At 40.0% G+C, this 121896-nt stretch overlaps 6 protein-coding genes and 1 long non-coding RNA gene across 14 annotated transcripts in view; 4 read left to right on the forward strand and 3 right to left on the reverse strand.

The window, feature by feature from the left end:
• Positions 1–10517, forward strand: part of SMU1 (SMU1 DNA replication regulator and spliceosomal factor) — a 15256-nt gene extending 4739 nt beyond the window's left edge. The window contains exons 4-12 of the mRNA XM_007427881.4: positions 474–584; positions 773–901; positions 3020–3139; positions 3568–3684; positions 4961–5088; positions 5168–5294; positions 5862–6029; positions 6960–7112; positions 8880–10517. Of these exons, the coding sequence (XP_007427943.1) occupies positions 474–584; positions 773–901; positions 3020–3139; positions 3568–3684; positions 4961–5088; positions 5168–5294; positions 5862–6029; positions 6960–7112; positions 8880–8978 (1152 nt within the window). The 3' untranslated portion in view covers positions 8979–10517. The remainder of the gene's footprint in view (positions 1–473; positions 585–772; positions 902–3019; positions 3140–3567; positions 3685–4960; positions 5089–5167; positions 5295–5861; positions 6030–6959; positions 7113–8879) is intronic.
• A 2021-nt stretch (positions 10518–12538) lies between these two features.
• LOC103065965 (dnaJ homolog subfamily A member 1) lies at positions 12539–21928 on the reverse strand. The gene is made up of 9 exons (XM_007427882.3): positions 21771–21928; positions 20835–20980; positions 19589–19766; positions 18218–18322; positions 17875–18102; positions 16883–16997; positions 15176–15291; positions 14362–14462; positions 12539–14138 (listed from the first exon to the last, which is right to left on the reverse strand). Exons 2-9 carry the CDS (start codon positions 20964–20966, stop codon positions 13920–13922), a joined length of 1194 nt encoding a protein of 397 aa, XP_007427944.1. The 5' UTR covers positions 20967–20980; positions 21771–21928; the 3' UTR covers positions 12539–13919.
• Positions 21929–26383: 4455 nt separating this feature from the next.
• Positions 26384–27448, reverse strand: LOC148214838 (uncharacterized). Its single transcript, XR_015797356.1, has 2 exons — positions 27175–27448; positions 26384–26606 (listed from the first exon to the last, which is right to left on the reverse strand). It is a non-coding gene; the product is annotated as an uncharacterized LOC148214838 (long non-coding RNA).
• Positions 27372–37722, forward strand: APTX (aprataxin). Of its 4 annotated transcripts, none has more exons than XM_025166452.2 (8): positions 27372–27421; positions 29259–29392; positions 31572–31618; positions 33807–34133; positions 35534–35593; positions 35689–35915; positions 36081–36184; positions 36873–37722. In XM_025166452.2, the coding sequence occupies exons 1-8, from the start codon at positions 27408–27410 to the stop codon at positions 37025–37027; spliced, it is 1068 nt and encodes a 355-aa protein (XP_025022220.1). In that variant the 5' UTR covers positions 27372–27407; the 3' UTR covers positions 37028–37722. The 4 variants fall into 4 exon arrangements, with proteins under 4 accessions (XP_025022220.1, XP_007427945.1, XP_015743500.1 ...); XM_007427883.3 differs by having other exon boundaries at positions 27410–27476; XM_015888014.3 differs by lacking the exon at positions 27372–27421 and adding an exon at positions 27483–28704.
• Positions 37723–37859: 137 nt separating this feature from the next.
• ACTL7A (actin like 7A) lies at positions 37860–40968 on the forward strand. Its single transcript, XM_007427886.4, has one exon. The coding sequence runs from the start codon at positions 39583–39585 to the stop codon at positions 40804–40806; it is 1224 nt and encodes a 407-aa protein (XP_007427948.1). The 5' UTR covers positions 37860–39582; the 3' UTR covers positions 40807–40968.
• A 755-nt stretch (positions 40969–41723) lies between these two features.
• On the reverse strand, positions 41724–87057 carry ELP1 (elongator acetyltransferase complex subunit 1). 2 transcript variants are annotated; one of them, XM_007427889.3, is made up of 37 exons: positions 86912–87057; positions 85680–85849; positions 84039–84191; positions 82225–82306; positions 81207–81287; positions 79498–79583; positions 77562–77661; positions 77162–77252; positions 76592–76715; positions 76255–76348; positions 75330–75563; positions 74343–74510; positions 72914–73007; positions 71825–71995; positions 70274–70380; positions 68501–68604; positions 63867–63920; positions 63667–63772; positions 62139–62254; positions 61215–61288; positions 61017–61095; positions 60423–60502; positions 59997–60134; positions 58644–58729; positions 56806–56954; positions 56138–56261; positions 54071–54168; positions 53174–53375; positions 51424–51485; positions 49518–49580; positions 49369–49429; positions 49003–49116; positions 48006–48117; positions 46880–47007; positions 45599–45753; positions 43701–43779; positions 41724–42719 (listed from the first exon to the last, which is right to left on the reverse strand). In XM_007427889.3, exons 2-37 carry the CDS (start codon positions 85827–85829, stop codon positions 42652–42654), a joined length of 3987 nt encoding a protein of 1328 aa, XP_007427951.1. In that variant the 5' UTR covers positions 85830–85849; positions 86912–87057; the 3' UTR covers positions 41724–42651. The 2 variants fall into 2 exon arrangements, with proteins under 2 accessions (XP_007427951.1, XP_007427950.1); XM_007427888.3 differs by having other exon boundaries at positions 56806–56957.
• A 1945-nt stretch (positions 87058–89002) lies between these two features.
• On the forward strand, positions 89003–115552 carry TBC1D2 (TBC1 domain family member 2). Of its 4 annotated transcripts, none has more exons than XM_007427891.4 (14): positions 89004–89803; positions 91497–91933; positions 93664–93802; positions 95592–95733; positions 98009–98139; positions 98581–98753; positions 105012–105398; positions 107817–107927; positions 109664–109848; positions 110540–111013; positions 111204–111324; positions 111699–111884; positions 112100–112221; positions 113107–115552. In XM_007427891.4, the coding sequence occupies exons 2-14, from the start codon at positions 91526–91528 to the stop codon at positions 113306–113308; spliced, it is 2781 nt and encodes a 926-aa protein (XP_007427953.3). In that variant the 5' UTR covers positions 89004–89803; positions 91497–91525; the 3' UTR covers positions 113309–115552. The 4 variants fall into 4 exon arrangements, with proteins under 4 accessions (XP_088003606.1, XP_007427953.3, XP_025022221.2 ...); XM_025166453.2 differs by having other exon boundaries at positions 89004–89412; XM_025166455.2 differs by having other exon boundaries at positions 113093–113244.
• Positions 115553–121896: the final 6344 nt, after the last annotated feature.

Below are 121896 nucleotides of genomic sequence, written 5' to 3' on the forward strand. Positions count from 1 at the left end.
TGGGTTTTATAGTGTGTTGGTGATTAGCTGCTTCCTTGACAAAGAAAATTGCTATTTTGAGGGTAGGTAACTTTTGAACTGTGAAGACTTTATTTTCCTTTCTTTGCTGGGAGATATCTTGATATGTCCTCCACTTTCTCTGGCTGAAGCTATCAGGAAGCAGAAGCAGTCCAAATGTACATTTTAGCAATAAATAGAAGGTTGGATTAAAGTTTTCTTGTGATAGGGTTCATACTGAATAGGGTTGGGCTTTTCCAGTACAGTTATTTCCACCAAATTTATCCCAACGCTCAAAACTATGGTTGTGGATTCAGAATTGCATATTGTTAATAAAACATCCAGTTGACAATCCAGACAAGTTGTGGGCTTTTAAGTGGCAGAATTCTCCAAAGGAAGTTACTGACCTGTGTTTCTGTGGACCTGAACGAATTTGGCAGCATACAAATCCAATAATAACCGGTGTTGCCTTCCAGGCATACCCAGACGGAAGCAGCAAAGAGAAGCGGAGAGCTGCCATTGCCCAGGCTTTGGCTGGTGAAGTTAGTGTGGTGCCTCCATCTCGTCTTATGGCCTTATTGGGACAGGTATTTTTTTTCCTTAAACTTAATTGATGAGATTGAAATATGAAATGGAAGACTGATCGCTCATTAAAGCCTAAGATCGTGAACCTTTAATTTGGTACTTAGACATTTTTTTAAATGTTTGAGCATCCTTTTGCGTTCAGTTTCAAACGTGTTACAATCTGTGTCTGTAATCCTCTCTGATATCTTAGGCCTTGAAATGGCAGCAGCATCAGGGGCTGCTTCCCCCTGGTATGACTATTGATTTATTCAGAGGAAAAGCAGCTGTCAAAGATGTTGAAGAGGAAAAATTCCCCACACAACTGAGTAGACATATTAAGGTGGGTTCCATGTCCTTCACCATGATTTCTGCAACAAGTCTCGATCCTTCTGAGATTAGGAATTTTAATTGGATCAAATGAGGGATATGCTTAAGGCTTAGTATATCGCACTGGCTGGGCTCAGTATTGTACTAAACTATCATATGGCTTATTTGATTTAGCTTGTTGTGAGAACCGAACTGTGATTCATTGACTAAACTGATGTATTTTAAATGACTTGAAAAATTCTGATTTTAAAATAGTGCGTGTACATGTCATTTTTGTTCTTGAACTTTTAAAAATAGAAACAAATTTGATTTTAGTAAGGAACTGGGTAAGAGCCAGTTTGGTGTAGCGGTTAAGACATCAGGCTAGAAACTGGGTAAGTTCTAGTCCCACCTTAGACATGAAGCCAGATGGGTGACCTTGGGCCAGTTCCTCTCTCTCAGCCCTAGGAAGAAGGTACAGATAGTCCTTGGTTAACAATGGTAATTGGGACTGGAATTTCTGTCGCTAAGCAATGCGGTTGTAAAGCGCAATGTCACATGACCGCATCGCTTAACAGCAGCAATCCCATTGTTATGTTAAGTGCAGTTCACAGGTCATTAAGTGAGGACCTCCTTGACAGCTTCCAACAACTAAAGTTAGTGTGGAAGCTGGAAGGAAGTTGCAAGTCCCAGGCAGCTTGCAAGCAGACTGGCAAGCAGGTAAGTGGCTGTTGCGGGCAGGGGAGGGTGGGCAGGTGGCTGGGACAGTGTGAGCACAGTAAGGTTTGGAGTGGCTACTGCCGGGTGCAGGAGACTTACCAGAGCGACTTGTGACCTTCCCTGCCAGCTTCCCCATTGACTTTGCTTGTGGGAAGTCTACAGGGAAGGTTACAAATGGTGATTGTGTGACCATGGGACACTGCAATTGTTGTAAGTGCAAGCCAGTTGCCAAACGCTCAGATCACGATCACATGACCATGGGGGTGCTGGGATGGCCACAACTTCGAGGACTGGTCATAAGTACCACTCATTCAGCGCCATTGTAACTTCAAACAGTTGCTGAATGAATGACTGTTAATGAGAACTACCTACAATTGCAAAGCGCTTCCAAAAAACTTTGTCAAGAAAACTTCAGGAGGGGACATGCCCAGGCAGACACCAGGAGTTAACACTGACTCAAAGGTGCACATGTGCACACCCACACACAAGGAACTGGGTAGAATGCTATTTGTATTGTTTTTATTTATGGCTAAGAATAAATTGTCTAAAACACCCAGTGAACATTCAAGGAAAAAAAGTGGTATATTCTTAAAAGAGAAGGTCCTTGAATCACATTTCTTCTCCTGTGTACTGAATATTTTTTAGTGCGTTGAATGTGAATTGTATATAAAAGTTGCCATTTTCAAGGGAATGATAACTTGTTTTTTTACTGTTAAATGAATCTTGGCTAATTCCTCTTAATAATGTTGCTTTTGAATAGTTTGTTCGTGCTAGGTTTTCTGAAAAGCTATCTAGCTTAGATGCAGGTAGATTTATTTACATGAATATTTATAAACTACCCTTCATAAAAACATTAGAATTCCATACTATGTGTTGTGTATATATTATGAAATATAAATAAAATAAAATGATAAAAGAGTAAAAATACATCCAAATAATCTAAGTAAATCTGTCAGATGAGAAAATATTCCTTTAGCTGGCTTTTGAATTGTAAAGAAGACTTACTTTGAATGTCTTTTCAATATGCATAATTGTCTTATTCCAAAAGAGAGCCACATTTTTCAACATTCATCTAGTTTGAGCAACTCATGTGAAAAGAGCTATAAGATGAAATTATAGCTAGTTAGTTTAGATTTTGGCTGCAAGTAGCAGATGCTGCAGGTGGCAGCGTCAGGCCAATATTGTTTCCAGGAGTAAAATAAGGTCAAGATCCAACTAGTACTTGGGTGAGGGAACACCAGGAACTAATTTCCAGGGATGTAGAGAAGAAAGGCAGTGGCAAACTACTTCTGTACAGTTGCCAAGAGAACTGCATCAGTGTATCCATGTAGTCAGTGAGAACTGAGTTTAATCTGAGGACGTCTTTATCTTTCTAGTCTACATTAGTATCATTACTGTTTGTTAAATACTGTTTTTTATTCCCTTAAAACAGTTTGGTCAAAAGTCTCATGTGGAATGTGCTCGGTTTTCTCCGGATGGACAGTATCTGGTCACTGGCTCTGTTGATGGATTTATTGAAGTCTGGAACTTTACTACTGGGAAAATCAGGAAGGTAATCTATGACTCTTCTCGACTGCCAGGTGAATTACTCAAAACCATGAATGGTCTTCATCAGTTCTTTGGCCACAATAAATGAAGATGAGTAATATGAGCTGTTCTGGGTTTCCAGGTGAAATTGGAATGGAATTTTAAATTAGGATATACAGTGCCAAACCAAATGCTCCTTTTGCATTTTTTTTGACAAACAAAGCAGTTGGCACTTATTACAATCCTGCAATCCTTACAATTCTGTTACAAAGAGTCTCATGTGGCATAGATCAAAAATTGCCCTCTGAACTGGAGAGCCACTACCAGTCTGGATTTTAGCAATGTGATTTAGGATAGTGTGGCTCCTGAAATGAATGTTGTTTACCTTGGTTCCTCCTGGTGTTTATTCTCATCTCAGTTTTGTTAATCTGGTTTGTTCGCTGCTTTGCTTAGGACTTGAAATACCAGGCACAGGATAACTTCATGATGATGGATGATGCAGTGCTGTGTATGTGTTTCAGCAGAGACACTGAAATGTTAGCGACTGGAGCACAAGACGGAAAAATCAAGGTATGCTGCTAAGGAGAGCTAGAGGCCAAAAACGGCACACAGGGACTCCCTTATAAGTCACATTTCCTGAACTTCTGAGACATGAGACACACACAACACTGGGAGTTTGCCAGGGTTAGAAAAATTAACCATCCTCTGAGAATTTGTTCTTGGTTCTTTCTCCATGAGTTTCTGCACTGCTTTTTAAGCATTGACTCATGGAGAGAGGTAGGAAATACTTCCCTGAAGGAAAGTAATTCTACTCTTTCTTTGCGTCGGGAACAGTTTGCATAATCCTCAATCACACTGGATGAAGAAACAGAGACAAATGAACTGTTCCTCCCTACCTCCGAGATTGAGTAGAAGGAAGCAAGTTTATGAGTGAATCATGCAGAAATACGGGCAGGAAAGGGCAGTTTTCTCTGGGTGCATATTTGGGGTTCAGATTGTTCTGGTGTTTCTTCATGTTTTTCTTGTAGGACACAGCATGGCCTGTGCAGTTTAATGCTCTTCGGTAATCTCAGATGTTCAGTTATTAAAGGGGGCCAGCTTGAGTATAAGAATATCCAGTCTAAGATTCTGGTCCAACGATGGCCAATCAGCTGCCATGGAGAAGCCTCTTTGGCCTTAATTTCATCCAGCAGAACAAGCAGTATACAGTGGTACCTCGGTTCATGAACTTAATTCATTCCACGACTCTGGTCGCGAACTGAATTGGTCATGAACCGAATCAAATTTTCCCATAAGGTTCAATGTAAATACGGTTAATCCGTTCTGACCCCTCCGAATTTGGTCGCGACCCGATTTTTGATCGCGTCCCGAATCAAATTTCCCCATACGGTTCAATGTAATTACGGTTAATCTGTTCTGAATCATATGTTGTTGTTTTTTTAAAACCACAAAAATATGACACAAAATACAGCACGAAGAGAGAGAACGCTAACCTTGCTCGACGCGACTTCTGGCGTGGAGGACAGGAAGGCGGGTGGGGAGGCGGTTACTGCTTGGAGGGAGAGTCCCCCTCCCTACAGGAAGCCGCAACCACGTGTCACGGGAGGGAAAATGGCCACGGATCCTGTTCGTCACCCGATGTGGAATTTGTGAACGGAGGCAAAATTTTGCAACCGGAGCTGTTCGTGAACCGAATTGTTCGTGAACAGAACCGTTCGTGAACTGAGGTACCACTGTATATGTTGAATTGCCTGCCTGAGTGATTGAGACAATTTGACAATAATCCTGTATCAGGACATTTTATTGGCATGTGACGGTAACCATCAGTTTTTTGGTTTTTCTCAAGGTGTGGAAGATTCAGAGCGGGCAGTGTCTGAGGCGATTTGAAAGAGCCCATAGCAAAGGTGTCACCTGCTTGAGTTTCTCAAAGGACAGCAGTCAGATTCTGAGTGCCTCCTTTGACCAGACAATCAGGTATGCCTCACTTTGCAATATTTTGCTGTTCAGTCTGACTTGGAGATATAACACTGATGTAGCTTTTATGTTGTAACAGGATTCATGGCCTGAAATCGGGGAAGACTCTCAAAGAATTTCGCGGTCATTCCTCATTTGTTAATGAAGCTACATTTACACAGGATGGACATTATATTATTAGTGCATCCTCTGATGGCACTGTGAAGGTACGCTCCAGGGTCCTGATCACTAGGAGCTATGTCATTTGCATGATTAGTTAAAATCCTTGCTCACTGATCTTTTGTAAATACATTCTTAGCACTGAATACAGAAATATTTACAAATGCTGTGCAGTGGCTCATCCAGGTAGAATTAAACTAAATGCAATTTCACTTTCTGTCTCACAAATCATTTCTGCTAGTTGCAGCTCTTTCAGAGAGTGTCAGTTTTCTTAGTCTTTGGACACACCCATAGTTTGAGTTAAACTAGCTTCTGAATGCACTGTACAGATCAGTCTTTTAAGTGACTGCTTAGCAGATTTTTTTCTTTGTTTTTAATATTGGTACTGAAGGAGTTGACTTTTTAATTGCACTGGACTCACTTTGAATGAAAGTTTTGTGTTGGTGCCCATCATAACAGGCAGTGTACACAGATGGAGGAAGAGTCTATATATTGTGGGAAACAATGCTGTGGATGGGGCCATTATATACCCTGCGTGAAGACACACAGGGGATAGCTTGGGTTCCATGCTAATACGGAATTTGCGTATTTTCCTTTCCTGTTTTATTTGCTAGGTTTGGAATATGAAGACTACAGAATGCTGTAACACCTTCAAATCCCTCGGTAGCACAGCTGGGACAGACATCACTGTGAACAGTGTGATTCTGCTGCCTAAAAATCCAGAGCACTTTGTTGTTTGTAACAGATCAAATACAGTTGTCATCATGAACATGCAGGGGCAAGTACGTGATTGGATTTTTTTTAAATGTCTGTGAGAACACAATTGGTGTTCCTTTTGGACTCAGTAGCTAGAGGTGACGATGGGAAGTTGGTGTTCCCACTTTTTTTTTATTTGTGAGACTTCTTGTAAATCGTGATTAAATGTTGCACTGGTTGGTTGAGGATGCTGAATTAATATTTAGGAATTCAAAGTAATGCAAAAGACCCTGTTTTAGCTTATATTTTTAGCAGTTTGGTTAAAGCCTATATTTTCCAAGCTGTCAGTTGGTTTGGAAGATTCTTAGCTTTTGCTTCAGTGGATTTAGTCAGTTAACAAATTGTCTAGTAATACAAAAACAGATCTCAGAAACTTGTATAAAGGTTTCTCTTTTTTTCATATATTAGCCCATACTATTGATACTACTTTTTTTTACCCAGGTTAAATGTCTCTAGTAACATTGGTTTGTTACATAGTGCATCTCAGGTTTTTAAAGTGCTTTAGGTACATTATGTCTAAATCCTTCCTGCACTGTAAGGTTAGCTGATATTCCCTGTTATGTATTTGACATACAGTACTTTCAAAGACAAAAGAAGAGGAGCTAGAATGAGGTTTGAAATGTGCACATCATAATCCTCATAGTATGTTGTATTGTATCAAAAGGACAGTGAAGATTTAGTATGCACATTCCATCTTACCCATCCACCCCCTTCTCCAGCTGGAGCGACAGAACTCCTTCTTAGTCTTTGGCCTGTTTGACCATCAGCATCCTTTAACCTCTGAAGATCTGCTTGCCACTTGTGCTGTTGCTAGTGCCCTGCATTAGAGATTGCAGTTCCCTCACTTTTTACTCTCTGTCCTTTGGAAGGGCATTATCACGAGAAATGTATACTGCATCTTGAACTATACTGTGTCTGCTGATTTCTTTTTTCTTTTTAATATTTCAACTTGGTAGATTGTGAGAAGTTTCAGCTCTGGTAAGAGAGAAGGTGGTGACTTTGTCTGCTGCGCCCTTTCTCCTCGAGGCGAGTGGATCTACTGTGTGGGTGAAGACTTTGTGCTGTACTGTTTCAGCACAGTGACTGGCAAGCTGGAGAGAACACTGACGGTGGGTAGCAGAGGATGCCTCGGCGGTAACTTAGCAGCAATTCTGTATGCGATAGAGGCCAGATTTGGTTCCCTGGCCCTATGGACTTTTCCACCAAATCTAACATTCCTCCTGGCTTATACCCACAGGATTCTTGGCAGAGCAGATTTCCTCCTTATAGGATCACTAGTGAAGATCACAAAACTTTGTTCCCTGTTTCCAGGCTTCTACACCACTTTTTCCCAACCCAGATATCCACCAGATGTGTAGACTTCAATTTCCAGAATCCCTTGGCCAGCTAACATTGCTGACACTTTGGGGAGTTGAAGTCCTCAAATTTGGGGAATGTCTGGAAGCCTGCTTTGTGCTCTCTTCCCAGGACTCTGGCGTATATTGTTGTGGTGGAAAATCACCTGAATGCAAACAGCTCTTTTCCCCACAATCTCCTGATCCTAACAAAATTCATCTTATTTCCTCTCCCTTTCTGCTTCTTTTCTTTGTGGTCTGCAGATCTGCCTCTCATGGCTTATTTCTCATTTTCTCATATTGTTTGGCCCCTTTTGTTTAATTTTCTCGCAGTACTCTTGGCTATTGCAATTTCACTGAGCTCTGTTCCTGCCCTCCTCTCCTTGAACCATGTGAGGATGTTATGTTAGAATACGCCCTCAGCATCAGTAGAGCCAAAGTCGGATGAGGGCATGATATGTTGCTTACAAGGCAAATGAAAGGAGAAAAGCAGCACAAATAGAAGGGGCATGTGCTAAGGAACTATAGTTTTCCAGCATGTATCTGTGTGAAGGTCTTCACATTTAAATGCTTATTCCTGGATAATACTGGTGGAGCTTTTTATGCAAAACACAAACATCACTCATTCCCAGACCATTTGCAGATTGAATTTGGATTATTTACAATTTTTAATTTTTTTCCCCTAAAAAGCAAATTAATGGTTGAGAGAGGGGTATATTAATAAGGAAACAGGCTAAGTTAAAAACTAATACAAGTGAAAAATTATTGTCTTTACACTTCAGTCTTTTATGTTGTTTAACATGAAAGAAAGGGAAGAAGTTGTGAAAGCAATGGAAAGTTGGATTGAACTCAATGAAGAAGGATAAAAAAAATAAATCTATTGCTTTTTTTTTTATAAGAAAAGCACAGCCACGTGCAGAACCGTTCAAAAACGGAGTGACAGTAACAGCAAATAATACCTCCTTATCTCAAACTGGACCTCACCTTTACAGTCCCAGCACACATCCAAAAGACTTATGGTTGCAATGACTAATTGCAAGAGTCACTCTCATTGGAAGACAAATCTGTTGAACTCAGAATCCAATTTTTTTTTTTCATCTATCTCCTACTAAGTATATATAAGCAAATACTGTTATAAGCAAATACCAAAATGAATTTAAGAATGACTCTTTTCTGCAGAGTTTCATAGAGGATTTGATTTGGTGGTAGGATGAATTAGAGGTGGCTGCCATACTTTGACTTAAAAACTATTTTGAATTGTCCCAGTATGAGCTTTGTACTGAATCAGAGCAGTCCTGATTTCTGTCCAGCCTCCTACAAGTTCCAAGGTTATAATTTACAAGCCTGTTTTACAAGAATATTATCACACGTCTGAATATGATGTGCAGATTATATGGGAATAAAAGAAAACACTTATTTTTCTTGATCATTTTCTAAAAGGCTTTTTCTTTTTTGTTTGGGGAAAGGTGTGTATAGAAAATATCTCATTTGATTATATATTCTGGGAGATAATCTTGTTTCTTTTTCCTTTCTGATGTTAAGGTTCATGAAAAAGATGTCATTGGTATTGCTCACCATCCCCACCAGAACTTGATTGCTACCTATAGTGAAGATGGATTGTTGAAGCTGTGGAAACCATAGAACTGCATAAATTTGTGTCAGTATGTGGCTTTTCAATTCCTGGGAAGTGTGTACCATGTGCAGAGTGCTTATGTTTCCTAAAAGATAAAAAAGGGTTGTTTTAACTTATACTGAATTTCATATTCAGCTGTCCCAAGAGGAACCTTTTCAGATATATGTAATACTAGTTGTGTGTCCAAATTGCAAAGTCAGTTCAATTTCTAAGAAAGTAACTGTTCTTTTAATATGTTTCATTTCTGTTTCTTACGTGAATGACATTACTTCTATGTATTTTGGTTTTTTTTTTTAATAAAATGATGAATTCTTTTGGTTAAGGCAAAAATGAAGGAGGACTAATATGTGCAGTTTTACCATTTGGAAATTACATGTTAAAATTCTAGCAGTGTTCATGGAAATGTGAAACACATCTTTAAGCATTGCCCATTGAAAGTTATGATCTTGCAGATTATGTAACTTGCTTGAGTGACACCTCTTGTTTTAAGGTAAATGCGCTACCTAGTGGGTATATGTACAGAACTCTCCACATTGAATTTGTAGCCACACTTTGGGGCAGGTGGGAGATGGTTCTTGCTCTGGTAAAATGTTAATTTCATTCTCCTATTTAGAATATATAGGTTATCTTGAATAGTATAGAAATTATGTTGTCATTGTTTTATAGACTTTTTGATGTCCTAAAATATACTGAGTTAATGTTACAAGCTTCGTCTTATTTTCAGAAAATAAGAAATAAAATAGATTTTTTTTCTTGAAGAATGATTAATCTTGCTGTTCAAAATGGACATTTCGTGGTTTCTAAACTTGTGCAGATTTTTTTTTGTAGCTCTTTTTTTTTTAAATGTCTGCCTATTCTACAATAAAATACCATTTCTTATAGAGACATTTGGCTTAGAACCTGTCTAACTCCCCTTTTAGAATAAACAAGACAAAACTTGAAATTCAGCATGTTAACTTGTTTATGAAGAAAGAATACTACTTTCTGGATTGGTGAAGAAACAATCACTTACTGAGTTGCTTCTGTAAATTAGTACTAATAAATGTATACCCTACCTTTCTTATAGATATTCTTAGTGGCATCCAGAGGGAATTTCACCTTTTTTAATGTTCTGGGGTAGGCTGGGATGAGAGATTGACCCTGACTTCTAATTCTTTAACCATTACACTAAATAATTCTCTTTGCAAGTTACTATAGTTCCTCAAGTCAGTAGCAATGACTCTGATGTTTTGGAAATTTGATTAGATACATTAATGTAGACATTATACACTACAGTATGTCTATGGTGCTAAGGAATTAATTACAGTATGTGTTACGTCCAATGTTGTGTAAGCAAACATCTAATTTTGTAATAGGAACCTCTCTCCTCCCTGTCCCCTGCACATCTCCAACTTTTCCAGCCATGTGGAACACATTTAAGAAGGGGGCAATCTGTGTGTTTCAATGCTGGAGGGGTACCGTTGGATCCTGTGTTTGTTACTGTCACTGTGTAACAATCTTCTAAGTGTACTTGACTATCATAGTATGTGCTCTTCTTCCAGTAGTAGTGATGAGATATTAAACCACGATATGGTTGGTTAAAACCGACTGGCTTAGCATGATGTGTGAACCAAGCTGTAGTGAATTCTACATGGTCATCCTAGGTCCTCTTGTTAAGGAAATGCAGTTGACTGTGTCAGAATGTCTAAACAGGTTAACATAAAACAAAAACATCACAATAGTAGTTTTTTTATAGCTCTGGAAAGAACTATATGAGTAAATTTGTGGTGGTAAGAGAAAGTGAAGTTAGAAAGATGGCTAGATACTGTTGTAGGTAAAGTAATAGTTTCTTATGTTTGCTGTTTAGTTTTGGGATTGTTTTGGTGGTTCTGTGCATTCAGCTCTGTTCCCCCATGAACTAGTTTACTGTATTTTGGCCGCATTTGCATTTGCACTGTTTTGCAAATGTGTGCCATTTGCAAAGTGTACCATTCAGATCAAACCACTTTTTACCCATGATTATTTCTAAATTTACTCACGGCAACCTGACAGCTGTCTTTTGTCCAGATCTTGAGACTAATCCTCCTTTCTGGCCTCTAGACACAGAGCCAAGAGACTAGTACAGAGTCACATGGCACTATGGTTGCAGGCAAGGAACTTGGAGGAAAGCAAATGGGAACATAAAGAGGGTTGAAGTCTCCCTTGCTGTGATGGTTCTGAACCTGATTGAATCTCACTGGTTTTTATTGCTTTACTTTGCCAAAAGAGGGAGAGGGAAATGGGCAAATTGAGGATTTCTTTTAAAAAAAAAAAGTCCAGGCTTGGCATTTGTTTGAGAGTGTGTTCATTAGGGGTTATGTCTTGTCCACCATCTAGGAAATGCAAGACTCAGGCAGCATGGCAGGATGTATTCCATCAGGTCTAAATTTGCTGATTGTGCTAAGCCAGGAGTAACCAAGCCATGCATCTATGTAATGGCTCCCACCCCAGTGCCCCAAGGTTATGCCACTCAAAATTGGCAGCATGATCTTGGACAGCTTTTCAGGTTGCTGGGAGGTTTAAGGAATGGAAAACCCAGACTCTCCTTTGGGAACCCTAATTTCTACCCTTTTACAAAAGGTCAATGTGGGGTTGTATTTCTGAGTTTTGGGAGGATTAATTATAGGAATGATAAAGGTTTGCTCCTTGGACCACCTGTTCCCATTTCCAGTCTCCTCAAACACTGATCGTCTCTCTTAATTGGAAAGACTTCTATGACCCTCGCCACCTAAGAAATTGCTCACCACCTGCCCAAGATTTAACCATGGCTATCAAACCACAGCTGGTTGAGCTGATGCATGCTATTCTGTAACTGCAGCATTGTGCCCAAATATGCAAGAACCCTGCATAACCACCTCATGAGCAGGACACTCTCCCTGGTGGTTGTACAGTAGCAAATGGTTCACTGCGGTAAAGATGATACCACACCTTTTACTGAGTGCTGGCAATTTTTCCTTTTAATATAGTGGAATAGAGATCAGATTTCTTTAAAAACATACTGCTGTATTCAGTGGAAACTCTCTTAGTGAAACTGAGTCACAAATATACTGAAGTTATCTAACATTTCTAAGAACATTTCTAAGATTACTTTTTTCATCTGAAATAGTTTGGCATATTCAATGAGCTCAGTGTTCATTGGCATTAAACAGCAATTTAGCTTTTCAAACAAGTCTTTGGCTCATATATTCTTTTCCTCATGCAACTCAGGGAATCAGATGTGCTTTTCTGCTTTTAAGTAGTTTATAACTAGACATAACTAAACATTGAGTAGCCTTAATTATAATTTTTTGTAACTGGCTTCAAATGGCAGTTTATTCTAGCTATGGCAATAAGCTACAGTTCATTGAAAGTTATGCAAAAGCTTCTGATTTCATAGTTGAGCTACAGTGGGATAAAGGAAGGTGCAAAAGCGTATGAGCCTCAGGATCATCCCAAATTAGGCTTTAGCAACATGCCAAACTAGACCAAGGATTTTTTAGGACATTTTCTTAAACATAGTATATTGGGAATTGATGATTTATATAGGCCAAAAAGGAAGAAGAGATGAAGCTGTTAGAAGGATAGTTTTATTTCCCCCCTATGGGTACAAACTCAGTGTAAAGTACAATAATCAAGCATTTTAAAGACATATACTCAATTCCACTGTAACTCATCCTTATCACAAGGACTAAAATAATTTGCTGTACAACTTAAATCCCTTCCAAGGATTCAAGCGACTAGTCAGAAAATTTGCCCATTTAAGATTCAAATGGTGAAGGACTTGTTTTGAAATTACATGAGGAACTGAAATGCCATTTTCTGTTACCCTACTTGCCCATATACATATATATATATATACACACACACACACACACACACATAGCAGATACTTAAGTTTTGGGCTTGTCTATTATAAATGACAATGTTAGCAACTCAGTTTTTAGAAATAGCACAATCTTAGGTTTATTTAAAAGAGGTACTTGAATCTTTGCTAACCCTTCCCCCAGTTATGATCCAATGCCTAATTATTAGTTTGGATGAGTCTATACTAGGTTACCTATGTTATATTGACATTTTGAAATAGTAAAAGGTAGCCATTTTCAGAAACTACATACAAAAACCCTATCATGGATTGTGATTAAGGACTCATTTAGCATTAATGTTTTTTGCTAGTACTCATGCAGTGTGGAACTTGAATATTAATGACACATGAAACTCAATGATCAAGGATGTAGAGTTTTGTACAATTATTCTTAGGCAGGTTAATTTTCAGTTGCATGATTTTTATAAAAAATTATGTATTTGCTATTCAGAATCCTTTTAAGATTTCAGCTTTTGTCCCATTTGCACTTAAAGAAGTTAATTGAATTTTTTACTCCTACCCATGAACCATGTTAGGATCCTGTCTAACATCAATAAAAGAATTTTATACAGTGTTCTAACTAAAGCTCAGTATAGAATGAGGGGGTGTTCAACATTCCAGAGTAGAAAATAAGTACAGTTCCATACAGGTGCTGTGCAAAGTCTCAACCAGCCATAGTACATCCAAAACACATCAATGTATCTAGCTGAATACAAAACTTTAATTTCACATCTTTAACATGAATCATAAATACAGATGCATACGTAAGAGGGAATATAATTTATAATACTAAACAGAAATCACTGAATACTAAGCCAGTGCATTTGCACACAATACACTTATGATGCACAAAATAAAATAAGCCAGAGTAAATTGGCTTCAGGTTTCCTTAAGAGGCCGTATAGAAATATGAACATTCCAACTTGATCCAAGTAGAGTTTTACTGATTTCAATTTGTTAACTTGATTTAAAAACAACTAAGTTTAAATATTACAGAGACAATAGCAATTCTGAATATAGCAACTTTAGTCCTTCACTCATCCACAACTGACATACAGGACAAGCAGCACAAGTGTAATGTGAGACCACTTTAGGAAGTCTGGCATTGAACACCACCTCTGGGATGGTGTTCATCATCTTCATAAGCTTCTCCATTGTAATGATGTCTTCTTTCCTGAGATGGGTCAAAGTCCACCAACTCTACTTGATCCATGTCTTCAGTTTCTTCCACTTCCTGCCTAGGCGGTAGCAGCTTTTCCAACAGACATAGCTTATCTGAACAAAGGAAACCAGTTTCTGGAAATATCACCTGAAAGTCAGAAAAAATGATGAATGCCTTCTCATACATGTACTTTCTTTAAATGTAAGTATGATTGCCTGAATTTTGATGTCAAAGATACATTTGCTTAATTTGCATAGCACTAATTCATTGATTTTTTTTAAAAAAGCATTATGAGGCAGCATTACCTAAAACATATCAAAGAAACTTTCTATGAGATATTTAATTAGTAACCCAATCAACTGCATCTTACCTTAAATTCAATTATAAGACGACCCTTTTCATATGGCCTACGATAGATTGGCATTCCTTCATTTAGCACACACTTAATATCACCATGTTTGACAATCTGACCTAGAAATGAAAAAGATATAGCTTGTGTTTAATAAACCTCATATAAAATTAAAGATATAGTTATCTAATTATTCAAGCAGAAACTCACATAGACAAGTAAACTAAGGACATGTGTATGAACAAGGCATCCACACAGGGTAGTCACCTGATCCTGGGAAAAGATCCAACTGCTGGAAATGTTTTATAATTGAATGCAAACATGACATATTCCTAAAGTGCAGAATCATGTTTTAAAAAAAAAAAAAACTTTCCAAGACATGTTTAGAAGATTTATTTCTAATTCATCAGTTACAAATGCTTGTGCTATTCTTATCAATCCAAGGCAACAGGAGTTTGATAAATGCAATGCTAAATTCTATGGAGATATTTAACTACAGTACTAATTTAAGAAAGTTATAGCTGCTTAAGGTATTTATATCATTTCACTTTGATTCTCCAATACAGTAACTTTTATTTTATGGCAGATTACAGTTAATGGTTGACTCCAATATTAATTACAAAACTTTAATTTAACAGACTAATAGTAGGAGGCAGGTCAGTTAAAGCAGAATGTTCATTAAATTCAAATTACATTTTACATGTGCATAAAAAAGATAAATAAGACATTATGCAGACAAAGTAATAGATTGATATCCAAAATCTGTTGAACCATAGTCCTTTAAATTCAGACTTTATTGTATCCAAATTGTTTTTTCAGAGCAATACAGACTTACCAGGATGAGAAGTAATTATTATAGTTCGATTATCCAACATTGCAATTGGTTTCTGAAAGCCACAGAGTGCCTCCACTAATTGTATATCCATAGACATGACCAGGTCTTCACCTCGCCTGCAGAGAAAATATTATTTGCCTTATAATTGCAGGGCTATAACTATATTGTACAGGATAGCAATTCCAAAAAGGCAGGAAAAAATCAAACTGCTTAAAATAGTAAAATATACTATTAAATAAATGTAGGGGAAGGAGAGCTATAGAGATCTGTATTCCTGCAGGACTAAAAGGATTCTTTGGTGAAATAACATACTATTTATTCTGACACCAGAACTTTCCTTTATCTGACACAAAGAAGATAAAGTGTTTTTTGCATGCCCCCCAAAAAACAAGCAGTGGAGTAACTATTAAAACCTTGTCATGATTATATTAGGTATCTATGTTAATATCTGATTATCTTTAAATACTAGGATATGAAATCTCCCCAGCATGCCACCAAAGGGTGCCAAAAAGCACACAAGTATCTAGTGTGGTGGTTCCTCACTAATTCTTTTACATGTTTCTTAAAAATTTAAAAGTGAAGCTGGCATGCTGCAATGCAAAGTGATATCTTCCAGCATTAACTTTATTTCCAATAATGCACCTGAATCCTAAATGGACTCCATAAGGTTTACTGAAAAATAAATGATTAGGCTATAGACAAATACTTTCGGGGGGGGGGGATTCCCTCTTGTCCAGAAAAACCAAAGGTAAGCATGGTAACAGGCAGCATCCTGCAGGAAGAGTTTAAACAACACAGCAGGTGGCATTAGCTCTATGTAACTTCCCCATGGCAGCCATTTTGTGAATAGGCAAGTTTCCCCATCTAGCAGCCAAAGAGCTCCTATCATGTTTTCAAAATTGCAAATGTATTCATCTGCTCAAAAAGGATGAAGACCCCCATAATAAATCAAGGAATATCTTGAACCTCAGTGACATTCCATGTTTAATTTTCTAAGTTAAAAAAAAAAAAAGCCATGATCTCATGAAAAAAACTGATTTTCCCTGCTACAGTAATCAGTTACATACCAGTTACACAAGAAATTGTTTCAGAGGTTGAACTGGAGAAAAGATGCCTTTCAAATCAATATAATCTTTTATTTAACACCTGACGTTTCTTAACTTCCAGAGAAGGAAAACTAGTTTACTGACTTGGAAACATTACCAGTATGAACAAATTTTTTAAAACTTATATTGATTATACATTTCCCTAAACAAAGAACCAAGAATTGATCATTAAAAAGTGCTGCTATGCCAAGTTTCAAACCAATTGAATAATTGATGGAGGGCCACAGTGACTACAGAACTATGACAGAATCAGCCACTGCAATCTGTACTGTTCCATATTAGTATGCTTTTATGAAGTAGATTTCCGTAGATTAGTTACAGTGTAGTGATCTACATTCAGTTTTAATAGATTAGAACAGACTGGAAGAGAGAATGAGGTATTTGCAGATATTATTAAACCAACTTTGTAGAGGGAAAGTTAAGAAGTCAAGGAAACTCTACAATTGTCTCCCACCATCCTGTTCTGACTGCAAAATTTAAAACTTTCTGCTCCAATCAGTGTGTTCCAAACCTAAACCCTAATGTCTGACAACATATGTTCCCAAGAAAGTGTCACTGCACATTACCCGTATAGGGTTTCCACAGTATTATTAAAACTTACCTTGTAAACACAGAATGATCTTTTTGATCCAGGACTATGATAATGTCTCCTGGCTCCAACCCTGGTTCTTGATCACCTTCACCATGAAAAGTTATCTTCTGACCATCTTTCATTCCTATTTCAAAAGGAACATAATTAGAAATTAAAACTTGCACAATATATTTTAAATTATAATACTAACAGATTTAGCATTCTTCGGGCTGGAAATAATTTGGTGAAGCCTAAGTAGAAGCATGAAAGCAGAAAGCACTTTCCATAGCAGCTGCTAAAAGCCAACTAGGTATTCTCATTAAACTACTCCTTCATGACTGATTTTCTTTTGCCAAAATCCCCAGTTCTGCATTATGGAATGTACCAGTGGCCTGTTTGTTTGTAGTTTTTAATGTTATTCTGAAGTTTCACTGTTGATGTAGACTAGTGCAATAATTTAATTTAAATCAGAAAGGTGAACATATTTTTCCTTTTGTATTGTTTACTTCTTTGCAATTTCAGCCTCTATTCAAAATTATTTTTTCCAGAGCCACCTGGTGTCAAGTGCTCAAGCAGTCATTATGTCAGCCATACAGCGCCCCTCGATCCTTATTGGTAGCCATTAAATACCCACACTTAATACAAAAATTATGGAAGTTGTATTTTCTATCTTATGAAAGCACCACCTCTTGACAGAAGTACCTGAGGTTTAATGCTCAGCAAGCAGAAAGCCAAAATCAAATGTAAATAAATGTAATATGGGTGGGGAAGAACCATATTCTTTGTCATATGGGACAATTTTGAGTTAGGAAAATTAGTGAAAGAGACACAACTCATGGCACAGACCAACCAAATGTATTTAATCTACCATCCCTGGATATTTTAAGCTCTTGTCCTTTCACATTTGCAAGTACAGGGGATGCAGTTAGCACTGGAATAAACATTTCCCTTTCTAAATTAATACGTAAATCTTCCCTAGGATTTATGGCATCCCACAAGTCTTTATCTCTCCTCTAGTATACCTTTATCAATGTGGACTTCCAGAATTTTTTTCTCTCTAACAATTTTCCTTCCATTGCAGCTTTTACACCTGTCCTTGGGACTGATGCGCTCCCCATGGCCTTGACATTCCATGCACACAGACTGGATTTGCTGAACCATTCCAGGTCCTATCTGATGAATTCTTATTTGCATGCCTGTTCCTCTGCAATTAAGGCAGCATTCTACTGCACCTTTTTTGCCCCCTCGGCCTAGAAAACATAAAAATAATTAATTTTAGGTAGAGTCCATCTTTTCACACTGCACTTTTTCCTGAAGTGCATGCCTTTTAATCTCTATAAAGACTAAACAAATGCTTTAGCACACCTTCACATTTGTCACAAATCACATTTTTCTGTAGAGCCAGTTTCCGTGTTGCTCCATTGTACAAGTCTTCTAGAGTCACTGATAGCTGATGAACAACGTTTTTACCTGAAAGGAAAGGCATGTTATTATGGATTAATACAACTCACTGCTAAGCACTCTTTGAAAAATCAAATTTATTACAATGGAAATTAAATATGGTTGAATCCAATGGGGCATTTCTAAGACAGTTAAGAAGCCCATTTCATGTGCAATTTAAACTACAAGTAGTCCTCGACTTATGACTGGTTGTTTAACGGCTGTTCAAAGTTGTGACAGCCTCGGAAAAGGTGCTTTACAGCCTGTAAAGCACTTCCATCTGTCATAAAATGTCACACTGCCCGCCCCCCCATGGTCATGGGACCGCACTTTGGGCACCTGGCAACTGGCTCGCATTTATGACCAGTTGCCAAGTGTCCCACAATCCTGTGATCACCATTTCCAATCATTTCTGCTGGCTTCCCCAGAAAGTCAATGGGGAAGCTGGCAGGGAAGGTTGCAAGCAGAGGGAATGGAGGGGAGCTGAAATCCTTCTGCAGGCTGCAGGAACGGAGCTTAAATCTTCAGGATTTGAATTCTGTTCCTGCAGCCTGTGAGGGGAGGAGAAACCCCTCGGCAGGCTGCAAGAACAGAGCTCAAATCCTGAAAATTTCAGCTCTGTTTCTACAGCCCCATGAAGGATTTCCCCTCCGTCCAAAGAGGGAGGGGAAACCCTTTGGTGGGCTACAGGAACACAGGAACGTTTGAGAGCAAAAGGGCTGCCTGCTGGGAGGATTTCAGCTCCATGCAGAGCTTTTGCTCTTAAAGAGCTGCCTGCTGGGAGGAATTCACACAGAGCTGAAAGGCAGCCCTTTTGCTCTGTCAGCTTAACGACTGTAACTGGGAGTGCCCAGATTGCGGTCGTTGAGTGAAGCAGTCACGTGGGCATCTCACTTAACTGTTTTGCTCAACGGTTGAGATTCCAGTCCCAATTGTGGTCATTAAGCAAGGACTACCTGTATGTTTAAAACATTTGGCCTAACTGTATAACTTGTACAAGTAATACTTTATACAATTAATAATAGCAAATAAAGGTTGAGGCACTGTGCAAATAATGCTGATAGATGCTTTAGTGGAAATTAATACATTATATGACTGGGCTCTTTCAAACAGCCCCCAGAGCAACCATTACATCAAAAAAAAATTGAAAGACTTTACATTAAATAAACAAAAACTCTGAAATTGAAACAGGCATCTTCACCTTTATAATGTTTGCGGGGAACCATGCTTTTCTTTTTAACTAATAAAATGTCAACCACTACAATTTCCATTAGATCAAAGAAAGGTGTACATTACCTCTCCTCTCTCTTTGCATTCTTCCGCCTCCTCCAAAGAACATATCAAATATATCCATGGGCGATCCAAAACTGCTTCCACTACCACCTTCTTTTATTGCTTGTTCACCACCTTTATCGTACAACTCTCTTTTCTTGGAGTCAGACAGGACTTCATAGGCTTGGGAAATCTGTTTGAACTAGAACATTTAAAAAATCAAAAGGCTTAGTCTATTTATGTAATTGTCACCAGACAAATCATTTATTATTTATACCATTATCATCTGTACTACTAGATCATTTATGTAATATTATTAGTAACATACATTACTGATGAATGGTCTACTTTAGGGACTGTATTTTCTCACTTTATTTAAGAGTAAGGACAAGTTTTTTGAAATAATGTTTTATTTCAGCATAAGAATTCAAATCTAAAATTTTAACCTTCCTGATTGTAAATCTTTAAGGTCCTGGTACACGGATATGTTTAAGTTGGTTTCTTGAACAGCTATAAATAAGTGATTTGCTGCTGTTTTTCTGAGTATTTTTCTTCTATATCCAAGTTTAGTTTACATGTTCAGCTGTGCTTTAGCTTTTTCAAGAAGTAACAATGTTTAGGTGCTACCACATGAGCTGGGTTGCAAACTTTCAGAAGTGCAGTAATTGCAGGTCAAACTGGGAAATCAAAAAACATCCTGAACTATGTGGATATGTTCACATAAGTCACCAGGAGTCAAGCTCATCATGAAGGAATCTTTTTAATCACAGTCACACTTTGAAATGACAATGGAGAGAAATTTTTGTATAGGTTTTTCAAACCTTCTCAAGAACCAAGAGAAGACACTTTACTGTAAACCAGTGTTTCTCAACCTTGGCAACTTTAAGATGTGTGGACTTCAACTCCCAGGATCCCCTCCCCAGCATGGCTGGCTGGGGAATCCTGGGAGTTGAAGTCCACACATCTTAAAGTTGCCAAGGTTGAAAAACACTGCTGTAGACCAAACTGCATTTTCAATAGGGGGCACTCTGCAGGACAAGAGAGAAGAACGTTCAAAGGCAAGGCAGTAGCCAAGTAAAACAGACCATGGAAACACTGAAGATCTTAAGTGTATCATGTTCTGACGGTAAGTATGTGTGTGGGTTGAACAACCAGAATCCAACTCATTCACAGCCAAGAGGTAAAATGAAAATGGAATGGATACATAATACCTTCCACATATCTAATTAGCAGAAAGTTGGGGGGAGAAAGATAAAAACTTGTAACTTACCTTTTCGCCTTCATTAGGATTCTTATCTGGGTGATACTTCAATGCTAGCTTCCTATAAGCCTTTTTCAGCTCCTCCTGGGAGGCATTAGGTTTCACCCCAAGCACATCGTAGTACGTGGTCTCCTTCACCATGATGCAAACTGTACCTTCAGGGGAAAGTGGTGGGGAAGAGAACAGTGGTAAGGAAGACACCAGTTAAACAAAGCAAGTAAAACAGCTGTCAGAGTCTCCCATACTTTTCTATTTCCCTTTCCTGCTTACATTATCTCCTACAGAGCTACCCGGTACCTCCTTTACCTTAAACAGAAACAATCCTCCCCTATCTTTCAGCCATAATCCCGCACCAGCCGCCCACCACCTAATGGCTATGCAAACAGGTACCAAATCTGCCATTAAGCCACCTTTTCTTCCTCCTCCTCCTCCTCCTCCTCCTCCTCCCGCTTGACCCGGCAACCTCCGCTTAAACTGCTTGAGTAAGGCTCCGCTCCTTCAGTCGCACCTGCCAGTTTCCGAGCAGATTAAGAAGGTCCCTCACCTGAAAAAGGACTTACTCCCCCCCCCCCCCGCTCCCAGCACCCCCCCCGGGCACCAGAAAGGACGCTTCTTCATGGTCACCCTTCTCGTTTCACGGACAATGGGCACCCGCTGCTCCTTCCCCGTTTCCCCTGCTTCTACAGGGCTCCTTCTCACAGACTTCTCTCCACCTTCCCCGCCCGACCCCCCTTCCACCATCGTGCCCCCTCCCCCCCGCATCGGCTGCCCCCCAAGCGCACCACTTCGGCTCGCCCCCCCCCCCCCGCCGCGCGCGCCTCGCGTTCCCCGGCGCGCAGACGAAGCTGCCCGGGCGGCCGTTCCCCGCAGAACGAGGAGGGGAGAAGGGGGGGTTGGGGGAGAGAGGAAGGCGCGGCCAGCAGCTTCCCTTTGTCTTCCACCCACCTTGCGCTTTCGGCCGAAAAAGAGGCTGGCTGGCTCCCCCGTAAGTCTACCCGCTCCTGCTGTCGAGTCGCACCTTCGCCTGCCTCTTTCTCTCCCACAGACAAAACGACCGCGACTTTTCTGGAAAGTTCCGAGCCGGTCTCAGGCTAGGCAGCATCCGGGGAGTTTTCTTTTTCAAGGAAGCTCCGCCCATTCCCGGAAACACCGCCTTCTGTGCTGGTACCTTCGATCGCTGGCATTCGCCGGCTTTCCAGAAGCAATGACGCAAAACAAGCCGCGTTCCAATCGCCTGTCGAGGGATTAGGTTACCACCAGGAACTACAAGTCCCATCATGCCAGGTAGGCAACGTGCTCGGCCCGCGCGCCATTCCTCGGCGCGGCTGAACAAGGGCAAACTACAAGGACCAGAATGCAAATGGGTGAGGGTGGGAGCATTCGACCTTTCGAAGTCCTGCATGACTGAGCGATGCCGCTCTTCGTTGATCGGGAGCGGTTCTCTGCAGCGACGGGATCTCGAGTCCAGGTTTAAAACAACCCAAATCCGCAAGGGCGAGAAATGCGTTAAGCAAACGAAAATATAGAATCTCAGTCTTTCACACCGCGTCGCGCCTGAAAATGGTTTGAAAAGTCTGTGTGATGTCATGAAAACCTTAAAGGGGAGAGGGCAATCGCAGGGGCTCGTTTCTCCTCGGTAATCGAGATTTTTTGCGGCATGCTATCTTGAGAAAGGAGTCACCGTTTGCAAAGAGTTGAGTTGGTATCAAGCCAGTTTCATAAGATGCTTATGAAAACTGGATTGAGTTCACTGGTTCTAACGTAGGAGTGTAATTCTTTGTACGTGGCCTAGTTAAAAAAGGCTGGAGAGAAAAATCTTATTAGCAGATTACAGCAAAAACTCTGCTTTTCTGGCTTATTAAAAGGCAAATCTAGATGGGTGTTACATCTTGACTCCTGGCACAGTTTCCCTCAAATCTGATTTTTCCCTCCACGGTGCTTTTATAATAGTTCTTTTAAGCAATAACGGCTTCCATTTGCTGTCTAGTGCGGTCCACTTTGAAACTGACTTTACTGATTTTACTTGTAGTATTGCCAGGAAGGAGGCACAGGCTACTTACAAAAGCAGCTGGGGAATTTCCTGTCTAGTCAGCTGTGAAACTAATTAAACAGGATTAAGATCATAACCTTTAAGGGTCATTAGTAAACAAAAGATGGCATTATTTTTCATGAAAATAAAAATTGTTTCATCACATGCATGAAGTGTTACTATTTTACCTCTGGGGGACTGGGTTGTGAACAGTGAGATCAGGGGGAAATGAAATGGACAACACCTACAGTGATGATTACCTTATGAAGCTCTTGATAAATTAAAACCAGCTGACATGTTAAACTCCATATTTACATTTCTTTGTTCAAAAACAATCTCCTTAAGGGCAATATTTGGTATTCTGGAAGCTGAAAAATGCAGTGATTTTTGTATATGCCTTTTCTGATCATCTTGTATAGATGGTTGTTTGTTCTGCTTGCAAACAATGGCATGCATCAGACAAGTGTTTTTCATCACTACTATGGATGGCATTATTGGGGCCTCTCTGAGTGTTGCTGGAACAACTGGGAGGATTGACTTACAAGGTGTTTCTGCTTGAAATTAGTTTCTATTTTATATCTCTGTTTCCTGGTCTGTTAAGTACCTGTTCAAGTGTTTAATGCCATTAGAGTTTCTATACACCTAAGTATGCAAAGGATAGTAATGTATGTTGCACCTCACCAAGTATAACTGAGGCTATAATTCTAAATTCATATACTGTATGACAGTGTTGTCCAAACTTGGCCACTTTAAGATGAGTGGACTTCAACTCCCAGAATTCCCCAGAGAGCATGAGTGGCTGGGGAATTCCCGGAGTTGAAGTCCACTCATCTTAAAGTGGCCAAGTTTGGACAACACTGCTGTATGAGGATATAAGTGGGGTGGTAGCTTTTTGGCCTTGAGGGACACATTTGTTTTGAGTTAGCAAACACACAGGCATGCATATACATGCCAACACACAGTCACTCACAGAACTGCTGGCGGAGAGTGAGCCTTAGTCTTTCTCACTTAACGATTCTGCTCAAAATCACTGCATCTCCATTGACAATGGCAGTGGAGAAGCAGTGGCTGGGAACAACATTACTGGAGAAATGTTATTTATTTATTTATTAAACCAATTTATATAGCCGCCCATCTCACCGCAGGTGACTCTGGGCAGTGTTATCCTCTTTGCTCCCATGATGATTCCATTCCAGATCACTGTTTCTCTGTTACTTCACTAGAAGGAAAAGCAGAAATAAATTCTGGGGTCCAAAGATTCCCAACCAATAGTGTAAACCATATGGGGACGCGGTGGTGCGGTGGCTTAATGACGCTGAAAGTTGCCGGCCAGAAATGGTCGACACTTCAGCAGTTTGAGCCCAGCTCCATGCGGCAGAGTGAGCTCCTGTCTCATCCCCAGCTTCTGCCAACCCAGCAGCTTGAAAGCATCTGCGAGTAGATAAATGGGTACTCTCACCCTGGTGGGAGGAAAAATGCTGGCGGCACCTTGCATGGGAGACGGGACCAGTTGCCGGTAACACGGAAGCCACGAACGCCCGAAAAAGGCACGAAGCAACAGAAACCCTGCCTCCTGCGCTCACCAGCTGGGCTCTGCTCTAGGAAGGAGGCAATGGCAAACCACTTCCGAAACACCTTGCCATGAAAACTGCAGGTACTCTTCCAGGCAGTCGCCGCAGAATCGGCCACGATTGAGTGCAGATAAAAAAAAAAGTGTAAACCTCACTGAGATTCCTGATTCCTATTATATAGGTAGGTGCAGTTAAGCTCACTTAAATCAATTAAATTTAATTACATTTGTTTAAGTGTTCCTAATCCTCAGAGGATTAGCTCAAGGCTTTCTACCCGAGATGGGAGAATATTTCACTGATCCGCTGTCTTCCCTCTAGCAGTCAATGACTGCTTCTGAACTGTGGCCAGTTGGCTACTCCATATATACATCACTCTGAACAGGTCTTTGGAACAATGGACAGAGTTGTGAGCCACAGACACCAGGATGTGGCTTCTCCAGGTAACAGGTCAGTGGGTGTGGGATTGCCTCTATTTTGCTGCCTCTTCTGATTTATTGCTTCATTTTACCTAATGATAGGATTGGCCCTGTACAAGCTCATGTTATACAGGTAGTCCTCAACTTACAACCACAATTGGGACCGGAACTTCTGTTGCTAAGCAATGTGTTGTTAAGTGAGTTGTGCCTGATTTTATGACCTTTGTTGCCATGGTTGTTAAGTGAATCACTGCAGTCATTAAGTGAATCCAGCTTCCCCCATTGACTTTGCACGTTGGAAGTCCCCTGGAAAGTTCACAAATGGTGATCACATGACCCCGGGAAGCTGCAACCATCGTAAATACATGCTGGTTGCCAAGCGCCCAAATTTTGATCACGTGACCACACGGACACTATGATGGTCATAATTGCGAGGACAGGTTGTAAGTCACTTTTTTCAATGCTGTTGTAACTTTGAACAATCATTAAATGAGTGGTTGGAAGTTAAGGACTATCTGTATGAAATTTTGGACTAAAATTGCACATATCCAGATTCAAGTCCACCCAAAGCTCATTGGATGACTTTGGACCTGTTATTACCTCTCAGCCTATCCTGCCTCATAGGATCATTGTAGTGGAAGAAAATCAGAGGAATCAGTACTCCACTTCAGGCTCCTGGAGAAAAGGCAGCATATAATTCCAACAATACAGTTAACATCCTGATACTAAAATTGGTAAGAGACTTATTTTATGTAAGCTTAATAAAAATCTATTCATTTCACAATTTTTAAATTGCTTTAATATACAGAAAAAGAACAAGGAGCAAAAGGAAAAAAAGCCCTCCCCCCAAAATTCTAATATATATGGAAAGCAGTTCAGTTTTCAAACACATGATTAAAAGTTGACCACATAGAATAATATTGAACTCCCTCTCCATAATACCAGTGAAAAGCCAGTTCGTAAGCAGAATGTGAACACATACTGTAACATTAATCAAATAAAACCAGGATAGCACTATTGTTCCATTGTAAAAGAATAACCTTTTTTTGCTACATCACATGCTTCATAAATCTAATTTTTCATATAATAATTAAAGTCCACATTTCTGGTTTATGCTTCACAACTGCATTATCTTTAAATATTACTCTTCCCCAAATGTATTAAAAATTTGTGGATACTAAACTGAAATAGGGCAATATCACACGAAGCCCATAAGATATGGGTAAGTATTCCCTTCAATATTTTACATTTCCAGGATACTGAGGCAGAAAACCAAATATTTTCAAGCATTCTTTGGTTGAAACAAATAAAGATGAAAGATCTTTTGTTGGATCATTCTTGTTTTAAATCCTTAGATTTAAGTTCTTATTTTTTAATATAATATGTAATAATGTAATATTCCTTTTTTTACAAAGTTTATCTTTCCTCATAAGCTCATTGGGATTTTAAAAACATATTAATACCAATTTTAATCTTAAGATTTTACTGTTTGGGATATTTATACCTACACATTTCCTTTTAAATATTTAAAAGAATCCAATATATATAAAGCACCATTTTATTGTATTGCCCTCAAAAGATTATAGGAAATTAATGTCATATTATGTAAAACAATCCTGATGGTTTGGGGCGGGACATTTAAATTTGTTCCAGAGTTGCACAAATATGTAACAGCGTTTTTTTCATCAACTTCTCTAAAAATGGGTTACTGGAGTTAATTCCTCCCAAATCTTCAACTGTGGAATTTCAGAAGCAGCAGTGGCATCTAGACAAAAGGACAACAAAAGCTGCTTAGAATCAAACTCTTAAGAGGTGCTCAGAAAAATTGAAATCCTACACCTACCTACCATAGGCCTGCAGAAATCCACAAGACTACTAAGTGGAGGCAAAGCGATTCAGAAAACTCTTAATGTTGTGACTTCTGCATCCAGATTTTGGAAGCCCTAATTCTCCTGAAAGTAGTTCCATAAGATTTTGAATTCTGGTATATTCAGCATAGCAATTGTTTAAAAATACACATTAGCTGCATGTCATTTTTATGTCACTTAAGTAGTATCCTCATGGGAGCCTCAAAGCAGCAGCTTCTCCCATCTCTGCTTTAATTAACATCCGGCCTGCTAAAACGTTTTAGAGAATTCAAGAGCTCGCTAAATATTTGGTGAGATTTTGATTGGCCTTAATAGCAATATTAGTTGGCAATGATTTGGGGTTTTTTAAATGGATCAGCATAGCCTTTTTTATTTGATTTAGCTACATACTGATAGTACAATAGTTCTTTAAAATAACCCCAACGTCCATCCGTCCATCCCATATTTTTAAAGCTTTTACTGTACATTTAAAACATAAAGAGAAAGTCCAACGAAGAATCTTTGTACATCTGCAACTCACACGCGACCAAACACTTTTTTTCTAGTCTCCATCCGCGGGAAAGAAAGGCCGAGAAGCTCGCTGGTATTTACTTCCTTCCTCCTAGGGGGTGGGAATAAGGAATCAGGAACTGATTTGATTGGTCTCGAAGCAGTACAGAGGGACGCTATTGGCTAGGGAAATGTAGACGTGTGCAGAGATGGCAACGTGGAGGTGAGCAGAAACGCAAGGGAGTGTGAGTTGGAGGAAGGAAGAGAAAAAGCTTCTGGTATTTATTGGGAGGGAGAAATAATCCACCGAAAATATATGGGAGGGACGAAATCGGATGGCGTAATGGTCTGTAAAAAAGTCAAGCACAAAATTGCATTGGGGGATGGCGCAAGGCGTGTGCTTTTTGTCTGGAAGAATGTTCCTGTTATAACACCTTCCTAGGAAGAACTCGTATATCCAAACAGTCAGTGACTCTAAACTGCGAGGAGCCAGACTCCAGCTCCTCCAGTGCTTCATTGATAGTGCCGGGTTTCCGTGTTACTCCGGCCGCAGTCCTTTGCAGGCTGAACTTAGTAAAATGGACTTCTTAGTAAACATGCATTAAATCTGGGTGTCGGTGATGTGGCTCATAGCCTGGGTAGAATACAATGTAGAGCCAAACTTTGGATCCGTGTATCCGTGAGCAGCTGCTTCTTATAAGTCGTTGCAGTTGTCCACTTCAAAATCCCGTGTGTGTGTGTGTCGAACGTAGTCCTGATCGGTCATATTTGCAATATCACGATGAAAAAAAAGGAAGCTAACCAGTTCCGTTTCTCCTGCAAAGTAGTTTCTGGATTCTGAAAGGGCTGAACCCTGCTGCTGCCTGATACGGAATCCCGTTGAGTTCAAAAAAAGCACCTTCTGAAGTGATTACGAAACTGAGAATTACAAAGAAAAAAAAAAATAACTAACTGCACTTTTTGCTTGGTTCCTCTGTTGCAGTAGTTATGTAGTAAAAAAAAAAAAAAAGGCAGTTAATGTTTTTATTTATCATTGTTCAAAAGCTAAGGTTTTGCAGACTTTCCCCAAACGAATTTAAAATTCTTTTCTGAATTTCTCATGAAACAAAATACAGTTAACTCTGTATTTCAGTTTAGAAACTAAATAAGCTACCTATTGGAGTATTCTGGGCGTGCTAAAAATAGGAGAGCAAACATTCAGCTTAAATATGATTATGTCCCTTGTTTTTATCTGCAAAAATAATTAGGTTGCTTGGACTCTACTGTAGGCACACTCAGAAACAGCTCCAATTATAGAAAACCTTCATTTTATAGGCACAGTGCTTTCAGCTAATTCACCCATCATTACATAATTTTGCCCTTTGGCCAATAGTAAAATGCTTAGCGCTGCACTTCATCAGCTGAAAAAGGCAAGGTGCTGGTGGACTCATTCCAAATAAGTAGATTCTCTGTCTTTTCTCCTGAAGATGAGGAAACAGCTTTGCCTAGCATGAAGCAGTGGTTTTGGTCTGTATTAATGTATAAATTGCTACTTAAAAACTACTGGCAGACTTCAAAAATCGTGCTTTACAAATATGCTGAAAATCATTAGAGTGCATGAAATTATTCTGTGGCTTATACAAAAGTATAGTTTTTAAAAAATGGACATAGACTCCATATGAGTTACAGAACAATTTCTTTAATTGGAATGCTTTATAATTTAATTATTAAGTTTCTAGTAGAATTATAAATATATGTTATGCATAAACAATATAATTGAAAATGTAGCATAATGTAAACTATGTTTAATCAGTTTTATTTTCTCAATTTTATCTGTAAGAATTTTACATTTATAAAATAGATGAAAATAGTTTGTATCTCAACATTTTGGACCATAAGGTATTTGAAGTCTTGTATATTTCTGTGTTCTTCCGTTTGTAGATGGAGAGAGTAAATTTTATTGAATACCTCTAGTGGGTATTCTGGAATAAAATACTTCTATAGAACCGTAGATCATTCTCCCTAGCTGAATCTTAGTAAAACTGAGTATTTCTTTTCTTTTCTTTTCTCTCCTCCCTGAGCACAATGCGTGTGTGCTGGCTAGTGAGCAAAGATAGAAGCTGTCACCGAATTAAACTACCGCACTTAGAAATGGTGGTGATAGGGCGTGGGCCTGAAACAGAGATAACAGACAAGAAATGTTCACGAAGACAAGGTAAATTGGAGGTTAAGGTAGCAGTCCTAAGCATGCTAGGGAGTAAATCTTAGTAAATTCAATAGCTTTTACTTTGGATTGCTCTGTAAGTTGATTTTCCTTTTCCTTTTCCTTTTCCTTTTCCTTTTCCTTTCAATGGCATAAGTACTTCAGTGCCAAATAAAGGGTCAGAATAGGTGGTGTGGTGAGTAATAATTAAGTAGCTAAGAGATTGAGCTATGGATTAGGAAAACTGTGGTTTGAATCTAATTTCTGCTCAACTCTCAAGGATGGCTGCTTTCAGTTTCCCAGGTTACTTTTATTAATTAGATTTATTAATTGGCCATCTATTCCTAAAGACTCTGAAAGATGTACTACAGAGGAAAGTAATAAAAATAGGTGTCTGGATTACAAGATTATATATGTGACATATTTTCATTGATTTAACATTTTATAGCAACTAAGTAATATTTTGTTGTACAGGTAGTCCTCATTTAGCGACCACAATTGTGACTGGCAACTCAGTTGTTAAACGAAGTGGTTGCTAAGTGAAACCACAGCTGTGCTTATGATCTTACTTCAGCTTTCCTTTGCTTTACAGATCTGCTAAATGTAAGGACTGGTTGCAAAGTTACTTTTTCATCACCATTGTAACTGCAAACAGTTGCTAAACAAGTCAGTTGCTAAATGAGGACTACCTGTACTTCCCAACATTTTATAGATGAAAGGAAGGCCATACTTTTATATTTGCAATTTGCCTGTTGGTGGGTAGAAATAGCTGCAGCTAGTCCTCAGCTTACGACCACAATTGGGACAAGAATTTCCATCATTAAGCAATGCGATCATAAAGTGAGATGTCACATGACTGCATCGCTTAGCAACAGCAACTCCCATTGCCATCATTAAGTGAATTTCACCAGTTGTTAGCCAAGGACCCACCCCAATCCAAGCCATTCTGGGCTCAGTCCCTCCCAGCCCCAAGCCTCAGTAAGGTAAGGGACTGCCTCCACCTCCCCGCCTATTTCCCCCCCTCTGCCCTTTTGGCTACCCTGCACCCTGCTTTGCAGGGCGGCAAGCAGTCCCAGGACCACACGGCTCTGGGGCTGCTTGCCACATCCTGGGAAGCCACCCCAGTCCGGTCCCAGATGCAGTCGCCCTCACCACGCTGCACTCTGAGACCCCTGCCACCCTGGGCTCTGCTGCCCCAGCTGACCTTTGCTGTCTTGCTCCCACTGCTGATGAGGTGTGCCTGGCTGGGCTGCTGGGCCGGGTTCGGGCTTGCCATTTGTGCTGCAAAAAAACAAGGCCACAGCAAGCCACAGCACCTGGGAAGCCTCAGCAAGTGCCAGCAAGCATTCTTTCACCCAGCTGCCTTCTCTCCCAGTTCCCTGCAGGGGAGTTGAAGCGCCTCTGTAGTTGTAGGTGTGGGCGGGCTACGAAGTACCCAAATTTTGATCATATGATCATGGGGGGATTGCAATGGCTATAACTTTGGGGACCAGTTGTAAGTTCATTTTTCCAGCACTGTCGTAACTTTGAACAGTCGCTGAACAAATGGTCATAAGTAGAGGACTACCTGTACAGTAGCTGAAGTATTATAAGAAAGTTTAATAGAGAGCTTTAATCCTGTGTGGAATCTGCCCTTGTCAGAGGATAACAGTGACTCCAGCACACACTCAGCCACATATACTGCTTAGATAGTCCTGGAATGCACTGAATGAGGAGTTTCTTAACATTTTCTGTCCATGTATAGGACATTCATGTACAGTCTGGGGTGCAGGCATGTGAAGAACCCTAGTGCAGATGTGCACACAAACTTAGTCTGAAAAAGAAAAAAATATATAGCTTTTTTCTCCTTGAGGACAGGTACTAAAACCCAGGGACTGCCCTGCTAATCAGGAGTAGGGAGACAGTATGAGATTGAAATAAAGTATTAATCCATGATAGCATCTAATTTTAGCAATAACTTTAATCCATGTGACCATGGCTCTTCATCATTTTCTGGCTGTATTTACTTCCAAACTGACAAAAGAAATGTTTGAGAATAAATTGGTTGTCTGCTAGCACCTATTTTTTTAATTTAAACTGTATCATTGTCAAAGTGTTTGCTTTTCTGAATTGACCCATTTTTCTCTCCCTTCTCCCTCATGTCCATAAAATTCACAACCTAATATCATTCTCTGTCACCTTTTTTTTTCAGTACAGTTAAAAGCAGATTACAACAAAGGGTATGTCAAGGTTAAACAGGTACGCCCTTTCCCTCCATACAGCATTACTGAATCGTTTCTTTGCACTTGCTAAAGCTGAAACAGAAGAACAAAATCCTTCAGTCTTATAAGAACTAATCTTTGCTGTGCTATTGAGCTGGTTCACACCTTGTGCTAAGCCATGGTTTAAAAAAGGTTTATTGAATCAGTACAGTTCACTGAGTTTACAAAACATGTTTAGCTATAAAATGTGTTTTACAAACCATTGGTGGTTGAGTTTACACGCTGAGGCCAAGGAATTGAAATGATTGGGTGTTTTATAAATGTAGTAAATAAATGCTTTTAAAAATAGACCACAATTTGCAAACCACAGTGACTGGGTTTACAAACCATGCTAAGCCCAAACAGAGCAACCCTCAATTTGTCTTACCGCAAGCCAAGTCTATTGAGAAGAGGATTGTACGTATTCTATATTTCTTAAGAATTTACTTGCTTTGGACTTCAGTGTCACATCAGTTTCAAAAGCAGCTTTGAAATCTTTCAAATCGTTAAAAAACAGAGTGGGAGGGGTAAGTGACTGTGTGTGCTAAGGTTTAAGGAAACTTCACTTTTCACATTTAAGCCAGTTCCTAATGAGTGTAACTGTCACAGTTCTTGATCAGGTGACTCTGGGTGGCTTGATAGCTTGTAACAAAAGTGCTCAGGAAATGCTTTATAAAACTACAGTTTCCAGAATTTTCCAAGGGGAAACCAGGAGAGTATTTAGGCTGGTTTGAACCTATATTATAACTGAATCCGCAGACACAAAGGAATGGAAGTGTGTTTTTTTTTTCTTTTTTGTCTTTAGAAAAAGAGGAACTCTCTAGCACGATTTCCCTTTTACTCAGTTTGCTTCCACAGAGATCAATAAAGCAAGAGACTCAGCTGCCTTCTCTAACCAAGGTTTGATTTCACTGAGGAGGCTTTTGCTTGGAGTAGGTGGATTAACTATTGAATAAGACCATGCATCAGGAGAAACTTCTTTATATTTTATTTTATACTTATATTTTATTAACTTTGAACTTTATTATTAACTTCATTCTTTTGCTCCACCTGTTAAGATCCATGCCACTTGGTGGAAAACTACTACATTCCTCAGTCTTCTTTTAATATATAACAGACTTCATCCAGAAGTGTTTGCTTCAATCCAGAAAGTAAAGCTGAATTTCTTTGATTTCCTTGTTCCTTATAGGAGGACTAGAATGCTGTCCTATATATGTCTTCACAGCAGTAAGCCCCACTGGTTCTGTGGGACTTACTCCCAGATTAGTTGGTATGGGATAGCAATCAGTCTGAACTAGGAGCAGGTGGAAAATAGACTGGGTAGTTTCTGTGCATTTGCAATGGATTGGGAAATATTTCTAATTCTTGATATTTTTAGAATCATGGAGTTTAAGAGGCCTTTGAGACCCTCCCCTCAGTGCATAAATTCAGATTAAAGGAACCTTAACCTAGAGCTATGTAGCCTGTTTTGCATAGGAACATAAAATTTTGCAGAAGCAAAAGTACAGTCCGTGCTATGGCAGACCTTCTGCTCTTCCCTTGTGTCTCCTTAGTCCTCCTCACCTGCAAACTATTAAATATTAAAATATAAATAATTATAGAAATCAGCATTTTTTTCAGGCCCTGGTTGACAGTCCTCAGGGCACTCTCCCATCACAAGATTTTCACTATTTGATTTTGTGTGTGTGTATAATTAATTTGTGGAAACTGAGGAGAGCATTTTAGGGGATGGTGAATACCTTAGAGACATAAGAAGCCACTGTCACTCCTATTTTAATACATCCTAGCTTTTGTTGCACTATTTAGCCAATTAAAATTCATGTTAGAATTGTATAAAATTCAGAGGAAGCTATTGTTCTATGTAAACTATAGATTATGGCTCAACATTGTATGTAAACCCAGCCCCTGACACACATAGTCCCTTGGGGTTTTGGTCAAGGTCTTATCTGGATCCAAACTAATATTCCTCTTCGAAGCATCATGCTGGGGCAAAAACGTACTGATCTCTTCTTGAAAGGTAAACCTATAAAGCTCAATCCATTTTTGTTATGATGTTGCTAAAATGAGATGGTCAGTTATTGTTTGATAAGGTAGGAAATATCACAATATATTTCAGGGATGCTGGCTTTCAGGGAATTCAGGTATTAGTATGATGAATAATATTGGCTTTTTCTTTTGCTATCAAGATAGGAGTCAATCCAACCAGTATTGATCTAGTGGATGTTGGCAAAGATCAAGAAACTAAACTGAAGCCAGGACAGGTTCTCCATATTGTCAATAAATTGTATCCATATACTGTACAATTCTTGGAGGAAATGGGCACGTGTGCTAGTCGGGAAACCAAGAAACTCCAAAGTGAAAAAAGGCCACACAGTGAACCTGAGAACAGTGTGGAAAGTGTATCAGGAAAACAAATAAAAACAGACCACGTGGAACCACAAAACTACGATTCATGTAGTGAGGTGACGGATGGCAGTTCTGTTTCTTCATTTGAAAGCTCTTCTAGCAAAATGGTGAGCCAAGAAATATGAGTTACAACTGGTATTATTACAGAACTGAATGCAGGAAGGTAGGGATGGGGAATCTTCAGTCTATGGAGCCTCAAACCAAGGCCTCTCCTTTCCCAAAATCTCAGCCTTCCTTTTTCCTGCCCTGAGTTGTGTTTGAGCAATCATCTGGGTGTTTGCTTTTCTCTCATCAAAGAGAAAATAGTTGTAAGAACTTCTACAAGCTGTGGGGCTTCCTGAGAAACTCTAAAGACCTGCCTCCCAATTTTGCTTGACTCACTTAGGATATATGGATGATGGAAGAGAAGGTGGGGGATTGAACCTGAGGTTTTAATTTTGAGGATCAGTTTAATGGAAACTAATTTAATGGCTGATCCCTGCTTTAAAGAGTAGATGAGATAACAGGAGTTTATCTGTAACAGCTTTCAGATGATTTGGCAAGTCTTCCACTTTCTGTGAGGAGGTGTCAGACCTTCAAGGTAGACCAGACTAGGAAACCAAAGTAATGCACGCTAATACTACTTAGTTATTTAGTTTATAATAACAGAATCTTTCAAGTCTGAATGTGCTTCACCCCTCCCTCCCTTCTTTGGAGAACTAGGGAGGGTCTTGTCTGAGACACTTTCTCAGGTTACAGTTCTGGTCTGGACTCAGATTTCTTTTATCAGACCATTGTCTTGGTTACAGCTCTTCCTCCTGTTCTTCAAGGTTATTCTTTCTGCCCATTACATGAGGACTGGGAATTCCCTGCACCCCTGCTAACAATTCCCAGAATTTTTTTGAGGGGAGCCATAATATTTGAGTGAGAACAGACTGAAATAGCCTCGCTTTGGCCCACATGGAATTCCTGAAACCGCCCCTCCCCAATTTATTCTAGGATCCTTCAGATGTTCAGAAGAAATTATGAGAGCATACTAGGGCTGCAGGAAGAGGGAAACCTCTCCTTCCCTTCCTGTTTTGCTGATAAAAGCCATTCCATCATTGAGAGAGGTTAATTCAAGACTTATAATTATTTAGGGAGCAGGGAAAAAGTACCGAGAATGCTTTCGTTGCTCAGAGTTTGTGAGTGGCTGGCATTTTGAACTAGGTTGCCATCTGGGGGCAGGCACTGTCTGAATTGGTCTTAGTCTTGAGTAAGGTACTTTCTGCCTTTTGAGTTATATTTCTGTTTCTCCTAGGAGCAGTGTCAAAGTGATAAGTGTTTTAGCATTACATATACTCTGAAAAGTATATAAGTGTCTCCTAAAATTTTTGTAGTTATTGAGATAGCACAATTAAATTGATCTTAGATTGCAATCTTAAGCTTGCTTACTTAAGTAGCAGGAAGTGTGTCCTACTGGACTCTTTGGGATACAATTTAAAAATTATATATCCATAATATTTATGTTCTTCCATTTGTCCTTTAGGAATGTGTGCCATACTGGGCTCAAGGTCTGAAGCTTTCCATGCAAAACCCAGACATGCAGGTAAGGGTTTCATGTTGCTTTTGCTTAAAGACTGATATGCATGAGAGTATTAACATCATTGTAAACTCTGATGCATTTCCTTCCCTATTTGCTAGGTCTTCAAGGATGAACAAGTTGTAGTTATAAAGGATAAATATCCAAAAGCTCGCTATCACTGGTTAGTGTTGCCCTGGAAGTCTATTTCCACTTTATTTGCAGTGACTCACGAGCACCTTCAACTGTTGAAGCACATGCACATGGTTGGAGAAATGATAATCCAGCAGTGCCCAGAGAAAGACAACTTGTGCTTCAGACTAGGCTACCATGCCATTCCCAGCATGAGGTAAGGCAGAACTAGGGTGCACTAACCCTCTATCAAACATGCATTAGAAGGAATGCTGCCTTCTGACCCATATCTTTTGTTAGTAAAAAAGACTGTTTTAATATTGTTTTTCTTTTTGTTGTAGCCACACCAAACCTAGTTATCGTTTTTGCTTCATTTTCTTAGCCAGCTACATCTTCATGTCATTAGCCAAGACTTTGATTCTAAGTGGTTTAAAACCAAGAAGCACTGGAATTCTTTCACAACCAATTACTTCTTAGACTCCACAGGTAATAACATAGGTTATCTCTTTTAATGTCTACGTCCATTCAGACTTGGGTTTTTTTCCCTATAACTTAAGATCAAACTAGTTTAAAAGCCACAGCTATGTTGGTTTAATAAAGTTCCTGTGCCCGTCCCATAGAAAGCAAGTGGGTAGGTAAGTGCATCTACTTTAACACCAAAGGAATTGAGGCAAGGAAGGTGTTCTCCTGCAGAATGTTCTCCCAGTATGAGAGAAAAGGACCGTGGAAAGTGAAAATGTGGGAGGGCTCAGCTTCTTAAAAGGGCAAATCTCTTTCCTGTATATATTTGAAAAGCCCAGACACAGTTAAACAAATGTGGCTGCTACCTTCTTTGATTGGATTATAAGATTCTTCCAGAGCAAATTTTCTGCCAACCCATTCATACCAAACATTTTTGGATGTCTGCTATTGTGGGGATGGCTCCAGAAATGCAGCCATCTTACAGATGCTAATTTTGGGGTTTATAGAAAGAATCCTGGGACTTTGAGCTTGCTGATGTTGCTGAAAATTATGTGAAATGTCAAGGAATCCTCTCCTCCCAGCTTCTAGGGTTTTCTCAAAGTGAGAAAAGTATTGGTAGCTAAAGCCATTAATGTGAGTTTTGTAATGGGATGGATATGGCCAGACCTATAATCCTTGATATGTTATGTCTCTCCCCACCTTCCCTCTTCAGATGTGATAGCAATAGTAAAGAAGAAAGGAAAAGTAACTGTAGATAAGAATGCTCTCCAACTTCTGAAATTGCCTCTGAAGTGTCACATGTGCAAACAGCAACTACCGACTATCCCTCAGTTAAAAGAACACCTTAAAGAACACTGGCCAAAATGACTTGAGGACTCTGGCTTTATTCATGCACTACAGTTTACTGAGTATTGGGTAAATTCAGTTCCAGTGTTCATATGCAAATATTGATGCTATTGCCTTATGAAGTGTACCAAAGCATTATCTAGCTTAATGTGACCAATGGTATGGAAGGCGGGTGGCTGTTATGGATAGGAGGGATGTGGTAGTGTAGGAGGTTTGTACAACGTTGTTGTACTTGTGCTTTTGCAGTGGAACCCTCACCCATGACATCTCTATGCCCTCTGTGCTAAAGAATTCATTATAACTAATTGGCCAGCTAAAGTGAGCCCTGCTGCTGAATGAATCTTTTTGCTTGCTATGTAGTAACTGTGTTTTAGCTCTGACATGATGGAAGGAAACTTAGTGCCCATATTCAGGGTACTATTCTACATTTCAAAACTGGCATGGGTAAGAGATGAAAACCCCAAAAGGTACTGTAGTGAGATTTGTCTTGCAGCCTGAGGTATAATGTTTCTTGCTATGTTGGAGGCATTCATCTGCTTTCCCAGTTTGAATTTCACTTTACCACTGTACTGTTTCTAAGTGGATTGCTGTGGCATTACAATGTGAAATCTGAGATCTTATTTAAAAAAGGAATATTACTTGGAATCCTGTGTTTATTTCAATATGTGTATATGTTGATGTGCAAAGCAATACCTATTAAATTGTACTCCTGTCTACATCCTGCATTTCTTCAAATGATCTCAAGGTAGTGGAGATACTATTTCTCTTTTACACCCACACACACATACACACCATTATAGCTTCACAGTGCTGTAAGTAGTTCAGGCTGAAAGGAGCTAAGAGACTTCACTTCATCCAGCTAAATAAGAGTTGTTAATTTTTTTAAAAAGCTCAGTGTTTATCTTAATTATCTCTGTTGGTTGCAATTCTATGTAATCTGGCAGTCTCACTGAACTCAATGAGCTTATTTCTGAGCAGGCACAAATGAAATTGTACATTTAGGTATAATCCGGTAATTCATGCTTCTAACTTCAGGGGTACCAGTCCAAATAAATGTTTGTATTCATGGGGTTAAAAAAAAGAACCCTACTGAGACGTTTCCATGGGGCAAGCAAAACAAATTTAAATAGCAATAGAAATAAACAGATAGAACATTGAAATGGATCCAACAATTCATCCTTTGAACAGCATCAACCAATTAGCTAGAATAGTCCTTAAAATTGATCTCCAAGCAATTCCACAACCTCGTTGCTATTGTAGAAGTCTTTGGAAACCCAGCTGAAGGTAAATCAAAAGACAAAATATGTAAGGCTGGGTGTCAGCCTTTGACGTGGGGCTCCATAGGCAGGTGAGCTAGGGTGAAGAGAGGTTATAAAACCCTCCCCTTGCCATTTTTTTTGTGCCTCAACTCTTCCAAATGGCCGAGACAGCTCTTCCAAATTCTCTGGGGTGCCTTGTTTCACCAATTCATCTCTTAGCTTGTCAGCAAGTCCTCAAAATTGGTTAATCAGAGCCAAAACATTCTATCCCACATCTCTGGTAAATAATTGAAAATTTGATGTGTATGCAGAAATTATGTTGGCCATTGCTTTCAATAATGGGCACAGCCCATTTGGCTGTCTCTTCTTTCACCAAACCTAGAACAAATATCATCTTGATGAGATCTGTAGGAAGTTCTGTCATCCAACCTGCCATAAACCATCTCAGTGTGGAGTTGTGAAAGTTGGAATTGATCCTGAGCTTTTCCAAACTGTTCTGGCAAACTCCCACGCAAGTGCAGAAGTATTGGTTGGGCTGCCAGCTGCTGTGCCATTGTTGGTTGAGGCGAGCCTTGTCCCAAATGCTGTGCTAGTTGCACCACAGCATTTTCATGTTTGCACTTGTGGGTGTTGCAATAATGCTGCAGCAAGATGTTTAGCAGACGGGTGCCCTGAGGATCAGATGCTATATCTTCGATCAAAGGCAAGATTCTCTGCCTCTCCTAATAAAAGGAGTTTTCAAGATTGGTGTCAGCCCTTCAAGATAGGCCAAGGCAGGAAACAGACTCCACAAGATATACTGGATCTTTAATTTAGGCTATAGTAACAATCTTGAAAGCCTTTTCCCTTCCTCGTGCTGAAGAGAGCCAGTTTAAATTTCTTTCTAGAGTTGTCTTCTTTCCTCTGTTTAAATCATGTTTGGCTAACTGCTGCATTCCTTCTCCAAGGTCATATCTGTGGTTCTTTAAGCTGGACTTGTATGATTGCTGGACCACAAACTTGCAAGCCATGTTTTAGCCTAAAATGTGTGAACTTAATTTGTATGGTTCAGTATACTGTACAAACATAACCTAAAAAGCCTTCTTTTCTGGATCTTAAGTGTAGGTAAAATTGAATTTAGGCAGCTTACCCTTTTAGGACAGTCATCTCCAAATTGATGCTCCCAGCTGTGTTGGAAGTACTGCTCTAAGAATTCCCATTATGATGTCACAATGCTTACTGTTGGTGTCATCAGGACTCTAAATCATGTCCATTCCTGCCATTTGAAATGGTGGTCAGTACATGGAGAGTAGGCATATATGAGCATCAGGAAATAAAATGTCAAGCAGAGGAAGTGCAAGTTCTGGCTCTCTGCCATCAAAGAAAGGACCAATAGTTAAGCATAGCACCAAATTTAGAGAAGAGGGAGAGTCAACTCCAAGGAGGATAGTAAAGGAGACAAGAGCTGTTGTCATAGATATTGGTACCGGCTCCTGCAAATGTGGATTTGCTGGAGAACAAAAGCCAACGCATGTGATTTCATCTACTGTGGGCAAGCATATCCAGGAGACAGCAAAAACTGGAGATAACAGGAAGGAAACTTTTGTTGGAAGAGAACTTCAGGATGCAACAATACCCTTAAAGCTTGTCAATCCTTTAAGACATGGAATAATAGTGGACTGGGATTCTGTTCAAGATATCTGGGAATATATTTTCCTTAGGGAGATGAGGATTCGACCTGAAGAACATGCTGTCTTAGTATCAGACCCTCCTCTAAGCCCTACTACCAACAGAGAAAAATATGCAGAAATGCTCTTTGAAACATTTTGCACCCCTGCCATGCATATTGCTTACCAGTCAAGATTGTCAATGTATTCTTATGGAAAGACCTCAGGTCTTGTTGTAGAGAGTGGTCATGGTGTCTCCTATGTAGTTCCCATTTACGAAGGATATACCATGCCAAGCATTACTGAAAGAGTGGACTATGCTGGATCGGATGTCACTCAATACCTAATGAAGTTATTAAATGAGAGTGTGAAATTATTCACAGAGAAAGACTGGAATATCTTAGAAGATATCAAAGAGAACTATTGTTTCACTTCACTGGATTATCAACATGATGCAGCTGCACCTCCCAGGAAGTATGAGATTGAATATGAGCTTCCTGATGGGCAAACTATCATTATTGGCAAAGAGAGATTCTTGTGTTCTGAAATGCTCTTTAAGCCATCCTTGATAAACTCACAGCAGTTGGGACTTCCTCTCCTGACCATGACTTCCCTCAACAAGTGTGATGTCACCCTAAAAAAGAACCTGATGGGCAACATCTTGTTATGTGGGGGCTGCACCACGCTCAAAGGCTTTGCTGACCGCTTCCAGAGAGAGCTGATTAGAATGTGCCCAAATGATAATCCCATTTCATCAGCTTCTCCGGAAAGGAAAACATCTGTCTGGACTGGAGGCTCCATCCTGGCATCTCTCAAGGCTTTCCAGCAGCTTTGGGTTCATAGGAGAGAATATGAAGAACGTGGTCCTTTTTACATCTACCGGAAATGTTTCTAAATCCCCAGCATGAATCCCTTCACCTAGAGCCTGTTCAACTGGATGCAGTTTGGTTGAAGGAAAGGACACACTTTCCCTGCCACCCCAGTAATACCAACCTGAATGTTACATGGTCTGGATTACATTCTGTTCTCTGTGTATTAAAAGCTCATTGTTGTAACAGCAAAAGAGGGTGTTCCTTTTTTTTTTTTTTTTTTGATGCAAGTAACAAACAAAAAGCAGAGAAGATTAGCGCATCAAGGAAATCTTCCAACTAAATGATCTTTGCTAAGGGCCAGCAACTGCACTTATATTCATACACCCCAAAGTAAGCGTCACTGAACTGAGTGGGACTTTCTTTTGAGTAAATTATACAGGATTGTACAATTACTGTAAGTATCCCTGAGGATTCGTGTCTATCTTACCAAAGGGGAAAAAAAAGAGTAGAATAGGCAATCTGAACTATAATTTCCAGAGAGATTGTGCTAAGTAGTCTGTTGCATCAAAAAATAATGGAATCTTGTAGCACCTTAAAAGACCAACTTATCTTATCAATTCCAGTTGTGTTGTTTTTGCAGAATTCTTAAGCCTCACCTGTGCTATCCTTGCACCAGCCACATGCTTTCAACTATATCCTGGCAACTGTAGCAGCTCTGAGAATTCTTTAGAAAGAAAAGTCAGATTCTCAGAGGCAAACTTACACAAGCTGGCCATGCATAAATCTTCTTTAGAGGTTGCACACATGAAATTTGCAACCCACAGTACTCATAATACGCACCCATCATTAAGGATCTAAAGAGGCATTGATCAACATTCATACATGAACATATCTGATTGTCCGTATATCTGATTCAATCACTGGAAACTATTTCCAGAATACAGAAGGACTGTGTGCTCAGCGTTCCAGTATTTTATGACAGTCTCATTATGAAGAAAATCAAAGGTGAGAGATTCCAAGAAAAAGGTTACTGTACAACAAAACTTTATTAACCCTTCCTCCTCCTTCCTGTCAGAAAAAGAACATTCCATCAATACTCATTTTGTCAAAGCAGCGTATATTAAATTCAGTGTAAATCTTGCTCAGTTGTACTGAGTTGTGTATCTTTAAAGCAAAAAGTCTAGAAAATTAAAGTACCACTAATACCCCTGTTTTAAAATCTCCAAAGATCACTTTAGCTATCAAACTGCAAAATAGAGTCTGGAGAGTTCAAAGCAACATATTAAAAATAATTTACAATAGCAGAAGCCGAGTGGTTGCTATCTGGTTATTCAGGCTATGCTGGGGGGGGAAGTGGAAGGAAGCCCATGATCAGACAGGTATAGGGCAAAGTAGATTTACACTGCTTTGTGAGCCAGTTCATCCTTCTTCATTTCAGGATACGTGATGAGAAAAGTACTTAAATACAGGTAGCCCTCGCTCAATGTCCCCTTGTTCAGTGACCATTCAAAGTTAAAACAGCGCTGAACAAGAGGGACTAACGACAAGTCCTCGGGTTATGGCCATGGCAGCATTCCCGCGGTCACATGATCACGATTCAGGCACTTGGCAACAGGCTTGCAATTATAATGTCACAGCATCCCATGGTCAAGTGATTGCCATTTGTGATCTTCACTGCCAGCTTCCAACAAGTCAACGTGGAAGCCAGCAGGAGGTCACAAATGGCAATCACATGACCACGGGACATGACTGTGCAGGATTTGCCTAATGATGGCAACTGGGATTGCTGGAACTGCTGTTGTGCGATCACATGACATCATGCCTTACAAGTGTATCGCTTAGCAATGGAGTTCCTGGTCCCAATTTCTGTTGGTAAGCAAGGACTACCTGTATAGATCTTTATCCCATCAGTAGCTGTGGAACTGAGATTACTGGAGAAGATTCAACTTCCACTGAGTGTTTTTGTTGAGTTTGGGAGCAATAAAGATCTCCGGATCTGGGAAGAAGAAAAAGCAAGAGATAATTCTTCAAATAAGAGCAAGCAAGCAAACAAGCAAAAGTAACAGACATTATAGTACACTTTATGTAAACATTCTGAAACAGAAAAAAAACTAACAAAATCTCACAAATGAGATAGAAAGAAATGTACCACTGTGAAGATAGTCCTATGCTTTGTCTGCTACTTGAAATCAATGAAGAATAAACTAAAACTTTATTTTTCATTCCTTTTCGGCCTAATACGGCAAGGTTAGATTTCTGAGCTTTCCTAAATGGTAAGCTTCATGGTAACCGCATCAAATACAATCAGAAAAGCTTCTAGGGATTGGTTTCAAAACTTGAATGCTAGGGCCTAGTCCAGGAGCATACGTAAGAAAGGGTTTTGCTCAACATACAGTCTCCCTCCATACTGCATAAAGTAACCTTTCTTGCAACTGGGGGTCAAGCTTTATTTTTTTGGCAGCTCAGAATTACAGGAGGCCAGAATTATCAGCCCACAGGTGAGCAGTGTTTGAAGAGCTGATGATAATAGTGCATTTGTATGCTGCCCAGAGTCACTGTTGTGAGATAGGCAGCTCAATAAATCACTGAAATAAACAAATTTGGTTTGCTAACAAACCTATTTGTTTCATTTTACGTTGTAAGTGGGCAAAATCAAACCTTTTTTTTCACACTATAATTTTGTCACTACTGGGACTGCAACAGGTCCCGTGCAGCCTACAAGTTGCTCACAAATGGATTAGAGGGATGGGTTTCAAGACAAGCTTAAGTTCCAGCATCCCCAAATTTTTAAATTTTTTATGCATACACACACATTCAAATCGTATTTAATTTGTACACTACTTAAAAATATATAAAATTTTATATTTTATATTTCATATTTTGTATTTTTATCTCTTGTGTTTTTATTCTACTGAATTGCGATGTGAATGTGCCATACGATAAATAAATAATGTATGCTACATAGTACATGTCTTACCTTGTACTGTGGGAGCCATCACTTTCTGTTGAGTGTAGGCAGCAGTTATGCTATTAGCAGTTGAATTGGGACCCAGGATCTAAAATTGCAAGGGATTGGCAAAAGGAGATGTTCATTTACGTAGAATAATGACATTATAGCAGTTCAGCAGAAATAAAAATAAAAATCTGGGCCAGACTTTTTCGTAACAGCTTTAATAGAAAACCATTATTTTCCCTATGCAATGAACAGAAGAGATATAACAGAAGAGATTTTGTTTCTCAACTCACCTCTTGCACCTGCTTTGAGCTTACATGTAGGGCTTGACTTACAATGGCAATTGGGACCAGAATTTCTGTGGCTAAGTGATGCAGTCGTAAAGTGCAACTGCATCACTTAGTGACAGCAATCCCTGCAGTCCTAGTTGCCATCGTTAACCGAATCCCATGGTTGTTAGGCGAGGCAACTTCCTGCCAGCTTCTTACAGCTAAAGTCAGTGGGGAAGCCGGCAGGAAGCTGCAAGTCCCAGGCTGGCAGGCAGATAAGTGGTTGCTACCGGGTGTGGGAGGGAGCAAGGGGGTGCATGGGGGTGTGGGGGAGAGTCAGGGAGGGTGTGGCATGGGTCAGGGAAGGTGTGCAAGGGTGTGAGGGTCCAAGGGAGGGTCGGGGGGTACGTGAGGGTGCAGCACGGGTCGGGGAGAGTGCACAGGAGCGCGAGGGAGGTGTGGTAAAGGTTGGGAAGGGTGCATGGGAGTGCATGAGTGGCCAGCATGCCGCAAGTGCAGAGGGGCTGGGGGAGGGTGCACAGGTGGGGAAGACTTGCCCCCATGATGTATGACCTTCCCTGCCAGCTTCCCCACTGACTTTCTGGGGAAGCCAGTAGGGAAGGTTGCGAATGGTGATGATGTGATTGTGGGGCGCTGTGGCCAATCATAAATGCGAATTGGTTGTCAAGTACCCAGATTGTGATCACATCACTGCGGGAGTGCTGGGATGGCCGGAACTCTGAGTTTTGGTCGTAACCACCTTTCTTTCGGTGCCGTCATAACTTTGGTCACTGAATAAATGACGAGGACTACCTGTACTCATTTATACATCATCTTCCTGGAAGCAACAGATTTCTTGACACAAACCAGTGAAATGGCATTCTCTTTAAAGAAATCAGGTAAATAAAATTGCTATGCACTAGGCTATATAGTATGGTACTGATAGGAGCATCTTATCTTCAATAAATTAACTCCCACACTGATACCCATTATCGGGTACAGCTGTGATTTTAAAAAAAAATAAAGTGCAGTAAAAATAACCCAAATTGGTACCATATCTAGCCTCTTCTCCAGACCAAAGTACACCTTTGTCTGTACAAAATCATTCTGATTTTTGAAAAAGCATTTTTTGAACATGTGAACACTTCAGTTTAAAAACTCATGCGGCCTCAATCCAGAACCCAATTCAGAATAGGGTTCTCTGGCAGTTTCCTACTGATAATCCCCATCCAGCTATTGTTTTCCCCAAACTAATGGGCAGAATTTTCAGCAGAAGAGTGATATGGGGTTCTAATCTGGAGCTAGCACATTCTGGATTGGAGTCCCACAACTCAGCAATGTCTGCAGGATCCAGCCCTTTTGTCAAAATGATGAAAGCAGTGTCATGCAGTTGCCCCATAAGCTCTTCCTATTTCGTACATGCATGCAACATCACGGTGCACATAAAGAGTAAAAGAGACAGTTTGATGTTGCTTTTGTCATTTGCCTCCCCCCCCCACCCAATGGATAGACCGTCTTGTGGATTCCTCTGTTGCAACTGATTTTTCTTCAAATAAAGTTACTTCATTAAGAATGCTTTTTCAAAATCAAACAGTGTAACACAGTATGCCAGTAAGAGTGCCAAGGGGGCACAGGCTGGAATTAATGTCTTACCGGGCTGGCTGGGATGTGCCGCAGGTCTGGGCTCCAGATTTCAAGCAGGGAGCTCTCCATCAAGTGAAGCATATCCTCGAAAGCTTGTTGCAACTCCTGGGCTTGTCCATCATAGCTAAACAGGACTAGGTAATTTAAAAGGCTGTGCAACTCACCTTGGGGAAAAAAGATCCCACCCCAATAAGTTTAAAATGCATTTTTTAAAAAACAAGGTAGGCATATAAGATAAACCTGTTCTTTGCTTGCCCTCTGATCCTAGCCTGAAAATAATGAGATCCTCCCCTCTGGGGATACAGGCATAAGCTGTATCTAGCATGGCATAATCACTGGTTTCAGAACAACAGCCCTGGAGGACACCGCAGGGCTTGGTTTCCCCAGGGACAGTCTAAAAAGGCATTCAGAAATGTCCTATATCCTAAAAATAACAATCTTGGCTGAGTGGGCTTGTAAGTTAGAAAGTTCCAGCATTCTATCCAATGGTTCCAGGGTTCTAGAGATCCATGGAAAGCGAATTATATTTAGTATCTTTTTTAAAAAGTTGCTTATAATTAGTTGCTATTATTTTACAGTATCAATTCCAAAATCTTGCCAAGAGAAACTGCAGGGACTTGTTCAGGCAGTCGTCAGGAGTCAACATTGACTCAAAGGCACACAAACGCACACACAGCTTACTCTTATGCTATTCCACCATCAAAATAGTGACTACAGCAGGGTTTCTCAACCTTGGCAACTTTAAGATGTGTGGACTTCAACTCCCAGAATTCCCCAGCCAGCAATTGAAGTCCATACATCTTAAAGTTGCCAAGGTTGAGAAACGCTGGACTACAGGCTTGATTGTGTTTAGGAACAAAGACAAAGTAAAAGAAAACGAAAGGGGGTAAAAGACAAGAGAGTGAGAATTATCATTACATTTTATCTCCTCAGCACTGTTTTCCTAAAACAGCTCATTGGCATCCAGTTTTTAAGATTAATCTGATTTCTTAAGAGTACTTTCAAATCAAAAGACTAATAGGGAACAGAAAATTAGCATTAGCATTGCCCACCTACACACTTGGTTTTGGGTATGTGGATTTGGCAGTTAGGCCCATCTAGTAAGGAAGGCAGCCTTTCGTGCAACTCCATGCTAACCGAAGACCACTGAACATCAGCATTCGGAATCTCTCTAGACATGGTCATTAGGCCCTGCTTCTGGACATCTCCATCAGGTCTCTTCATGATCACCTTTGGGGCTCCTCCTTTGAGCCACGTCCAAAATTTGGAGAACCAACTTTTGGAACTAACCTTTCAAGTTGTCAGTACTTCGAACTATTTCCCCTAAAACCTCCAGAAGAGCGACATCTTCTAAGGGATTTCCTTCCTTCAGGCTGTGTTTCTTGCGTTCTGCTTTGCGACGATTCTTTGAGGAACGTCTACAATAGATCAAAGAGCAGCTGCAAAATGAGCTGCCCAGGTGGTGGTGGAGAAGTGGGAAGAGGGAGACTGGGGGAGGACAGCTTATAAACACTTGGTCTTATAAGTACTTTTGCACTTGCACAAGTGTTGAGTTGGATGATGGTAAGCCTGGTTTGGACTGTATTATTTCAGACTACAGATGGAATTTATAGCACAGGACGACCCCTCTGCTTCCCCCAAACCCAATCCCCTTCCTTTCCTGAAAATGGAAAACTTGCACATCAGAAGAAAGCTAAACATTTTCTCCTACCGTGCTTGTTTTCTATGTGCAGCAAGTTTTGATTCTGGAATTTTTATGGAGGGGAAACAAAGGAGATTCAATTCAACATGTGAATCCACAGATTTACAGTGTGCAGATAAACAGAAGCAGCATTTGAAGTGGATGCATGATACATGCAGAAAATATAGCTGCTTTAATGATTTGAAGAACTGCTTGTTCATTCTCACACATTATGAACCACCTCATTCAAATGCCCCTGTTTACAATGTCAGGGACAACTCCGAGTCTAAACTTCGCACTGCTATTCACCTATTTTCCTTCTTGTTTCACTATTGCCTGTGATTACTACCAGAGACTGAAGCCTTTTTATGTCCTTCTCTTTTTGGGAAATTTAATCTCCAATGAATGGCAACAGCATCAACAAAGAAACTATTTTTATCTCTATCTCTTCTATATCTCTCTGTACACCCATGTTCTGGAAGCTGGAAGCGTGTTACTTAGCCAAACACTCCAACCGTCTTCATATATGACCAGGCTTTATAATAGACTCAATATGACATGGCAAAAAAGGCTTATCAATCTCCCAGTGGAATTCAGGAAGAAAGGGAGATCTTGAAAGAGAGAGCTAGACCCAGCCTTTGTATCTGGAGTCCAATGGAATTCCAAAACTTCCCACTTGGGACAGGAATTGCAATCAAACTACACCAAAGCTAAGATAAAGGCAAAATAACATACGCGGATATTCTTGAGTTACTGTGAGTATATTTGGAACTTGTGTCACTGGCTGTCACCAAGCTGCTGGTATCAGAAAAGAGATCCGATTCAGGACAATTTGGTGCTTCATGATCTGCAAAAGCCAATTATCTTATCAGTAAAAGGGGAAAACGGTAAAAGGGGAAAATCATTCACCTCTTTTCTCCTAAACAAATTCCCCCCGTGCTACTTCATTTCAATAGCACTTTTTGTTTGTTTTAGAAACATTCTGCAGTGCTTATTTTTTTCTTTCAGGTCCATCCAGGGAAGGTGAAACCAAGGAAAAAAGTTACTTCTAAAGTTCTTAAGCAAATGATCCCTGATGTGAAATGTTTCAGAATTGCAATCTGAACTTTGATCTCTTAGTTCATAATTTGAATGGCTGAATCAGATCAATCTAGTCCAGCATCTTATTCTCTTGGAAGTCTGCCAGATATTCCTGGAAACATCAACTCAAATACTTCTTTTGTTTGTTTCCAGTATCTGGCACACAGAAAGGCACTGCCTATGAATATGGAGGTGGCATGATGTCAAACAAGATCAAGAAAGTAAGAACCACACAGATTGCAATAATTTTAATGCTAGTCTGATGTAAATACAGACTCTTGGAAAGTGTAAGGGGAATTTCCCACCCTCATTTGCAGTGAGTTAATTAAGACAGAGTCTCTTTGAATAAGTTGAAATGCTTCTTCCCTGATTTCTCTCCATCTAGGCTAAACTGCCATTTATGAGATCAGCTGCCAACTGATTCACCTGCTACCTCCTGATTGTTTACAACAGTTGTCTTACCATTTCTTTCCCAGCCTCCCTACAATCTCACTTGCGTAGCTCTTTATAACTAGCAGAAACTGAAAACATTAAATTCTATTATTTTGTGGTAGTAGTAAGTGAGATTCCCACTCCTGTCTTAAGGCACCACACTAATTAGGAACTCTCTTTGAAATAGTGACGCAAAACATAATTCAATTCAAGTCATTACCTAGAAGCTCATTTTGGGCTTGCTGCTTAAGCTCTCGAACTACAGACAGGCGCTTACGATGGCGAGAAAATTCTGCTTTCTGTGTCTCCAAGAACACCAAATGATTTTTTTGGGCTAGAGAGGTGATCACAGTTTAAAAAACATTATACAGTTGAAGCAGACACATTAAAAGTTTTGATTCGGCAATGAACAATTTTAAAAACATCAAGATCGCATGTTCTTTCTGCACAGAGACAAAAATTTGCAATATCCCTTTATATGTCCTTATCTCAGACCAACATCCTTTTCCCCTTCATCTAACTTGAACCTCATTAAGCTCATACTTCCAAGAGCATATCAGCTCCTAACAAGTAAGGACAGCCTTACCTTCCAACAAAGATGGCCTGAAGTTGGTCTCTAGAATGTCAGTCCTATTATATTTGTAAATCTGGAATGGAAAACAATAAACTTCTGTGACAAAACAAAACACTTTCCAACAGATAATGGAAAGAATTTAATGGTTTCAGGAATCTTACTATTCTCAAGGCTTCATCCCAGGCAGTTCCTTCTAAAAGAAGCAGGATGGCCTCTTCATAATCCTGGAAGAGGGTAGATCAAACATTCATTGTCATTTGGCTAACTAATCAAATAGCTCCCTTCCCTGAGGCCCTTTAGCAGAAAAGAGACATTTGGGATGGAATCCCAAATCCTGTAGTATTCCTAGTATGCAATGAGAATTCTGCTTGATCTCCTTATAGTGTTTATGAATACAAGTTTAAGAGTAGGTTCATACACATGGATCAACATTTATGAAATGGTGGCATCACATGTTCAAGGTAAGTGCACAGGAACTGGAGGACTTCATGTGAACCATGTGAACTGTGTGGCCATGTGTTGGGGTCAATGTTAATGAAGTGCACTTGAAACACTGAGCTTTGCACATTTGAGTATCTGTAGGGAAGTGGTTCCCGCATTCTGTCATGCAAAGAGCTGGTTTTGCTGCTCTCTTAAAGAAACAGTGGTTTGTTGTTATTTTAACTAATGGAAAAGTGGTCTGGAACCACCTGAAAGGTATAGATTAAAAAAATACGATGACAATAAAAATAAGATTGATCTGCACAGCAATCCATCACCCCAGATGAACATTATATTAATATTATTATGAATAATAACAATAACTTAGATGCAATCCCAAAACATCTGGAGCCCCACTTGAAGACCATCAGCATTAACAAAATCACCATCAGTCAGTTGCTTTACTTGGAACAGTTTATATCCTACAACGATACCTTTAACACCATCAAACAACAACATCTGCCTATCCCAGGTCCTTGGGAAGGACTCGATAGGTGGATAAAAATGCCAAATTCAGTCTAAACATCTGGCTGACTGGAACCAACCATAATAATAATATCCTTATCACTGTATTGCAGGTAATATTCTACATCAGTGAACAATTAGAACAGATATAATCTCATGATCCTATCAAATGCTTCTATCTTTCCAGGTCAACTCAGCCACAGTGCTATTCAAGAGCATAAGAAGATGAATGCCTCTAATTAAGAGCTATTTCTAGCCATACACATCTAAACCAGCTCTTTTGTTTTTTCCTCATCCGGCATCCTTCCCAGGACTTTGAGATATTAAGCTAATTTTATTAGGCAGGTTAAATCTTTAGGACAGCAACTAGCAGTACTTATATTGTAGGTCATTCTACTTGTGGGGGAGTGAATGAAAGGCTGATAGCTTTGCCACATAAACATTTATTATGGTTTTCATAATAAATTTGGTGCCATCAAGCAACAGGGACTTCACCACTACAAACTGTATACATTTGGATGTAGTTGGAACATGGCATACAAAATCCAAATGAGGCAATGTATCCAAGGGGACTTAACAGATGAACTGCTCTCAGCTCTACCATAAAAATAGTTATACAATCTTTCCTCTCTTATCAACTTTCCTGGGATATGAAAGCAGACAAAACAGCAACATGGAAAAAAACATGAGGGTTATAAATGGAAGATGATGATGCAGGGGTCCTACACAATAGGAAACTTGTCCAGAAACATGGTGGACAACACATCATGGTGCTACAAACAGAAGACAGAGCTGCAGGAACTTCCGTTTACATCTAATTGTCTGGGGGAGGAAGCAACTCACTTTCTGCTTTCAAATCCAGGCTAAAAACACAAGGAAACAGGGGACTCTGAAAATAATGACACAAGTGTGATCAGATCATCATGCAAATGCTGATTTATACATTTGTGTCAGATGTTGGGACACAAGTACAGAATGGTAGCACTTGTGGGATGATGTCATCATTTTGGCATTATCGTGATTTGCTGTGGATGGTGTTGCGAAGAGAGATGCATGGAAGGAAAACCCCAGCTGAAAAGTGGATCAGAAACAGGACCAGTGGGAGTAAAATAGGAACTATACCTTGGCATATTGTTCCAGGAGAATTGCTGCATCGACATACTTTCTTTTTTCAGCAAGTCTTCCTAAAAGAAGGAAAGTGTTCAGGAGAGAGAGATTTTTAAATGGCTATTTTCTCCTCTCCTAAAATAGAAGCAGAGACGTGGTGCTTCTATCTGAGGTCTACAAAAGTTTTACAAGTCTCCAAACCAAATATAGCCCCACAATTACTCATCCCTACTCTTAAATCTTGGTAACAGTTACATAAAAGGAAAGGGTACCACTCTATCCCTGATGTACAGTCCCAGGCAGAGAACAGTCCAAAGAGCTGCTAAGGCTTAAAAGTGGTGGCTTATACTACCTCTTCAGATGAACATTATATTAATATTATTAATGAATAATAATAATATCCTTATCACTGCATTGCAGGTAATATTCTACATCAGTGAACAACTAGAACAGATATCGCCTCATGACCCAAATGCTTCTATCTCCCTGAACACCTGAGCCCCATATCATATTTGGCTGGTGCTAAAAAAAAAAATGTTCAGGGGTATGGCAAGGTTGCTGTTTGAGAAGGACCAAGTAGAAGTAGTCTTTTGCTCATGGAATTCATTTACAAGCTTTCACTCACAGGTGGGGATTACCGAGCCCCTGTGGACGCATCAGGAGGCCCTGCTCGTGGTCACTCATACCCTAGTCATCTCTAGATTGGACTACCGCCACGTGCTCTACATGAGGCTGCCCTTGAAGAGCATTCAGAAGCTTCAGCAGGTGCAGAATACAGTGGTGTGGACAGTTAGTGGTGCCTATATTTCAGCACATGTAACACCACTGATCTGTGAGCTGCATGGCTACTGGTGCAATTCAAGGTGCTGGTAGTCACATTTAAAGCCCTTCATGGCTTGAGACCAGGTTACTTATGGGATCATCTTTCCCTAGCTGTTTCTACCCATCCTATCTGGCCAGGCAGGAGGGGGCATGCTCCGAGTCCCATCTTCCAAGGAATGTCAGTCAGTGGGCCAGGAGGAGACTTTTTTCTGTCATGGCACCCACCCTCTGGAATATCATCTCTCTGGCGATCAGACTGGCCCCATCCCTGTAGACCTTTCACAAGGCCTTGAAGGCTTGGCTCTGTGCTTAAGCCTGGGGCCCCAAGTGTGTAATGAAGCCTGTCTCCTGGTTATTTTGACTGCTGAGGTTGTTTGCTCCACTGCTATGGGTTTTATGTTTTTGTATATGCTTTTATCATTTTTTATACTATTAGCTGCCCAGAATCATATATTTGAGATGGGTAGCCATATACATCTAGTAAGTAAGTAAGAAAGACATGACAGGCAAGCTGCCTTTGGCTATGTCAGTGTTTGAATGAGTTTCTATGTGTTGATCAATATACAAGCAAAATTAACTTCATGGAACTCATTGCAAGCTTAACAGTGGGTTCATCTACTTGCAGGTATTCATTTTTTGCTTTCCATGCCTCCCCAATTCCCCTCTTTGTCTACCTCTCAGCTGAAATTTAGACTGCACGTTCCTCAGAGCACATCCCTGTCTTTTCTTGCTCTGGTTCTTAAATGATTCTGCCAAGAGCCATGTATGTCAATATGCATGTCAATAGTACTATCTATTAAGAATTAAGAACAGCATTTTTAAACGCCACATTTACCTCTTTTGGGAGGGAAAAGAATTTGTAAAAAGATAATGAAAATAAAAACACGGGGGTGTCAAATCTGGAGAGAAACTACAAGAGCTTTGGTGTAACATGGATACTCACTAGCCATGTTCCTCGCCAGGCTGGCCAGCTTGTCTTCAGTGTAACAAAGTTCAGTGGCTGCACACAGAGCCTGCTGCCAGTTGCCACTGATCAGAAAGGCATCCAGAGCTTTCTCAAAGGCACCGCATCGGAAAAAGATCAACCCAGCTTGTCCAGCAAGATGCTTCTGGATCAAATATTCTCCGTAGGCATAGCTGACAGTCTGCAAGACATAGTTGCACAGAAATGGACCCAGGGCTTCTCTCACATCAAAGAGTCGATTGTTTTTGGTTGTTTCTGCAGACAACTGGCAGATGCTTAAGTGAAATTGTAAAGTGAGTATTCCTTCACCCAAAGGAACACAGGCGATTTGCCCTATGCGTAGGCGAGTTTGGGAAGTATCTGAAGGTGTACCTTTAGTTCATGCAGCCAACTAGCCAGGGCTACATTTTTGCTTTCTATTACTAGTTGGTGCAGCCAACATGTTCCTGCCATTGCATGTTCACGGGGAGACTGATACCATGGATGTGAAAACTATCATTCAGGGAATTCGCTTTGCTTTGTTAAACTTTCGACTGAGGAATCTCTGACAGATTTCTAAGGGATCCAGGTTCCACGAATGGAGCACTGGTTGAAACCACATCCTTAAGGCGGACAATTGCAGATCAGATTTATTCTCTAATTAGAAGGACAATAGATCACATTTAAAAGCTTACATGAACCAGAAGCCACAAACCTATGCAAGAGGAACTTCTAACAAAAGTACTCTAGGTTTGGTAAATGAAGGAAGTGTTCAAAGAAAGATATCTGCCAGTGTCTAGCAAAGCCTGTAGCATGTATTTTATCACTGTAGTACAGCTGCCCCTTCTCTCAAGTAAAGTATTGCAAATATGGATGGATAGAAAACTCTTCATGTACCTTGTATTCCTGTGTGCCTGGCAGACAGAGCTTCAGGGCTTCGTTATATAAATTCTGATCTACCACCAAATTCAGGAACTCTGGAAAATGTTCTGACCCTGAGAAAAACAGACATTTTCTTCTGACAGTGAAAAGGCAAGGCTCTGCACAGGCTTGTGTGAGCCAATTTGGATTAATTAGGATGACATTTGATTCTACTGCAACATGTAAGATGCCCAAGAATGAGCATCTAAATTTTAGTACACAGATATGGAACTGTAAGCAATAGTTTCAGGTATTCCAAACAAAAACTTTAAATATAATTATTCATGACTCCCAAAACAATCCTGTTAGACCCAGACCAGACAGGAAAAAAATGAAATATCTAACAAAGTATGGTTTGGACGAATCATAGTTAAGAACCCACACCATGGCTTGAGCCTTTGTTTTTCTTCTGTTCAGAGTTTGGCTTTCTAAATTTATTCCTACATTGTTGGTACAACAGCCTCTGAAGCACAGCAATGACCCTAAAACTGTTATGTCTGTGGTTTTGTTTGCTTTTTCAGACACAACAACAAATAACAGTTAACACAAACTGTAGTATGCAAACCAGCTTTAGATCATGCTTTGATAGCCTATTTTGGCAGCAGTTTGTAAGCTGACATAGGATCAAATATTGCATAGCACCAAACCTCAGCATGGTGCTATCCAGAGTTGGACAAGAACTCACATAAACCTTAACCATTACAACAGCTAGTGATGGCAGAGGATATTGGGAGTTGTAGTCTGACATATCTGGAAGGCACCAATTTGCGGAAGCCTGATTTAATCTTATGTCTGAATATGAATTTGGCCATGCTTAATTCACTCTTCTGAAGTAAAAGCTTTGGCTCGATTACATCCAATCTTTAACTGTTGTTATTTTAATTAGATTTGGGGATTTTCTTGATTCTAACATCCAACCTAAAAAATTCTTTGTTCCCTTAATAACACAGCAAGTGGAAACATTTTATTCACTCACAGTTCTGCCAATTCTGCTGAAAGTTGATTTCAAGCTGCATTTTAGCTGTACTTTTATTATAACTGTTGGTTAAATTATAGTCTTAGAAAAATTGTATAATCTAACCTTGATCACCAAGTAACTAGAAGGGAGTTGTGTTTTTATAAATTTCAAAGATTTGGTTTTATGAATATATTACCAATACAGATGATGGATACTATACAAAAAAAATACTATACAAAAGAAAATGGAAATAGTCTTTAAATTAATGAAAAAATAAAGATATCTAAAAGGTTGATTTTATTTATTGAAAATATTAAGACCTACTAAGACAGAAATACTAGAAATCTATAGGAATGTGCAGCAATCTAGATTTAAGAGGAAAAGATGATTCAGGGCATGTGAGATACTTGTTCAGCACTAGTTGGATATCAGTAGATCAGCCCAAACCCAGGAAATAGTTTCAACAGTTTGCACTCCAAATCACTCATACTTCAAATCCTTTTTTCTTTTTCAAATCTGGATGACTGCATAACCTTAAAAAGGGCACTGTCATACCACAAGGATACCAGACCTGTGGCTTTGGAGGCCCAATATATTTGCTAGCATCTCCCTTGGCAGCCACCTGGCTGTCTCCTTTACCTATTTTTTTTTTTAAAAAACAGATCTTTTAAACAAATAAAGAAGAAGCTAGAAGCAACGGGGGGGGGGAGCTTATCTTCTGATTCGTGGGGTTTTATGTTCTATATCTCCATGGCAACTATTTTTTAATGCACAAGTCCCCCACAGGGATCCATCCTCAACGTTCCAAATATGCCGACTGGCCTGAAAAGATCTCCTCCCTCTTTCCTACTTCCCTCCTCACAGTTTCCACCAAGCTGATAAAAAAACTGCCCTAAAGCATGATGGGCTGCATACATGCTCTTCTGTGTGGTTCAGGGGTTCCCCTCAGTGGCTTCCTCATCAAGCTTACAAGAAAGGCTGACCAGCAGCATTTTCAGTCATTTTTAGGCAGTATGACGATGCTTTAAAAAATGGTTGCTTATTCATAACTTTCTGACCAGAGGTCACATTCCCAGTGTACCTACCACATTTACTAAGATGGTAGAGAGCCTTTGGATATCTTCTCAAATATTTGTCTATCGAATATCGCTGATAATTGATTTCCATTTTCTTAAGTTTGTTTAAAAATGGGAGATATTCCTTAGGATCCTGCAAAAAAAACAACAACTTGTATTGGGCCTGAATTGCTACAGTAATTAAAAACATTGTAATAGCCTGCTTATCTCTACATGAAGTAGGGCCACCAAGTTAACATCTGATACTTGTTACAAACACATTTTGTTTTCTGCACCATTTCTCTTGTTCTTCATTCTGCTCATGGGCATTTTATTTTATTGGCTATGAAATCAAACATGAGTTTGTGGATGACACCACATTGTTACTTCTGACATTATGGAAACCATAAATGCTTTCTCTCTTATGCACGCACAGCCGGAAGAATGAGTCACTGTTGACAATCTGATTAAATGGCCAAATGGCCAATGAAATGGAATAATGTGGCTGAGCAACAGAGCAATCAGCACTGAGAAACAGATGATGTTTAAGACTTACATTAAATGTACAATTTATTGTATTTTACAAATGCCGAAGAGCTTGGGTGGTGGTGATGGCAGTTCTTGAATGCATTTCATAATTCTCCTCATAACTTAGCTAGACCAAGAGCTATAGAATCAGAATATGATCAAAATCCTACCTTCTGAGACTTCTCAGCAACCATGATGACTAAATTAAAGTCATATGTCCCCAGCGAATAATCATACAATTCACTGACATCCACCAGATACAGCAGGTATTTCAACGCTTCTTCTACACTGACAGATTCAACCGTTGCTGAAGTCTGTCCTGCTAAGATGAATTTTAATTAAAAGCCAGACATTGTTTCCATGCACTCTTGTGGATTCAATCTTCAAGAATTAAATGCTGAAAAAGCAAAAACTTCCCCAGAAACACAGGTAATAATGTAATAAGCAAGCCTTGGGCAAGAGAGTGTTATTTTTGCTAACAGGCAATGCAGAGGTACTTCTCTGATAAATGTATCATGGTGCTTTCTCCTTTTATAGTGATTAAATCTTTGGGTCGGAATTTGCAGCTACCAATTTCTGCTGTTTTGTCCTATCCTCCATACAGGGTTTGTAGGGAATGCTTTTCACCTGACAGGTATCAGGTGGGGAAGGAAGTGAAAGTCAAGTTTTAATTTCCACTCAGGCAAGCACCCCTATAGCAAAAACAGCACCCTATCGGATACTTTGGACCTCATCAGTACCTTGCTTTGAGTGACTGGGCATTGAATGAATGAATCAAAGAAAAATAAGGTCATTTCTTCTTTGGCATCTTCTAGAGTTACTGAACCCCTGTTGTGCCAAAGTCTCAGTAAAGACAAGAGGTTTTACATCACTTCAGTGATGGCTTGGTGAGGCTATGAAGGCATTCTAAGTCACTAGTGGGGACCTGGCCTAAGCTCCATTGCTTTTTCTTGATGATGTTGCCTGGTGTCAAAAATCTGAATGGCCACACAGGACTTTGGAATGATGTTCACGTTTCTCAGTGATCAGATCTAAAGCAGCAGTCTTTGTAAGGAGGTGCATAAGAAAGCTCCTTACTTGGCTGACAGGCAATCTTATCTCTTGATCAGAGTTATGGAGAGTCAATGATATCATCACTTGGAGAACACCAACCCCTGAGCAGCAGAGCCATGAAGAAATCTTCTCCCACTCTACTCCCACACCACCATACCTCACCCTTGCCAGTCAATCTGGAGCACTGACTACTGGCAACACTTTAGATATACAGTAAATATGAAGATGTATATTATCTATCCCTCTACTTTTTGGCAGATTTTTTAAAATAATTATATATCTTTATTCTCTGTGTATCATGGATTTATGTCACTCAGTAACCTGATAACATTTGTTAACCACTGTTCAAAAAATAAATCAAACAAAGCCATAAAAGCTGCATACTGTATATTTATACAGTATATAAATATAAAACAGGGTACAAAAATAAGAACCTAAATCCATTAAATCTAGTAATCACTATAATAGAGAATCTGTTTGGAAAAAAGGTCATAATCGGTAGCTTTTAAAATCATGAACTCTGGTTTAATAAATTCAAATATGAAGGATGACCAGGCCATGCGTTTGGCTTGTTTTCTCCATCTTTACCCTTTCTTTTGTAAACCAAGAAAGGAACAGCTTCACATGGTGTACAAGTTTGATTAACAAATAAATAAACAAACATGATGTGTGAATCTAGGATCGTGGCTTTATTGTGCTCAAATACACCAAAAGTCACAAGCCAACAAGCTTGGTTTAAAAAAACCTGGCTTATGAATCTGCCTTGTTTGGATACAATAAATCACAATACTAGTCTGACTGTCATTTGAAACCCTACCATTCCTGGTTTGTTTACTTACTCACATACAACAAATGGAGAGAGATTGGGGAGAATAACCAGAATGGTTATTTGCATTCTGGTTTAGGAAGCCATAAGAGTGCTACCTGACTAAGCAGTCTAATGCCAATATTGCACCTGGAAGCTGACGAATCCTCTGCAGGGCTGCTTCCAGTTCTGGGGGGCTCTTTTTGACATGAGAGGTCAGTATGGCTAAGCAGTACCTAAAGAGTCCAGGGAGAAAAAGGAAGAGTTAGACATTGGGGAGCGTGAGGGGGTTCGTTTTGTTTTCATTTCTCTCATGACAACAATTCTGACTGATGTAGGGTTGCTGCTGAATTCTACTGCAAAGTCAACACAAAAATCTTTAAAAATGAATGTGGCAATTCCATCTCAGGTTGTTTGAGCGGAGCCCAATAAGATAAACAGAATTTTGCAGGAGCATCATTGAGGTGTTAACCTGGAAGAATGGGCTAGTTTTCTTTTTCCAAACCTATTCTCCATTCTGAAGAGACATTGGCTTGCATCAAATACTAATACATAAAGCGGTTTGTTTGATTTGGCTTACCATACTCTGCAAATTTACCCATTATGGCTTAGTATTATGTGCAAACCAAGCCACTTGGCTTGTTCAACAAATCAATGTTAAAAAAAGTCTCCAATGGTAGGGAATATATGTGGTTCAGGGTTGAACTGTTGGGTTCTTGATGTTCTCTGAGTTTGGTTGTTTTCCTGCAGACATTTCATTACTGGGCTAGGTAACATCATCAGTGTATGGGAGAGTGGAGATGGCTGGCTGTTTATGCATAGTAGCTTGCCCTGTTAGACTTGGTCGGGCTATGTTTTCTTCCTTGATGGTTCCTTGACTAGTAATCGTCTCTTTCTTGATTGTTTATCTGGTGCAGTTTCCTGCTTATTTGGATATTGGCTGCTAGGGAGGAGGTGCTCTGGGCTCTTTTCCTTGACTTTTGGTTACATCTTTTAAATATTATATAGATGGAGTTTATCTCTATATATCTGTTGGTAGCTGATTTGTCAGAATGCCAAACTTCCAGGAATTCCTTAGCAGTTTTGGATTTGACTTGATCTAAAATGTCAGCGGTTTCCCAGTTGAAATTGTGGTTGAATTTGTCTATGTATTGAAAGATTAATGAACTTTTTCAAAAGTCTGGCACAGCAGGGTGTATGAATGCAGCATGTCTTGGTAGACAGAAAAGGGACAGGATATGCTTCCTACTCCTTAAGTCAGAAGCACCTTTTTCTCCTTTTCAGTGGGTGAAGTCTGATTACCAGTAATGGGTGAGGAAGGAGAGACATGTCTTCCTTTTTCATAACTCTTGCACTGGGGCTGCTTTCTGAAGGAGGACTATCTCAAGACTTTTCCTAGCCATGGGCTCCATCCTGGGCTTTGTTATCACTTGTTAAAAGTCTGGCGTGTATTGAAACTGCCTTTGTATATGTAGATGTTTTGTAATTGTAATTGCCCCATACTTAGTAGCACTGATGTTCTCCATTGCTTTTCTCATGGCATCACAGATAAGGTCAATCTTCTTATTATTGGAAGTGTGCAATTCACAGACACTGGTGGGATCTGGAGGAGGGTACATCGTTTTTGTGAAATCCTCTTCTCTAGGAAAGGAAAGAATGGTCTTACTGCATTTACAATACAAACGTATACACAGTGGGATGGTATCAGGCAATAATATTAATTAAAAATGTTTGGCAGAGCCAGCTATATGCTGTAGTTCCTCAAAAATATTAAATGGAGTATTTGGGCACAGAACTCAGCTTGTTTTAATGCGGAAGGAGGAGGCATTCCTAATCCCCTTCACCGTTTCAAAAGCCCCCTCAAAGTGTAAGGTGTAGTTAACGCCTCTCCTTAAAACCCAATAATATTATTAAGCAATCAATACTCACTTCAGCTCTGTGAGGAACAGGTTGATATAATTTACAGAATCAATCTGTTTTATAAATGTTTCCACATTTTTTAAGAAAACCTAAAAAGGAAGCAAGTATTATTAAATTTTCCATTAAACTGCCATACACATGCATCTATTTAAAATGCCAAAAATACCCCCAAACAAATACCATGATGAAGTGGCTTTCATTGCTAGCCCACAGTCATGACGGAAAAACCTGAATAATTTCCATGCAACCTCTCCACATAATTAAATTCTGCTGTGATTCAGGAAGATTTCCCAATCCCCCAACTTTGATTAAAAAATAGGGAAAGTCTTAGCATCTATCAAGTTTACATCTTGCTCCAGAGCTCTTGTTTTTACCTACCTGACCATATAAATAGAAATATCCATCACCTAAATTCCATGCCACTAATCAATTATGATTTTGTTGAACTCCTTGATGACTTTTAATGTCCAGGTGGTGGCAAAAAGAGGTGCCACCTCCCTGTCCACATCCTGAAAGGCTATCATTTGAGTTCATAAGAATCTATTTCCAGTCTCTCTGCCATCCCTTCAGAAGATGCCAACTGAGCCAAGAGCTTCAACTTGCCTTTGGATTGTGGTCATACAGGAGGTTGAGATTGATTCGCAGCTTCCTCATACATTCAAATGCTTCTTTAAACTGAAGACTGGCAGGAGAGACAGAACAGAATTTGTCCGTTCCAGTGTAAGTGCAGAATGAGAAACACCAAGTTGTACAACCTCCCTGAAGCCAACATGTATAGAAGTTGGTCACTTCTCAACTCACCTATCCAGCCATTTGCGAACCTGAGCTAGAACAAGGGCTTGATGATGAATAGTTTCCAAATTTCCTCTTGGCACCTATGGAGAGACCCCAGCCTAAAGTCACTATGCAGCAGAAGAGAAGAGCCATAGTTGGTTCCTACTGAGCTGTAGCCACTTGACATCAATCAGCTTTAGCACAAGAAGCACCAAGTTTCCAGTTCTATAGTGGTTTGGAGCAGAACTCATGAAATCTATTAGTCCTTTGAACACGCTAATGGAAATTATGATTATATAGTAAATGAATCAATAAAATACTTCTGGCTGAGCATTTACTGAACTCCAGGCCATTTTGGCACGTCTAGCACGTGTGTTTGCTGAAACACCGACTCGGAAGTCTCCAAATGGAATGAGACATACCTACAATTTCTTTTTGCTCCTCATTTAGACACACATGTATTTTACAGGTGTGTGCAGGAAGCTGCCCCCACCAGGAGATGAAATAGAACTCTCTCTCTCTAGGCCAGTGTTTCTCAATCTTGGCAACTTTAAGATGTGTGGACTTCAACTCCCTGCTGGCTGGGGAATTCTGGGAGTCGAAGTCCACACATCTAAAGTTGAGAAACACTGCTCTAGGCCAATTCATATGAGCAGGAAAATCATACGGTATGGCTTCTGATAGATTGTACCACTTTAGGCTGTAAATGGGGTGATATCATATGTTTTAATTAATGCTCTTCTTTATTCCATCCAATATGCTGTTTTTCCATATGGGCAAATATTTGACAGTATAGACTGAGGCTGCTGCCTGAATGGTATACTCCAGCAACAGCCACATGGATGACACGAGGTTTCAATTTGTTTTTAGCCCACTCCTTTCCTCCATGCTACAAATAAAACCTCATTGGAGCAAGTCATTTTGGCATATGCATAAAGAAAAAGGACTAACCTGCAATATCAGCTTTGTGTCTTGTGGCACAACTGTGACTATCCGGGATCCTCTTTCAATCTTGCGCAGAGTCTCGCTATTGGGGAGAGAAGTGCTGGCCAGGCCTGACTGCAAAGCTGAAGATGCCACAGTCAATAACATAAAAACCCAAGCTCAAAGCTACAATGTCCTAATAGCTTTTACGAACAGGACAAACACTAGAAACCAAAGTATGAAATCATTGTATACAACAGTAAAAATCCTATATAGTAATTTGGAGTATGACTTGAAAGTCCAAGAAAAAAATCAGTTTCTGGAGTTAAGGAAGTCTGCCCTTAATGGGAAGCCATTTGAGAACAACAACAAAAAATAGAGCTCATTAAAAAAAAAAAAAACTTATGGAATGGAATGGAATATTTTTAGGCAATGCAATGCAATATTTTTATATATATAGTATTATAGAAATCATTGTAACAAATAAATACACTGCCCAGAATCTCTGAATTGGATGGTATAAAAAGTATGGCAATAAAAAACATATAAATAAAAGTAAACATAGTATTTTCCTATGACACTCCATCTCTTTACTTTTACTTCTGCTTGATCTTGAGGAGTAAAGTCTCATCATGGAACTGTTAACCAGTAAGATGTATTTAAGTTTTGCTCAGGTTAATCCTTCCCCACATCCTCAGTATCAATTTTAGTGGTACTCAGTGATGGGAACATCATTTCCTTATCTCCCAGAGAGAACAAAGCTTATAGTCATAATGTCATAAAGATGCTATTTTCAAATAAATCAGTATGGCCTGAATCAAACATTACTTCGTCCCGATGATGAGGTGGGATACAAATGTGCCCCAAACCCTCATTGGACTGAGATGTCTCCTTAAGAGCTTAAATCTAAAATAAGTTTGTCTAATAAATAGACAGAATACCCTGATCATCTTAAAAATGCAAGTTTGAAAGGGTGACATTGTTGAGCAAATAAAAACCCAATCTGCTCCTTCTTCTGTTTTACCTGGCCAATTCATACTGTATGTAAGCGTGTATATATTCGTGTGTGCAAAAAAACAGAAGGTTATATTTGTGCACCTTGCTATAAGCACCTGCCCAATAACATGCAATCTGTATCCTTTCAGAATTATACTCTCTTGGGCTTAGACAAGTAAAATGTGTGCCCACACAGCAAATGCAGGAAAAGAAGGCAAGGCCAGGACCAGATGCCACAACCCTCATTCTCATCATGACAATATTTTGCAACATGCATGCAGAATGTTCAAAATGGTATTTTAACTGGCATTGCAAGAATGGGATTGTAGTTTGGTGCTAGCCAGGTTCATCCTCTTTGTGCTACTCTACAATGGAAATGTGAATGACCATAGAAATGCAGGAGCCCAACAGGATCTCGGACAACTCAAAAGCAATGGATCTTCATAAATAAGCAAACATACTTGGAGAAGGGTGCAAATGAGCAAGAGATTGGAGAAAAAAATAACTTAGTAAGGGCCTCTTTTTAAAAATTTTTGCAAAGAAGTCATCGTGATTTTACCTTTCAAGGATGTGTTCCTTAGAGACAAGCACTGACAGGTATGGGAATGTGTGGTCAACAAGAGAAATTCATCACTGATTGAAAAGGATGTAACATTTGAAGAAACCTATGAAAAGCAGAGAATCAAGCTGCCAGTTGGTTAGGGGGACATTAAGGGATTATGGATATAGATGATATAAAACCATGAGAACAATCAGTACCTCAGTATCATTAATAAAAAACCGGCATCTGTCAGTCAAGCCAAATATGGTTTCCTAAGAAAGAGAAGCAGGATGCAAACCAGAGTTAAGAATAAAACGAAACAAACTATAGATTGCAGTCTATACAGTAAAGCCCAGAATTGAATCAATGCTCTAAATTCTTCTAATTAAAAAGCTGAAATTTGGGTCCTGCATAAATTCTGTAGATAAAACATCTGTGCATTTTATGTAATTAATTTTGCTTTTGCTGTCACTGGCATATGGGAGGATCTATGCAGAGGTCCAAAACTCCATCCCTTAAGCCCTGGAAATCTTATTAACCACTTCCTTGTTTCAAGCATATTTTCCTACCAATAAGAACCATACAATATTATTTGCCTAGAATTACATATCTTGATATTATACCTTTCTTGATGCAGCCCAAGATTGCATTGGCTTTTTTGGCAGTTTTAGCACATTACTGGCTTATCCTTAATCTATGGTCTACCAGGATGCCCAGATCCTTCTCACAAATACTACTGCTGAGCCAGGTACTGCCTATCTTTTAATCTATGTACTTGGTTTTTCCTCCTAAGTGTAGAACTTACATTTCTTGCTATTGAACAGCATTTGCTGGATAGGGCCTAATGTTCAAGTTTATTAAGGACCTTTTGAACCCCAAACCCATCTTTTGAGGTGTTAGTAATACCCACTCCAGTTCGTATCATCTGCAAATTTGATGAGCATCCCTTCTATCATCTTGTTGTTGTGGATTCAGCCTAAGAAGGAGCACAACACTGAGAAGAACCATGTTTATTGCAAGGATTGGTGGGTGCCTGCTTTACAAGGGAGAGGGACTCTGAACAATGGAGAAGCAAAGGTTTTTACAGAAGTTGAGGGCTACAAGGTAGAAAATCCCAGGGATCTGTTTTGCCCGCCGGTTTGGGGAAGCTAGGCAGGTCCTTGTCAGTGTACCTGGGGTGAGTTCTATTGATAGGCAAAAGGGGCCTTTCAGGAGGGCAGCAGAGCTGAGGAAGTTAATTGTTAAAGGCAATGGAATGTTGAGGTCATCAGGTGACAGGATGGAAGATTGGGGTTTCTCTCAGTTGCAATTTCCTTGTCAGAGTTGCCGCTGGGTGTACTGTGAGCTGATGAGGAGGTTTCTATTCTTCGGTTTAGATGGGATTGCAGGAGGCTTTGTCTGGGGGTCAGGGAGGGTCAAGTTCAGTCTGATAGGATTAGGCAAAGAGATGAACTGGGTTTTGACCCTGGTCATATCTAAAGTTTGTTAGATTTATTTTCTCCACTACAAAGTAATTTATGAAAATGTTGAGGGAGCACCTAAGATACCCCACTTCATACCTCCCTCTGTGTACACACAGATCTATAAAGGACTGTGTATTAGTTATGGTCAGTCAACCAACTGTGAACTCATCTGGTAGTGGGACCATCTGTCCCACATTGCTCCATTTTATCAAGAAGGAGGCTAGGGTCAATTTTATCAAACTATTTATTGAGGTTTAAGTACATTGCATCCACAGCATTACTTTGGTCAATTAATCTAGTCACTCTGTCAAAAAAAAGCAATAAGATTAGACTGGCATAACCTATTTTTAACAAACTCATGCTGGCTTCTAGTAATCACTTTATTCCTTTCCAAGTGCTCACACACTCTGCTTGATTATCTTTTCTAGGATTTTCTGGGGTACAGGTAGCCCCCAGTTTAAGAATGAGTTCCATTCCTAAGGTCTGTCCTTAAATTGAATTTGTATGTAAGCCAGAATAGGTATTATTGTATAATACTGTGTAAGTAATATTGTGCAATGAACTTGAATTGTTGTGTATTTAACTGGAATCATTGTGTATTTAACTCAAATTTTGCTACAATAGGCTCCGTTCTTAACTCTGGATCGTCTGTAAACCAGGCGTTCTTAACCAGAGGACTACCTGTACTGACATCAAGCTCTCTCCTAGCCTTTTAAAAGTAGCCTTTTGTGTGGCCGTGTTCTGGAAGTTTTGTTTCCTTATGTTTCGCCAGCATCTGTGACCAGCATCTTCAGAGAGCAGGAGCACAGACAGGAGCAGTTCTCTCTGTGCCCAGGATGATGTGACCCTTTTGTGGGTATTTATAGAGATCTGAGGGGGGGGGGATGGGGGGGTTGGGGGGGTGGTTGGATTAACGAGTGGCTGCTTGTTTTGGTATCAAAATATGTGTGTATCTTTCTGGGGATTAGGCAGGGTTTTTTCTTCTATTGATGTCAGGCCTAGCCCAAGGAACTCCTGGAGACTGTGTAGGTTCAATCAGCAAGGTTTATTAGCTAGCGCTTATTTACAGAAACTTTTCAGACTGACCAGTAGTTCCCAGGCACAACTCTCTACTATCTTCTGGAATGTTTAGGGATGCGCCAGCTTTCTCCGCTTATCTCCAGAGCGTTGCTCTGGAGACGAGAGCACCGTTTTCACCCCCCTTCCTCCATTCCAGTCCATCACAACTGAGTTGTTAACTAACGAGTGGCTGCTGGGGGTGATTAGTAAGTTCATTGAACAACTTCAGATCTTCTCTAATCTTCTGGCACTTCCCCTGTACTCCAGGTGTTCTCAAAGATTACAGTCACATCTGCTAGTTTCTTTAGCCCATGTAAATCAGTCCCAGAGACTTAGGTTCATTCAAAGCAACTAAGTGTTCTCTCACCAATTCCTTACCTATTTGTTCTACATTTCTCTTCTTCCCCCCATAGTGTAGCTTCTGACAGACTGGATCACTTTTTCCTCTTTCAAAAACACAGATGCAAAATAGGAATTAAGCAGTTCAGCTTTCTTCCTATTGCCTGTTACCATTCTGTCATCTTCTCCAGCCAGAAGACCAACTGCTTCCTTGACTTTCCTCTTGTTCCTCACATACTGAACGAATCTTTTTTTTTTTTTAGATTTTTTATCCTGCCTTTCTTATTTTTTTATAAATAACTCCCCCTGCAGTCAGAGCGGAATTAGGTATTCACTCCTTACATAGTCATCTAATAATCAAAGTTTTCACATACTGGCTGAGGATCCAATCAATGGACTCTGATAGACTTCCCAAAATATGCTTAACTGAACAGATAAATATGCCACAGCCCGATTCCTGGTTCAGCCAACTCTCTGAAGTTATTTCATGATATGGGTTTTCCATTCAGCATCTGCTTTCAATGGCCTCTCAGGCAAGGGAAAGTTTTAAACAGAGAGTCCTAGATATTAGTGTGCAAACTGACATGGAATTATTGACTAAAAATACATCGTTAAGATGGTTGGCTAAAAATGAAAATTACTTTTCAACCTGAAAAATATCTATCAATGAGTCTGCCACAATTTTTAAGAAGGGCCTATTCCAGAGCTAGATTTGAGGTGATGGATTCCATGGTCAAATATGGGCGTTTCCACCACTTGCCATATCATGAGAGAACCTGCATATGCAGTTCACCAGCCATTGAAAATATTTTCCATATTTTGTTCAATTGTCAATTATATGCACCTGTTAGGTTTAAATATCTATCTTCCCTATTGGAAAGAACAGCATACTGGGATCCAGTCTTATTTCCTCCTGGGTTCTAATGTGCATATTGTATGCAGAACTGCTAAGTTTATAACTAAGGCAGTGGTCTTAAGAACCCCATATATTGAACAAATTGGGGTATCCAATAAAGGGTTTTATTGATAAAGTTGTGGGACTAATCAATTAATAATAAACTAAACCAAACCAAACAAACTATAAATAACTCAAGGTGGCAAACATACCTAATACTCCTTCTTCCTCCTATTTTCCCCACAACAACAACCCTGTGAGGTGAGCTGGGCTGAGAGAGAGTGACTGGCCCAAAGTCACCTGGATGGCTTTTGTGCCTAAAGTAGGACTAGAACTCACAGTCTCCTGGTTTCTAGCCTGGAGTCTTAACCACTAGACCAAACTGGCTCTTTGTTATTTCAGAAACCACTGATTCACATGGAAATTTATGAATTTCAAACATCTATGTGGATTTTTTGAAACAGAGGTAGCCCAGGTTTGCTATATAAACTTAGTAGATCTCCTAAGTCCACAGAACCTGATACTAAAGTTTGTACATTTCTCTGTCAAGCTCCATGCAGCCAGGCAAGATCAAGGAAGCAAGAACTACACAGATTTCCACAGGATGGTCTGAAGTAAATACAGAACCTTGGGAAAATATAAGAGGAATTTCCCACCCTCATTTATATGAGTTAATTAAGGAGGAGTCTCTTTGAATGATCTGAAATATTTCTTCCCAGGTTTCTTGCCACCTAGGCTAAGTTGCCATTTGTGAGATAAGCTACCAATTGACTTGCCTGCTATCTCTGTTTAGCCTCCTTTCCATTCTTTTCCTAGACTCTCCACAATTGCTTACAATATAGTTAAAGACATCAGGAGAAGGGATCTACCTGTGATGGCAAGCCAATGTATCACAACTGATAATTCCAGCATGGCTGAAAGTATATTAACTCTAAGACGTTATGTGTCATGGAGCAATTCTGTGCATTTCTACTCACAAAGTATAAATGGGATTATGAAGAATAGCAACAAACAAAGAAACTTAAGCAAGAAACACTCAGGACAGGTGCATGGAAGACTACTGACACAGCCCAAGATTTCATACTTATTTACTTACTTCCCCATCAATCACAGCCAGCGTAGTCTGCATACAGGGGGATGGAAACCAAACAGCTGAACCACTGTTATTAAGCCAAGGGGTGGCAACTGGCATTTCATCTCCTGGAGCATAATGGAGAGAGGATTGATTAACAATCTTCAAGAAACCCAAGTATATTAGCAGGTGCAGCTGGATTCATTTAGCTTTATATCCTGAAATTGTGTTGGCTTCAGCCAATATGGCATCTTATACAGCAACAGAGGCTGCCCAAACATCTCTGCCCACAGATTATGAATGGCTGCAATTTACATGTTTGAGAAACTGAGAAGAGGAGCAGAGTAGGGTAGCTGGGCCTCAGGAGTCCACTTCACTCCAAATCTGTTCAACATTCTTTCACGCTCTGAAACTTCCAGTGAGATTACTAGATACATCTAACTATGGGGATATGTAATTTCATATACACAATGCACCACAGTAGGGATAGGCACATTTTTGGGCCCCAAAGATGCATTACAAGTTAAATCAGGGCTCCTGTATATAAGAACTATCATGCACATGGTCAGACACACGTAGACACACAGATGCAACTTTCCACTTTCCACAGCCACTTCCACCCAGACATTCAATATAACATCACACAAACAGTGATCTGTGTAGGAAAGAAACCTCTTTCTTTCTCTCAGAGAAATGGCCCATGCCAGCTAAGAGATCCTTTTTAAAATTTCTTTTTCTTCTGAGAAGAAGACAGCGAAAGGCAGTTCTCTCTGGCCCAGTAGTCTGGGCCCTGGGAATTGGGTGGGGAAGGATTTGGCAGATTTGAACATGGACTCTGCAAGTAAAGGTGATCAAATTACAAAACCAGCCCATGAGTTTTCAGATTATTTGAGCATGTGAAACTACCTTGGATTGAAACAAAGCACAGTGGTACCTCGGGTTATGAACTTAATTCGTTCTGTGACTCTGGTTGCAGCCCGAATTGGTCGCAACCCGAAGCAAATTTCCCCATAAGGTTCAATGTAATTACCGTTAATCCGTTCTGGCGTGGAGGACAGGGAGGCGGCTACTGCTTGGAGGGAGAGTCCCCCTCCCTACGACCACGTGTCAGGGGCGGAAAATGGCCACAGACCACGTGTCAGGGGCAGAAAAATGGCCACGGACCACGTGTCAGGGGCGGAAAATGGCCGTGGACGTGTCAGAGGCGAAAAATGGCCACGGACCACGTGTTGGGGGGAAAATGGCCGCGGACCATATGTCGGGCGGAAAAATGGCCGCGGACCACGTGTCAGGGGCGGAAAAATGGCCGCGGATCACATGTCAGGGGCGGAAAAATGGCCGCGGACCACGTGTCAGGGGCGGAAAATGGCCGTGGACCGTGTCATGGGAGGGAAAATGGCCGTGTATCCTGTTCGTACCCCGAGGCGGAGTTTGCAAACCGAAGCAAAATTTTGCGGCCGGAGCTGGCCGTAACCCAAAAAGTTCGTTAACAGAAGCGTTTGTAACCCGAGGTTCCACTGCATATCCATCCAATATTGCTGTATGAGATCACTTTAGCTAGCATATGGTTTTGAATATGAAAGGGCATTGATTTTTTATGTTTTCCATGTATCACAATTCTATTTTCACTGCTAGGGAGAGGAAGAAGCAGCCGTGGAATTTTCTGTCTTGGTTAACTCTGGCTACTGGGTAACCGGATTCATGGGTGCCAAAGTCCTTAGCAGCTCCTCCCCAGGTGGCACAAAGACTTGGATTCTGTTCCAAGCCCAACTCACTGATAGAGTCCATCACACGCACCCCACAGATACTTCAGGATCTGCCCATCAGAAAGCTGCAGAGCCACAGCTTTGGTCTTTGGGTTGCAACACAGGCTGATCACATCGCCATTCACATTCACAGGGGACCTATAAAGAAGGGCAAAAAAGGGAGAAAGCAGCTCAATCTGTGCCCACCTTGTACTCAAATGAGTGCTGGCAATGACCACAGAGAAAAGAAATGGAAACATCTGAAGCACGAATCTCAGTATGGAGCAGCTTGTAAACTGAGCCTTATAAAGCCGTTAATAAATGATTTAATACCCCTGCCCCCACTGCTCCAATAATCTTTGTGACAATGCACTTTTCTGGAATATTAACAACTACTATTACCCTAATTGCTAACATATTTCAGATATATAAAGATCCTGGGTATTTAGGTCTGGAATAACTAGGGCACATGTAGTACAGAAAATTGAACTGTAAGGCTTCTGATTTCTGATCCTCAGTGCAGCTGTAAATTTCACAATGGGCAAATTAATAGTTATCAGCCTAACCTATTTTCCAGGATAAAAGGGAACAGCCACCCTGAGTTCTGGGACAGAAGGGCGATCTACAAATGCAGACGATAAATACCTCTCTCTGATAAAATCATATTAGGTATCTTAAAAAATATTAATAAAATTTGGGCTGTACAGCACTTAAGATTCAAAAGGCAAAATGTGATTCTGAGTATGCTTGGACCAGATGTAACACCTACTAGAAACTCTAAAGGAGCTGCATCTTTTCCTGGGCTTGCACAGCTGCCCTTTGCAGTTGCCACACAATCCTGGGAAAATACATGTTTGGTTCAAGGTATTCTTGATGGGTACTATATGCAAACCCACCCATGCTCTAAATCACATTTTGTCCTTTGAATCTAAAGTGATGCACCACCATAACAACAATAAAAACAACAGAAACACAAAATCAAAGGGCATTTGGAAAATGGGTTTAACTGCTCTTATGCTGCTTTGAGAGACTCCAAACCAGCACAGCAGGCCAAGCAATTGTTTTTAAATTGGAGCAACTTCCATCAACTTGGAAATGGTTTATTCAGGTTTCCAAACTGCACCAAAGCTTTTATTAGACAAAAATGAAAGCTGACAATGAATTTACAGATATGGGATAGCATTTGATACTTGTCTCCATGTGTGCTCCTTTACTGACATAATTTATAGCATGACTGCACTTTCTATATGTCAACAACAAATGTATTTCGAAGATACCCATAAAAGTGCCAAGAAGGCGAACTACCTCACAAAGACTCTTACCGTGAGCATTTCCTAACACTACCAATCATGCATCTTAAAGGGCTGTTCCACTACAACACTGTTTAATGCATTATAAATACATCAGCAGGCTATAGAAGAACAAATAAATCTTGAAGAATGGCCTTGTCCCCACCACCAGCATTCACACTGTCAAAGTTTCTACATTAGTTCAACCAACAGTTCCAAAAAAGCATTCAGGTGGAAAGCTGCCTTTTATTCCAGGACTACACAAAAGAGTTTGATTTTCATTAACACAATAAACATAAAGCCCGGTCCAGTACCAGATATCAGCACATCCTTCTTGTCCTGAAGAGCACACCTTCAGATGGTGAATGACTGTGCGCGTTGGGAGACAGCCCTGGCTAGCAGCTAGGAACAAGTCATCTTGCAGCCAAGTGAGAAAGCGAAGCCACAGTGGATTTCTTCCTCCTTTGTCATCACACAGGTCAATTCTAGGACAATTGCCCCCCAAAGATAGGCATTCAGAGGAGTGATTAATGCTAAACTATACAATTTTCTAAAATATATCTAGGCAAATAAGGCAGAAAGTATGGACTCACCCAAAAATCAGTGACTCTACAAGAGTTTTCATGAGATATATACTCCAGGTTAGGTTATCACAATTTATTCAAGGGTCAATTTACATGTGCATGTTCATAGTACACCATCAATGGATGACTTCATAGGAAACTCATACCACCTATTCACATGTCAATTCAACTGCAGTGTTTTTAAACTGAATCAGTTCACTTATTTTATATGTTGACTAGCAGCAGGTGTACAGCAAGTCTCCAAACGTTGCATTCTCTTCATGTGTAATCTAATTCTTGGCAATGGCCATGTTGGTTGGTAATTCTGTGAACTAAAGCCACACATCTGGAGGGTGATGCAACTGAAAAAAGCTGTACAAAATCTAGGAAGACCTGCCTATGAGAATCAGACCTGAAGGCTACTTCATACATGTTACAGCCTTCTTCCCAACCTGATACTTCCAGATGTAGTCGATAACAGCCCTGATAATCCCCAGCCAGCATGGATCAATTAGCCAGAAGCTATGGGAGTTCTAATTTAACATATCTGAACAGCATCAGGTTCAGGACAACAGCATAACAACTACCTATTTGTTATTTATTCAATGTATGCCCTACCTTTGTGTCCAGAGATAGAAAGAGTAAACTCTAACTAATTATATTTTAGTGTGGATTATGTTTTGTTTACTTTTATGTATACCTTCCCAGTCCTCCCAAATGGCAACTAGGAGAATCCAATCTAGAAAATGAAAGGGAAATGGGGGTCATGGGGAACCATCCCCTGTCTCTAACCAATGACTCCAATCAGTGCCTTCCAGAATCAAGTGTGACATCCAGTACCTGTATGACTTTTCCAGCCTAGGAACTGCAGCTGTAAATCTTTTTCCACCAACTGCACCCATTTTAACTGTGGAGTCCATTTCCAGATGATCATCTGTCAAAAGGCAATAAGCAAGGTATGTCGCTGAGCTAAATCACACACCCTCTTTATCTTTATTGCCACAATATCATTCTTTAAAGTTATGGCCTAGAGAGCAAAACATCAAGTGGCTATTCCACACGGACACTTCCAAAACTGTTCAAACTGGTCCCTAAAGGAGGGCTCTATGATTTCCAGGCAAATATGAGCCATGATTCTTCTATATCAAAGATTGCTGAACAATGGAGACTGAGATAAGAAGAGGCAGACTAGATGTACAAGCTATCATAGATCTTTTCTCTTCCAGACATCTGAGTCTCTTCCTCCTTCCATGTTTGCTCTTAGAGAACTGGCTACACCTCAGTTGTGACTGTGAAGGACTAATAAAAGAGAGAAATTCACACAACAGGGAACCATCTGGCTACTGCTATATGAGGAGGAGGAAAACTGCCACCCTTTTTTTCTATATTATTTTTGGCTAAACTTGTTACACTGAGATTGTCCGCTCTTCATATGAAACCAATCAGCAATCAGCTCATCATCATTCCTGTCTGCAATAAGCAGCTGCTGAAGAGTGGTGGGACTGCCTATGGAAGTGAGGGAATCAGTCAGGAGGCCCTACATGACTGATCTGCCTTTTCTGTGAGAATGGACTCTGTACCTAGAACTTGCTCCCACATCTACTGCCAAGCAAAGAGATCCTGGGACAGTTAGATCCAGCTGGAAGTTTTCTGAAACTAGCAAACTAAAAACTCACTACTGTGCTTCATAATTTTTCAGGCACAGTCACTGGCAGGGCTTAGAACGGTATATACAGCCCATCTTCCCTTAAGCTTTCAGAGCAGAGAGATATGGATGTCATATACGACATGCCCCCACGTATGGGGTTTTACATGACTTCCACCCCCACATCCTTGGAGGGAGTTTCTCTGTTTTTAGAGAATATCCTGTGTTGAAAAAAGGTGCCATTAGAAAAACTGGGGTTCTCTTCTAGAATATCCCCAAATATAGACATATAACAGGTCAGTTTTCAAATGTAGCAAGACCTGAGGCAATCTACAAAGCACTGTCCCAGCCAACATTCAGAACTGAAGCCATATTCCCATGACCAAAAATCAAAGACGAAGATGCCTACAAATTGTCTGGTGGTCATGTGAATGTATTGATGTCATTTTCTAGGAAATAATATGGAATTGGCTTCCCATTACCTTTTCCTGAAGTTTCTCTGATTTCCCAGTCTAGCCTACAACCCTGGAATTCTCTGGTGGTCTCCCATCCAAACATTAACCAGGGTGACCCTGCTTAGCTGCCAAGCCCAGACATGGTTGGTCAGAGACTCAGATTACCTACCCAATCTATAAATGGACAACTTGTTCTCAGCATCCAGAACAGCAAGATCTCCACTCTGAGACTCTGTAGAGAAAGCAACTTGATTGACAGCACAGGAGAGCTGGAGCTGATATGTACAAAGAGGTGGGGGGACCACAGCATGCTGAAAGGCTGTCCACAGAACCTTATCTTTCAAAACAAAAAGGGAAAAAAAGTTCAAATAAGCATCAGTGTGGGGAGGTACATATACAAACAGATGATATAGTTCAAATGTGATTAGACAATATCTTGTTGGTTTGCATTAAAATCAAGCAGTAAGACATAACAAAATTATAATAGCAGCATCTTTGCTTTTGGGCAGTCCTTGAATGATTGAAAGCAAAGTGTTTAGCAGATCATTTCCCTCTCCTGTCATGAGACCTGCCATAACAGATGACCAGGTTGAAACATATCATCATAACAAAAGTTTCCTAGATAACACAACCCAAGGCTTTTGGTTGTGACTTTTGAAAGCTATGTAAATTTACCATGATATGTAAATTTGCCATTCAAAAGCCTAGGAAGGAAACAAACATAGGCTAGAACACATCTCCCCAACAGTCAACACCCAGATAAGCAGGAAGAAAAGGATATCCCAACAAGAAACCATCAAGAAGGACACACACACCCCCGCCCTCTCCCCAAGATGGGCAGGGCAAGATAGTGTATATAAACAGTCAGCAAATCCCACTCTCCTTCCCGCTGATAATGTAACTTAGCCTAGTAATGAAACATCTGCAAGAAAACCACCAAGCTCAGAGAGTACCAAGAACCCAACAGCTCAACCCTAAGCTACATACATTTTCTCCTATTGGCTATTTGTCAGTATCACATTATCCCACAATTCTACCTAGTTCACCAGCCTTTACAAACCAGCCAGCAAGTTGCTTCCAACCCTTCCCTAAAGTCATATCCATATTATTCTTGTGAAATTCTTGTAGTTGCAGCGAAGAGAAATTGGAAACGTACCTCCGTCAATGACTGCTACACTAGCCAAGTCATTGGCTCCTTCACTGGTGCTGTGATCAGTATTCCACTGCCAATCATAGCAGAGATAAAGCCACTGTTCACAGAGGACATGAAGTCGATAGGGAATTTCCTGATCCCACACCAGGGATACAAGAGGTGGGCTGCCCTCCAAGCTGCCAAAATGCAGGCTTTGCTTCAGGTACCAGTGATGGTTTCCTGTTGTCCACAGCTGGACTGTATAGAGAAGACAAAATGATTCTAGAACACAGGACTGGGAATAGTACATTGTACTTTAGATATGTAAATGAGTTACAGCATGACCACAGTTCTGAATCTTCCTGATGGTGTGGTACCCAAACTGATTATAAAATGAACCCTTCCCAACTGATGGTTACTACAAAAGCTAGTACTACCTAATTACTCAACATAATATGTTTGCTTGCCTCTTCCTCTATATCGGTTATGAACATAGTTGCAGGTAAGAGGAATGGCAGCAACACCAAGAGGATCCAGACTTGATTTAGAGGCTGCCAGTTGCTGACTCGTGGATGGACTCAATTATAGCAGCTATGCATGCACCATTAGAAGACCTGAAGGACCAGGCTGGGGACAGATCCTCCTAGAGAAAACTCTATCGCTAAGACTCAATACCAACTTGATGGTATATATTCATCATCAATCAGTTGTTGATTCCCTTTCTCATATCTGCTTTGTTTTGTTGAGAAGAGTTAAAAATACATGTCCTCTACTGCAATGATAACGCATATGATATATTTGCAACTTTGATAGTGAACCCTCCAGATAACAAACTGCTGAAAATAGTCATTCACAAAACCAAAATGAACCAGGCAAAGACTGCAGCTGATTATGTGACACAATCCAAAAAGTTCTGTAAAATTAAGAAATGAACACAGCATGTTCTTACCATACATCTTTCTTTGGGAACTATTGTCGCTTTCCAGTTCTTCCACCCAGGCAGCCAATATCATAGAGTCAGAATTCCAGAGCAGCTCATTTACCTAAAGCAATGCAAATAGGGCCATCACCTATGTAAAGTATGTTCGATAAAAATTTCTCCTGCCATATATAGCTACTTAATTAAAAAGTCTCCTTTGAGTCAAGCTCTACTCCTGGGACTTTGCAGATATATTCACATAGATAACCTGCAATTTAAAACAATACTATCAAATACATTTGTGAGAAAAAAGGCTGCAGGTTCAAGGATTCAGTTAACAGATCCTTCAAGACAAAAAAAATCCTACCTTTACTTGGTCTTTCCGGAAAGGAAGGGTAAATTCACTGTGAAGAAGCCCATTTTGTTCTAAGAACACAACATCATGTTTGTTGGCTTTATTTTGTGTAGATGCAATCAAGCTTCCTGAGGGCCTGAAATATAACCAGAAAAGAAAGGAATGAAGGAATAATTTAGAACAAGTTTTCAAGCAACAACTCTCCAAGCACACAGAGTTTTCTAAAAAATATCTGTCATTATGTGTGGTTAAGCCCGTAACATGCTTGATGGTGTTGGTTTTATCTTGGCTCCTATCTTGGTTATTTATTGTTTTTATTATGTCTTTCTCTTGTTTTTAATTCTCTGTTAGGCACCCAGAATCATATGTTTGAGATGGGTGGCCATGTAAATTGAATGAATAAATACATTAAAAAAATACATTAGGAATTATCGAAGGGGGTCATAATCCTACACCCCAGATCCACAATTAATGGTGAGTTTCATTTCATTAAAATATCAGCTTGATGAGATAATACAGGAAATTATAATCAGAAAGCCAATAATGTACACATCCTGAATTGCCCAATGTTTCCTTACTCACTTCCAGGCCAGTGCTTGTTCTAGTCCTGGGACAGGCTCGCTAGTACTTTGTAGAATAAGTTCCCGGCTCCACACTCTCACTTTTCGAGCTCCTGAACGTTTGCAAAAGGTAGAGGATGAAGAGCGAGGCATCCATGGATGGGTGAAAGAGAGGGAGGGAGAGAGAGTCATTACAACTCAGTGGGATTCCCATAATTCCAAGTCACTGTGGCGAGGCATCATGGAAGCTGTAAATCCAGAACATCCTGATGATACCAAGTCGAGGAAAGCTGCATCAGAATGTGGATACAACCATGGGACTTTGGAAGATTTCTTTTTTTAAACCAAGACTTTCCTTTCTTCCCCTGCTCAGCCAAAAGTTGATAGGAACTAGCATGCTATTATTTTAAATTGGTACCAACCTATCTCTGGGCAAATATCACTCACTGCTACATATTGTCCATCTCCTCTCCAACTGATCCGAGGCTTATGGTCATCCCATGGTAAAGCAGGCAAAATCTCCTGAAAAAGATAATAGGAAAAGCACTTTCTGTTAACCTGGAAGCAATAGGGGGATGATTGTAAAGTTGCTCTTCAATTATATCTGCTGGGGATCTGTAACAGAGTGGGTGTCTCTGACACTACTACATGATGCCCACATGATGCAAAATTTTGGGGAAAAAATTTGAAAAAATTAAGGTATTTTTAAACAATAAAATTGGCTGAAATCTTATAAATATCACAAGATTTCATGAGATTTCAGGTGTTTTAAAATTTTAAATTATTAAAACTTGCAATGGTGCTCATCACTTGCAAAGCGGTGATCCCTGATTGATCGATTGATCGATCAAGCTATCTATCTATCTATCTATCTATCTATCTATCTATCTATCTATCTATCTATCTATCTATCTTCCTCCTAAAGGACCATTACCATCTAACTATCCACCTTTAATAAAATTGTAATTCTAGTAAATGTTACCATGCAAGCTCAGCTACTAGAGAATCCAAGCCAAATATTGCCTCAACATATCAGTCTTCCCTCAATTCTCATCAAATTCAATAAGCCTGTTGAGATAGTAGTCACCATGGAATTAAAATCTAGCAACATTTCACTTTAGGGGAAGTTGCAGGGCAGCTCTACCACTTTCAATGTCCTCCGTAGGCAGGGACACAAATTACTCAAGAGGGTCTTAGATGCTCTTGAGGCCAACAGTATTACCTAAAAGCTGATTTTTTTTCATGGAACTCTTCCTTTTATCCCCACAACAAGCCAATGAGGTAGCTGTGCAATATCAAACATGTGGACACATTCACACATAACCATAAGCCAGGACTTAGCACCATATATAATATAATTTATATATATTTATATATATAAAACTATTAAGTGTCACCTCAGGCTTCTATGTTCCTTTATTCTTCCCACAAGCTGGGAGAACTCTCATTGCCTTTAATTTTAGTTTTCTGAATTCTTGGCTTGACATTAGGTATGAATCAGGAATCACAATTTACAGCACAGCCATGTTCATTAAAAATGATTTATTGTTGGCTTATTTCTGATTAGTTCCCGATCTGAACAAAAGAGGCAGGAATCAAGGAAAATGAAACTGAATCGTACGTATTGTCGAAGGCTTTCACGGCCAGCATACAATGGCTGGTGTGGGTCTTCCGGGCTGTGTGGCCGTGTTCTGGAGGTTTTGTTTCCTAAAGTTTCGCCAGCACCTGTGACCGGCATCTTCAGAGTGCAGGAGCACAGACAGGAGCAGTTCTCTCTGTGCCCAGGGTGATGTGACCCTTTTGTGGGTATTTATAGAGATCCGAGGGGGGGGAAAGGGGGGGATTGGGGGTGTGGGGGGGGTTGGGTTACTGAGTGGCTGCCTGTCTGTGCTCCTGCTCTCTGAAGATGCCGGTCACAGGTGCTGGCGAAACGTTAGGAAACAAAACCTCCAGAACACGGCCACACAGCCTGGAAGACCCACACCAGCCAAACTGAATCATAGTTTATATCTCCATCTGGTTGTATTTGAATAGGTGGGACAAAAGACAGGCACATTGAACTCAGGACTTAACTTGGACTTGTAAAAGTTCATGTATGTAATATTAAATCCTGGCCCACCATTACATGCAAAATCAGCTGTGCCACTGAGTCAAGATCAGGCAGTGAACTTCATGGTTACTAGGAATCTGGATTTTTCTATCCAAGTTCCAAACTCTAACCACTATCCTACTTCTATGACTTACTGCATGTATTCTGATATTCATGTCTACAATAAAGGTGCATACTCCTTGCATTCATTGTTATTAATTAAATATTTATGTATAAAATCAATATTTATATTATTAAAAATACAGTACCATCGGCTTCGTGTGAGCAGCTTGCTTGCCTTCTGATCCATGGAACTGAGTTTCTTTTTTACCCCATCCAACAGTAATAAACCTGTCTAAGAATCAACCAAATAAAGAGTATTTGAAGATCAACATTTCATACATTAGTCAAAAAGTTACAATCCAACTTTTCTAGTAATTCCTTCTAACTTTCCAAATATCTACAAGGCTTACCACGTGTTGTTACAATATGCCACCCACTACACATCCCATCTTGCATTTTCTACTCAGAAATTGGAACAGCAACAGTTTTCATGTAGTTTTCCAGAAGCAAGCAAACACTGCTAAAGATGCATCTGTGATTTTATAAAAATACAATGGTACCTCGGGTCACGAACTTAATTTGTTTCGCGACTCTGGTCGCGACCCGAATTGGTCGCAACCTGAATCAAATTTTCCCATAAGATTCAATGTAAATATGGTTAATCCGTTCTGAACCATATGTATTTTTTTTTAAACCACAAAAATATGACACAAAGTACAGTACAGTACAATACGAAGAGAGAGAACACTAACCTTGCTTGAGGCGTGGAGGACAGGAAGGCGGGTGGGGAGGCGGTTATTGCTTGGAGGGAGAGTCACCCTCCCTACAGGAAGCCGTGACCACGTGTCACGGGAGGGAAAATGGCCGCGGATCCTGTTCGTCACCCGATGCGGAGTTCACGAACGGAAGCAAAATTTTGCGAACGGTGCTGTTCGTGACCTGAATTGGTCGTGAACAGAAGCGTTCCTGACCTGAGGTACCACTGTATTAGAATTAGATTCTGTTCTTAAGTGAGGCTCCTCCAATTCTTTTCCTAACAAGATCTCTCCATGCTTATTTTGGCAATACTATTCTATCAACTAATCCAAGAGCATTGATGAGTCCCTCAAATGTTTTTATTGAATCAAGGAATTATTCTTTAACTTGTCTTTCCATAAGCATAAAAAGATAAGCATGACTGGTCACTCTGTGCGATAAAGTTATACATAACAAGATAAAGACTGACAAGAACATCCAAAATTCTTAACTTGGCTTTTCCTAATCCTAACCTGGCACTCTATGGAAGACCAGGGGCAATAGTATTTATGGGCCGCTTCATAACAAAAACATCCTCTAGACCAGTGTTTCTCAACCGTGGCAACTTGAAGGTGTGTGGACTTCAAATCCCAGAATTTCCCAGCCAACCTTGCTGGCTAGGGAATTCTGGTAGTTGAAGTCCACACATCTTCAAGTGGCCAAGGTTGAGAAACCCTGCTCTAGACAGCTTCCAAGTTTAAAAAGCCCTTTCCACACTATGTGCAAGTTGATTTTTTTATATTCAGTAGATTGCCAGCCAGACTGATGGCAGCATCACATGTACTGTATAGCTATAACAAGTGACTGTAAAATGTTCTCTTTAAATTTCCTGCCCTGGTACCAATGAAGCAATGAGCATGAAACTGAGCAAACTCATGGAAGCAGTGAAGGACAGGAAGGCCTGGAGCGATAGGGTCCATGGGGTCACGAAGGGTCGGACACGACTTAACGACTAAACAACAACAACCAACGAACACATAGTCCTTGACTTCCATCCATCATAGCTGATAGAGCAGCCAGAGCTAGTTTCAGCCAATTTAATTTCTTTGCGTATAGCTCACTTTCACAGAACTGCAGTAGTGCACTTTGTAAGGCTCCAGTATCTGCACTGCCATCTCACCTTCTCCAAAGTCATCCTGGTGCATCTGTCTTTCTGCAATTGGTTCAAAGTCTCTTGTCATCAGAATCAGTGTCTGCTCACCTGTCACAGCAAAGATATATAATGAGCTTTGAAATTAAAATGTTTAAGTGCAGTTGATTCAAATTGGCTTTCCAGACCCATCTTGCAGAATCATAGAATTAGAAGGAGCTATCAAAGTTCTCAAGTCCAACCCCTGCTTGGTTCAGATTAAATCTTCCTTGAAGAATAAATCTCTTTCCTTGAAAAACATCCAGAAAAAGGGAGCCCACCAGTGCTATCCACAGTGAAGAGGGGGGAAACAGTGGGAGTAACTATGGCTTGAAGCCCCATCCCTGTCTATCTGTGTCAATGTCATATAAAGGGGCAGAGCTTTGAACCATGATTGTGCCCATCATTTGGATCCTCGGCCCTACTCGCTACGGATGGTCCTGGAGCCCACTGATCAGTAATCAGTTCCATCATCAAATAGCTGTTACTCTTAGGAGTTTCTTCTAACATTCAAATGGGATTGTCCTTCTTGTAGTTTAAATAATTATTCCACATCTGACTCTTCAGGGATAAGAAACAGAACTTGACATTTCTATTGCTGTTAAAATGATTGCTAAGTACAACACTCAAGTGATCAACGGAATAAATTTAGGAAGGGAAAACACAACTCTTAATCAATTCAAAAATGTTTTTAGAGTAAAGTTTGGATACATCAAAGACCTTTAACTGAAATAAGAGCTAATATAATTGCAGAATATTAATCATCTCTGCCACAAAAACAGTGTCATTATAGGGGCATTGTTGCTTATTATGATTAAACGCTAGGTGATATTAATGCATGTTGTATGAACCCAAAATGCTTTAGGCAAACAAGGAATAGTTAATGCAAATCCATGGCTGGTTTCTGTTTTGTAAACCATAGGCTGAGGTGAGCCACTGTTGCCTCTGCCAGAATCCAAAAGACAAGGAATGAAGTTGAGAATGCCTGTTTTGTAATTTCAATTTATACCTGTAGCAAGAAGAACAAGCTCTTGGTCAGGACTCCAGCTCATTGCAGTCAGACCACTGTCCACACTCCCAACACATTCCAACTGCAAAAGAATAAGACTTTGATACTGTTTCTGTCTCTTTAACAGCAAACAACACCGATAAATTAAGGAAATTACATGTTCTCCATCAATTGTCTTCAAGTCAGGAAAAACAGGACCTGGTCAAATACAGATGGATAGTGATCATGTTCTAGTCGTGTAACACTTATCACTATTTCAGTAGTCTTGCATAAGAGCTTCTCTCCATAGTATTTAATTAGAAATGAGGCTGGAGCATAACGTCAATATATCATCATTATGTACTATGACTATTTAACTCTTTGCTCCCATCTACTGATCACTTGCATGTTTGCAGCCCATGTATTGCAATGTAGCATAACTTTGCTATTTTCTAAAAGAAGAAAATACTAACTGCTTAAAAATAGTCTCAATGGAAATTAGACTCAACGTTTTCAAGTTAAGTTCATCTTTATTACAGCCAAGTGCATTAACTGTTTACAACTCCCCACCATCTATTAATACATTCATCTTAAAGATTTTAAGATACACTTCATTAACAGTAGGTGTTGGTGGAGCTGTTAGCTCCTCCCTAATGTTGCAAGTTATGACACATAATTTTGCCACATTATGGGTAGGCTCAACATCTTAATGTGATGGTGTGTATGTGTTAGCCCTGTGAAGCAGTCCAGACAAGAAGCATAACCAGGAGTACTAGCTCTATCTTTATAGGTAGTCCATGCTTAATGATTGCCCTGCTTAGTACAACGGCACTGAAAAAGTAACTTTGCAACCAGCCCTCACACTTACGACCTTTGCAGCGCCCCACAGTCACATGATTGAAATTTGGGTGCTTTGCAACTGGTGGACGTTTACAATGTGATCACCATTTGCATACTTCACAGCCAGCAATGGAGAAGCCAGCAGTAAAATTGCAAGTCATGGTCATGTGATATTTCACTTAACGATTGTGTCGCTCAATGACAGAGTTGCCAGTCCCAGTTGTGGTCATTAAGTGAGGACTACCTGTTTTGTAAGGTTACATTAACAGAATCTTGCAAGACTGAAATTATTTCTCCCCTCCTTTCCTTTTACTCTCTGGAAAAGTAGGGAGGATCCCTTCTGAAATGTTCCACAAACCCTCCCTCCTTCCGTGGGCTAAGATATCTTTTACATGCCAGTTGTCCAGTCTGCAGCTCTCCCTCCTGTCTCCCAAGGTCATTCCCACATAATATTACAGTATGTGGCAAAATATTTATTTATTTAAAAGACTTGCATAGCTGCCCAACTCATATAAGAGTGACTCTGGGTGGTGTACATCAAGTAAAAATCAATCAGAAAATTTTAATTACAAATAAAAATTATTCAAAATGAAAGAAATTACATCCATAACCAACATATTAGACAACATACATCCAGGGTCAAGCAAAACACACATTCCATTTCTCATTTCATCTATTGCCCTGGCCCAATGTCTGGGGAAAACCATTTTTTTCTAGGGTTGGGGCCATCTGATCAGGGGGAAGATCATTCCAAAGGGCAGATACTGCCACAGAAAATATATAGATATGATGATTTATATCTTTTTCAGATATTTTTATTCTTATGTGCAAGAAGCCAGTATATTTCTTTAAAAGGACAACAGCTACATTGAGGTTAACAATATTAAAGCAAGTACTTTTGTATTATGCTTTGCATTGGTGCATTCTATTTCATGCCTTACTCTATACTTTGCTATACTCTTCTATACATTGCTGTACTTGCCATTCTGCCATACCTGGTGGGTGTTTAGATTGCACAGTATAACATCACCAATTGCTGTAGCCACACAGACTGATTCTAGATCTGGCAAATCTTCTAGGCCCACAATACACCCACTTCCATCGTCTGGCAGAAAACCCTCAGTTGTCAAAGTAACTTCATTGATGACCTTTAAAACAAAGACAAGACAAAGGGTCATGAAAAATCTCTCCACTTTGTGCTTTATATCGCTTGGATCATTACAGTTAGCTTTTCAAAAGTCTGACAAACACATCCAAGCCTGTTGAATTTTCATCTATGTCTTGGTACTGCTCCAAACTAGGGTGTAAGCATTGCCATTCTTCATTATGTCATGAAGCAACCCACCAAGAGGCTCCTTAGCACACAGCACTTAAACTGAATGCAACATTAAGCTTCCTCCTGCATGATTTGACAATAAAATATAGTTCTTAGGTTTAGAAAGGGAATATTCATATTTTAAAAATCTTCTTATTGGAAATGTATATGATTGTGGCATCTAAGGATAGAACATTTTACAGTTTAGAAAATTTTACAGAATGGAATTTTCTTGGATGCTCCAAAGTTCTTTAAAAGTCTGTTAGGAGTCTCTGCATAGCAAATTTTTTTTTAAAAAGTAAAACCTCAGTTTAACAGACCATTTGGGGAAAGAGGTGTCCATTAAATCTGAATGTCTGTTAAATCCAAATTTCTGTAATTCACATTACCTTGCTTAATTATGTACTTTACATAAAATTAAAATAAATTTATGTAAATTGTTCAGACTGATTCACCAAATAATGGACTTTTCTGTTATTTGGGAATGAAATCTGAAGCCTGATTTTGTCCATTGCACCTGAAGTTCATTGAATGGGGGTCCATAAAATTAAAGTTTTGCCCATACTGAAAGTCAGCTGTTTCATTACCACTAAGCACTAGGCACATTCTAGGCCAGGCTTTCTTATCTATAACTGGCAGGTTATGGTTAACTGGTGGTAGGAATAATGAGAATTCAAGCTTAACATATCTGGAGAACAATAGGATGGATAAGATCTATTTTTGAATCATGAGATAAAATAAAAATACTCAAGTCAGATTGGTAACTGTATTTGCTGGGAACATGTCATGAAACACATTCCCCAATTCCTTGCATGATACAGACATCCTAGCAAAGCGCAGAAAAATGGCTCTGTGCAGACCATGCAGCAAGAAAGTCTGGGCCCATAAAGATTTTTTAAAATGTTCATCTACAGTCTTGATTATTTCTTCCTATATATTTTATACATTCCTATACATTTGAACAAAGTATTTAGTAAAGGTTGCCTGCACATATTCTGTGTCTCACACAATGAGGGCCCCACCTTGACTTGTTTTTAAATCCATCAACTGCATCTCTGTGGAGATGAGAGTGAAAGATTGCTCTACAAACCACAAGCAGACCAGATTCTTCCTGAGGAATACACAGTGTCAGAAACTCTAAATTAAGTTTCTTGTGCCCAGATACTTACATAATTAAACCTAACGCTGTGAAGAACCAAGGGTCCATTACGGACAGGAGTAAAAGCAGCTGGCATCACCCAGTTTTCCTTTCACAGCCATTGCTAGGAAGACAATTCTTCAAACCCAAGAGCCATATCTGACATAACATGTGACCCCTCACCTCCTGTGTAACAGGATCCAGCTCCACAATTCCATACTCGGTGCTGATCAACACTGTTCTCCTGTCTGCGCGGACAGTGAAACCTTGAGGAGTTCCAAGAGCTCGGACAGGCTGGCATTCTTGCGCTCTCAGTAATTTTAGGTTTCTCATCTTGTTCTCCACACATGCAACTGAAAAAGAGAGATCTGCTTTCCAGCATTCCACACTGAATGATGACATACAGACCCCATCATGAGCTATAAAGATGGGAACAAACTTGGCTCTTGATGATTGACCGAAATCACCCATTGTTCTAAGCCATGTTCTAACTTAACCATAGTTATTGAATGAGTCACAGTGGCTAGATTCACACAGTATGCTAGCTATAAGTCATGTAGTTAGATTCATAGAATATGCTAAGCCCAAAGTGAATTTACTTATTTATTTAATTTATTTATATATCAAATTTGTCACTGCCTATCTCATTAAAAAATGACTCTGGGAAGTTTACAGAAAAGATAAACACCAATTAAAATACAATAAAATATAATATAACAATTTAATAATCATAATCTAGCACCATTATGAATGACCCCAGTGAATGATTAAGAACTGCACAGCTACAAGGACTGTGCTGGCTGGTTTTGTTTAATTTGCCTCAGTAACACGAGGCATGTGGTTCTGGAGCCAGGGACTTCCATGTACAGCAGCAGTGTATCTCAGAACACCTAATGTTGGAAACCAATAACAGAAAAAGGCTATTGCCCTGCTTGGGGGATTCCTGGAAAAACCAGTCTCACCAGAACACACAATCAGAAATAAAACACTTAGGAGTACTGAACTAAAGAGCTCTTTCAGCAGACAGAGCAAGATAATTCTTGCATTTTGCTCACCCCACTTTGCCTATCTTAAAAGCTTAATATATTCATTGCTGAACAGTATAAAGAGCTAAGCCAGTGTTTCTCAACCTTGGCAATTTTAAGAGGTGTGGACTTCAACTCCCAGAATTCCCCAGCCAGGATGCTGGCTGGGGGATTCTGGGAGTTGAAGTCCACATCTCTTAAAGCTGCCAAGGTTGAGAAACACTGATTAAGCAGTGGCTGGAACACGACCCTCCATGACTGCTCTGAAGTCTGACCATGCTATTCAAAAAAAGATGAATCCTTAAATAAAGGTCCAAACATTTTATCTTCCCTTTGCCCCTTGATAAAAGTAGGTTACATCAAAATCCGCAAATGAGACGAGGAAAATACCTCCGAACTCTTGACAGCGACGCTCCCTTTCCCTGCAACAACTGCCCGCGTGCAACCAAACTAGAGACGTAGCACGCCTGCCATCTTTAAAGCCACTGTCTGGGCAAAGGCCGTCCGGAGCATGCTCTGTGAACCTGTGAAGCTAAAAAGAATGAGGGCAGCGCGGCTGTTCAGCTGCGCATGCTCAGTGACGTTTTGAAGGCAAACTGGGTGAGGGCAGAGCCACTAACTAAACGCGCGTCCAGCCGAGGACCATGATGATTTACGTAAGGACGCTTCGAGGTCTCCTCCGGGTTTTGTGACTCCGTTCCACGGTCTTTAATGTGAATGTTAATGCAGGATAATATTACAGCATCTCAGTGAAACCCAGCTACTTTTAACAGTGATTTTGCGTTTTTCCTTTGTTAAAAAATGCAAAATGTAATTATCGATATGTTCAGTATTGAAAAAAAATGGATTTTCAGAGCTAACTTTGATTAAATGCTAGTTGAGTGAATGAAAGGGAGTAACACATTCGAAAAAGACTAATATTCAGAGCATATAGAATATCAAGTAAGTAATGATAACTGATGAATGATAGGCTAGCTTGTCTCTTTTAGACATAGTTTCATCTCTGGCAACCAGTGATTTCTAGATTGTGTGTTGGGCACATTCTTGTGGCAAGTGTTTTAAGTTATCCAAATTTGTGCAGCATAAATCCACACTCCTGTACTGCAGAAGGAGAACTGTGTTAGTCTGGTAGCCCAAAATCAATAGTCTGATTAAAAGACAAAGGCAGAAACTTTGAAAGTATCTGCTTTTTAATGAAATTTGCTAGTCTGAAAAGTTGCTACCACACTTCTTCCAGTAATAAATGAACAGGGTCATCCTTCCAAGGAGAATTAGACATTCATCTGATACATACTTTCCTACAGCGAGCAAAACAGGGAAATCCCAGATCTTTCTCACAATGCAAAGAAGAGAAATGGTTGGATTTACACATTACACTAAGCCATAATATGGTTTATTTTGGTTAAATGTGTGAATCCAGACATTGTGGTTAGTAAACAATGGTTTATGTCTCATTGTGTGAACCTACCAGTTGCTGTTTATGGAATAAATTATCATTAAACAAACCATAACAGTGTAATGTATGAGCAAGGTGGTCTGGGGTGAAATGATTTCAGAGCTGACCGTAGCTCTTTATCCATGGCACTTTATCTGCTGAGAGATGGGTTCTCACTTTTATTTTTGAGGGCCCTTAAAATGCTTTTATTTCAAACTGCTTTTAATGAAGAGGATGCTAGTAGTATAAAACAAACATTAATAAAATGTTATTTTGATTTTGATCGCACATTGCTCTTTATAACTGTTTTTATCACTGTATGCTGCTTTAGGGAAAGGCATCATAGAGCTGTTAAAAATCAAATAAATATAACAGAACCCTAGAACTGGAGGAAGTCATTGAGAGCCCATGTGGTGGAGTGGTGAGGACAGGATAAGGTCTGAAGTTCAAGTCCACCCAGACTCACTGGGGACTTTGAGCCAGCTGCACTCTCTCAGTCAGCCTACTTCACAGGATTGTTGTTGAGATAAAATGAAAGGAACCTTGAACGTTTGGAAGAAAGGCAGGATATCAATCTATTAAATAAATAAGCTCAGTATCTCTATTAACAGGCTGCACAGTAGTAAAGTGAAATCTTAATCATAAGCTGATTGAGACAACTTAAAATCTATGCTCTCATGCCACATATATTCAAGCTTTTCAGTTAACTCAGTTTTCTCAGTTCACACAACAGACTGAACCATAAACTAAATATGCTGACTGGGAACACTCAAAATATGAGACTAAAGTATGTATGTATATGTATACGGATGCGTGTACACGTTGGTCAAAGACCATAACAAAGGTTTACCTACGGAGCTAAATGTGACTGGCTAGCTTATGATTCAGTGGGTTGTGCGGTATCAAAACGTCCTTTTTCTTAAGCGCGGACGCTCTGGAAACCCTGCTTCCGATTTTTAACGCAACCCCTCTTCACAGCCATAAGAGGGTGCAGGTGGGCGGACTACGATAGGGTTTAATACTTTCTGGGACTGCCGATTGCTCTCACCCGCTCTTTTAGCTGGTGGAACCGAGGTTGCAATCAGAGAATCATAAAAGTTGGAAGAGGCCCTTGGCGCCATCCAGTTCCACCCAGTACTGTATTTTGCTCAGTGCAAAAATACACAGTGAAGCCTCTCTTGAAATAGTTGGAATAGGGAGGAAGACTGCAGACTCCTACGTCGGGCAACGCCGATTCAACTCGAAGCACGCGGAGCTCCTGACCACGAAGCGATCGGGAAGAATTCTTGGGCGAGGCAGCCTCCTCGCTGCCTTTTCCGCTTGCTGCGAGCCTGCCAGGCCGGGACAGCCTGGCATCGCCCCGCCCCGCCAGGAAGCAGCTGTGCCGGGCGTCAGGAGACGGCTCGGGCGACTGTGAGCGTTGTTGCCTGGAGGTCCGGGGGCAGGCTGAGCTGAGGTAAAAAGAGCCGGTCGCAGCACTGGCTTCCTTGGGGGAACGGCTCGTGTGGACTCTCGGGACGCGCGTTATGCAGAAGCGGTTTCCTTGAGTTCAGGAGGGCGCGCCCCTGGATGGGCGAGCAGAGGCGTGCGCCCTCGCACATCCCTGAAATCTCGGTAGGAGCAGCGGTGGCTGGCCGCGCATTGCTCACCTGAACCACTCGCACGTCTTCTTACGGCATCTACTCTCTTGGGCTTGGCGCCACTGAGGCATAGCAGGTGACGCCGGAGCGGCCAAAGAGATGTGCAGTCACGCGGTGTGAGAAAAAAGACGAGGACTCGAGTTGTTCTGCTTTGCTTTATAGCCTGACTTTTCTCCGGGAGCTTCCCCCCAACAGCAACCCTGAGAGGTAGGGTGAGTTGAGAGGTGTAATACAAAGTACAGAATTTATCCTACGGCAAATTATGCTTTAAAAGAAGTAGGCAGATTGGTTCCTTTTATTTTCTGTTGTTCGTGGGGCCCCCGTGAAGGGATGAGAGTTTGATCCAGCCATTCTCACTCTTCTCTCTATTCATTTTAATGTTCATTCACTGCCTGAGGCTGCAGGATTTACAGTGAAAAAAAGATCCCCTTGGCTTTAATTGGTGAGAATACAATTAGAACTAAACCCATGCAAAATAATCCTTCTTGGCAGCAGTAATTGAAGATTAAACAATCCAATCATGCAAGCATTTCTGAATAAATTAACACTTGTAAAGAATTATAGAATTGGAAGTGATTTAATCAACCATTGAATTCAGCAGTACTGCTAAATGCAGGCTGTAATCCAGTACTGTAATTTATTGGTACTACAACATGTGTCTTTTGGTCTCATCTTGAATACAGGCTCCAGGAAAGCAATGCCTTTTTTGACATCATAGTTCCAGACAAAAATGTATTCTTTCTTTTGTAAGATGAGGAATTATTACAGGAGCATAAACTTGCTGAGTCCTGTGCTACTGATAGGCGCAAAGACAGTGATAGATGAACAAAATAATTTTTTTTAAAAATGGAAGCATTCCTTTTCCCCTTTCTTCTACCACACCTACCTACTTTCCTTCCTTCCTTCCATCCTTCTTTGGATTTAGATCAGGTGTTTCATGCAGCCTGTTTTATACAGTCAAAATGAAACTAGACATGAAAATGCATGCTATAATTTCTTTCTGAAGGTGCTTTGTTCTAGGATCTCTCTTTTAAGTTGAGTAGCAAAGTGATCAGATGGACCTACTATTTTCCTGCTGAATCTATTTTCCTACTAGTTTTGGGACATTTTTGAGGCCTCCATTTGCGTTCATTCATTCTTTTGCATAGGGACTGGCATGTTTGTCTAACACAAAATTATATAACAAAGTTGATAGTGGAAGACGAACAGTTGTGCAAACCTTGATGTTTGACTAATGTTATTAGTTCCTATTATATTACTTTCAGAGTAGATGGGACAGGATTTTTCCAATTCTGTTTCTGGTAAAAACTCTTCAGGTACATTTTAAGACAGGGCTGGACAGCCTTTTGGTGACCAGAGGCTAAGTGTCATAGCTTTGGAGAAGGCAGAGAGCTGTAGTGGGAAGAGTGATTATTCAAAGTCATTGTGGTCACAACTTTACATTCTGTTGAAATGTGCCTCCATTGCATTATGTGTAATCTTATGAATGTCCAAAGTTCAACTCCTGTTTTGTTTAAACTTGTTGGCAAGAGAAGGAAATTAACAGAAAGGGAATACTTACATCCTCTTGTCCTATGCATTTTATAACTTCATGGCCAAAAAGAGTTCTGGAGAATTCAAAAACGTGCACATTTGAGCCATTTTCCTTGGTCCTAATAAAAGTATCAGTCAACAATAGATTTAAAAAATAGATTTACTATTTAATTATGGTTTTAGCAGAATGAATAACACCCATTCATTTAAGTAAGGCAAATGGAAAAATCTTTCCTGTATTTTGGCACTAAGAAAAATATGTTCTATTTGGAATTTCAGATAATTTTAGGTGACTGGTCTTATTGCATGTACTTGGTTATCCTTTACTGTTCTTAGCCTGTGTCTCTTTTCTCTTTTTTGCCATTAGTATTCTATCATCCTGCTGTTCAAGGAAACATGAAATCAGCTAATGAGGACAGAGAGGGTCTTGTACCTGGGTCATCAAACATGTTACCAGAGGAAAAAATTAAAGATGCTGGGAGTAGCAGTGATTATGTCATCAGAGATGTATCTCCTTGCCCTGAGGACTGGGAAAATGCTGATCTGAAACCTGGCCAAGAAACCCCTAAGAAAAAACTATGTGGCTATTTATATAAATGTTCTCCTAAAGCATCAATCAGGACCTGGAAGTCACGCTGGTTTTCCTATGATGAAAATAAGTGCCACTTACTTTACTACAGGACAGCACAAGATATTAACCCTTTGGGAAGCATAGAGATTTCTATTGCGAGTTTTGATCTTAAAGTGGGAGCTGATGAAGGTATTTTTGAAATCAGGACTCCCATCAAAGACTTTATTCTTAAGGTATGTAAATGCAGGGGAGATGGGGGGCTGATGTTGCGGCTGGTAGCATAAATTGGGACTGAAGTCCACAGGAGAGCTATGTCTAAACACCTGGGAGGATTTATAGTAGAAATATAAATCAGCGTATCTTTTGTTCCTGTTTATAGCACCAAAAAATCTGGATTTATCGAGTGCAGTTCATGCAGCTCCATCTATTTGTAACTGGCATACGATTAATAAGGATTTCAGTCTTCTGTCCTTAAACCTTTTATCATGGATGCTGAAGTAGTGGGGACAATTAGAATTAAATCACAATGGCATATTAAAAGAGTTCCGTGTTTTTTGGATCTTGAGTGAGCTTCATGTTTTTGTTCCCATTTCAAAATGCTCTGTGATGAGGACAAAGCTTTTGTCTCCAGGAAATTGCCTTACGCATGATTTCCAACAAATACTTTCTTAAAGAAAATATTCCACTGTGATGTATAATAGCATTCAGAACTCTTCCCCGTCCCCAATTTTTAGCATCTTTTGCATGTCAATTTTTTAAAAGTCAAATTTTTTAGCTTTAACACATTATTTGTTTATAAAACATTTCCCTCTTGCCTGCAGTGGCCCCAGTGCATTTTATAAGCAAAATACTCCAAAAACAAGAAAGCAAGAAAACAGTTAAGAGTAGAATTAGAATCTTTGGTCTTCAAACAAACCAATAAATAAAAGCCAAGCAGTTTTAAAAAGGTTTCAGCTTTCAGATATCTTGACTTTAAGCCAACTAAGGCTTATAAAGCATTTTCCAGAATCTTGAATTGAAAAGCAGATCAGCAGCTAGTACAGTTGGCACAAGACCAGTGTAATATGGTCTGAAAAATAAAAACAAGAAAGCAAGCTGCAGAATGTAATTAGTAATAATTTTCCCTCTTCTGAAGTTTCATGTGTGGATTATAGCCAGAGATTGACAGAGCTCTTTCTTGCAAAAATTGTGGACTAGATTTTTATCATCCAAATGCCGCCAAAACGTTGAGATTTTGCATAGATTTTGGTGGCTTCCTCAGACTTGCCAATGCAGAAAAAGCTGTATTTCTAAGCCAGCTTTCTCTAACCTCCAATATGTTAAGATTTCAGCTCCTAAATTCCCAATTAATATGAATTTCAGCATCTTGGGAGGATGTTTTTGATGAAGTGGCTAAACAAAGGATTCAACTCTCCAAGTTTAAATTTGCTACATAAAACATTATGAAGCAAGAAACTGATTATGTTCTTGTGGTAGCTAAAGAAATTCCCACTGAGTGCTAGAATATTTAAATAAACTTTGTATTCAAATATGGCTTGAGAAGATCTGGCTAGTTGCTATGCTTGAAAAGATTTATTAAAAAAACCCACCCCACCATGTACAAGATGAGTAATATCTTTTTTTGAGAATAGCATTACATTGTTGGGCAAGCAATAAGCTTACCTCTAAACAGTCTCAGTAGATAGATTGATTGATTATGAAACATGACATAGTATGTAAACAAATGTAACTTTTTGCTTCGTGTATAAATATATTCCCTCCAGGAAAATCAGATTTTAAAAAATCTTAGGACAATAAATGTTTAGCATGCTAGTGATAAACAAGAACATTGGGAGTGGCACTCCCAACCCATCTGAAGAGCAACAATTTTGGAAAAGACTACTTCAGTCACTAACTACTTGAATTACAAAGACTATATCTTGACTTCTTTTCTCTTTTGTTTTGATTTTATATTGAACTACAGGCTATTAACAAACAAGCCATGATGTATTGGCTACAACAGTTGCAGCTGAAACGCTGGGAATTCTGTAATAATCAGGCTAAGGGTTTTGTTGAAGCCGTGTCATCCTTTCCTTCCATAGATGAGGCCCAGTGGAGCAACAGTAAGTAATAACAATATAATAGCTTGGTCTTGAATTGCAAGAGGAGGCAGCACTTTCATTAGAGGCTATGTAGGCCAGGGTAGACAGCTCCTGGTCCCTTGACTGCCTGTGGTGGCGCCCTATTTCTGATCCCCTAGCAGGCCACCAGACTGTGGTGCTGAGTATCAGCACAAGTTTGGCCTGTTTAGAAGAGGGATAGCGTGAGAGTGTTTTTCTCCCAAAGCATCCTGTTCCTAATTTTGCTTTCATCCCCCAATAAAAAGGCTGAAAAAGATGGCTCCACCCCTTTTGGTATTATCATTGCCTGCCTGCCTGCCTGCCTGCCTGCCTGCCTTCCTTCCTTCCTTTAATTTTGATAGTATTTCAATATCTTTCCCCTTCATGCTGTAATCAGTTCAGCATAATATTATTAAAGAAAATAAATAAAATAGCATTGCAGAATGAGTCCTTCAGTGTTCCACATGAATGGAAGGCCAAGCAGTGGCTCCTGATTTGTTCAACGTCTACTTGCCTTGATGGAGATCAAGATGAGGCCATTAGCTTGGGGCTTGATTCCTCCTACCTACAGCTCTCCATCATATAAGAATTCTAAATGCGTATATTTGCTGCAAAAGTTGTTATTGTTGCCCTTCTTCTTCCCAGTCCTCCTTCTCTTCCTCTTCTCTTCTGATTACTAGTCCATCATCCATCATCCTGAACATACTCCTTCAATCTTGGTCCATATATGTTTGCAAGCAAAAGGCCTTCTACAAACATAATGCAAGTTGTCCCCAGTTTATTGTCAATAGACAGCTGGGGTCATACCTGCCCTGTCTTTCTCAGTCCCACATCCCACAATACTCAAGCTCCATGCTGCCTTCCCTTACACGGATACATTTTGTGAAATAGGTGTTCATGCCACAGGAGTTCCACATGCCTTGGCCCAATCAACGTGCTCGCAGTTTTCCAAATTGAGGGAAGGAGATATGTAAAATCACATATTGGGTACATGTGGTATGCCCTGAAACTGATTTCAAGTTATCATGAGAGGTCAATATTTATAATTTGGATTTTGGATTCTGAATTATGTATTTGTCATTCATAGGTGTTATAATAAACCTTGAATTAATGAAGTTTTGATCACTGGTTTACCAACTTTCTGTCCTTTTCCATTTTAGGCTCCTTAGTTCTTGTGCTGTATTTTGTTAAACTTCATACTGTTTAAATGATTGGTGTTAGCTGTTAGGCCCCATTTTGTGGGAAGTGAGGATGTCAGTGTAATCAACACAATGAAAAGAGAATTTCTGTATTTCAGCTGTTGGGAACAAAGTAACAGGGGGATGGGTGTGTTCCTGCTTTGTCATCAGGCACAGGCTGAGCATAGGTTGCCCAACTGCAGCAGGCCAATTTGACAACAGAAGACAGAAAAGTGCAAGTTACTTCTAGATGGCCAAGAACCATATTTTTAGAGGTCCTTAAGTAAGTTGCAGATCATGCTGTTTCTTTCCTTTTGAAGTAGGAAGTTAAGACAGCCTGAGAACTGGCCAACATTGAATTCACCTTAAATTACTGGATTGTACCCAGTCTGCCCCCTAGGAGAATGGAGATCAGCGGCAGGATTCCCCCTTCCCCCAGAGTCTCTCTATTTATAGTCTACAGATTTGAAGGAGAAGTGGTTGGTTACAAGGCAAAGGGCAGTGTTTGCACAAGAGGCAATTGAGAACGCCTTGCGGGTTGTTGCTGTGCCATGGGAACTATAGATTTAGCATGCCTGACTGCCAGCTGTTAAGCTGTATCTCTTTCTTTGTAGCTGAGGCAGAACACGATTTTTTACCCCTTGTGAAAACTCCCACAGATGATGTAGTTGGCATAAAGGCAGCTTCTCTACCAGCACCATCGACTTCTATCGCTCTGCAGAACATCTCTCTCAAGCATCCTTGGATTGAAATACAGTAACTCTTTCATCTATTTACATTCCAGAAAAGTAACCGTGCTAAATATTTTTCAGCAAACTAACTTATGTTAATTTGCTGACGTCTCAAGTACAAGTAAATGTCCTTGTGTGCTATCAGTTTACAGCAACAAAAGCCAGTCTGATCAGATATGTAAAACATTCACCTTCTTCAACTTGGTGCCCTCTGGAAGTTGTCAGAGGTGATGGAAGCCATACTCACCCACATTTATTGGGCTTCAAATCAGTGCTTGAAACAGGCACCGGTATTCTGTTGTATATATGTGAGACATGGCGAGCGGTTCTTTTGCCGGGGGGGGAGGGGGGGCGGAATGCCTTCAAGTCAGTCTGGATGCCTGGTGACTGCCTGGACAGGTCCAAGCAATTTTCTTGGCAAGACTTTTGGAAGTGGTTTGCCATTGCCTCCTTCCTAGAGCTGAGGGAGAGGGACTGGCCCAAGGTCACCCAGCTGGCTTTGTGCCCAAAGTAAGACTGGAATTCAGAATCTCCCGGTTTCTAGCCTGGTGCCTTAATCACTACACCAAACTAGTTCTTAACATTTATTTTACATGTTAACACATAAAATGAAAGTTATTATTATAAATTAATAATTAAAATATCACAATATAAATTATTAATTAATATGCATTTGTAGATAAACACGTTTAATTTAAAAGATAAAGGAAAGCACAGCGTTGTCATTTATTTATAGATAGTAAGCATGATTTAGGCTGTAGTCATGTATTCTATAGTAGAGTAATAATCTGTAAGATGTCACTCAGTTGCCTTCCCTGTGCAACCTTGAATAGCTCCATCCACTATTATTCACTTCTCAACTGACTAAAGTAATCAGTAGCTGGGTGGGGAGACAGAGGACACGCTCTGGTGCCTCTGTTAGCATTGCCTAGATAGAGACCTCGTGGTATTCAGGATTCCTTTTTCCCCATGGCTGGTAGTAAGTCTCTTAGCAGTCTTGTAGCAGTCTTGTAGTAGTAGAGGGGTGTGTGTGCGTGTGTGTGTGTGTGTGTATGCATGCCTTTGAGTCAGTTTTTGACTCCTAGTGATTGCCTGGGCAAGTCCCTGTAGTTTTCTTGGCAAGGTTTTTCAGAAGTACTTTGCCCTTGCCTCCTTACCAAGGCTGAGAGGGAGTGCCTGGCCCAAGGTCACCCAGCTGGCTTTGTGCCTAAGGCGGGATTAGAACTCCCAGTCTCCTGGTTTCTAGCCTGGTGCCTTAACAACCACACCATACTGGCTGTCTTGCACAAAACTAGCCATGTAGATATTAATGGAGAACATCCTCTAATATTTGATTCATTTGGACTTTGCTTATACCATAATCCAACAGCAGAGTGAAATGTTAGCTGCAGAGTACATGTATAGTTTAATGAGCACTTTTATTTATCAAGTGGAGCAGGAAGTGTTTTCTAATACTTAAGACTGTAAACATATGCTGCATTTGAAAGTGTATGATTGCTTCTGTTTTAAATCTCAGAAATGAAAAATATTGCTGAATCAGATTTAAGTAGCTGTACTGAACTTTGCTTCTCTTTTACTGGTCAAGTTATAAGAAATAATATAAAACAAGTATACTTGCTTAATTCTTCAGTTCTTCATGGTGTTTAAGCCTAAACAACTAAACCTAACACCAATTACTGTGACTATTCTTTCTCTTCTCTGGTATTAAAAGCAGATGAAGTTGAGAAAACAGAAAGACTTCGAACCTTGGCTTCCTGCTATAATCTATAATCTTTTATAATCCTTCCATCTCAGTAAACCAAACCACAGTTGCTACACAAACTGGCATTTGTAATTATTGTAACAGTTGAATATTTTAACTGTTCATGCCAGGTGGGAGTTCATGTTGATTTAGGGTTTCACTATACAAAAATATTCTCTGCATATTACAGCTACCACATATGGGCTGCAAAAATCTGGTCAGCCACAAATTGATTGCAAAGACCTGGCATTTTCTGCTCAGCTATGGTGGCCTATATCTTCGTTGCCATCTGGGGCTTAGTTGGATTTTGCAGCCCAGATATGGTAGCCTTACTACACTCAGAAACCCAGTATATCAGAGAGAAGGGGCGGGGGGCAGGGTGGGGGGTTGGAATGCTGTTTTTCTGTCTGCAGAGAATTTTGGGTTTCAGTTTGAAGGAACGTTCCATCACATGAGTTTCCACGTGCACTCTAAAACGCTTTGTCATTGTAGCGAGATCTAGACTTAAGATCTAAGCATTAGCATTTCTGTTCACTTCTGTGTGATTCTCCACTTTCAGAAACACAGTGCATAACTTATGTGGCAGCCGCCAGAACCGAAGAGACAGTAGTGGTAATTTTGTGGGGAATCAGGATAATCTTGAAAATATTGCTGATGAAGAGCACCTAAGAGGAGAAACTGAGGATACAGGTACTTGACTTTGCATTGTGAAAATGTAGAAAAAGCATCTCCTGTTAGATTTTGCTATTGTATTATGAAGTAGATTAATGAAGAGAAACTGTGGGAGATGAACAAAAAACAGCAAAAATAATTACATTATCTTAAGATTACTTAAAAATAAATCCTCCTGAATCCAGTAGGACTTATGCCAGGGTTAAATCTAATGCAAATTAATTATTTAACTTTGCCTTCAATTTTATTTGACATTAATGGAAATAAGTCTTATTGAATACACTGGAATGTACTTTCTGATAAACATGCAGAGGATTGCCCTGTATTCATCATAAATCCTGTGACTTTCCAAATCTAGAGCAGATACTAACGTTCTGCTAATCTACCAGTTTCTCAGAATATAACCCTGACATCTTCCATTGCAAGAAGATTATTCACTATCATTTATATTCATTTCAGTCATGGCAGAGATGCAGAAGGACACAAAAATGAGGCTAAAGCCACCAACACTCCGAAAATTCAAAAAAGCAAATAGCAGCTTCCGTTATTTTGTTGAAGGAGCAGAACAGGAGAAAATAGCTTCTCTTCAGCACCAAGTTTTGATCCTTACAGAGGAAGTAAAATCTCAGAAGGTAAGCCTTCCCTTCAAATATATATTTAGTTTAGATCAACTAAAACATTTAAATCAAGTATCCTGCCATATATAAGACAATGTTGTGCTAGAAATTGTTTTCCGGTACATTTCTAGCTCATCTAGTGATAATGCTGATAAGGTTGTTGATAATGATAATGCTGATAAGGTTGTTGGCAAATGGAAGGCAAAGTTAAACTGGAAAAGTATCTGAAAGAAAGTTCTTGGATTACCATATTCTAGCTTGTAAATAGAACTGGCATCATTCATTGATAAATATATTTAGTCAGCTAGGCTGCAAGTTGTTTGAGTTTCAGTATAAAAGAAACAGCATGTCATTTCTTCTTAATAGTATGCATATTTGATGTATTATATAAATGATAATTTTTTGATATTTCATGGTGTTTGGGTGCAGAAGTAACATAAAAGAGGGGAACTCAGATTGTAGGCGTTTAACAAATCCGAGAAGAAGAGAAGCAATTTGTTCTACACGGTTTGTTATTAACATGTGAGGAGAAAAGCCACAGTCACTCAGCTTCTCCTCTAGCCCTTTTTTCCATTTCAAGATAAGGACATGGGTTAGCACAAATGGGGCTAAACGTACAGGCAGAATAGCAAGTTTTAACCAAAACTCAAAGATGTTAGTCCACGTGCTGGGTGCAACTTTAAGGGGTCTACTCTCCGGCTCTTCATTCTGCTGTGGTCGCCGGCTCTGCTTTTAGCAGAGCTGTCTTCATTTTGCCATTTTCCCCCCAGAAGTCCCACACGTCCATATCATATTGAGGTAATGTATGGGAATGTGAGCAAGGTGGACTCAGTTACAGTGGTGATGGGTGCACCATTGGAAGACCTGAAGGCCCAATTTAAGGACAGATTATCATGGAGAAAATGTATCTATGAGGCCACTAACAGTTGATACTGACTTGATGGCATATAATTGATCAATCAATGGCAATGTGTTATTGGATTAGGTTGGGTTAGGTTAAGATTGTAGAGGTAACAGTAAAGTTTCCTTTGAGTCAAGGACAGCTCCTACTGATCCCACGGATATGAAGCCTTTTTAATGATAGTGGAAGTGGTTTGTCACTGCCTTCTTGTAGGATTTTTCCCAACTTCCCAGTCTAGCCTATAGCTTGGGACTTCATTTAGCTTTTTAAGTTGGCTAGGTGCAGCAACATAATTAGGTAGGAGAGGAGAGATCCAGATTCAAATTCTAACTTAGTCGCAAAGCTATTCCTAAATAATTTGGGGTCTGTCACTGTGAATCTAATCAGTCTGACAGTTGTTTAGGAGCATAATATTGACAATAAAGGGGAAAACAGTATATACCTTGTAAGGAGGGAAGGATGAAAATCTTACATTAATGGAGTGAGGGGCACTGTGAAAAAAAAAATTCACAATATTTTTTTTCATGCTCCATGAAGCAATTTCCCCCCTAAAAATATTGCATCCAAATGTATGTTCTGTAGAAAAAAACTTTTTAAATAATTTTTATTAAAGAAACGTAATTTAACAAAATAAAAGCAATACAAATTTTAGACAAAATTAATGAAAAACAAAGCAAAATAGTGAATAGATAAGAAAGAAAATAAGAAAAAGAAAGAAAAGAGAAGAAAAGGTTATAAAGAAGTGGTTTCTGATCTTCTTAACACCATTTATACTTTACCATCTCTCTCTAAGATTACATCATAATTTCTTTCTTTCCATTCTAATTGTGAAACCCATAAATCACAAGTTCATTTTTTTCTTTCTTCAGCAAAGGGTTTCCAGTCACTAATAAATGAGGTTATTGTAATCAGACTAGTAGAAAAAACTTGTTCTGTATTTGGCTGGAATATTATACAATCTTCTAACTCCCAGATAGTTACAGCTCACAGATTTAGTTATTTATTCATTTTGGTATGTGTATATATCAACAACTCTACAAGGATTCCCAGTGTTTGATAACAATCCACTTAAAACCAATAAAAGTAATACATAAAACCAGTAAAATATAAAATCAGTTATTCATCCTGGTGTTCTTAATCCAGCAACAGTCTCAGATATCAGAAGCTACAGAAGGACTCCTAGAATATCAAACTGAGTTGATTTGTTCCCGTAATAAATTGTTGGGCTTCTCTTTTACATGCTCAACTTAATGTTAAAAGAGGAGATAACCTTGGAAAATATTGCATTCAGTAGTTCCTCTGCCAAAATTCTCTGTTGAGACACATTTCCTGCACATCTGCTGAAAAAAGTGTCTTGTTCTTGATTATTTCATAGAAGAAAAAAAGGAAGGAGCTTTTACAAAATAAGCTCCAAATTGATCCTTTAAGCTGCTAAGTGTCATTAAATGCTTTAACAGTACTTTTGTTTTAAGAAAATGAATTCATTCATTAGCGTCCGTGCCTCACACTAAGCTATGGTTTGCTTTGGTTCACACATTGTGCTAAGTCATAAGTCATGATTTACAAACTATAGTGACTGTGTTCACACATATCTTGTAAGAGCACTTTAGTGGGTATTTAATTCTAATTTTAGCTTGCATATTACCTTTTATCATCCTTTTGCTGAGAATCAATATATGCTTTACCAACATGTAATTAATGTATTCCTCCAAAATGAAGGCGATTTTAAATTTATGTTGACTCCTCAAAAAAAAAAAAAAAAAAAAAAGGTTAGAGAGATAAAATAGTTACAAACATGTCAAAAACCCTATACATAGTTCAGCTGCACTGCCTTATCCACCAGAATTGTCAATTCCCTCTGAATACAATCCTGGAAGATTTCCTCCTCCCCCCAACACACTGGCCAGAAGTCCCACTCCAGAAATACAGCAGTTCCCAAACTAAAAAATTAATTAATATTAATTGTGCGAGTGAATGAATACTAATTACAAGTCATTGCCATAAAAATAAGGCATCCCAATTTTAAAATAAATTGATCCCCATCTACATATATGAACACAAATCATTATCTCACATGCAAGCTACTCTCTCTCACACATGCGCGCACACACAGACACCAACTGCCAATCTGGGATCAGATTACATACTTACTCTGAAATAAATACTATTGAATTCAGTGGCACTCTCATCTAAGTACACATAGGCTGATGTGTAATTGGAAAGGATCTATTTGCCCAGCTTACTTCCTATGAGCTGTGGAGGGATAGGCTGCAAGTAGAAGAAAAGGTACATCTGCTAATTCTGTAGGAAGTCTCGCTGAAATAAAATTGCTGCTACCAGTGCTACTTATTCCCAGGCACATATACAGTACTTAGAACTTCTAGCATTGTTCAACCAGCATTCCAGTCCTATCCTCCTCTCTTCCCTCCTTGGGTAGTATCTCCCAAGGAGAGCCTTTCTGTCTATGGAGACTTTTCACCAATTGAGAAACCTGATTTTCCCAAATCCTCATTTGCGTGAAGAACCTCTTTGGATAGATTAAGCTCCCCATTGCAGATATTCACCTTCTGCACATGGAAGGTGACAAGAAAAGGGCAGGGCTAGTATGTTTGCTCTATCCTCCTTAAAGAATTCCAGAAACTTTTCCACTGCCCCTACCTCAAGTTGTGGTCAGTTTGACTACAGCAAGGTCTTAAACCATACACTCAGGCCAGAACATGGACTATATTAAGACTAATTATTGATCTTAATAATAAGCCTTAATAAATATTAATTACTAATTATTGGCCTTAATAAGAACAGCTGATTTTTTTTCAGGATTATTTACAGTGATATTTATGCTGTTAATGTTTTCACAAATATTCACAGTGAACACATGTACAAAAAAAACAAAGTAATTTGCGTCATTTGTGTGATTACACACTTGACATAATTACACTGTTTGCATCAGATTACATCATATGTCTAATTATAAAAATGACGTAAATTGATAATGCCAATTAGGTAATTAGGCAAATGATCTAAATGATCTTAGTAATCAGTACTGCTTCAGAAAAAAACATATTTTGCAGCTGAAATTTTAACTACATTTCTGCCTGTTACATTCAGAATCCACTGTATTGCGTCCATAAAAATCAAGTTTTTACTGTACACAAATAATATCACTCCATTAACTGAAAGTAAAGATTTAGAAGACCCCATTATGAAATAAAACTGGAGTGACAAATCCAGGTTAATATTAGACATTAAGGAGACAAAGGTAATGTCAAGCAACAAGCTTAGTGATTTTACCATTTATCTTGAAGCAATGAAAGTGGTAAAGAATTTATTTGAATAGCTTGCTGGAGAGGTAGAAGCTCTTCATAGCAACGAGGGCAGTGACATACAAGATCATGAAAAAGAAGGACATTGCAATGACTGAACATATCAGAATAGTTAAAACAATTTTCCCCCTTTAATGTACCGCTATGAAAGCTGGATACTTAAAAAGAATGAAGGGAAGAAACCTTATTCAGTTGCAGATTTGGAGATGGCTAGTAAGAATACCATGGATGAAAGAAGATTCAGTCTACCAGTTCTGCCCAGTGTAGCCTCATGTGCTGTGAGGATTTAGAAATACTGTAGTTTCAGTGAAATGGAACTTTTTAAGAGAAAATTACCCCTGAGCTACTAAAATACATTTTTCTTTACTGTAGCTTTCCCCAGCCTCTTAGAATTACAGTACAATAACTAGAATTGCCAGTCAACATGAATGTTTTGGAAATCATGAGCCAGCTGAGATCCAAGTTGGTTTGTTAGGTCAGCTGATTACTGGCTTCTGAAATGAACATTTGTTTCTGATAAAGTGAACAATGACCTTGAAAATGTGCAAAACTGAATAAGGAACAGCGATGTTGCTTTTAGAGAATTGCACAAAGAGCTGCATGTATAACAAACAAAGGGGACATTCCCAACATTTGTGATAGATTTTCTAAGAGTTGTTATTTAATATAACAGCAAGTCAGTTTGAAGTGGCTCCCTGGGATAGATCATATGAACATCACAAGCCCAGTGGCTATAGGGAATATATGAATCAGCTGTATTGTGTTGAGGTGATTCAAGGAAACAGGGAAGTTCACTTTGTGTTTTGTTGACCTATAATAGCCAAGTCAGATATACAGTCTCTTGACACTATAATCTAAAATCCTAAAACTGTATATGAGCTGGGTTTATGGCCACTAGAGATTTATAGTGTCTTTTGGAATCATCCAACCATCACTGTGCCAAAATAATAATAATAATAATGAGGAGAAGCTTTACATCACCCCAGTGATGGCTTTGGCTGGATTATGCTCAAAATCCCATGGAGATCTTGCCCATATCTTTTTTTTTTTCATCTTCTTGGCACAGCATGGCACATATGCTACTCTACTATTTTATGTCAGTTTGCCTGTGGTATCTGAAGAAGTAGGGAATGAAAAAACATTTTAATCATGCAAAGTTCCTTGGAAGGCAAATCTGCCACCATGATTTTTTTCCACCTCACTTTAGATGAAGGTCTGCAGAACAGCTAAGAACTGTATCCATCTACACCTCAGTCCACAACACGATGTTCTAGTGTACTTTGATTGGCATTGGCAACACTACTTGTTACACTTGATTTTTTAAAAATATTCTTTTAAGTAAGAAAAAACCCCAAGAAGATAGCATGCTGCAAAGCAAAGCATCAGCTTCAAGCTTGTCATTTATTTCCAGCAAACTCTGTGGTGTGGACTCCAAACTGACCCAGAGGCATTTTTAGAGAACAAAATGTTGGATCCTGCAGGCTTCGGTGCTTTGTTTAGGCATCTACCCAATTGCTCAGGAAAAAACAAAGATAATAGAGAGCATTCTGAGAGGCTGGAAGAGGTGCTAGGAAACAATTGCATCAGTTTCCCATTAAGGGACTTATTATTGTCCATGCCCATCATTTCAGCCATTTTCACTTCAACCATTTTCTTGAGAATGCTTAAAACATGCTGACAAAATTCCAGATGTGCTACTAGCCCCAAATGTTTGGGGATCTTGACTTGCATCTTTTATATCTATGTTCCTCTTTCTGTATTTAAAGAGACATTTTGTAAGGGTTGACCTACAAAGTGATGAGAGTGAGAAAAAGATAACACAAATGTAGCCCTGCTGGATTTGGCCTAGACTTAATTAGCAAGCCCTCTGTCTCAAGCAGTGGCCTACCAGATGTACCTAAGAAGCCCTAAATGGAAGATCAGGGCAGCCTTTCTTTCCCATTCTTGCTCCTGGGCTCCTAGTTTGTAGCAGAGGACTGCCTCCATCGCTACTACCCAATCTAGTAGTCTTTGATAGATTTGTCCTTTCATTTCTTTTTTCTCCCACAGGAACTGGTTAAACTTCTCCACAAAGCTCTGGAGGCAGCCCAGCAAGAGAAACGAGAGTCCTGCAAGTATCTGGTCACAGCGACGGAAGAAGATAGGCTGGAATTGCTGCGGCACAAAGTGAGGCAGATTGCTGAGCTGAACAAACAGGTTCAAGTGCTGGAAATGGAAAAGAAAGAACTGGAGCAGGAGGTTGCTTTGAAGGAGGAACACATCAAGGAGCTGAGAGAACACGTGCAGATCTTGATGGACAAAAACCAAGCCAAGCAACAAGTCATTCTCAAGCTGACAGAGCAGCTCACTAGAGAGATGCATGACCCCGTTACTGAGGCAGACAGTATCACAGCTGAGACCTTGTACAAGCAGCAGGAAGAGATTGAACATCTAAAGGTACTCTGAGAGGAAGCCACAACTAGGCTCAAATAGTATAGAGAAGATTCAGTAAAGTATTGTTGCACTTTGGCTGTATAGCCTTTCACAATTCCACACATTTGTTGTTTTGTCAATGACATGCTTGTGCATTGCATATATCTGTAGAAACTTCTAAAAATAGCACCGGATATAATATTGGGCAACAAATTCATTCTCCTAAAAAACATTGATTCATATTTATTTTACAACAAATTTGCAGCAATTACAGTAGGAAAAACATGTTTAAATTGGTGGGCAATGCCTGCCTAATTCTTGGAAGCCAGAGATGCAGTTCAATAAGATTTCCTGGCCTGAGAAAAAAAATCTGATGCTCTTTGCAGTTCTTGGCTCTTCCCTATGAATGGGAAATCTAGAATAAATCTATGTAAGTTAGGATACATTGTGCATAGTTAGTTACGTAAAAATATTCCATGTAAGTGAAAATGGCATAATGATTTTTGTAACATTCATGTGAGTGGCACAGCTGCGATAAGCCCACAATTTGCACCAAGTGCATGCTTATTCATGCAAATTTAACTTTTATTTATTTGTTAGCACTGGCGGTGCATAGCCTTGGCCTGAGGGAGTGTGTCATGGGAGAAACTCACTTAGTACTCATGGAACTGACATAAAAGAAAAAACACCTGTAATCTACTTTCATCTCCCCCACCTACATTACTGAATTTTGAAGCTTCCCCTGGACCATTTTGTCTCTCTGGTTGCAGGTACAAATAGAAACCCTTTTACATTCTTCTGGAAAACTCAGGAGAAGAAAAACTTTCCTTTTGCAAATAAGCCCACAAAGTCAACTGGCTCATAATTTCTTTCTTCTTCTTTCACCTTCAATTGTTTCTGTCTTTTAAATGTAAAAAAAGGGGAAAAAAACAAATATAGGTGGTCCTTGCTTACTGACCATTCAGTGACCGTCTGAAGTTACTATGGCGCTAAAAAAGAAGTCTTATGACTGATACCATTGCAGCATCCCCATGGTCACATGATTGCAATTTGGGCTCTTGGAAACCAGCTCGCATTTATGATGGTTGCAGCATTCCATGATTGCCATTTGCTACTTTCACAACTGGCTTCTGACAAGCAAAGTCAATGAGAAAGCCAGCAGGAAGTTGCAAGTTGTAGCCACATGATATGGTTGCAAGACTAATCAATAAAGGTGATTGATTGATTGATTGATTGATTGATTGATTTTATTGTAGTCACATGACATTACACATAATATGGCGATTTGGTTAACGACTGCAGCCAGTACTGACAGAACTGATGTCATAAGCCGGCACAGTCACATGACATTGTGCTTAATGACCGTGCCACTTAGCAACAGAATTGCCAGTTCTTACTGCAGTCAGTAAGTGAGGACTGCTGTACCATAGCCTCTCATTGAAAGAACTCTTAGGCATCATTTTAAATGAACTGATAAAACCTCTGGGCTGAATCACTGTAAATAACTAGTGGAGACTCACATGCCAAAATAATCTTCTATTTTAAAACAAATCTCCACACAAAGATTGCTACATCAGGAAGAAGAGTTGTAGCTTAATAGTCATCCTGACTTGGTTGTTTTGGGATAAGATTCCCCCTCCCCTCATAAAGAACCCCCTCTGTAGTGGGGGTTCATCTTCAGCTGTTGCAATTTATAGACATATTTACCATTTCATGAGAATTTGTTTCCTCCTTGGATGGAACTAGTCCTTACTGTTAATCAGGTTAAAATGTATTCAAAACCTGAGCTAGCTGTTAGATGGTTTCAGAAGGGAGTCTGCTGCTTCCTAGACTTTATTTGTTTAGAATATTTTTATGCCACTCGTTCCCTTAACAGCTCAGAAGCTTAAAAATCTAGCATTCAAATAGGAAAACTAAAAATAAACTTTAAAACATCATTAAGATTATTAAAATCTTAACATAATTAAAAGAGAAAGAATTAATTATAAATGTCTAATGTATCTGCAACAGGACACATAAATGATGCCTTGTTGATGATCTAAGAGTGTGGGATGGACTGTACAGGAGTTGGGGTTCTTGTTTGATTGCTCCTAAGCCAGAGAAGGCCTGAATCTGCCTTGAGTCCTCCACTGTATGGGGCTTAGTTCCCATTGGCTAAGTTACATTAATACTGTCGTTCTGTTTATCTTTGTGGCTGTAGCGTTTGTCTAAGTCTACAAAGACATTAGAAGAGTGAAGGCTTATGTTACATTTTAGGCAGCAATGCTCTTGATCAATTTGTGAAACCACGGAAGGGTTACTATAAAGAAATAAAAAGAGCCTGATTCTTCTTTCATTTCTTCCTTCCTTGAGATCCCAATGTCCACCAATATATAGCTAATTGCATGAGCATTTCAGTTGGGTAAGAGTTATTTTAAAAGACTTTTCATGTCTTTTTCTCAGGATGATCTTGAGGCATACAAGACTCAGAACCAATTTTTGAACTCTGAAGTCCACCAGGTTACCAAAATATGGAGCACAGTGGCACAGAGAGAAAAAACCCTTCTGATGAAGGTAAGAAGCAAGGCTATTTGACCCACATCATTGTTCTGATTTTCTTCTTCCATTTTTAATTTGATTTTCAGATATATAAGAAGATTCCTTCTTGTCTGTCAGAACACGGAGAACTTTAGGAACTCTTTTTATTCACTAATTTCTCATGTCACTGCCATGTAGCTGTTCACATGATGCAGCTTGAGAAGGGCCACATAATTGGCTTCATCCCAATTTTGTGTTCTTGGGCCAGCTGTGGGCTCAATTTTCACATGTGAATTCAGAGATCTGAAAAAAAAAATCTTACCCACAAACACAGTTTTGTGCAGATTGGTTCAGTGTGATTGTAATATTTCAGAATTCCCTAGATGTAAATAGACATCAGTAAAAGAAATCTGCCATCAGTTGCTACCACAGTCAACCCAAATTATCTCAGTTGTAACACAGTCAGCAATAAATGATGGAGTCTGCTAAAAAGCTATCATTTCCAGTTCACAGATATGCGCAAAACATATATTTGGGAAAGATGTGGTCAGAAAGAACATACCTTTCGAAAAACATCATATTAATAGATATGTGAATGTAAACTGAAAACCAAACAAGTTGTAAAGAACAACAAATTCAGTGTTTTTTTGTTTTTAGTTTTAAAAAGTTGCAACCCTGACAGGGACCAAATTTAGGTAGAGAGGCACAACCCAATGGAGACTTAAGTAGATACTTGGATGTAGGAGCTTCATGATTGTAGAAAACACCCACACGTGGATAGCTGCTAACACCTGTTTTGTTTTTGGTTTTTTTCCTCAGAATTCTGTGCTTAAGGCATGAGTATCAATTGCACATATCAAATGCCTGGCCTCATAAACTGACCATATGAGTCACCATCTTCAAACAGAGGCTGGATGGTCATCTGTCTCAGATGCTCTGACAGATGACCAAGGAGCCTACACTGAGTTCGGGGCTGGACCTGACTACTCATAAGGTCCCTCCCTACTCAATGATGCTATGAATTAACATGTGAATAGGATCACCAGTTAATGATATCCAACATGAAGGAAAGCAGTTAAAAGCTGTCTTGGATGAGATGGCCACTGGAAAAGAGAGAATCCATAACCCAGTGGTGCTACCAATTCAATGGCCGATTGCCAAATTCTTATAAGAAAAAGTAAAATACTGCAGTTGTTACTTTTTGGGAAAAAATTAGTAAGGGCAGAATTTTTTCACTACTCCTAAAGTTGGTTGGCACTAGCTTTTGTTGATAGAATTCCCACAGTAGACAACGTATGTGTCGAAACTAAAAGAGTGTGTGTCAGTGTACAAAAAGATTAATTGTTCCTTAGGGGTCTTTGCAATACCCTCCTCTTATTTATCCCAGAATGTCTTAAAATCACTTCTCTTCAAAAATGCCATGAAATCATAGTTCAGAAAAGGTTGATAGAATTGCAGATTTCTTGCAATGAAAACACTAATGGAAAAAAAATTCCCATCTCCTGAACAATTAACATGCAAAACAACACAAGAGCAAATATATAGGTATATATAGGTATACAAGTCAAATGAACAGCAGAATACATGAATTTATAGTAACAAGATCACATTCCTGTCTCAAACAATTTATTTCAATAGTCTATACTTTAATCAGAAGCCTGTTGCTCTATCTTTTAAAAAAGACTTAAATTGGAATGACTTCAGAATGAACCCAAGAGGCAGATGTAACAATGGCTCTATTTTGACAACCATTTTCTCTCTTCATACGGCAGTGTGCCCATCTTCAAGCCCACAACTGCCAGATTGAAAGCAAGTACCTGATGTTTCTCCGGACGCTACAAAGCCTGCCGGATTTGGCTAAAGAGCACATGGCACTGGTGAAAGGACTCATTGAAGAGGCGCTGCAGTGGGATATGAAGGAAGAAACCGTGATTCCTATTCAGCTCAGCCCAGTCAAGTAAATTGCTGATGTGGCCGTGTGTGAAAGAGGCATGGCATGCCTGTGGAGTGGATCAGTGTTATCTTCAGTGGGGTTGGGAAGGGGTCAGTCTGATGAAAACAAGATCGGGGCCTTTTCTACATGTGTTGCAACATCACACACACACTTCCAAAAGGGGCGGAGCTTATAGTGCAATGCCATAATACTTCTTCAGTCATGCTAATGAAAGCAATGAGAGTCTGCAGATGCCACTGGAATGGTGGTTGTCGCACCAGGCTCACTGTTGCTGGAAGCAAGAATTTCAGATTCATTCTTCAGCTGATGGCTAGCTGATAATGCTATATGTCCTTATGCTACTTTTGCAATAAGATAAGGTAAGGTAAGATAACATAAAATAAACCTTTAGCTGCTGGCCTGCATTTGTGGATTAAAACAGCTGTTAAGTGAGGCTGTAAGAGTGTTTTGGTCCCAGTGTGTTATTGTAAAAGCTAAAAAAAAAGTAGATGGCCTTTTCATCTACCTATCAGCACTATTTTTGATTGAACTGTGCATGATCATATGCTAGGCTTCTTTCAGTATCTCTAAAAGGTGCCTCCGGTTCTTTAACATTCAAAAAATTGTTACAATGTTTGAAGACAATTCATATTTTCATCACCAAAGACTCCTAATAATTTGTCATTTCCCTAATTCTGTTCTTTCCACTGTTTAGTCAATATGATGATTATGGGTTTATGACAGTTCCTGAATATGAAGCTGCAGACTGGAAGCTCTTGTCCAAAATCCAAGCCCTGGAGATCAAATGCAGTAATCTGAACAAGGAGACCACAGAGAAATCTCTCTCTGAGCGATGGAATAACCTTGGAGAACTGACTCCCTCCTCGGAGCTAAAAAGCTTATTGCGCTGTGGTGTCCCAATGGCGCATCGCCAGAGGGTATGGAAGTGGATTATCAGCCATCGGGTTAAGCAAATGCGTTCTGCTGGCCATTACCACAATTTACTCAAGAAGTGTGAAGTTGCTGAGCATCCAGCTTCCCAGCAAATTGAACTGGATCTGCATCGCACACTGCCCAACAATAGACATTTTATGTCACCAACTTCCCAGTTTATTCCCAAACTCAGGAGAGTTTTACTTGCATTCTCTTGGCAAAATCCAACCATCGGCTATTGCCAAGGATTGAACAGGTGCCTGCTATTTCTTACTTCTTAATTTCAAATGTGGCCAAAATTTTAGAAGAATCCTCTGACTCTTCAGCATTTTTTGTTGTTATTTTCAACATTGAAAATTCAGATTTGTGACCATCTGAAGTGTCACAGGTCTAGTGCATTAGTATGTTCACCTGCTTTAGTTACAATGGTGTCTTACTCATCCTAGACTAGCTGCCATTGCCTTGTTGATTCTAGAAGAGGAAGAAGAAGCTTTCTGGTGCCTAGTTCATATCACCAAGAATTTAATGCCTCAAGATTACTACAGCAACACATTAATAGGCTCACAAGTAAGTCTGAGGCTCCCTTCTGTGCTGAGGAACAGGACAATTATGGGATTTTTCATTGGGAAAAATAAGTTATTTTAAGAATTACTTAAAGTGCGGCAAGACCTATTAGAAGCATCTCAGATATTGTAGATGATCATGTTGGAATTAGCTACAGTCTAAGACATTAGTCAGCTTTAGGTACAATTCAAGAGAGGTGTTTGTTTCAAAGTGCTGGAAAGAATTTTTAAACATGGTTTCAGACAGGAGTATCTAAAGGACCACATTTTCCCATATAGATCTTTCTGCCTATAAGGGCCATCAACCCATGAGACCATGGAAAAGAAGACCAGTCTTTCTAATATAAATGCTTATCACTATTGTTTTGCCAAATCCAGGTAGATCAAAGGGTCTTCAAAGATATCTTGTCGGAGAAGCTTCCCAGGCTGACAACTCACTTGGAGCAGCTTCAAATTGACCTGTCCTTAGTGACCTTCAACTGGTTCCTGGTGGTTTTTGTTGATAGTCTTGTCAGTGACCTTCTCTTCAGAGTTTGGGATGCTTTCCTCTATGAAGGGGCAAAGGTAAGAAAGTCATATCCATCCATAAAGTTAGCAAAGTGTCTTCATATATCTCCCAGCAACTAGACATTTAGGCCAATCTTCTGGACACCAAATATGCTTATTGAATCGATACTTTCCTGCATAAGTGTTTACATCTTTGTAAATTATTCAGGTATGACTACATCCCCTCCAATGATATACTACATGGTAGTCAACCAAGTTTCTTTTTGCCCCAGGTGATATTCCGTTACGCTCTCGCAATTTTTAAATATAATGAAGAAGCAATATTGAAGATTCAGGACAATCTGGAATTTTATCAGTATCTTCGCTTTTTCACCAAAACTATCTGTGATGGCAGGTAAATATGTTGTTAGAAGCCAAATACAAATACAGATCCAAGCCCAGGTACAGATCACGGATAAAATAATGTAGTTTAAATATCATATTACTGAGGCAAATGGGAAGCCGTCAGGCTGACTACTGGGCTAAAATGAGGCCCTCCTCCTATATTAAGCCATACCAGCCCTAGTTCCTCATGTTGTTGCCCAACCTTGGAGTAACACAGTGGTCAGATGGGAAACTCACTAACTCTAAGGAAGGGGCTTCTACTTGTACGATGTGAAAAGGATGCCTGAGCACCAATAAAATGAACAGGCCTTGTTAATGCCCTTTTTCCTCCTCATTTCAATATATTTACTGATGGGTCTTGAGTTTGATATCACTGATCCTTAAATCTCTGTGTCTGTGTTTTGGTGGTTTGACTGACCACCAACATCTAATATCATGGGTGTCTCTGAGGGTGTGGCAAAGTAGAACAAACAATGACACTGGTATGATGACATCATACAAATACTGCATTGTACATATTTGCCTCATGGCAAGATGCAAGTACATAATGGCAGCATTTGGGAGATAGTGTCATCACCCAGGTGTCACTTTGGCATCATCATAGTTTGTTGCAGATGCTACTGTTTAATATGAAGCTTTATTTAATTACATGTAAAAAAGCTTCCCAGGAAATCTGGAGTTAATGTGATCTAAAATATGGAGGGAAGAGAGGCCTTTTGCAAAACAGCACAAACACGTTGAGCTTGGACCTACATTCGGCAAAGCCGCTATATTTTGGAGACTCTGCCTTGATGTTTGTGAGAGAAACCAAGAATATTTCTCTCCCAAATGTATGTTCAGCCAGAGTTACCAGGTTTCCTTTTCTTGTTTGGCTCACGTAGTTGCCCTCTTCCAGGAAGCTGATGAGCATCGCCTTCAGTGATATGAATCCATTTCCCATGAAGTTGCTTCAGAATCGACGTGGAGTGCACAGGTTGGAAGTGGAGGCTGAGCTGAGAGAACTGGAGCAGCTGAAAGCCCAGTATGTGAGGGAACAGGCTGAACACGCCGCCAGTCATCTAGATGGGGCCGCGAGTGAGGATGAAGAAGAGATATAACTCTCATTTCCTCTCTGGTCATCTCTAAACGTTGCCTTTGTTTGAAACACAAAAGCTACAGTTGTCTATGAGCATAACACTTGGCATCTGGCTGCAATGAGTGCAGGTGCACAGGATGGTTTACAGGTCCACTGCAAATGAGGATATACCATGCCTTATTTTCATTATGTCTTTCTGGATTTTTTGTAGCACAGTTTTGCCTGGATCACATTCCACTAGAGTTCCCTGCTACCCTGTCCTTTTTTCTCTGGGGTACTGAGATGTCAGCTGGGAGAGCCATCCCTTTTCTTCACATCTAGCATGCTCATTTTACTGAGGTTTTTTTTAATTGAAGAGATATTTGCTGAGTGCATACAAAATCCCTGTTTGAAATCTAGTGGAGCACCAGTGCGAAACAGTGCCTTCCTAAATTATTTCTCTTGTTTTATAATGAGGATCAGTGGTGCCTTTATGCTTACATGCACACCGACAAATGAACTTGACTAGCTGAGCTAATCAACTGGCGTTGTGATTTGCTCATTCATTGGAAACGTATAAAGCATTACGCTGAAACCATACAAATCACATTAGGACAGTATGATGTGTGAATACAGCCATTATGGTTTGTGAACCCAGTTTATGGCAGGCCTGCAAATTTGTAGAAAAGAAAGGACCACATTGATAAATTAAAAATAATTGCAGGCTGAAGAGGAATACCTGATGCATCAATCAGCTAGTGGAGTGGCAGCGGTGCTGGAGCTGGCGGCATCAGTGAAGCCTGGAGACATTGGCAGTGTGTCTTTTGGGGCACCCGCAGCAGATCCTTCCTGGAGGCAGTGATGTTTGGCAGCAGTGAATTTACTGACCACCTAAAAAATGGTAGTGGGCCTACAAGACTGCTTGGCAGACCACATGTGGCCCACGGGCTGTATGTTGTGCGGGCCTGGTGTATGGTTTACTATTACCTGTGGTTCATTCCAGTGTGGCTTGTAAAGCAAAATGTGAATTAATATAATGTGTGAGCCAAGCCTATATTATGCATATACGAAATTTTCCCTTTTTGCTTTCCTTGTTTTGCAGCAGGCTTCCTAATCAATTGGCTTTCCTGCAGAAGTTGGAGTAGATCAGTGTTTCTCAACCTCAGCAACTCTAAGATGTGTGGACCAACTTCCAGAATTCTCCAGCCAGCATGCTGGCTGGAGAATTCTGGGAGTTGAAGTCCACACATCTTAAAGCTGCTGAGGTCGAGAAACACTGGACTAGATTATTCTTGAGGTCCCTTCCAAGCCTACAGTTTTATGACTCTATGAATCAATCGTTTGTGCGTTTGAGAATGGAGAGGGAGAAACGTATGTGCTCAGTAGGGTCCCTTCTTGATTGGTTTTGAGGTGATATTTTTTCAACACTTTATCCATGAATTTTCATGCCTGGTGGCATCTTCTTTTCCCTCCTTCCATTACTAATAGATGTTGCATCACCTGGCGTGCAGTCCTCACCCAAAGAAATTGTTTATAGTAAATTTGTAGATAAAGAGTCGAGGAGTGGATTCCTTGGGTTAAAAGCAAGAATGCAAAAGGCATGGCACTGGGGAATGCCCAGGTTAGAGTTAGGGCTAGCTCCCCCACCTTCCCCCACTGTTGCATTTCCCACTACCACCCTCTTCCCACAACAGCCTCTGCAGTGTTTCCTCCTGCTTCTCCTACCCTCCACTTCTCCCTACCCTTTCTAACCATTCTGTACTCCCTCCCCCAAACCTTTCCCAATCTTTTCCAACCCATTCAGTCATTAAGACTGAAGGAGTTTTTTTGTAAATGGAAGGGACCAGCAAGCCAGGTGGCTTGCTCCCCAAATAGCTTTTTTTCTTTAATAGAGGGGCCATGGCACAGTAGAAAGTCTCATTTTATTTTGAAATCAGTGGAAGAAACAGGAAGCTGCTTCTGTCTTTTCCAAAAAAATGCATTACAACTTGCAGAATGTTTATTGTCTTCAGTGTCATACCTCCTCCTACTGATAGGTAACGGAGCTGCAAACACACACATACACAACTAAATAAAAAATAAAATGGCCCCACTCACTTTGATCCCAGCCTTGTCCATTTTTGGAGTGTTGTTCTTAGCATGTTGCGCCAAGCCTGTCCCTGTGGTCAAACAACAGTGGAGCACAGGCAGACCATTTCTTCATAGGCTGCTCCCCAGTGGATCCCTCTAAGTTTTTACTTAAGGCCTCAAGAATTACTCTTGTTAGCGCAAGATCCTAACTCTCTGGGTACTCTGAGGTAGCTGATTAAGTGGCATAAATCATTTCCTTCTCAGGTTTGTAAACATTTGCCAAGGACTCCAATCTGGAATCTCCCATTCTAAGATTGGGACCTAATTCAGTGACCTAAGTGCAATTGTCTGTGCTCAACTTCGCATCCTGTCTGAGAATGGAAAGGACTACAGGGGCTGACCCAGAAGCCTCTGAGGTGACGAGGCCCCGTGGAAATCCTTGAGAACTGATTAGCAGTGCTGTACACATTTAAAAGAGAATTGGAGGAAACTTACCCCACTCTGCTGCAAGCACAACTGTTCTTTGCTTTTCCTTAAAACTTAAAGCTTCTATTTGAGTGGGAAAAAAGTGCTGCTACTTTAATGACTCAACTCTAATGTGACTCTTAAAGCAGCAGCATCCATTCTTCAGTCTTATGCAGCAGCTTAAAAAAAAGGGTTGCTTTAATGAAGAGCAGAGAGATGCTGTGTTCTTGTGAGATCTGAAGCACTTCTTCCAAATTATTTTTGAGGTGTGCCCAGACCAATTGATCTGTTGACTGAGCAAAAACGTCTGATTGCCCTAATGCAAGCCCTAGCAAATTATCTTGAAGAGCCTGGTGCAGATCTGGATTTATGATAGACACTTAAGCAGACGCAGAAGAGAGGTGGAACCTGGTGGAATGAACTGATCTTCCTAAGGTATCCTGTCTGGCCAATCTTTTTTCTTACATGGAATGACAGGCACATAGTATTTTGTTGATGGCAACTGCTAGAGGAACACTGAAACCAAAGAGCAGCTATACAGCAGAATTAGTGAAAGCCTCAGTAGCAGGCTCAGTGTGATTAAAGAGCTATCCGGAAACAGCATAGGAGCAAAAATTAGATGATGCTCCTCAAAACCAGGGTTGTGTGCTTCCCTTGAGACTAGCCACCCGTGATTCCCTCTGCTGCTTTGTAGTCTCCTGTAAGGCCATCTCACTGTTCCTGAGCAACCAGATCAGAGCTTTCTGGTGATGCTGCCTTCTTCCCAGAACTCTCTAATGTTAAGTGCCTCAAGTCCTGCGCCTCCCAACAGCTGCTCCTGGGCTCTGCTTTGTGTTCTCTTTACTTGATGCACAGGATGGATTCTTAAGAGATAGGCCCCATAAAGCTTGTGGCCCAGTGCACTTTCACTGTGGAGCTGTGAGATGGAGAGAAGGCTCCTACCCATCTTCCTGATGTAATGTTGCTTTTCTTCTCTCTGCTAAGCTCCATAGTTGCATATCTCTGGAGCTAACAAGTTTTTTTTAAATAAGCTTTAAACAAATCGTGGTTCATGTCTGCCTTGCTGGCCTGAATGAATTTTGGCCTGCTTCTGTCAGTCTTTGCAAGTTCCTTAGAATGACATGTACCAGTCTTGCATTGCTCTCTTCTAATTCATAAACTGAATGGCCTTCTTTTCTTCTTCCATCAAAACACAGCTAAATTTGTTGTTGATTAATCCCTCATGACTTCCACTTAAGAGGAAAAGTGGCATATAAATATAATAATAAATATAATAATAATAATAATAATAATAATAATAATATATATATATATATATATATATATATATATATATATATTGTCATTTAAATGCATTGACTTGATTTATTAAGCTAAAAGACTCTTATGTTTTTGCTTTATTCCCTTTTAAGTCAAGGTGAGGGTTTTGTACCATTCCTTGAGATTTGGGGGGAGGGTGGGAGTGGGGAGAGGCACTGACCTCCAGGGCTCATCAACAGCCTGAATTAGGTTTTGTTCCCCATTACCTTGATCGTTGCTTTCAGGTATAGGCTGAGAAACAGGACTGATTTTGTTTAAGGTTCTTTAGGCTATGGTTATGCTTTTACCCTTCAAGAACTGCTTTACGGGTAGTCCTCACTTAATGACCATTCAGTGACTGTTCAAAGTTACAACGGTGCTGAATGAAGGGACTTACAATTGGTCCTCAAAGTTCTGGCTGTCACAGTGCCCCCACAGTCACGTGAATAAAATTAAGGCCTGCCCGCATTTACGATCACCCTCCATGTCGCTGCTGCCCCCCATCTCCAGCTGACCTTCGTTGTCATCTTCACCTGCCTCCCCTCCACTGGGTTCACCATTCCAGCCACATGCGAGGGAGGCACCGTGGAAATGTCCTGTAGGTCGGCAGGTGAGAGCTGCAGGCGGGTGTGTGCTGTGCTGTGTGCTACTACCAGTTGGGTCCTTCTGTTGTGTGCCAGCTGGGGCTTACTTTCAGAAAAGGAGGCCCCAGCCTGTGTGTGAAAGGAGCCCCCAGCCAGTGTGCAAAAGAAGGATGGTGTGAAAAAAGGCCCCAGCTGCACCAGTGCAAAAGAAGACCCCAGCCAGTAGTGGCATGCGGTGCGGCAGGGGCAGCTGGCAGTGGTGGGTAGGTGGGCAGCCAAAGGGCAGAGATGGGTGGAAGATAGGTGGATGGGAGGGAGTTGAAGTGGAGTCAGCCCCTTACCTTCTTTCAAGAATGGGCTTGCATCTGGGTGGGTCCTTGCTTAACGACCATGTGGGATTCACTCAATGACAGCAACTGGCATTGCCAGAACTGTCATCGCTAAACAGAGCGGTCATGTGACATTTCACCTAATGACTGCCTCACTTAGCCGGTCCCAATTAGGTTTGTTAAGTGAGGACTACCTGTATAGTGACACAGATCATTGACTCATATAATGCAGAACTGCCTATTTGTGCTGGCATCAACCACACAAATGCGGATTAATTAATTCCTAAAATCCTTTTATTGTTCAGATATCAGTGGAAAAATACTCATTTCCTTATCACCTGATTTTCAGAAGAATTTTATTGTTGTACATCATCATTCCATGTAGCTGTTTGGATAACAGACAGCATTACCTGATGACTTATTTCTACTGTTCCCTATAACTTGCAAGTTCAACTAAATGGGGTCACACTGAGTTGGAAGCAGCTGAACACTGGATGACAACTGAACAACAATAACAACAAAGCAATAATAAACTCATCTAACCCCACCCATAGAGTAAATCTTTTAAAAATCACTTATACTTGCAAGCGCTTGCAACATGTTTAGCTAGTAAATTTCATTTATTAATTGCACATTCTGTTAAAAAGTACTGTTATTAACCATTGGTAGTTTTTTTACTTATTGTCAATCAGCATTAGAAGCTTGGTTGCTAGCTTGGGAAGTGTTGCAATGACCTCTTGTGCTCATCATTTTAACTCTAAGCAGCTACCTAAAAACAGCACAAGGATAAGACTGAAAGTCTACATAGTCAGGTCATTTTCTTTCAAGAGGAACAGATGCAAGCTCTTAAGCAAAGCATGATGGCGTAAGATATCTCTATCTGACTGTACACAGGCTTTTTAGCTTTCACGGCTATTGGAATGTATTATTGTTGTTACTTTGAAGTGGTCTTGTGTGATGCTAAAATTATTCTGTTTAAAATATACTGCAGGTGTGAGAGGCCAAGACAGTAGCCCCAGTTTTCCTCAAATATTTGCTGCCTCTGACTTATTCATATATAAGAAAGAGGAGTCAGAACGGTGTAGTAGCCAAGGTGTTGGACTAGCACTAGAAAGACCCAGGTTGAGTCTCTCTCAGCCACAGAAGTTCCTTGGGGGACTTTAGGCCAGTCACTCTCAGCTCGACTATCGCACAGGTTGTTGGAAGAAAGGGAAGAAAAGGGGGAGCAGAGGTTATACTGACTTGAGCTCCTGAATGGAAGGTGGGATATAAATCGAACAAAAATGAACCTGGAAGAAATGTGTATTCAATATACATCAAGAGCTGTATGCCACAATCGTTAAATCTCTGTTTATCTTTGTGCTTGTGTGGATCCTCATAAAACGGTTGGAAATACAGAGCCATACAGGAATTGGTTGAGCTGGGAGTTGTACTTATATCAATGCTCCCAGGTCTACTTTGGCTTATTATTGGTGAATCAGGACAACGTGTAAATTACCGGTGCTACTAGACCAGTGTTTCTCAGCCTTGGCAACTTGAAGATGTGTGGACTTCAAGTCCCAGAATTCTGGGAATTGAAATCCACACGTCTTCAAGTTGCCATGGTTGAGATACACTGTACTAGACTATACATTTTCATATGCTGCGAAAGGGAATCTGAAAGTAAAAATAGATAGCTTTCCACATCTGGCTGTAAATTCTGAAAACTACAGCTCACCTGAAAGGCTATAGATAACATGAAAATTATGTCAGATTACTATTTAATAAATGTAGCATCTATTCTCAGCTAACAGTCAAAATAAACTTCTTTCCCTCAACTACAAGCTCACTATGTATTGCTTCTATGTTGGCTATACATAAAAATAATAAATTATTGGCTGGGCTCTATTACGGTGCTCTGTCATAATGTAGTTTTAGCTAGAGTTCAGACCCTTGTCTGAAATCCAGAGAGCAGCTGACAATGAGTGTAGTATGTGAATCCTGGTTCAGACAGACCAGTGATTGACATGACGTAAAAAGCTTCCTGTGTTCCAGATGATAAAGGGTTGCAAGAGATCTTGGTGGTCTTCTAGTCCAACCGCCTGCCCAGGGCAGGAATCCTCAGACCATCCCAGACAAATGGATGTCTAACCTTTGAAAAACCCCTGTGATGGAGCACCTACAACTCCAGGAAGCAAGCAGTTCTACTGCTTTGCTTAATAGCTCTCACAGTCAGAGCTTGAATCTCTCTTTGTAAAGCTCCCACCTACTGGTTCTTGTCCTGCCCTCAGGCACTACAGATCTTATTTCCTGTGACAGCCCCTCAAATATTAGAAGACTGCTATCATATCTTCCCTTAGCCTTCTCTTCTTTAGGTTAAATAGTTCTTTTAACCATTCTTTGTAAGATTTAGCCCCCAAGCCCCTCACTATCTTTGCTGCTCTTATTTGTACTCTTTCCAGTTCCTCAGCATCCTTCATGTATTGTGATGACCAAAACTGGATACAGTATTCCAGGTGAGTTCTGACCAGTGTAGTGTACAGTGGAACTTTATTTTCCATGACTGGGACATTACATTTCTATTGATGCAGCCCAGGATTGCACTGGTCTTTTGGCAGCCACGATAGACTGCTGGCTCATGCTTAATCCATGGTCTACCTCCAGATTCTTCCCACAAGTACTACTGCTGATGCAGATACCACCTATCTTGTAACTGTCCATCTGATTTTTTCTAAGTGCCACTGAATTGCATTTTGTTGGAAAAGGCCCAACGTTCAAATCCGTCAAGGTCCTTTTGAACCCTGAGCCTGTCGTCTTAGGTGTTAGCAATCCTCCCCATCTTTATGTCATTTGCAAATTTGATAGCATCCCTTCTATCTCATCATCTAAGTCATTTATAAAATAATTGAAGAGCACTGGATCCAGCACAGAAATCTGAGGTTCCCTATTGCCCTCCTTCCTGCATGTGGACATACATCCATTAAGGATCATGTGTTGGATACTGTTGTTCAGTAAATTCATCTGGTCGTGGAACCATCCATCCCACACCATTCTATTTTATCAACAATGAGGCTAAGGTCAACTTTATCAAATGCTTTACTGAAGCCTAGAGACACTATATCCACAGCATTCCCTTGGTCTACTAATCCTTAGTAGGTCACTTAAAAAAAAAAATGAGATGAGTCTGGCATGACCTCTTTTTAACAAACCTGTGTTGGCTTCTAATTATTACCTTGTTCCTAAGTGCTTGCAACCCATTGTGTGATTACTTTTTCTACAATTTTCCCAGGTATTGATGACAAGCTGATTGGCCTGTAGTTTTCTGAGACCATTCCCACCCACCACCCACCTTTTTAAAAAAAGATTAGAACAGTGTTAGCTCTTCTCCAATCTTCTGGTACTTCTCCTGTACTACAGGGATTCTCAAAGATTACAGTTAGTTGTTCTGAGATCACATCTGCCAGTACCTTAACATTCTGGAACATAATCCATCCAGTCCCAACGACTCAAATTCATTCAAAAGAGCTAGATGTTCTTTTACCACTTCCTTGCCTATTTTGACCTACGTTTATCTTCTGGCCCTCATGGTGTAGCTTCTGACAGGTTGGACCACTTTTCCTTTTTTCAAAAAGACAGATGCAAAATAGCAATTAAGCAGTTCAACCTTGTCCCTGTTGTCCATTGCCATCTTTGCAAATCAGCAGACTTTATGGAAAATCTGTAGGTGATACAGCAAGAAAAACACTGCTAGAAATAATGCTAAGTGCTTTTGTACTTTAAGTTTTGTTAGCTTTGAGTCCCCAACTGCTTTGTTGTTGTTCAGTCGTTCAGTCGTGTCCGACTCTTCATGACCCCATGAACCATATCGCGCCAGGCCTTCCTGTTCTTCACTGCCTCCCTGAGTT

The sequence above is a fragment of the Python bivittatus genome, unplaced genomic scaffold (assembly GCF_059951505.1).
Source record: "Python bivittatus isolate LINGU-HERP-01145 unplaced genomic scaffold, Pbiv_v1 ctg000520_np1212, whole genome shotgun sequence".
Taxonomy (NCBI): Eukaryota; Metazoa; Chordata; class Lepidosauria; order Squamata; family Pythonidae; genus Python; species Python bivittatus.

Bases quoted from the DNA above. Each gene is read 5' to 3' on its own strand.
- LOC103065965 (XM_007427882.3), bottom strand. From the start codon at position 20,966: ATGGTGAAGGAGACCACGTACTACGATGTGCTTGGGGTGAAACCTAAT. The intron at 15,292-16,882 runs GTAAGTTTTAAT...TTTTCTCTGCAG, and splicing joins GATCATTCTGTGTTTACAAG to GCGAGGTGAAGACCTGGTCA. The intron at 14,463-15,175 runs GTAAGTCTGTAT...TTTCATTTCTAG, and splicing joins AATAATTACTTCTCATCCTG to GTCAGATTGTCAAACATGGT.
- APTX (XM_015888014.3), top strand. The intron at 35,916-36,080 runs GTAAGGCAGAAC...TCATTTTCTTAG, and splicing joins CATGCCATTCCCAGCATGAG to CCAGCTACATCTTCATGTCA. The intron at 36,185-36,872 runs GTAATAACATAG...TTCCCTCTTCAG, and splicing joins TTACTTCTTAGACTCCACAG to ATGTGATAGCAATAGTAAAG.
- ACTL7A (XM_007427886.4), top strand. From the start codon at position 39,583: ATGTCAAGCAGAGGAAGTGCAAGTTCTGGCTCTCTGCCATCAAAGAAA.
- ELP1 (XM_007427888.3), bottom strand. From the start codon at position 85,829: ATGAGAAACCTAAAATTACTGAGAGCGCAAGAATGCCAGCCTGTCCGA. The intron at 76,716-77,161 runs GTGAGTAAGGAA...GTTATATTTCAG, and splicing joins GAACAAGCACTGGCCTGGAA to GCCCTCAGGAAGCTTGATTG. The intron at 47,008-48,005 runs GTATGTTATTTT...GATCTATTGTAG, and splicing joins AGTAACTCAAGAATATCCGC to ACGTTCCTCAAAGAATCGTC.
- TBC1D2 (XM_007427891.4), top strand. From the start codon at position 91,526: ATGAAATCAGCTAATGAGGACAGAGAGGGTCTTGTACCTGGGTCATCA. The intron at 107,928-109,663 runs GTAAGAAGCAAG...TTCATACGGCAG, and splicing joins AAAAAACCCTTCTGATGAAG to TGTGCCCATCTTCAAGCCCA. The intron at 111,325-111,698 runs GTAAGTCTGAGG...TGCCAAATCCAG, and splicing joins ACACATTAATAGGCTCACAA to GTAGATCAAAGGGTCTTCAA.